The 120,774-nt window shown below is 42.1% G+C and overlaps 4 protein-coding genes and 1 long non-coding RNA gene across 6 annotated transcripts; 2 read left to right on the top strand and 3 right to left on the bottom strand.

Moving 5' to 3' along the window:
• The first annotated feature begins 20,364 nt into the window (after positions 1 to 20,364).
• On the top strand, positions 20,365 to 32,697 carry LOC122540507 (uncharacterized). The gene is made up of 5 exons (XM_043676370.2): positions 20,365 to 20,500; positions 21,706 to 21,807; positions 25,137 to 25,250; positions 27,103 to 27,136; positions 31,299 to 32,697. Exons 1-5 carry the CDS (start codon positions 20,497 to 20,499, stop codon positions 31,453 to 31,455), a joined length of 411 nt encoding a protein of 136 aa, XP_043532305.1. The 5' UTR covers positions 20,365 to 20,496; the 3' UTR covers positions 31,456 to 32,697.
• A 1,707-nt stretch (positions 32,698 to 34,404) lies between these two features.
• On the bottom strand, positions 34,405 to 52,531 carry LOC122540597 (interleukin-10 receptor subunit beta-like). Of its 2 annotated transcripts, none has more exons than XM_043676512.2 (7): positions 52,095 to 52,531; positions 46,639 to 46,765; positions 40,796 to 40,977; positions 38,905 to 39,074; positions 37,100 to 37,250; positions 35,926 to 36,053; positions 34,405 to 35,055 (listed from the first exon to the last, which is right to left on the bottom strand). In XM_043676512.2, exons 1-7 carry the CDS (start codon positions 52,096 to 52,098, stop codon positions 34,480 to 34,482), a joined length of 1,338 nt encoding a protein of 445 aa, XP_043532447.2. In that variant the 5' UTR covers positions 52,099 to 52,531; the 3' UTR covers positions 34,405 to 34,479. The 2 variants fall into 2 exon arrangements, with proteins under 2 accessions (XP_043532447.2, XP_043532446.2); XM_043676511.2 differs by lacking the exon at positions 52,095 to 52,531 and adding an exon at positions 51,299 to 51,508.
• Positions 52,532 to 53,074: 543 nt separating this feature from the next.
• On the top strand, positions 53,075 to 74,557 carry LOC148142243 (uncharacterized). Its single transcript, XR_015751966.1, has 3 exons — positions 53,075 to 53,285; positions 54,696 to 54,764; positions 73,058 to 74,557. It is a non-coding gene; the product is annotated as an uncharacterized LOC148142243 (long non-coding RNA).
• On the bottom strand, positions 67,458 to 75,027 carry LOC122540541 (marginal zone B- and B1-cell-specific protein-like). The gene is made up of 4 exons (XM_043676406.2): positions 74,662 to 75,027; positions 72,845 to 72,966; positions 70,723 to 70,827; positions 67,458 to 69,215 (listed from the first exon to the last, which is right to left on the bottom strand). Exons 1-4 carry the CDS (start codon positions 74,884 to 74,886, stop codon positions 69,050 to 69,052), a joined length of 618 nt encoding a protein of 205 aa, XP_043532341.2. The 5' UTR covers positions 74,887 to 75,027; the 3' UTR covers positions 67,458 to 69,049.
• Positions 75,028 to 113,399: 38,372 nt separating this feature from the next.
• LOC122540596 (uncharacterized) lies at positions 113,400 to 119,680 on the bottom strand. Its single transcript, XM_043676510.2, has one exon. It carries the CDS (start codon positions 119,647 to 119,649, stop codon positions 114,982 to 114,984), a length of 4,668 nt encoding a protein of 1,555 aa, XP_043532445.2. The 5' UTR covers positions 119,650 to 119,680; the 3' UTR covers positions 113,400 to 114,981.
• Positions 119,681 to 120,774: the final 1,094 nt, after the last annotated feature.

Below are 120,774 nucleotides of genomic sequence, written 5' to 3'. Positions count from 1 at the left end.
CACACACTGACTCTCACTGGGTTTCAGTCCCACACACACTGACTCTCACTGGGTTACAGTCCCCCACACACTGACTCTCACTGGGTTACAGACGAAACACGCACTGACTCTCACTGGGTTTCAGTCCCACACACACTGACTCTCACTGGGTTACAGTCCCCCACACACTGCCTCTCACTGGGTTACAGACAAAACACGCACTGACTCTCACTGGGTTACAGACGACACACGCACTGACTCTCACTGGGTTTCAATTCCACACACACTGACTCTCACTGGGTTACAGACCAACACACCCTAACCCTCACTGGGTTTCAATCCCACGCACACTGACTCTCACTGGGTTACAGACCCACACACACTGACTCTCACTGGGTTACAGTCCATCATACACTGACTCTCACTTGGTTACAGTCCCCCACACACTGATTCTCACTGGGTTACATACCCATATACACTGACTCTCATTGGGTTTCGGTCCCCCACACACTGACTCTCACTGGGTTACAGACCCACACACACCGACTCTCACTGGGTTACAGACCCACACACACTGGCTCTCACTGGGTTACAGTCCCCCTCACACACTGACTCTCACTGGGTTTCAATACCACACACATTGACTCTCACTGGGTTACAGACCCACACACTCTGACCCTCACTGGGTTACAGTCCCCACACACTGACTTTCACTGGGTTACAGTCCCCCCACACACTGACTCTCACTGGGTTACAGTCCCGCACACTGACTCTCACTGGGTTTCAGTCCCACACACACTGACTTTCACTGGGTTACAGTCCCCCACACACTGACTCTCACTGGATTTCAGTCCCCACACACTGACTCTCACTGGGTTACATACCCATATACACTGACTCTCATTGGGTTTCAGTCCCCCACACACTGACCCTCACTGGGTTACAGTCCCACACACACCGACTCTCACTGGGTTACAGACCCACACACACTGACTCTCACTGGGTTACAGTCCCCCACACACCGACTCTCACTGGGTTACAGACCCACACACACTGACTCTCACTGGGTTACAGTCCCCCACACACTGACTCTCACTGGGTTACAGTCCCCCACAAACTGATTCTCACAGGGTTACAGTCCCCACACACTGACTCTCAATGGGTTACAGTCCCCACACACTGATTCTCACTGGGATACAATCCCACACACTGACTCTCACTGGGTTTCAGTCCCACACACACTGACTTTCACTGGGTTACAGTACCCACACACTGACTCTCACTGGGTTACATACCCATACACACTGACTCTCACTGGGTTTCAATACCACACACATTGACTCTCACTGGGTTACAGACCCACACACTCTGACCCTCACTGGGTTACAGTCCCCCACACAATGACTCTCACTGGGTTACAGTCCCCCACACAATGACTCTCACTGGGTTACAGTCCCCACACACTGACTCTCACTGGGTTACAGTCCCCCCCCACACACTGACTCTCACTGGGTTTCAGTCCAACACACACTGACTCTCACTGGGTTTCAGTCCCACATACACTGACTTTCTCTGGGTTACAGTCCCACACACACTGACTCTCACTGGGTTTCAGTTCCCACACACCGACTCTCACTGGGTTACAGTCTCCCACACACTGACTCTCACTGGGTTACAGTCCCCCACTCACTGACTCTCACTGGGTTACAGTCCCCCACACACTGACTCTCACTAGGTTACAGACCCACACACACTGACTCTCACTGGGTTACAGTCCCCACACACTGACTTTCACGGGGTTTCAATCCCACACGCACTGACTTTCACTGGGTTACAGACGAAACACGCACTGACTCTCACTGGGTTACAGACGACACGCGCACTGACTCTCACTGGGTTTCAATCCCACACACACTGACTCTCACTGGGTTACAGACCCACACACTCTAACCATCACTGGGTTTCAATCCCACACACACTGACTCTCACTGGGTTACAGACTCACACACACTGGCTCTCACTGGGTTTCAGTCCCACACACACTGACTCTCACTGGGTTACAGTCCCCCACACACTGACTCTCACTGGGTTACTTTCGAAACACGCACTGACTCTCACTGGGTTACAGACGACACACGCACTGACTCTCACTGGGTTTCAATTCCACACACACTGACTCTCACTGGGTTACAGACCAACACACCCTAACCCTCACTGGGTTTCAATCCCACGCACACTGACTCTCACTGGGTTACAGACCCACACACACTGACTCTCACTGGGTTACAGTCCATCATACACTGACTCTCACTTGGTTACAGTCCCCCACACACTGATTCTCACTGGGTTACATACCCATATACACTGACTCTCATTGGGTTTCGGTCCCCCACACACTGACTCTCACTGGGTTACAGACCCACACACACCGACTCTCACTGGGTTACAGACCCACACACACTGGCTCTCACTGGGTTACAGTCCCCCTCACACACTGACTCTCACTGGGTTTCAATACCACACACATTGACTCTCACTGGGTTACAGACCCACACACTCTGACCCTCACTGGGTTACAGTCCCCACACACTGACTTTCACTGGGTTACAGTCCCCCCACACACTGACTCTCACTGGGTTACAGTCCCGCACACTGACTCTCACTGGGTTTCAGTCCCACACACACTGACTTTCACTGGGTTACAGTCCCCCACACACTGACTCTCACTGGATTTCAGTCCCCACACACTGACTCTCACTGGGTTACATACCCATATACACTGACTCTCATTGGGTTTCAGTCCCCCACACACTGACCCTCACTGGGTTACAGTCCCACACACACCGACTCTCACTGGGTTACAGACCCACACACACTGACTCTCACTGGGTTACAGTCCCCCACACACCGACTCTCACTGGGTTACAGACCCACACACACTGACTCTCACTGGGTTACAGTCCCCCACACACTGACTCTCACTGGGTTACAGTCCCCCACAAACTGATTCTCACAGGGTTACAGTCCCCACACACTGACTCTCAATGGGTTACAGTCCCCACACACTGATTCTCACTGGGATACAATCCCACACACTGACTCTCACTGGGTTTCAGTCCCACACACACTGACTTTCACTGGGTTACAGTACCCACACACTGACTCTCACTGGGTTACATACCCATACACACTGACTCTCACTGGGTTTCAATACCACACACATTGACTCTCACTGGGTTACAGACCCACACACTCTGACCCTCACTGGGTTACAGTCCCCCACACAATGACTCTCACTGGGTTACAGTCCCCCACACAATGACTCTCACTGGGTTACAGTCCCCACACACTGACTCTCACTGGGTTACAGTCCCCCCCCCACACACTGACTCTCACTGGGTTTCAGTCCAACACACACTGACTCTCACTGGGTTTCAGTCCCACATACACTGACTTTCTCTGGGTTACAGTCCCACACACACTGACTCTCACTGGGTTTCAGTCCCACACACCGACTCTCACTGGGTTACAGTCTCCCACACACTGACTCTCACTGGGTTACAGTCCCCCACTCACTGACTCTCACTGGGTTACAGTCCCCACACACTGACTCTCACTGGGTTACAGTCCCCCACACACTGACTCTCACTAGGTTACAGACCCACACACACTGACTCTCACTGGGTTACAGTCCCCACACACTGACTTTCACGGGGTTTCAATCCCACACGCACTGACTTTCACTGGGTTACAGACGAAACACGCACTGACTCTCACTGGGTTACAGACGACACGCGCACTGACTCTCACTGGGTTTCAATCCCACACACACTGACTCTCACTGGGTTACAGACCCACACACTCTAACCATCACTGGGTTTCAATCCCACACACACTGACTCTCACTGGGTTACAGACTCACACACACTGGCTCTCACTGGGTTTCAGTCCCACACACACTGACTCTCACTGGGTTACAGTCCCCCACACACTGACTCTCACTGGGTTACTTTCGAAACACGCACTGACTCTCACTGGGTTACAGACGACACACGCACTGACTCTCACTGGGTTTCAATTCCACACACACTGACTCTCACTGGGTTACAGACCAACACACCCTAACCCTCACTGGGTTTCAATCCCACGCACACTGACTCTCACTGGGTTACAGACCCACACACACTGACTCTCACTGGGTTACAGTCCATCATACACTGACTCTCACTTGGTTACAGTCCCCCACACACTGATTCTCACTGGGTTACATACCCATATACACTGACTCTCATTGGGTTTCGGTCCCCCACACACTGACTCTCACTGGGTTACAGACCCACACACACCGACTCTCACTGGGTTACAGACCCACACACACTGGCTCTCACTGGGTTACAGTCCCCCTCACACACTGACTCTCACTGGGTTTCAATACCACACACATTGACTCTCACTGGGTTACAGACCCACACACTCTGACCCTCACTGGGTTACAGTCCCCACACACTGACTTTCACTGGGTTACAGTCCCCCCACACACTGACTCTCACTGGGTTTCAGTCCAACACACACTGACTTTCACTGGGTTACAGACCCACACACACCAACTCTTACTGGGTTACAGACCCACACACACTGACTCTCACTGGGTTACTGTCCCCCACACACTGACTCTCACTGAGTTACAGACCCACACACACTGACTCTCACTGGGTTACAGTCCCCCACACACTGACTCTCACTGGGTTTCAATACCACACACATTGACTCTCACTGGGTTACAGACCCACACACTCTGACCCTCACTGGGTTACAGTCCCCACACGCTGACTTTCACTGGGTTACAGTCCCACACACACTGACTCTCACTGGGTTTCAGTCCCACACACACTGACTTTCACTGGGTTACACACCACACACTCTAACCCTCGCTGGGTTACAGACCCATTCACACTGACTCTCACTGGGTTACAGTCCCCACTCACTGACTCTCACTGGGTTACAGACCCACACACACCGACTCTCACTGGGTTACAGACCCACACACACTGACCCTCACTGGGTTTCAATCCCACACACACTGACTCTCACTGGGTTACAGACCCACACACCCTGACTCTCACTGGGTTACAAACCCACACACACTGACCCTCACTGGGTTTCAATCCCACACACACTGACTCTCACTGGGTTACAGACCCATACGCACTGACTCTCACTGGGTTACCGACCCACACACACTGACTCTCACTGGGTTACAGACCCACACACACTGACTCTCACTGGGTTACAGACCCACACACTGATTCTCACTGGGTTACAGACCCACACACACTGACTCTCACTGGGTTACAGTCCCACACACACTGACTCTCACTGGGATATAGTCCCAGACACACTGATGGTCACTGGGGTATAAGTTAAGAGTATGGGTCTGAAGTTATATATAGGTCAGACCAGGTAGGGGGAATCAATTTCCTTCCCTAAAGAACCTATGAACCAGATTTTCCTTTACAACAGTCAATGGTGAGTACATGGTCATCATGACACTAGCATTTTGTTCCAACTTTCAAAAAGAATTCAATTCCAATTTAACACAACTTTAATTTGAACGCATGTCCCTAAGACCCAATTGCCTGTTGCTCTTGTTACCAGTCCAGTAATAATATCACTAGTTGAGAGTGTATTGCTGGAAAAACACAGCAGGTCATCCAAAGGGCAGGAAAACTAATGTTTTAGGCTGGAGCCCAATATCACTATGTCATTGCTTCCATTAGATGTTAGTTTACATGATTATTCACCTGTTCCTCAGCATGTCTGTTTGCTTCATTGTTCATTGAAGACTCTGTAATCCTTTAGCAAGGGGCAGTCAGGTTGTCCCAGCTGTGACTTCAACCCCCCCTCCCACCAAAGCAAATTCAATGATCATTGATTCGCCTGCTGGTTCCAACAACTGGTTGTGTGTTATTGGCTACTCAATCTGCAGGAGCAAGTGAATGGTTGACGTGTCGATGATGCCCTCCAGCGCATCTCCTCCACTTCCCGCACCTCCACCCTTGAACCCCACCTCTCCAACACAACACGGACAGAAACCCCCTGGTCCTCACCTTCCACCCCACCAACCTCTGTATACACCGCATCATCCTCCACCACTTCCCCCATCTACAAACGGAACCCACCACCAGAAGTATAGTTCCCTCCCCAGCCCTATCATAGTTACAGAGGGACCATTCCCTCTGTGACTCCCTCGTCAGATCCACACCCCCCCCCCCCCCCCCCTCACCAGCCCACACCCCACTCTCGGCACCTTACCCTGCCACTGCAGGAAGTGCAAAACCTGCCCCCACACCTCCCCCTCACCTCCATCCAAGGCCCCAAATGATCCTTCCACATCTGACAGAAATTTACCTGTACTTCCACCAATGTCATCTACTGTATCTGTGGCATCCGATCTGGTATCCTCTGCATTGGGGAGACAGGACACCAACTTGCGGATCATTTCAGAGAACATCTCTGGGACAGCCGCACCACCAACCCCACTGCCCTGTGGCTGAACACTCTAACTCCCCCTCCCACTCCGTCAAGGACATGCAGGTCCTGGGCCTCCTTCACCACCAAGCCCTTACCAACCAATGCCTGGAGGAAGAAAGCCTCATATTCTGCCCTGAGACCCTGCAACCACACGGGATCAATGTGGATTTCACCAGTTTCCTCATTTCCCTCCCCCCCCCTCGCTTTATGCCAATCCCAAGCCTTCCACTTGGCACCACCCACTTGGCCTGTCCATCACCTTTCCCATCTATTCGCTCCAACCTATCACATTCTCAGCTACATCCACACAACCCCACTCCCTCCCATTTATCTCTCAGCGCTCCCCCCCCACCCCATTTCCTGGCTCACAAGCCTCATTCCTGATGAGGGCCTTATGCCAGAAACGTTGATTCTCCTGCTCCTCAGATGCAGCCTGACCTGCTGTGTTTACTCAGTCTGCAGCCTTAACAGTGTCAAGGCAATTCATCAGCTGCTGAGTGCTTTGAACTGTCCTGAAAATGTGGAGGGTAGTACACCGATGCAAGTAACATTGGTGTCATTTAATTCCCAGCTAATGACCATTTCCAATAAGAGAATCTAAACATCGCTCCTTGACAGTCAATGGCATTGCCATCACTGAAGCCCCATTATCAACATCTGTGGGTTATCATTGATCTGAAACTGATCTGGAACTAGTCACACTGTCCCTGCAGCAAATAGCTCACCTCCTGACTCCCCAAAATTTGTTCACTCTCTCAAGGCACTAGTCAAGAGGGTGATGGGATACACAGCACTTGCCTGGATGAGTTCAGCTCCAACAACACTGAAGAAGCTTGACACCATTGAAGACAAAGCAGTTGGTTTGGTTGGAATCACATCTCCATTCTGTCCACCAGCAATGCTCAGGAACAGCAATATGTATGATCTACAAGATGCACTGTAGGAATTCACCAAGACTTCTTAAACAGCACCTCAGATAGCAAAGGTCATGACCGCCTCCATCTAGAAGGACAAGGGCAGCAGATACATGGGAACACCACCACCTCCAGGTCACTCGCCATCCTGACTGGGAAATATATCACCATTCCTTCAATGTCGCTGGTTCAAAATCCAGAATTCCCTCCCTAATGGCATTGTGGGTCAACCTTACAGCACTTGGACTACAGCAGTTTGAGAAGGCAGCTCACCCCCACCTTCTCAAGGGCAACTAGTAATGGGCAAAGAAAGCTGGCTCAGCCAGTGACACACACCCCATGAAGGAAAGAAATTCAAAAGCGATCACCATGTGGATTAGAAGCTCCAAAAAGGCAATGAGAGTTGATTCCTAGAAACATTTCCGAACTAATTTCTTAAACTGATTAAAAAAATTAGGGGGTTTTCCAAATGAATGAGGAATGTTTAATTTTAGACAGTGATGAATTTGCTTCCCTCTTTTGAATCAGCATCTGAGAAAATATTAGAATCAGCCTCGAAGTCAATCTCGGTCTTTCCATCTTCAGTATCGGTCTCAGTATTGGTCCTTGTGAATGTCTCTCAGTCTTTGTGAATTCCACAGTCATAAACGAACCGAAAGAAGTCAGTCTTTCAGCTCATCAAAACCATGATAGTTCTTTGTAAAGCAATTAATCAGTTCCATTTCCCCTATGCTACCCATGTAGCTAACATTGTCCTTCAAGTGCCCATCCAATTCCTTTCTGAAGTCATTCATTTTCTATTTCATCACCCTCATAGGCAATGAGTTCCATTTCCATCTGTTGTGTAAATAAAAATCTTCCTCACCTCCCCTCTGAAACCTTTGCCCCAAACCTTAAATCTGTGTTTCCAAATCAGGATGGTGAGTGCCTTGATGAGGAACTTGTAGGTGGTTGTGCTCCCATCTTTCTGTTGCCCTTGTCCTTTGAGATTGAAGTGGTTGTGGGTTTGAAAGATGCTGTCTAAAGATCTTTGTCCAATCGAGTAATGGGAACAGTTTTGCTGAATGGCATCTCAATCTATCATTATCTTGTAGACCTTAATAAAAGCTCCCTTCAATCTCCTTGTCTCAGACTCCCTGAGAAGCTATCTCTCAATCCCTGTCAATATATCCAGCCAACTGTGTGTTAGAACATAGAACATAGAACATAGAAGAATACAGCGCAGTACAGGCCCTTGGGCCCTCGATGTTGCGCCGATCCAAGCCCACCTAAACTACACTAACCCACTATCCTCCATATACCTATCCAATGCCCTCTTAAATGCCCATAAAGATGGAGAGTCCACCACTGTTACTGGCAGGGCATTCCATGAACTAACGACTCGCTGAGTGTTCACAGTTAACATCAGGTCACTTTCAGAGAGTATGCTAACTTCAAAATTTGGGAGAAGATTTGTAGCTCGGGTGCTCATTATTGTGGTTCTGTTCGCCGAGCTGGGAATTTGTGTTGCAGATGTTTCGCCCCCTGTCTAGGTGACATCCTCAGTGCTTGGGAGCCTCCTGTGAAGCGCTTCTGTGATGTTTATAGTGATCACTATAAATGCCGGAGGAAACATCACAGAAGCGCTTCACAGGAGGCTCCCAAGCACTGAGGATGTCACCTAGACATGGGGACGAAACGTCTGCAACACAAATTCCCAGCTCGGCAAACAGAACCACAACAGTATGCTAACTGCGGCTTTCACTAATTTTACAGACCAGTGTGTGTCATTCCAATTAGAGTTATGAACTCTGATGTAATTCATTGACGTAAAATCTAATATCAGATAGCAAGCAGCTTATTTCTCTCCCTAGTAAGCACTTTGAAAATTGGGTTGATTGTTAATCCCAGTTCTTACCTAAAAGCTATTGCTAGTATGAGGTTTGGCTCGGTAAATAGCCTGGAGGTTATAGGTTCAAACCCCACTTTAGTGAGTGAATTGCTGAATCTCTAACATTGAATGACTACCTTTCAACTGATACATTAAAATGTCTGCTCCACCAAGTGGGCATTAAAGATCCTGTAGCAGAATGTTAAAAGCAGGAGAATTCTTCCAGTTTGAGGGCCAATACTTATTGTTCAAATAAAATGGCAATTTAAAAAATGCATTTATATCATACTTGTCACAGCCTCACGATGTCACTGCATTATAAACCTTTTTCAGAGGGGGCAGTATGGTGTCTCACTGATTGGCGCTGCAGTCTCACAGTACTAGTTCAATTCTACCCTCGGGCAACTGTCTGTGTGGAGTTTACAGATTCTCCCCAAGTTTCCTCTGGGTGATCCAGTTTCCTCGCACAGTCCAAAGATGAGCAGGTTAGTGGATTGTGCAGGCTATGTGGGGTCTGGTGGGATCCTTTTCAGCGGGTCAGTGTGGACTTGATGGGTTGAATGGCCTGCTTCCACACTGTAGAGATTTTCTGATTATATTGAAGAAACCAATGTTGTAATATAAAAACACAGCAACTATGTTGGAAGTTTTACAGTCAGTGGTAATGTCACTGGGCTAGTAATTTAGATATGACCTCATTCCTGATGAAGGGCTCCTGCCCGAAACATCGATTTTCCTGCTCCTCGGATGCTGCCTGACCTGCTGTGCTTTTCCAACACCACTCTAATCTTGACTCTGATCTCCAGCATCTGCAGTTCTCACTTTCCCCTAGTAATTTAGATATGTAAGCTGCGGGGATATGAATTCAAAACCCACAACTACTGCACTTGGTGGAATTTAATTGCAATTAATGAAAAAATATGGAACATAAAACTAGTTTCACTAATGATCCTATCAGTGATTATTGTAAAAACCTATCTGGTTCAGTCAAGTCCTTTAGGCCTGGTTTACCAAACCACTCGGTTCAATGGTAGCAACAGACGATAACAAGCAATTGCCAGCGATACCGGTATCCCTTCGAATAATAACTACCTTGGCGGCACGGTGGCACAGTGGTTAGCACTGCTGCCTCACAGCGCCAGAGACCCGGGTTCAATTCCTGCCTCAGGCGACTGTGTGGAGTTTGCATGTTCTCCCCGTGTCTGCGTGGGTTTCCTCCGGGTGCTCTGGTTTCCTCCCACAGTCCAAAGCTGTGCAGGTCAGGTGAATTGGCCATGCTAAATTGCCCGTAGTGTTAGGTAAAAAGGGGTACATGTAGGGGTATGGGTGGGTTGCGCTTCGGCGGGTCGGTGTGGACTTGTTGGGCCGAAGGACCTGTTTCCACACTGTAAGTAATCTAAATCTAAAAGTGTGTACAGAGCAAGCTCCCGCTTAAAAAAGACAAGTGATAATGGTCTAATAATCTGTTTATAGTGACAGATAACTATCTAGGAAAAAGGAGAGAACTCATCCACTCTTCTTAAATCTATCCCTTGGGATCTTTCTAAGGTCCCAGTTTAATATTTTGGATGACATGGTGGCTCGGTGGTTAGCACTGCTGCCTCACAGCACCAGGGACCCAGGTTCAATTCCCACCTTGGGCGATTGTCTGCGTGGAGTTTATATATTCTCCCCATGTCTGCATGGGTTTCCTCTGGGTGCTCTGGTTTCCTCCCAGAATCCAAAGATGTGCAGATCAGGTAAATTGGCCATACTAAATTGCCCATGATGTTAGGTGCAATAGTCAGGGATAAATATTGGATAGGGGAAATGGGTCTGGGTGGGTTACTCTTCAGGAGGATTGGTGTGGACTTGTTGGGCCGAAGGGCCTGTTTCCATACTGCAGGAAATCTAATCTAATATATCATCTGAAAGACCTTCAGCAGTGCAACACTTCTTCAGTAAACTCAAAGGGATGTTTTCTTCCACTTTTTCACTCTGACTAGATTTGCAACAAATGGCAAGTTTGCACAACTCCAATATGGATCGTAACATTAAGGGCGTCACCATAAACAGATACGGCAGTTTCTGGGGTGCAGGAATTGTGGGTAATATAGTCACCATTCTCAGAGACATTGAATATCTTGTTGTAGAAAGTTGGCGATGTGCACACATGTCTCTTGCATATAGCTCATGACAGTGTCCTCGGAGGGCATTGCTGTAACAGGCAAGCAATAAAAGGAGGAGAAAGTGAGGGCTGCAGATGCTGGAGATCAGAGCTGGAAATGTGTTGCTGGAAAAGCGCAGCAGGTCAGGCAGCATCCAAGGAACAGGAGAATCGACGTTTCGGGCATAAGCCCTGACCTGCTGCGCTTTTCCAGCAACACAATTCCAAGCAATAAAAGGAGTATATTGAGGGAGACTGTGGGATGGCATGTCATTTGATGAAATCTTCCAGAATATGTTTGAGTCAGCATTAACAATACTAGCCCAACCTTCCATCTGAAGATTGTAAAGTATGTTGGTGTTACCGTATTGCATTTCCTGAACTCAGTTGAAAAGTGTGGTGCTGGAAAAACACAGCCGATCAGGCAGCATCCGAGGAGCAGGAGAGTCGATGTTTCGAGCATTAACTCTTCATCAGGAATGTGGGAATGGCCCAAGGGGGCTGACAGATAAATGGGAGGTGGGCTGGGGGGGAACATAGGTGGGAATGTGATAGGTGGATGAAGTTGAGGGTAAAGGTGATATGTTGGAGAGGAGGGTGTAGCGGATAGGTGGGAAGGAAGATGGACAGGTAGGACTGTTCAAGAGGGTAGTGCCAAGTTGGAAGGTTGGATCCAGGATAAGATGGGGGGAGGGGAAATGGGGAGACAGGTGAAATCCACATTGATCCCCTGTGGTTGGAGGGTCCCAAGGTGGAAGATGAAGCGTTCCTCCACCAGCCGTCGGGTGGATAGAGTTTGTCAGTGGAGGAGGTCCAGGACTTGCATGTTTTTGGCAGAGTGGGAGGGGGAGTTAAAGCCAACTTTCGGAATGTTTCAGAGAAAATCCCTGAGACACACACACCAAACAATCCCACTGCCCTACGGCCGAACAATTTAACTCATCCCTTGTGGTCAATTTTAAGATGTAAAACAAGCAACTAAACCAATATTGCCTGGTTTTCACTGACATTTGCTGGTTTACTTCCTCTATTAGCTCACAGGGGAATTCAACACAAACAAGAAATGAGAACCAGCATCAGGATGTTAAAGCAAAAACTCACGTGGCACCAATGGTGATTTTACTTATATTTACTTATATTTTGTTACCAACAGTAACAACATGCACTTATATAGCACCTTTAACATAGTAACACATCGCAAGGTACTTCATAGCAATGTTATCAAACACAATTTTAGGAACCAGCCAGTAAGGAAGTGTTAGGACAGGAGACCAAAAAGGGCAAGTATTAAATAGCAGCTTAGAGGAAAGAAGCAGAGAGGTTTTAGGAAGCAACTCGATAATCACCAACAGTGGGATCATGAGTGTCCACTTGGGTTTGAAGTAGTGCAGAGATCTCAGAGACATTGAATATTTTGGTGTCGACAGTTGGCAATGTGCACACTTGTCTCTTACACATAGCTCGTGACAGTGGCCTCAGGGGGCATTGCTGCAGCTCCACATCAGACCCTACAAACCTGATGGGATCAGTGCAGCATTATCAGAGGCAGCTAGGGGTTAAATCCTCAGTTAGAACATAAAAGAGACTCCAACGTTTGTTTGAGGAGTCCTTTTGTGAAACTGGACCATTCTAACCTCAGCCATCAGTGACTGTTATAATCCTGGGCATGTAGTGATTGTAGCGAGGTCAGACAAGTGGACCTCATAGAATATGAATTCCCTGATTTGGACCGTTAACCTGGTCCAATCAGGGAGTCCTGGCTGACAGGTATAAACAGTTCTGTTCACTCTAGGAGCTGGCTCTGGTCTCACTGGATCAGTAACATATAGCAGGCACATGTAAATAAAGGGTGGCTGGGTGATGAGATACTGGCCTTTGCAGAACTATTTCAGGACAGTATCAACAATCTTAGCCATAAATATCAAGAAATTAAAATGTGGAAATTGAAAAGACACAGATAAGCAAATGGAGAGTGCAGGAGGGTATGCCAGGAGCAACACCAGGGATACCTGAAAATCAACCTGGTGAAGTTACCAAACAGGACTACTTACACACCAAACAGCAGAAGCAGCAAGTGATAGACTGAGCTAAACAAACCACAACCAATGGCTCAGTCTAAGTTCTTCTGTCCTGCCACATCCCGTGAATGGTGGTGGGCAATTAAACAACTCACTGGAGGAGGAGAAAGCTCCACAAATATCCCCATCGTCAATGATGGAAGAGCCCAGCACATCAGTGCAAAAGATAAGGCTGAAACTTTTGCAGCAATCTTCAGCCAGAAGTGCCGAGTAGATCATCCATCTTTGCCTCCTCCAGTGATCCCTAGCATCACAGATATCAATCTTCAGCCAATTCGATTGACTCCATTTGATGTCAGGAAATGGTTAGAGACAATGTATAAAGCAACGACTATGGGCCTTGACAACTTGCCGGCAATAGTACTGAAGACTTGTACTTCAGAACTGACCAAGAAGAGGAGAGGGGATAGAAGAGAACATGGGATCGCTAACAGAGTAGAAAGGCAAGATTAGGTATATTGAAAGAGGAAGAAAAGGAGGGGGAGGAGGGAGGAAGGAGGAAGAGGAGATGGTTATGGGGAAGGGCAAGTGGAAGAAGCTTTGTTTCCTTTTGTTTGTAAAAATATGCTTTATTCACAAATTATTTCCAAGAATGTTTATAGACAGTACAAATCAGACATTACAGAAAACAAAATAAACATATCACTTTTCTCATTTAAGCATTACATCCCTAGATGTCTCCTTTCAAATGGGAAATCTGAACATTTATTAAATATGACTAAAATCTATTTACATTCTAATACAAGCCATGGGAGGTCGTGTACATTAACAGACCGTGAAGATACATATCCTGGCAGAAAGATCTAAGCCAATCTCCCTGTGCCTTGCTAGCTGCTGTCCCAGGTGACAGTGTGTTCCTCGGTCATAGCCTTGTCATCGCAAGACTTGGTTTCTGGACAGACAACCCAACCAGGGCCAGAAGCTGGGTCCCTGAGTCCTGTGTGGATCCATGCCACTGCAAAGTGCTATGCACTCAGTGGGTGAGTGGGAGTCACTCTGAATGCTGTTCCTCTGGAACCTCCCTCTGATCTCCCAGCCAGATTGGTTGGCCAGGCACCTGTTTTGTTATTATGGCTCCTACTCTGCCTGGTAATACAATTCACCCAACTGGAAGGCCACTTGTGTCTGCAGCTGGAGAGTTGACCCTTCCACAGGCTCCCACTAACTTGCTTTTTTGAGGCTTCTGCATTGATTTGATTTATATAGTGACAGAGTTCAGGATAAGAGTGGAGAGGAGTCAGAAGTAAGGTGAGCAGCTGGGATACAACAGAGGCAAGTGTGAGTTAGGGATCAGATGCAAAGAATAGCCTTGGATATTTTAATGTGTTTAATTAATTCAAACTTCAATGAATGAGTTCCATTCCTGCTGCATTAAACTGGATACTCATGCTGTAAGGGTGAACATAGAACCTCTGACTTCAGTGAATGTGTATGGGATAAACCAAGGTCTAGATTAGAGTGATGCTAGAAAAGCTCAGCAGGTTAGTCAGCATCTGAGGAGCAGGAAAATCAACGTTTTGATTCCTGAGGAAGGGCTTTTGCCCAAAATGTCGATTTTCCTGCTCCTTGGATGCTGCCTGACCTGCTATGCTTTTCCAGCACCACTCTAATCTAGACTCTGATCTCCAGCATCTGCAGTCCTCCTTTCGCCTGTGGGATAAACCAAGGTGATTAATCAGCTCCTTCTGCACTGTCTGGGGTAACCTCTGAAAGCCTGGGTAATGACACAAACTTGATATATTTCATCTCTGGTGTACAGGGAATGTGTACCACATCTACGTCAGATATTTTGGTAGAAGTTCTTTTTTTCTAACAAATCGAGGTGGTTAAAGGTTCATTGAGCTTCAGTCACGCAGAGAGACAAACCTCCTCCCAATGTAGCGTCCAACCAAGTCTAAAATAATTTCAGGGTGTTTGATTATTATTGGCAGGTTTATCTCATGTGATGATTCCATGTGAAAAGGATTCTGTTCTGTGAGAAACAAAGCTCACACACTTCAATAATTGCAGACCGAGACAAAATCTGAATCAGTAGTGTTCTTTATTTTACTCTTGCAAGTGGGTGTGATGTCCAGAGACATATACACCCCAAATTCAATTAATACACAACATTTATATAATTTGGTTTCTTTTGTTTTGCATTGCTCCTCCCCTGTTTACATCCTCCACTTCCCTAAGACCGGCACCCATTACTCCTGTTTATCTCTTGCCTTATCCGGCCTTGTCTGTGACAAAATGCTTATTTCTGGCCTCACAAGGCCGTTTGACCTCATCCCGCTGTAGGTCATTGTTAGGCATATTCTTTCTTCACCATTATCTACTCCCTCCATCTGTGCCTTCCCCTACCATACTGATCCTTATGACCCTTTTAATTGGGGTTTGTTCCTGTGTCTCTGTAAAAGTAGGGAAACAGATGTTTATACCTACTGTTTGTACAGGTGTATCTAGCTTAACTCCCTCCCCTCACAGCATCTTATCTATTCGCCTGTAATATCTACCATTGTTTTGCAGTCACGTTTCATTCTGGCATACAATTTTAGCTAATACAGAAACAATTATGTATTTCCTCCACATAGTTTCCATTCTTGTTGACTCAGCTCTTGGCTAAAACAATTACACACTGGTGTGAGTTCATTTACTTTCTATAAGTAAATGGTTTTGCAGAAGTAACACTATTTTTCCCACATCCCACATGTTCCAATCCCAAAGTGAGCTTTGTAAGTTTCATTCAGCTCCCCCGGGTACTATTTTCAATGCAGTTTGAAGAAAGGTTTGAATTGTGATTGCCCTCCTCACATCCTTGAGAGGTTCATGTCACTTGACAGAAAGTTGAATATTATTGAAACAGGATAGGGGAGGGGCAAGAAAAAAAGTAGTGAGGAGGAGAAAGCAAGGAGGGATGGAGGGGCAAGGTAGAGTAGTTGTGGAGTGAAATAACTCCACAGAGGTCAGTATCCTATCACCAAGTCACCCTTTATTTACACATGATGCGGAGATGCCGGTGTTGGACTGGGCTGTACAACGTTAAAAATCACACAACACCAGGTTATAGACCAACAGGTTTAATTGGAAGCACACTAGCTTTCGGAGCGACGGTCCTTCATCAGGTGATTGTGGAGGGCTCGATCGTAACACAGAATTTATAGCAAAAATTTCAGTGTGATGTAACTGAAATTATACATTGAAGAATTGATTGTCTGTTAAGCCTTTCATCTGTTAGAATACAGTGATAGTTTCATTTCTTTCATGTGTAAATCACAAAACCCTTTTTTTTAAAAGTTGCATTCTCGGGTTAGCTGTTAACAATGGTGATAGCTAGACAATGTGTTGAAGGTGTTAGCCCCCTGTGTTCTCTGTCTATGACCTGATGTTTAGATTGATTCCAATCTAAAAAGTGAAATAACAGAGTTTTACATAAATTCATGCAGTTTTTGAGCTCAGAGTTCAACATGAATCTATGTGGTTTTTGAGCAAAGTGCAATGTAACTTTGTACCAAAAAAATTCACCCCACACAATATATATGTGTGCATGTGGGTCTTTGTCTGTCTGTGTGTGTGTCTGTCTGGGTGGGGGTTGTGAGTGTGAGAAAGTGTGTGCGTGTGTGTGTGTGTGTGTGTAGTGAGTGCAGAGTGTCTTAAGTCTGTGAGGGGGTGTATGTGTGGGATTCTGGGTGTCTAAAAGGGTGTGTGTGGGTGTCTGTGTGCACGTCTGTGTGTATCTGTGTCCGTGTGCATGTGAGAGTGTGTGTGTGTGTGTGTAGGAATATCTGTGTGTGTGTGGGTAGTGCAATGGTGATCACCTGTAATGTGACATGAACCCAAGGTCCCGGTTGAGGCCCTCCCTATGGGTACCGAACTTAGCTATCAGTCTCTGCTCGGCCACTTTCCTCTGCTGCCTGTCCCGAAGTCCGCCTTGGAAGATGGTCACCCGAAGGTCCGAGGCTGAATGTCCTGGACCACTGAAGTTTTCCCCAACTGGGAGGGAACCCTCCTGTCTGTTGATTGTTGTGCGGTGCCCATTCATCTGTTGTCGTAGCCTTTGCTCAGTTTCCCCAATGTTCCATGCCTCTGGGCATCCCTGCCTACAATGTATAAGATAGACAATGTTGGCTGAGTCACATGAGTACCTGGCATGTACATGGTGGGAGGTGTTCCCACGCGTAATAGTGGTATCTATGTCCACAATATGACACGTTTTGCAGCGTCCACCGTGACAGGGTTGTATGGAGTTGTCCTGAGAGCTGGGCAGTTTGCTACGAACAATGATCTGTTTGAGGTTTGGCGGTTGTTTAAAGGCGAGTAGTGGAGGTGTGGGGAAAGTCTTGGTGAGGTGCTCATCTCCATTGATAATGTGTTGCAGGTCACGAAGAACATGGCGTAATTTTTCAGCCCCTGGAAAGTACTGAACAACGAAGGGTACCCTGTCAATTGCAGCCCGTGTCTGTCTCCTGAAGAGGTCATTACGGTTACTTGCTGTGGCACGTCGGAACTGGCGGTCAATGAGTTGAACATTGTACCCCATTCTTGTGAGGGCATCCTTGAGTACTTCCAGGTGTCCGTCACGTTCCTCCTCATCTGAGCAGATCCGGTGTATGCGTAGGGCTTGTCCATAGGGAATGGCTGTTTTAATATGTTTTGGGTGGAAGCTGGAGAAGTGTAGCATTGTGAGGTTGTCTGTGGGTTTGCGGTAGAGTGTGGTGCTGAGGTGTCCGTCCTTGATGGAGACGCACGTGTCCAAGAATGAGACAGACAGTCGAGAGTAGTCCATGGTGAGTTTGATGGTGGGATGAAAATTGTTGATGTCACTGTGTAGTTTTATCAGTGACTCCTCGCCATGGGTCCAGAGGAAGAAAATGTCATCAATGTACCTGGTGTACAATGTCAGTTGGAGATCCTGCATAGAGAAGAAATCTTGTTTGAACCTGTGCATAAAAATGTTGGCATATTGGGGTGCAAATTTGGTCCCCATGGCTGTTCCGTGTGTCTGGATGAAGAACTGGTTATCAAAGGTGAAGACGTTATGATCGAGGATAAAGCGGATGAGTTGTAGGATGGTGTTTGGAGACTGGCAGTTGTTGGTGTTGAGTACTGAGGCTGTTGCCGCGATGCCATCATTGTGGGGGATGCTGGTGTAGAGTGCGGAAACGTCCATTGTGATGAGGAATGTTCCTGGTTCGACTGGTCCGTGGGTGCTGAGTTTCTGTAAGAAATCCGTAGTGTCGCGACAGAAGCTGGGGATCCCCTGTACAATAGGTTTCAAGATGCCTTCCACATAGCCAGAGAGATTCTCACATAGGGTCCCATTTCCCGACACGATGGGACGTCCCGGTGTGTTGGCTTTGTGTACCTTTGGAAGGCAGTAGAAGTCGCCTACACGAGAAGTACGTGGGATGAGGGCGCGTAGGGAGCCCTGAAGGACTGGATCCAAAGTCCTGATCAATGTGTTTAATTCTCGGATATGTTCTTTGGTCGGATCAGTTGGTAGTTGCCTGTAGTGTTCCTGGTTGTTCAGTTGTCGGTACACTTCCTTGCAGTAATCTGTTCTATTCTGAATGACAATGGCTCCTCCTTTATCTGCTGGTTTGATGACAATGTTGTGATTGGTTTTGAGAGCCTGGATGGCATTGCGTTGGGAACGGGTGATGTTTTGCTCTACCTTGTGGTTACGGCTGATGAATCTGGCATTTATGTATTTCCAGACACCCACACACACCCTTTTAGACACACAGACTCCCACACATACACCCCCTCACAGACTTAAGACACTTGCACTCACTACACACACACACACTTTCTCACACTCACAACCCCCACCCCAGACAGACACACACACAGACAGACAAAGACCCACATGCACACATATATATTGTGTGGGGTGATTTTTTTTGGTACAAAGTTACATTGCACTTTGCTCAAAAACCACATAGATTCATGTCGAACTCTGAGCTCAAAAACTGCATGAATTTATGTAAAACTCTGTTATTTCACTTTTTAGATTGGAATCAATCTAAACATCAGGTCATAGACAGAGAACACAGGGGGCTAACACCTTCAACACATTGTCTAGCTATCACCATTGTTAACAGCTAACCCGAGAATGCAACTTTAAAAAAATGGTTTTGTGATTTACACATGAAAGAAGTGAAACCATCACTGTATTCTAACAGATGAAAGGCTTAACAGACAATCAATTCTTCAATGTATAATTTCAGTTACATCACACTGCAAATTTTTGCTATAAATTCTGTGTTACGATCGAGCCCTCCACAATCACCTGATGAAGGAGCGTCGCTCCAAAAGCTAGTGTGCTTCCAATTAAACCTGTTGGTCTATAACCTGGTGTTGTGTGATTTTTAACTTTATTTACACAGAACTTGACACTGATCCAGCTCCCTTAGAGCCAACTCTCAGAGTGAGCAGAACTACTCACACTCCTGCTTATATCTGTCAGCCAGGGCTCCCCGATTGGGCCAGATTAATCGTCCCAATCAGGGAACTCCTATCCTATGAGGTCCACCCGGCTGACCACATTGCAATCAATACAGGGAGGAGGGTCAGTCAGGGAAGAAAGATGAAGAGGTGGGAAACAAGAGAGAAGAGGACAGCAGGGAAGGGGAGGGGAAAAGGAGGGGAGATGGGAGAAGGGGAGGAAAGGGGAAGAGGGGGAGAAAGGAGGGGAGAGAAGAAAAGGGGGAAAGAGAGGGGAAGGGTGAAGGGGAGTTGGAAAGGCTGTGAGAAGCTCTGGGAATGAGGAAGAAGGAGGTTGGAGGGAGTTGGGAGGGAAGGATGGAAGCTATGGGGAGATTTGACATCAGTTTAAAGTTTGCCCTTCTTTTACTCTTTCAGTTTTCTTGATCTCTTAGTTATTTGAGACACTCATGCACTTGAATTGACTGGAATCAGGAGAAACCAGTTCTGCGGGCAGTCGGGGTATACTGCAGGAAGCTCAGCTCTGTCCATGCGCAACCTGGAGAAGAGATGGGTAAGAACCAGGGTCAGAGGACCCATTATTGTTTCAGATATAAGGATGAATTTCAGGCAATTAGTGAGGGTTTTTGAAAGGGATTTTCTGTGGTTGTGGAAAATTTATTACATCATCAGGAAGTGTACAGAACATTGAGCTGCTCTTGGGATTTCATAATATGACACTGTCACTGTAGTTTCATGGCAATATTTACTCAATGCTGCGTGTCTGATTTTAATTCCTTAAAATAGCTGCTGTATACTCCAATTATTATTTTTAATGCAAGTGACCAATTTGCAAGGGGTCAGAGGTCTTACTGAGATCAGTTGCTGATTTGTATAACACAAATTGTCTTCAGCTCTGGATTTATTCTGTGCTACAAAACCCATCGGATAAAAGGAACAATGCTTTCCTGTGTGCCTCTGTGTCAGTTCCTGAATACACACGTTGGGTAAATAATATCCGTCTCAGAGCTCAATGTGGACATGTACAGCACACCCTCAGCGCTTCACCTGACTACATCCTGGAATGGGATTGAAACTAATTCAAAGACAAGATGGGGCTCCCCCACTGAGGCATCAGTGACACGTATTCATTGGGGAAATGGGTCAGATGCTGCACACTCACCTTCACACTGGTGGCTGCAGCTCCCAGTGGTTTACTTTTTATTTGTTCATTAAGTTGAGCATCATTGGCTAGATCGGCATTTATTGGCCAAACCTCATTAGCCAGGGAATGGTTAAGAATCAACCACACTTTTCTGGATCTGGAATCATAGAATCTCAACATAGAATCTCAGTGCATTGAGTCTGCACTGACCCTCTGAAATGCATCCCATTCAGACCCCCCCCCCTCCCCCCACCTTATTTACCATGGCTAATCCATCTAGACTGTATATCGCCCAGACTGAGTCACATGTAGCCAGACAAGGTCAGGACGACACTGTTATTTACCCTAAGGACATTAATTAAGTTTTACGACAACTGACAGTGGTTGTGTAATCTCTTCTTATTCTAGATTTTATTGAATTCAAAGTTTACCGTCTGCCTTGGTGGGATTCGAACCCAGCTCCCCAACACATTAACTTGGGGTTCTGGATGGCCAGGCCAAAGACATTACCGCAACATCACAGTCTCCCCATCGACACACATCCTCATCCCTCCCCAGTCACTGAACAACAAGGACTCTGACATGGCCTAGTCTCTGTCTTTCCTGTTTTGCAGGTAATCCACAAGAGGACCAGATGACAGTCACTGCCCCCAGTGAAATCCTGCTCCACGTCAAGGGTCAACTTACACGTATGAACAACACCGAACCAGGAGACAGTAAGGAGAGATCCACTTGAAGTCTATTCATTCCCAGAAAATCTGTGAATTGAATTTAGTAATATCTTGAATTTTAAAAAAAAGAAACAATTTGCACTTCCATAGCACCTCTCACATGCTCAGGACATCCCAACGCATTCAAGGGTAATGGAGTACATCTTGCAGTGTAGTCCCTGATGTAAGAAACATTCCAGCCACTCTGTGTACATTAAGCTTTCAAACAGCAAAGTGATCATTTATTCTCTTCACAGAATGTGGGTGTTGCTGGCATGACCACCTTTTGTTGCACGTCCCTAATTGCCCTTGAGCTGCCTGTCATGCTTAACCATATACAGTCATAGAGTCCGATAGCACGGAATCTGGCCCTTTGGCCCAAGCTGGAGGGCTTTTGCCCGAAATGTCGATTTTCCTGCTCCTTGGATGCTGCCTGACCTGCTGTGCTTTTCCAGCACCACTCTGATCTAAACCCAAGCTGGTCCATGCTGACTAAAATGTCCATCCACGCTAATCCCATTTCCCTGCACTTCGCCCATATCATTCTAAACCTTTCCTATCCATGGTTAAAAATCACACAACACCAGGTTATAGTCCAACAGGTTTAATTGGAGGCAAACTAGCTTTCGGAGCGTCGCTTCTTCATCAGGTGGTAGTGGAGGGCTCAATCCTAACACACAGAGTTTATAGCAAAACTTTACAGTGTGATGTAACTTAAATTATACATTGAAAAATTGATTGTCTGTTAAGCCTTTCATCTGTTAGAATACAGTGATAGTTTCACTTCTTTCATGTGTAAATCACAAAACCTTTTTTTTTAAAAGTTGCATTCTCGGGTTAGCTGTTAACAATGGTGATAGGTAGACAATATGTTGAAGGTGTTGGCCCCCTGTGTTCTCTGTCTATGCCATGATGTTTAGATTGATTCTAATCTAAAAAGTGAGATAACAGAGTTTTACATGAATGCATGCAGTTTTTGAGCAAAGTACAATGTAATCCTGCAAGTACAAATTCACCCCACAAAATATATGTGTGCATGTGGGTCTTTGTCTGTCTGTGTGTGTGTGTCTGTCTGGGTTGGGGGTTGAGAGTGTGAGAAAGTGTGTGTGTGTAGTGAGTGCAGAGTGTCTTAAGTCTGTGAGGGGGTGCATGTGTGAGTGTGGGAGTGTGTGTGTCTGTAAGGGTGTGTGTGGATGTCTGTGTGCGCATCTGTGTATATGTGTGTCCATGTGTATGTGTGTATACATATACGCACGTTTCCTATCCATGTATCTGTCCAAATACCTTTTAAATGTTGTTAATGTACTCACTTCAACCACTTCCACTGGCAGCGCATACCATCCTGTGTGTAAAGAAGTTGCCCCTCAGGTTCCCTTTTATTCTTTCCCCTCTAACCTTAAACTGATGCCCTCTAGTCCTTGATTCCCTGACCCTGGTTAAAAGACTGGGTGCCTTCACCCTATCCATGCCTCTCATAACCATATACACCTCAGTAAGATCCCCCCTTAGTCTCCTATGCTCCAAAGAAAAAAGTCCTAGCTTGTCCAGTCTCCCCTTTAATTCAGACCATTGAGTCCTGGCAACATCCTTGTAAAAATCAGAGAGCAATTAAGAGTCAAGCACACTCCTGTTGGTTTGGAGTCACATGTAGGCCAGATTTGGAAAGAGAAAGTGAGGACTGCAGATGCTGGAGATCAGAGTCAAAACGTGTGGTGCTGGACCAGGGAGCATCCGAGGAGCAGGAGAGTCAACATAAGCTCTTCATCAGGTCTGGACAGCAGATTTGCTTTCTTAAGGAGCATTAATGAACCAAATGTTTTTGTACATTCAGTCATAGTTGTTATGGTTACCATCACGGTAACTAGCTTTATACTCAAGACTGATCAATTTCATTGAAGTTCCATTAATTGCTGTGATGGGTTTCAAACCCATCTTCCTGCAAACTAATCAGCCTGAGCCTGTCCACAGAAGGGAAATTGTATTATGTCCTTTAAAATAGTCCCATCGAATCTGATATGAGATGGCAGACAGATGGTGCCTCTGACTGTGCGGCACTCACTCAATGCTGCTCCAGGAGGGTTGATCAGAATTATTTGGTCACATCTGAATAGGCTATGGCTATTTTCCCTGGAGCATCGGAGGCTGAGGGGTGATGTTATAAAATCATGGATAGGGTGAATAGACAAGGTTTTTTCCCTGGGATGGGGAAGTCCAGAACTAAAGGGCATAGGTTTAAGGTGAGATAGGAAAGATTTAAAAGGGAGCTAAAGGACAACATTTTCACACAGAGGGTGGTGCATGTGTGGAATGGGCTGCCAGAGGAAGTGGTGGAGGTCGGTACAATTACAACAGTTAAAAGGCATATAGATGGGTATATGAATAGGAAAGGTTTAGAGGGATATGGGCCAAATGCTGACAAATGGAACTAGATTAGGTTAGGATATCTGGTCAGCATGGATGAGTTGGACCAAAGGATGTGTTGCCATGCTGTACAGTAACTATAAGTGTTGGACTTGACCTTCCATGTCAGACACTCGTATACTGGTCCCAATGAGGTGACAGTGAACAACTTTAGGAAAACGGGGGAGAAAATTACATTAACTAAAAACTGGAAATAAGTTTGGATTCTTGAGATAGAGGTTGAGTGGTATCCCCGTAGGAAATAAGTTGTCTGCAAGTAGGTAACTTCAATGGACTTTCTGTGTCACACTCAGGGTCTAAGACCGTCCCTACAATAGATCCCATGGTTCTTACAGGGTCTGCTGTACTTGGTCAGACACAGCATTGGCAGTGTGGAGCATAAACAGCTAAAGATGTGCCTGTGATTTCCGCCCTGGTCACATCACCTCCAATGTGTCATTAAAAGGGAAGCTCATCACAGTCACATTCACACAAGAGATGGTTCTGGGGTTGGTAAGGAAACCTGAAATATATTACATTAGGAATTAAATAGAATTCATTCATGCAGAGAGATCTCGTGAACATTAATCCAATTCAGGAGAATCTTCTTACCCTGAGGGTGTTTAGATGGTGGAACTCACTACCTCATGAAATAAGTAATGCAGTTGTAACTAAGAGAATACTTGATAAACATTTGAGAAAAAGGAATAGAAGAATATTGTGATAGGGCGTGACAGAGAGGGAATGGGAGAAACCTTATGTTGAAGCTGAACACCAGCATGGACTGATGCTTGTTTTTCTCTTCTGCATATTTCAATTTTCAGTCAGAGATGAAAAACACTTCAAATTAAATCAGTTGTGAAGGCAGCAATGAGAAATGTGAAGTGTTGGGAATTCACTTGATGCATGCTGACCTCATTTCTCTCCATTTCTAGGTGACAGTGTAAATGTTCGAGCGGTTATCATTGCTGTGTGCTTGCTGATCCTGGCTGGAATCTTGTTGACCATGATCTTAGTCCAGTACTACAGACACGGGCGCTGCTTTCAAAGTAGGTGCAGAAAATGTCTCACTAATTGGAAGGATCACTAACCCTACAACTGGATCACAAAATGTAATTTAGGATTAGTGGACAAGGTTGAAGTTCAGAGTGAAAAGAAAAAATGCTGGAAATCACAATGGTCAGGCAGCATTAGATTAAATTCCCTACAGTGTGGAAACAGGCCCTTCGGCCCAACAAGTCCACGTTGACCCTCTGAAAAGTAACCCACCCAGACCCTTTCCCCTACCCTATATTTACCCCTGACTAATGCACCTAACACTACAGGCAATTTTGCAGGGCCAATTCACCTGATCTGCATATCTTTGGATTGTGGGAGGAAATCCATGCAGACACAGGGAGAATATGCAAACTCTACACAGACAGTCACCCGAGGGTAGAATTGAACCAGTGATCCTTGCATTGTGAGGCAGTAGTGCTAACCACTGAGCCATCATGCTGTGTGTCCACAAAGAGAGATCAAGCTAACATTTCAAATCTGGATTAGTCTTCTTCAGAGCTGATCGCAACTCAAGACTTTAGCTTGCTCTCTGTTCATGGGTGCTGCCTGACCCATTGTGATCTCCAGTACTTTTTTGTTTTCAGTACAAATTCCAGCATCCGCAATAATTTATTCCTACTTTGAAATTCAAAGGTTGCTCAGTAAAACCACTAAATCCAATTCCTAACTCTATTAACCAGAAAATCTAATCTAAACCCAACCCCCTCCATTAAACATAGTCCCAAGAATTAAACATAACAGTAATGCTTAGGGCTTGGTTTTAAGATATCATATTTGGATTTGGGGATTAGCGTTAAAACCACTGCCTTTTAGATTGACCAGCAACAAGATTACCTTTAATAATTCATTTCCTATGAGTGACTGGACAATATTGTAACTGCACTATGGGAGGGATCCCAATAAAATTATAGGATAACCACAGGGAATCTGACAGTGAATCAAAAATATCCAGAGAAACCTGGAGAGGTTCAATCCTAGATTGGGATTGATTTTGTTGAGCTGGTGCATTTAGCTTCACAGTGTCAGGGAACTGCACAGAGGGAAGTCCCATACCTCTGAAGCTCTCTGTTTGAAGGTGTAGATGGATGAAAGACAAGGATAGAGTCACACTCAGTGGCGGCATGCTCAGGGTTAAAGCACACACGGATCTTTGAGGTTATAAAGCATCAGAACTACAGGAGAGATGGGGAAAGACTGAAAGAAATTGATCAAAATCATTGTGAGAGAATATGTGCATGTGAGGGGTCACGTGTGTGAGGGTGTAGGGTATGTGATTGAGAGAGGTGTATGTCTTTGTGGGGAGCGATGGGTGAGTGAGGGGGTGGTCAGTGAGTTTGTGTGTGTGTGTATGTGTGAGAGGTATGTGTGTAAGGTGTGCGTTTGAGTGAGGGGTGAGTACTTGTGTGGGATGTGTGTGCACATGTGTGCAAGCATGCACATATGGGGAGTAAGTGTGCATGGGTGCGTGTGTGTGTGTCTGTAGGCTCTCGTGCACGCACATGTGGGGAGTAAGGTCTAAACTGTGTGTGAGGTGTAAGTGTGTGTATGTGAGAGAGTGTGTGTGTGTCTAATCTGTGTGTCCATGTGAGGGGTGTGTGTGTGTGTGTGTGTGTGTACATGTAAGTAAGTGTGTGTGTGTACATGTGAGGGGTAAGTTTGTGATCTGTGTGTATGTGTGAAGGGTAAGTGTGTTTATACGTATGAGGGGTAAGTGTGTGTGTGTGTGTGTGTGTGAGAGTTAAGTGTGTGTGTGTAAGCATTATGCCCTCTCTGTAGTCTAAAGACTCTCTTATTGCTTCAATGAGCTGAGTTGCTGATACTGCTTCTTTTTGCCTTTTACAGAACCCAAACTGTTCTTCAGCCAAAATGTTCTCAGGTATAGTTGACAATCTTCACTGGAACATCACTTTGGACGGTTTAGAAGTTTGCTCACTGGCTGCTCTGTTCATCAAGATATCAACTTTACTGTGTCATACAGAGCAGGAATGTGTGGTTATAATGTAGCAAAAACAGATTGAGAGGCTGGATCTCTGCCTTCTCAAGAAGAGGAGGCTGAGAGGCGACCTAATTGAGATGATTAAAATGATGGCACAATGGCTCAGTGGTTAACACTGCTGCCTCAGCACCAGGGACTTGGGTTTGATTCAAGCCTCGGCCGATTATCTGTGTAGAGATACATTCTCCCCGTGTCTGCATAGGCTTTCTCCAGGTGCTCCGGTTTCCTCCCACAGTCGAATGATGTGCAGGTTAGGTGGATTGGCCATGCTAAATTGCAAACGGTGTCCAGGAATGTGTAGATTAGGTGGATTAGCCTTGGGAAATGCAGGGTTACAGGGATAGGAGGGATGCTCCTTGGAGGGTCAGTGCAGACTTGATGGGCCAAATTGCCTCTTTCTTCACTGCATGGATTCTATTAAATGTTTGATTGAATAGACGCAGAGAGATTGGTTTCCTTTCGTGGGTAAAAGACATCAATATAAGGTAGTTCCCAAGAAATGTAAATGGGAATTCAAAAGAAACTACTTCACTCTCAGAGAGTGGTGAGAATGTGATTGGCCAAAGTGAATGATGTCAATGAATTTAAGAAGAAATGAGGCAAGCTGATAGGGAGAAGGGATTGGAGTGAATAGTGGGAAATTTAGATGAGGAAAGGTGGGAGGAGTCTCTAGTGGGCAACCCAGCATGGACTGGTCGGGTCGAATGGCCTGATTCTGTGTCATACATTCTGAGTAATCCTCAGAAGCTGCAGCTATGAACCATTTTAGTGAGGTTTCTGGGGGCAGCAGTGGTCAGGGATGTAGAGGGGCTCAGATGGATGATGGATAGAGGTATGGACAGACAGTGTGTGTGTAGAGGGTTTACACGTCCCGAGCTGCTTGTGGGCTGGAGAGTTGGTAAAATCTACCCAGGAGTCCTGCTCCTTTTGAACCTTGTACTGACATTGGTCAAGGATCTAGTGTGAGATCCTTGAAGTCAGATAAATTCTGCTGACACTCAAAATCCAGCTATCTGAGTCTCCAACATTCAAAACTAGACATTGTATAATCAGATATGCAGCAGCAAGTTGACAGTGTGTCATCAAATGTCCCGAATATAACTCTGCTTCTACACCAGATCTATGTGTTCATAGTAAGAAATAAGTATTGAGATTTTGGTTAAAAATGGTGTGCAGTCAGTCAGAATTAAATTGCTGCATGCAAAGTCACTGTGCCAATTAGAAAATGCTCAGAAATTTCCGGCTGCAATTCAGAAAACATCTGACATTTTCCTGAAAAGGCTGTTTGCTTATTTGTCACCTCAAAATGTTAAGTCTGGCTCATGTATACACGGTGATGTCTGGAGTGTAATGTCTGGCTCATGTGTGTACACGGTGATGTCTGGAGTGTAATGTCTGGCTCATGTGTGTAAACAGTGATGTCTGGAGTGTAATGTCTGGCTCATGTGTGTACACGGTGATGTCTGGAGTGTAATGTCTGGCTCATGTGTGTACACAGTGATGTCTGGAGTGTAATGTCTGGCTCATGTGTGTACACGGTGATGTTTGGAGTGTAATGCCTGGCTCATGTGTGTACACGGTGATGTCTGGAGTGTAATGTCTGGCTCATGTGTGTACACGGTGATGTTTGGAGTGTAATGTCTGGCTCATGTGTGTACACGATGATGTCTGGAGTGTAATGTCTGGCTCATGTGTGTAAACAATGATATCTGGAATGTAATGTCTGGCTCATGTGTGTACACGGTGATGTCTGGAGTGTAATGTCTGGCTCATGTGTGTACACGGTGATGTCTGGAGTGTAATGTCTGGCTCATGTGTGTAAACAATGATGTCTGGAGTGTAATGGCTGGCTCATGTGTGTACACGGTGATGTTTGGAGTGTAATGTCTGGCTCATGTGTGTACATGATGATGTCTGGCTCATGTGTGTACACGGTGATGTCTGGAGTGTAATGTCTGGCTCATGTGTGTAAACAGTGATGTCTGGAGTGTAATGTCTGGCTCATGTGTGTACACGGTGATGTCTGGAGTGTAATGTCTGGCTCATGTGAGTATACGGTGATGTCTGGAGTGTAATGTCTGGCTCATGTGTGTACACGGTGATGTCTGGAGTGTAATGTCTGGCTCATGTGTGTGCACGATGATGTCTGGAGTGTAATGTCTGGCTCATGTGTAAACAATGATGTCTGAAGTGTAATGTCTGGCTCATGTGTGTACATGGTGATGTCTGGAGTGTAATGTCTGGCTCATGTGTAAACAATGATGTCTGAAGTGTAATGTCTGGCTCATGTGTGTAAACAGTGATGTTTGGAGTGTAATGTCTGGCTCATGTGTGTACACGGTGATGTCTGGAGTGTAATGTCTGGCTCATGTGTGTGTACGATGATGTCTGGAGTGTAATGTCTGGCTCATGTGTGTACACGGTGATGTCTGGAGTGTAATGTCTGGCTCATGGGTGTACACGGTGATGTCTGGAGTGTAATGTCTGGCTCATGTGTAAACAATGATGTCTGAAGTGTAATGTCTGGCTCATGTGAGTATACGGTGATGTCTGGAGTGTAATGTCTGGCTCATGTGAGTATACGGTGATGTCTGGAGTGTAATGTCTGGCTCATGTGTGTGCACGATGATGTCTGGAGTGTAATGTCTGGCTCATGTGTAAACAATGATGTCTGAAGTGTAATGTCTGGCTCATGTGTGTGCACAATGATGTCTGGAGTGTAATGTCTGGCTCATGTGTATACACGGTGATGTCAATGACAAAAGAGTCTGTGGAGCAGGACAGAGTAGTGTCTTTACCACTGGACTAGAAGTTCAGGGTTTGTGTTCCAAATCAGGACTTGTTGGCCATGGAAGGGATGATTGAGAGCCTAAAAACACTTGCAATGAGCCTGATGGCAGGCGGTAGGTAAGTCGGGAACAGTTTCCTGGCCAGCATCCTGCAGAAGGTAATGGCAAACTATCACTGTACTTTGGTCATGAGGGTGATCCAATCAACTGGAAGGCCTTAGCCTCACCCTTGGAAATGAGAACAGGAGGTTTGATACAAGACGGGATATTGATCAATATTCTGCAGCTGTGTCATCAGGAAATGGTCCATTATAAAGTAGACCAGATATTTTAACAATGTACCAAGCTCCAAAGGTAGGTAATTCCCCGGGTTAGGGCTCAGGTTCTCTGATATCAGGCAGTATACTTTATGGTACTGTGCAATGAGTGGTTACTGAAGCTGGAAATTATCCATTGAGTTCTAACAAAGAACAACAGCAGACCATTCAGCCCTTCGAATTTGCTCTGCTATTCAATAGGGTCATGGCTGATCTGATTTTAACCTCAACTTTTATATATCACGGATAATCTTCATCCCCTTAGTCACGGGAGTCGGTCTACTCTTCCTTAAAAATATTTAAAGATTCCACAGCTTTTTGAGGTAGGGAATTCCAAAGATTCCCAACCCTCTGAGAGAAAAAAATCATTTTGTCATCTTTGTCTTAAATGGGTACTCCCTTATGTTTAAACTATTACTCGTAGTTCCACATTGTCCCACAAGAAGAACCATCCTTTCAACATCTACTTGGTCAAGTCCCCTCAGCATCTTGTATATTTTAAGTACCTCTGACTCTTCTAATCTCCACAGGCTTAGTCTGTCTGGCCTTTCTTCATAAGGCAATCCAGCTATTAGTCTGGGAAACCTCCTCTGAACTGCTTGCTGGAGGGGACCTTGTTCGGTGAGGACAGGGTCAAGCCTCATTGAGTCCTCTTCCCATCCCCTTGCTGAAGAGCCTCAGTGAGATCCCGCACTGAGATGGGCACTGGGTCGAGGTGGTGGCAAATCTCCTAGTGTGCACGTGACCAAACTCTAGCAAGGCACAGAGCAGCTGGAGGGTTCCTGGGTATTTGGAGGATGGTGGGGTGCTGATGGTGATTTGTGATGAGTGGTAAACAGACAGATGGTCAGCGGGCTAGTCACACAGATATGGAGATGACGGGGGTGAAAGTGGTGCAGGAATGTATCAGATCTCAACTCCTGGATCCTTCTGCAGAGACTTGAAATCTATCCAGTTGGAGTTTGATCCACCATTTTCCATCAGTGGGATGATGAAGACTGGAGGAAATCTAAGCTCAAACCAGGAGTTCCAGTATCAGAACATGAGGACTCGAGATGAGGATTTGTACCCTGTTGTTGATGAACAACATTAAAGAGGCTGTGAAAGAGATATGACCTCATCATCGTCAGGGACTTTTGTGACGAAACAAAGTAAAAGCTTGCACTTATTGCTTTTTCTTTGGTGCTGGGCTATGGTATTGGGGAAGTAAACTTACTGATTGTTCTCAGGGAAATCTGAGCTTTTGTTACTTGAGATTTGTTTAGCAGTAGACTGGGTGCAGATACATCTGGTCCAAACCAAATGTGCAATAACCCAATAATAAGATCATCGTGAGAGACAAGTGGAAATGACTCAGCTAACTACAGAAGAACTCTTTTGTATTCCATTTGAATTTATTTAGTGCCTTGTGCAACCTCTCGATGTCACAGAGCATGTTACAGCCAAAGATGTGGCTTTTTTCAAAGGGTACTCACTGTTGAAATGTTAAAAAAAAAACCCTGCAGTCAATTCACACACAGGAAAATCCCAGAAAAATTGATGAGTTAATAGTCAGATTTTTTGATTTCATGACATTTGTTGACTCATGACCTTAAGACATCCCAAAGTGTTTCATTGCAGTCAATGACATACGGATTGAGCTGTGGTCACTATTGCAGGAAACATGCAGCAACTGACACACAGCACAAACAGCCAGAAATATTGACCAAGTATTCCAATTTTGAAAATCACTTTGATTGAGATATAAATATTGATAAAGACACCATGGAGAATTCACCTGCTCTTCTCTGAAATAATAAGCCCAGAAGTCTTTTAAAGAGTGCAACTTAAGAAGTGCTTGATGGAGACAATGTAGATGAAGCTTAACTCTGTATCTAATCCTGTGCTGACTCTGTCCTGGGAGTGTTTGATGGGGACAATGTAAAGGGAGCTTTACTCTGATTCTAACCCCTTGCTGTCCTGGTCTTGGGAGTGTTTAATGATAATAGTTAGAAGGAGTTTTACTCTGTATTTAACCATGTACTGTCCCTTTCCTGGGGATTTTTGATGGGAAGAGTGTAGAGAGCGCTTCTCTCTGTATCTAGCCCCATGCTGTCCCTGTTCTGGGAGTGTTTGATGCTCTTAATGGTTGTTTGAGTGGTAAAGTAGTCCTCTCCAGACATTGATGGCCTTACCTTTTGCAGTTGAACAAAAGAACCCATTACATTTTAAGAAGTTCTGTAATACTATTGCTTTTTTCTTTAGTTATTGCAATGCTGTGAAGAGTCCAAGACTCATTTCTTGTATTGATCAGTTTTCATGTACATTATAAAATTAAAATGCAAACTCACTTGAACCTGTGCAGGCGAATGAATATGAAAGTGTGTAAATAATAAGGCTAGCGGACAAGGACTAAAGATCTAACAACACCATAACTGGCATGAAAGGCGAGGCCAATAGAGAATGGAAGTGCAGCCTAAACGATGAAGGACAGGAATTACTCTTTCTCTCACTGGGAGATAGATTTTAGAGACAGTGAAGATACAGAATCTAGAATTGGAAAAGAAAAGTCCCTAAGTCTCATTGGTTTTAAGAACTGCAGCCAATTTTGCCTCAGTAATGATTTGTTGTTGGGGCAGCCCTGGATTTCTCAAATACTGGGATCTTTCTCCATCTCAAATGAGTGAAGTTTTGATTCAATAAATGTTGCTACATAAAATATAACTCTGGCAGATAAATCCTAGAGTTGGTGAAAATGTGCCTCTTTATGAAGCACGGAGACTTACTCCTAACTTAATGGCAAAATCCATGAGGTGAGGAGCCATTGGATCACTTACTACCCAGAAAGCAGCCATTTGGCCCAACACCCAGTTCAGCTCCCCATCGCACAATCTAAATCAGTAATATTCTCCTGCTCAAACAACTAAAATCCTGGAAGTTTATTTTCCTCATGTTTTCATACAATCCACTTTAGAGATTATTGATCGTCTGCACATCCATCATTCTCCTGGGTAATGAGCTTTGGGTCATCACCACTCCATTGTAAAAATATTTTTCCTCACATCTCTCTTGGTCTCATGTCTAGTTCTTAAACCTGTGATCCTTAATCCTGGTCCTGTCAGCTACAGGTACATTTCTTTTGCCTACCTATTTAAACCTGGCATAATACAGGTACATTTCTTTTGCCTACCTATTTAAACCTGACACGGGTAGACAGTGTGGTGCTGGAAAAGCACAGCAGGTCAGGCAGCATCTGAGGAGAAGGAAAATAGACGTTTTAGCAAAATGCTTTTGCCCAAAATGTCAATTTTCCTGCTCCTCAGATGCTGCCTGAACTGCTTTGCTTTTCCAGTACCACACTCTCGAATATTGCATGCAATTCTGGTCTCCTTCCTATCGGAAAGATGTTGTGAAACTTGAAAGGGTTCAGAAAAGATTTACAAGGATGTTGCCAGGGTTGGAGCGTTTGAGCTACACGGAGAGGCTGAATAGATTGGGGCTGTTTTTTCTGGAACGTCGGAGACTGAGGAGTGACCTTATAGAGGTTTATAAAATCATGAGGGGAAGGATAGGGTAAATAGACAAGGTATTTTCCCTGGGATGGGGGGAGTCCAGAACTAGAGGGCATAGGTTTAGGGTGACAGGGGAAAAATTTAAAAAGGACCTAAGGGGCAACATTTTCACACAGAGGGTGGTGTGTGCATGGAATGAGCTGCCAGAGGAAGTGGTGGAGGCTGATACAATTGCAACATTTAAAAGGCATCTGGATGGGCATATGAATAGGAAGGGTTTGGAGGGATATGGGCCAAGTGCTGGAAAATCAGGACTAGATTAGGTTAGGATATCTGGTCGGTATGGACGAATTGAACTGGATGGTCTGTTTCCGTGCTGTACGGTTCTATTCATCTATAATTGGACATAGTATGTTAATTAGGTCTAACTACAGCTTTATAAAATTACAGCATCACTTTTCATTCACAACTATTTATAAAGTTCAGGCATCCATATGCTTTGGTAATTACTTGCAGAGCATGTCCCACCACAGTGAAAAATAAACAAAAAGTTCAAAATGAAAATGTTTTAATAAATAAATAATTTACAAAATAGAGTTAAGAAGTTTGAACTGAAAAGCTTTTTCTTATAAACCATTGTCCATTAAGAATACATCATCTAAGCTGAGGAAGCCTTTTGAAAAATCTTTGGACATGTCAATGTCAGGTACAGAAACGAAGGAGGGACAGATGTCCTGGACAGTCTGGCCTTCAACACTGCTTTCAGGCTGCATGGAGACTGCATCAGTCCGAGCTGTTTGCTTTCGATAACCTGATGGACTGATGCTTCCCACCCCAGCAATAGGTATGTTCAATACCTCAGGGACATTTATTAAACACGATTCCTTGAGCTGAGAGTCATCCTGACTGTCCTTTGGACTGATACTCCGCTGGCTACTTGTCTCGGGGGTCTGCTGCATATAGGGATTCAATGGCTCGCAGAATACGGTCACCTGATCTGATGAGTTACCACCAATATCAATCCCACTGTCAACAGAAGAAGCCTCCTTGATTTTCAGCACTGGCCATAGATCATCCTGTTCCTGTATCTTACAGGAGCTGAGGAGAGTGCTGTCAGCTAGCACCTGTTGCACGACCACATCATCTATCAGACTCAGGTAATCCATAATACTCAAAGATTTCTTGTTCTTATCGAGAGATTTCTGAGAGAGGAAATAAAGTCATATATCAGGAGACGTTTACGGGGAACAAATGAAACAATTTGCTTTCCACATCACCAACAACAGAGGGAGAAGGGGGCAGTTCATAATCAGTACAGAATGCCAAGGGAGGACTGTGGGAAGGGGTGATAGAAATTGTTTTCGGGTCTGTACCGTGCAAAGTAGCGTGACCTGTGCGCCTCTCTCTGAAGGCCTGAAATTGAACATTGGACCTCACTCAAAGTGCCTCCACAAACAGCATGAGGGCTCCATGAAGAAATTACTGGGCTGTAATATTGTCAGCAACAGCCTGAGGGGCACTGTAACCAGAATGCAATGGAGCCGTCATTTCTTTTTCCAAAGAAATTTCATCTATTGTTGGCAGCTCAAGCACAACAGGCCCAGCTGCCAACGTTTTTTTTTTGTCAAATAGCAGATTTGTTCAACTGAGTATCCTTCCAGGTCATTGCACAGAAAAGGTAGGAGTCACCCACTTTGATGTGTGCTTGGAGTCACATAGAGACCTGATCCACTTCGAACAGCATTGGGATATGAGGGATCTGAAACAGGATTGGGAAAGCCTGCACACGTCCAGAGAGGGCAGGGCTTCTGGTCAGGGCAGCTTCAGGACCAATATCTGCACACAGGGAGTGGTTAACAACAGACCGGGCTAGTATGGAATGGGGGCAGGGAGGGTTGATGCCAAGTTGTCACACTGGCCTCATTGAAAGTCCCGTTCGATGTGGCTTTGAGCAGACAGTAAGGGTGAGATTTGGGGAGGAGGAATTCAGACGGAAATCACACTCTCTAAACGTGAATTACATCAGCTGACAAAGCTTCCTGAACTTTGAGTGAGTGACAAATGGGACTTACCAAAACAGTTGGGATTGTAGTTTCCTTCTTTAAATAATGCCAGCAAAACATCCCCAGGCAAAAAGAGAGTGTAAACAGTATGAAGACAGCGCAGGTGACACCATAGATGATATTGGTCATATTCGATGCTATACAAAGAAAAAAAAACTGTCATTAAGAGAAGAAATGGTTAAAAAGTAACGACAAGCTCAATTACATAGAATAAGGAACAAGAGAAGGTCATTCAGTTCAATGAGGTCATGACTGACCTAACCTGACTCCACATCCCCGTGCGTCCTTTGCAAGCGAAAGCCTATAAACATTAATGTTTTTAGTGGGAGAGAGTTCTTTGCAGTTTCCCAGCTTCTCTCCCGGATATGCCAAACTTTAAACTTGGTGACCTGTCCATCAAGAAATGGTTTCTCTCTGCCTGTATAATGAATTTGTATCAACATCCTTAAAACAAAAGTGAATTAAAAATAATCCCCCTGAAAATTCTACGTTCCAGGGAAGAGCCATGCCAAATTTAATTTCTCCTCATATTCTAACGTGTGGAACTCAGCACATACACAGCCACTCAAAATCACACACCACACACACAAAGAGATCCATTTTCGAAAAATTTAACTGAAGGATAAAGTCATAGAATCCCTAAAGTGTGGAAAGAGGCCATTCGGCCCATTAAGTCAGAACCAATTCCTCAAAAGGAATCCTACCCAACCTCACCTAACCTATCTCTGTAACCCTGCTTTTCCCATGGCTAATCTACTTAGCCTGAACATCTCTGGACACAATGGACAATTTAACATGACCAATCCACCTAACCTGCACATCTCTAGATTGTGGGAGGAAACTGGAGCACCCAGGGGAACTCATGCAGACACAGAGACAATGTGCAAACTCCACACAGACATAGTCACCCGAGGCTGGAATCAAATCTGGGTTTCTGGCGCTGTGAGGCAGCAGTGCTAATCACTGAGTCACCATACCACCCAAAAAGGAGAACTGTCAAGAGTCAATTAAGTAAATTAGAAAGAGTTGAGAGAGGGGTGAAAACTTTTGCCAGTTCACTGGCTCCTAACAATGTGGATTTGATCACTTTGACAGTCTTCTTGACCAGCACTGATAGGAGAAACTGCAAATAATGCCAATGGTAAAATTTGTGAATTGATGGCACACTGATGAACTATGTTACCTGGATCTAGGATTGGGATTGTTACACATTTCTCCTCTGTGAAGTTCCCAACTCTGTTATCCGCAATCAGTATCGCCTTCACTTTGACGCAGTAGGTTTCTCCTGGCTGCACTGTTACGTTCAATTCTCTTGAGCTCTTACGTTCTTCAGACTGTTGGAACAAAAGAGGGAACATGTCATAGAAATCAGGCAAGGCAGAGCAAGTGTTACTCCATTCCCCACAGGATTCACTTGGTTTCGAAAGTTGAAAACCACCATTCTACAGAACTGTTAGAGGGTCCAGAGTGCCAGAGACTGGTGTGTAAACCAATAATGACAACAGTTTGGGTAGGAATTCTTTCTTTGTATAAAAAACACATCAAACTTAGCACCTGACTCATGACACAGTTACTGGAATCATTGGGCCAGTGCTGATCACATTCAGAAAGTGGATGTTACTCTGCAATGACAAGAGAAGCAGAAGCACCAAGCAGCTTTGAACTTGTGGTTCTCAAGGTTCTCCCCCAATATAGGCTCTTCCTCACTGCAGATCTGCGACTGACTAACTCACAACTCACTTTTGCTGTATCACGCAGCTGCCAGGATAATTGACGTGCAACTAGACGTTTAGTCTTTATCTAACAATTCCCAAATTTCTTTCAGTTGGCCCTACAGCCAAAAGTGGCCAGGTTGCCAGTGAGAGAACCATCTGGTACCAGGAATGTGTCTGAGACAGTTCAATTGGCCACTCCATCAAGAATATCCTCCATCATGAAGACTCCAGCTCAATTATGGAGTTTGGGAAAATGGGAAGACGGTTTTCCCATCTGAGGGATGGTACGCTACGTCAACACATTTCTGTCTGTTCTCAAATGAGAAGAAAGAAGCAGGGCTCATGATGGAGGAGTAGTCAAAGCCCTATAAGTCTCTACATTCTCCAAATCAGACTTCTCGTAGATGCCCCTTGTACAATATCTCTCTGCCAGTTATTCACTAAACTTTCAAGTCCCCTCCTTAAACCTCTTGATCTCACCCTCCTACTTTAAAGTGTGTTTGCTAAAACTGCTTCTTCAACTAAGCATTTGGTCATCTGTCCTGACATCTGCTCAGATTCTGTACATGGAAACCAGTTGAGGACATGTCTCTGTGTTCTGGAAGCTGGAGACAATCCAAGCTGCTGGAAGCAAATGTGAGCTACCTGAATCCAGGCCCTGAGGACCTGTGTTCCATACAGGTAGAAGCATCATTAGCCTTTATTGTCCTGTTTCATTAAAAATTCTTATTCACTTGAGAGATGTGGACATCACTGCTGACCAGCATTGAATGCCCAAACCTAGCTGCTCTTTTGCAAAGTGTGGGGATGACAACGTGCAACTGAAGCCAACCCAGTGTCTAGTGACTCCTTTGAGAACCTGTGTGAGTAAGGCCTGGACAGAATTGTATCAGGCTCATCTAGTACTGCCCTGCACTGCCCAACACCCAGTGTCATGGCTCACGAAAACTGAACACTCACGAAAACTGAACACGAAAACTGATAAGGTGGCAGGGTTTGTTCCCCACCGTCCCTTTGGAGAAGGAATGGGGAGGTAGTGGTGAGGGACAGTTGCAAATTGGAACAGGGTGAGGAAAATTATTCCTGATGAAGGGCTCATGCTCAAAACATCGACTCTCCTGCTCCTCGGATGCTGCCTGACTTGCCATGCTTTTCCAACACCACACTTTTTGTCTGAAGAAAATAATATTAAAGTCTAGTTTGGCATCTGGAAAATCTCATTTTTATTAAAAGAACAGCCCTGCATGGTCAGGGAATTGCAACTCGGTTTTACCTTGTCGGTGTTGTTCACATGGATATGAACAATGTACATCAAAGTATTGTTGGTGAACACCTCCTCCATCGACCGATTTCTTCCTTTCCAATGCAAGGTGGGTGGGGAGATATTGACTCTAATTATGTCAGGTTTGGCTTCAACATTAAAGGATGGCAAACCAAAAGAAGCTAAAAGCAAATGAAATTCAAAATTAAATACAGATCTACAGCCAGGATGAAAGTAAATGTGTCAGGGAGCACTAGTGTACACGTGTATCAATGACAATGTCAATGTTGTGATAAGTGTGCATTTGTCAGTTAATGAATGTGTCAGTAACAACATGGCATTAAGTGCAATTGTGACTAAACGTGCATCTGCGACTGTAAATGTGTGTGAGTTTGTGTGTGCACATGTGTGTATCCTGTGAAAGTGGTTGGCAGCATTGGTGTATCAGTGAATGTGAGTGCATTAAGAGTGAGTAAGAAGGTGGTGCCTGTGAGAGGGAGAGACAGAGATAGAGAAAGAATGTGTATCCATCTGAAAGTGAGTGAGCAGTGAATGTGGATAAGTGTCCAAATTCCTGTTTACTGTTTAAAGACTTGGTGGAACCTAGCATAAGAAGAACATAGGAAGTAGCAGGTTATTTAATCCCTTAAACTTGTCCCCCACTCAATAAGACTATGGCTGATTTTGGTCTTCAATACCATTTCCAGGCCAAATCAATAGCCCCCAATTTTCTTTAATCCAAAGTCTGTCAATCTCAGCCTTAAATATATTGGATGATTGAAGGTTCATCTCTTGAGTGAAGAAATTTCTCAGTTCCAATTTATACAGTCAGCCCCTTAATCTGAGACTGTTACCCCTAGGTCTAGACTCTTGTAGAGACAAGAGAAAACAGCCTCAGGGTGTCTATTTTGTTACATCACCACAGAATGTTATGTTTCAATAAGATCACCTCTCAGTTCTCTAAACTCCAAAGACTTTGTAGTTGAAAAGTGTGGCGCTGGAAAAGCACAGTAGGTCAGGCATCATCCAAGGAGCAGGAGAATCAATGTTTTGGGCATAAGCCCTTCATCAGGAATGAATGCATTCCTGATGAAGAGTTTATGCTCAGAACATCGACTCTCCTGCTCCTCGGATGTTGCCTGACCGGCTGTGCTTTTCCAGCGCCACACTTTTCGACTCTGTTCTCCAGCATCTGCAGTCCTCACTTTCTCCAAAGGGTTTGTACTCAACCGCTCATTCTCGAAATCAGTCTAGTGAACCAACACTTCAGTGCTTCTCAGGTAGGTAAACATTTTCTTAGACAAGGAGGTCTCCCAAGGTCTCGGGCCTCTTTAGGAAGCACTTCTACACACAAAGGTTGGTCGTGGTTCAGAATTCCCTTCCACAAAGATATTGCTTGTGGAAGGCACTGCTAGACTAAAATATTAAGGAATATGGGCCAGAGGCAGATACATGAGCCGGACCACAGATCAGCCATGATCTCATTGAATGGTGGAACAAGCATGAGGGGCTGAATGGCCTACTCCTGTTCCTATAATCTGCATTGATAACTTGGGCTAAAACTACCTCATGTACCAGTCAAGAAAAAAATGGGAGACAAGGTTCTTGCTTTGATCTCAAGTTTCAGGTGAGAAAACATTTGTCCTCAGCATCATCAACCCAACACAAGCACCTTAAAAGGTCAAATGTAACCAAAATGCTTTTGTTTTGGCAGGGGCTGTGCTCAGCTCAGTGGTGAACACATTCAGTTTTTGAAAACAATGTTTAGAAAATAAATCATACATATATATATAATATCCCCAAAGATCAAGCATTGCCATTGTGAATAGAAATCTGTTCCTTAACCATCCAGAACAATGGAACAAGTTGGCTTTATATTGTATCTTGTGCAAGCACTACTTACTGGAATCCCGGGGTTTAAAATTGTCTGACCGCTCCCATTCCGAAGTTATGTTGCCAATGAAGCTCCGAACCCAGGCGACAATCTGCACGTTAAAATCCCAGGTCTCCTGTGTGAGATCACAATGATGGTGGGGGATTCCTGAGCAGTGTTTCACTGGGATATATGTCTCATTCCAACCGTATCTGTGAGTTAATGAGGAGACAGTTCAGCTTTTGCATGTTATTAACAAGAGGCCAACATTCTCAGAAATGCCCAATTCCTTATTTCGGCTTTGTCACGCTGGTTGAACCATGTTCCAGGAGTTTTCATCAATGGTGACTCCCATAATGATGATAGTAGTGGGGCAATGGATTCTTACTGGAGTTGGTCAACCTCTGGCATCTGTGTGGCATGAAGGGCACTTGCCACCTTTCAGCCCAAACTCGAATATTGTCCAGCTCCTGCGGCATGTGGGCAGGGACTGCTTCACTGTGTGAAGAGTTTGAGATGGAACATATCTCCATATCTTCCTGGTAATACCTCATTGATCAGACAATATCATCAGCATGGACCATAAGAGGAGCTGCTTGTGGAAGGGGGTTTGCTGACCTGGATGAGGTGAGTCAGTATTGAACAAGAGCACTTTTCAAGTAGGATTAAACTGAGGCCCCATTGTCCCTCTCAAGTGGATATAAAAGACTCAATAATATTGAGGGGCCCAGTCACTAATGTATAACAAAAAAAGTGTGGAATCAGATCCTTCAGTCCAACTCATCCATGCCCACCAGACATCCCAATCTGACCTATCCCATTTGCCTGCACTTTGCCCATATCTTTCTAAACCTTTCCTATTCATGGGCCTATCCAAATATCTTTTAAATATGGTAATTGTATGTGCATCTTCTGGTAGCACATTCCATACCCACACCACCCTGTGTGAAAAAGTTGCCCCTGAGGTCCCTTTTAAATCTTTCTCCTCTCATCTTAAACCTATGCTCTTTACTTTTGAACTCCCCTACTTTGGGGAAAAGACCTTTGCTATTCACCTTTTCTATGTCACTCATGACTATCAGCTTCAATATGGTTACTCTTCAACCCCCTACTCTCCAGTAAAGAAGTCCCAGCCTCTCCAGCTTCTCCCTATAACTCAAACCCTCCAACCTTGGTAATATCCTCTTAAATCTTCTCTGTACCCAGTCCAGTTTAATAATGGCTGCTGCCTGACCTGCTGTGCTTTTCCAGCACTACACTCTCGACTCCAATCTCCAGGATCTGCAGTCCTCATCTTTGCCCAGTTTAATAACATCCTTCCTATAGCAGGGTGATCAGATCTGTACAATGTACTCCCAAAGGTTGCCTCGCCAACATCCTGTACACAGTCAACACGACACTCCATGGGTGTTGGGTATCACTGGCTATTTATTGCCCATCCCTAACTGTCCAGGGAAAGGTGATTTTGGGGCACCCTCTTGAGGTTATTGTGATGTGGGTGCACATACAGTGCTTTGATAGTTAGGTAGACAATCCATAATGTGTATGTTAAATTCAAAGACAGACTCAGTGAGCATGTGAACATTTGGGTGAACATGAGTCGCTTTAAATAGGGACTAACCAATAACTCCCAGTCAAACCAACAGTAGTAAATTAAAACAGTGTGTTCTCCTGATGGATAGTCTACGTAAGAACTTTCTTCCCCAACATAGCACAGGCACAGCCCAGTATGTTGCAAATGAACAGGTGGTCATAGACTGGGTGGCACGGTGGCTCAGTGGTTAGCACTGCTGCCTCACAACGCCAGGGTCCCAGGTTTGATTCCACCCTCAGGCATTTGCACTTTCTCCCTGTGTCTGTGTGGGTTTCCTCCGGGTGCTCTGGTTTCCTCCCACATTCCAAAGATGTGCAGGCCAGGTGAATTGGCCATGCTGAATTGCCCATAGTGTTAGGTGCATTAGTCAGAGGGGAGTGGGTTACTCTTCAGAGGGTCGTTGTGGACTTGCTGGGCCGAAGGGCCTGTTTCCACGCTGTAGGGAATCTAATCTAAACTATTTCCTGATATGAACAATCAATGAATGAAGCTATGAATTTACAGAAAAAAATGAGATAGCTTAACTAATACTTCACATAGACATAATATTTCACTAATATTTCCAGTGGGTTGAACAGGTTTGCTCTTCTGGTTCAGGAATACCAACAGCCCCTTTGAACTTTCCTGATGTGGTTTTTGGTGCTGTGTAGGTTTAGGTGCCCTGTTGAAATCGTTTTCTACTAGCTACCTCCTTTTAGCTTTGCTAAGTCAATTGTTGGACAGTTGACACCGGAGCTGGTCATCACTATGGGCAGGCCTTAAAAGTTTCTACAGTTTGGGTTCACGTAACAGTCCCAAAATTGCAACATCTCTAATATGGAGCACAGTACCATTGAAAGCTGATATAAACAGAAAATAGTCATTCAGGAAGTGATATCTAACATACTGATATGGGAGAGTGACATTAAAACTATCACTTCTCTGATCTCACTTGGGACTGATCATTTTGTGATCTATATTATTAGTCCTGAGATAAAGAAATTGATGTTTCTCTCAGTTCAACAAAAGTTACACATCAATCTAATAGGGAGGTTGCAGATTGTCTATGTATCATCTATAGCTCCCACAATCCCCAGCATTCTGTTTGATGTATTAATTTATACAGGGTATAATTCCAATTTTTACAGATGACACAAAACATGGAAATCCTAGAATAATGCAGAACTGAAGGCCATCCATCTCATTGTGGCTCTACTGAAATGCAGTAAACAGTGAAGATGACAAGAACAAACTTCAGGTGGTCATTAACATGCTGGAAAATGGAAAACCATGTGGCAATGAAATTTAATGCTGTGAAATGATATATTTTGCTAGAAAGGATGAGAGGCAAAATAAACCAAATTCACAAGGGAGTACAAAAACAGAGAAATCTGGGGATGGACAAATATAAATGTTTGAATCTGTCAGGGCAAGAGTAACAGCTTGCATGTCTTCAATGTAGGAAAACATTCCAAAGTGTTCTAACACAACATTTGACACTGAATCTCGTAAGGAAGTGCGAGGACAGCTGAGCAAAAGGTTGGTCAATGAGGCCAATTTCAAACTGTGCTTTAACTGAGCAGGTTGTCTGTGCTATACCAACCATTCCAGTTCATAGCTAAGGTGAAGAGCTCCCACCAATCCTCTTTCCCTTACTGGATCTAAGGGCTTGTTAGGCTAATAGTGGTAGAGGATGAGAGCCATGAATCTTAACAAGAAAAATCAATTGTCCTAACTAGATATAATTTATTGCAATAGTTACAGGCTGCATTGCCTCATGAGGCAAAACACCTAAGGCTATCAGGAAACAATGGTGGTCCATCTGGCTCCATTGGTAACTCAGCTCTTGATACCATTCTTTCCCAACCCAGACTGTGTGACATCTTCTGATTAGTTAGACCAAAATGCAGTTTCCAACATTAACCCTTTCAGAACCATCCACAACAGAGGAGACAAGTGTGAATAGGTGATGAATTTTGGAATTCCTGAGCTTATGATCTAGGAAGCTGATGGTATAGGCATAAAGATGGAATTATTTGAATTGGAAGGTCATTCAAGAGGCCAATAATGGAAAAGCACAGATAGCAAAGAGTGGAGAAGATCAGAGATAGTGAGTAATAAGGCCATAGAGGCAAAGATCAGAATGTTATAATCAAGGTGTTGCTTCAAGTAAGTACAGGGGTTGGGTAAACAGGATGTTATTTGTGTAAGGCAACGGGAAGCAAAGTTTTGGATGAATTCGAGGTTAGAGGTTGTTCAACATTTGAGGCCACTCAGGAGTGTGCTGATGTAGTCAAAAGGTAACTAAAGTATGGATGAGGCCTTCAGCAGCAGAGGAGCTGAGAGGGGGTGAAATAGAGTGAGATTACAGTGTGGAGATAGGTGGAAATGGTGATGGCATTCTAATGTGGTTACCAGTTCTACTTGGGGGACCTAATATAACAGTAGGCAAGCATTCTAATTCAGTGCCATAAGTTCCCAGCGAAATGATTGAGTTGGTGATGAGGAAACATTCAGTTGAGGAGGTTGACAGCAGAGCAGATGAAGTCCTTGGCTTTATATATCCAAGAAGTAATATATAATCCAAGAATGTAATGCTAAAATATAAACAGAAAAACACTGGAAAAGCTCATCAGATAATGTCTCCTACATATTTCCAATAGTTTCTGTTTATCTTTTGGATTTACAGCATTCACTGTTGTATGCCTTTTGAAGTTCTGCTAGATCTTCTTACAACATTGGTTAGGCTCTAGTTGGAATATCATGATCAGGCTTTGCACCGTGCCTTTGGATAGATGTCAGGACCTTAGAGGGAATGCAAAGGAAATTCACTAGAATGGTGCCAGGGATGACCGACTTCAATTATATGGAGAAAGGCCAGAGTTATTCTTGGAGCAGAGAAGATTTGATAGGAAATGTTGAAAATTATGAAGTACTTTGAAACCTCAATCATCTAGAAGGAAGGGTGTTGTGAACCACATCAGTGCAGTTTGTTAAGAGTTTGCTGCACACAAATTAGCTGCTGTGCTTCCTACTTTACAACAGGGACTACCTTTCAAAAACATCATCTAGAAAGCAATTTTAGGCATTCTGAGGTGTGACAGGTGCTATATAAATTCAAGTTATTTTCTACTTTTAATTGGCACCCATCTCAAAAAAAAACAACTGCTTCTGAATTCAAATTCAAATTCAGGATCTAGTTACAGTGGTTTTTGTTTTCAAATTACGGAACATGCAAAGCATATGACCAGAAATCTCTCAGTTTCTGTTTCTTCCTAAAAAAAATCCACATACTTTCCAGTTCTTAAACTAAGAAGGTCACATCAAGTACAGACAAGGAAATTGTTACAAGAGAGAGAAACAGATACTTTTAGGCAAAATCTCCAATAAAACCTTTTGTTCATTATGTCTCCTTTACTGGTGAAGTATTGTCTTGTGTAAAAGACACTGAATTCTCACGAGATGAACAGGTTCCATGGACACCAGATAACCTCCAATACATGGCCACAATTAATTATTCTCCATCAATTAATCAATGAAGTAAATGGTTGCAGAACAAAGTTGAGAAATTCATCACGGACATTAAAATACTTTGAAGCCTGATTGCCATTTTAGTGCAGGAAACACCATACCTCCCACAAACAGAAAGGGCATAAGGATCATTGATTTTCCAGTGACATTGGTTGTAGGTAAACATTACTCAGGATATTGAGATGGACTTTGCTCCAAATATTCATGTGGAATGTTCTATGCTCTCAGTTATCTGAAAGACAGCAGCTCCAACAGTGCAGCACCCCTTCTGCACTGAGTTGGAGAGTGAGGATAATGTTGCTTGGATATGTTTTTCTAATCAACCCATCCAGCAATGTTATTACACATGTCTGGAGCAGGTGCGACTTGAACCCAAGCACTCCCCTCCCACCCTGGTTTAGAGGTAGGGACACTACCACTGTGCCACAACAGCCCAATAAATGCTGTTTGGACCCAATTTCCTTGAGCTGTGTACGAACTCAGGACCTTCAGTTCAGGTGTGAGCCCACTTGCTTTCAAAGCTCACCTCCAAGTTGAATCGGATTTGCTTTGACCCACGCAGCCACAATCTAGTGGGGGTCAGGAGGATTCACTGAACATGGATCAAGAGGAAAATCTTCAGCTAATTTCAAACAATTCACCCCCCCTCCTCGAATAAACGCACAACACCAACCCCCCCACCACCACCCCCATCCTCCTCTGACAATGTCTACCTTAAATCTTCCGATTTACTCCTAAATTGTGACAAGGTAAACGGAAGCTTCCTTACCTACGGTACTGCACATCATAGCGAACAGCTTGTGAATAATTCACTGCTGGATTCCAATGCAAAATGTTTTCAGTATTCACAGATGTGAAACGAAGTTTTCGAGGAGGATGTAGGACAGCATCAGTTCCTGTAAAGAATATTTTAAAAAGTTGGATCACACAAGTTTCTAACAACATCTGCTCATTCGGAAAATAAAACACAGTTTAATCAGGGTATCTCAGATATCTACATATCGCTTAGAGTTATTTTCTATTGAAGACTGGAAGGAGAGCGCAACATCAATTGCATCTAAGACAAATGAACTAGGTTCCAAGTATCAGATTCCGATCGACTGACTCACGTCAGCTCTCAGAAAAACATGTTCTTCTGTGTATGACAAAACCATTCAGTGTAAGAACCACACCAAAATTCAAACCAGGATTAAATTTAAAACAATTTGACCCCAAATCGCACAGCGGAAGTTTATACACTACATGGCTACACTGACCAGAAAACAAAAGGTTTGACCCCTCTTTCTTGATCAAGTGGGAGTTGTGCTTAGTAAGAGAATTGCTATACACAAATGAAAGTTAATTCTATTATGGCTTAACTAGCAAGCTCAATATTTAAAACCTTGCATCGATCCCTGGTTAAAGGTGGCCTGACTTCAAGACAGGATGGTTCGTTTGGCATTGGATGCAAAGGGGATTGATTTCTCTCTATTCCAGTTTGTACCACTGAATCCAATGGGGGTTGCAGGATGAAGGGTGGTCCTTGTGTGGTAAAGTAGAACGTGAGACCCTACTGCTTAATGTGTCAGATTTGAAATTGAATAATTCAGAACTTATAGCCCAGAAACTGATTATTCTGCAAAAACATCTCTGCCTGTGTTAATCCTCTTCTCAAGCCTCCTCCCACCTTACTTCATCGGACTCCATCACAATACCCTTCTATTCCTTTCTCCTTCACATACTGATCCTGTTTCCCATCAAATAGTTCGCTTCAACTACTCATGTGATTTCCACTGAATAAGTTTCATATTCTCACCAAACTCCGAGTAGACATGCCCTCCTGAATTCCTACTGGATTTATCAGTAACTATCATTTGTTAATGGCCCCTAGGTTTGGTCTGCCTCAAGTGGAAACATCCGCTCTGTATCTATCCTATCAAATCTGTTCAGAATGTTATAGATTTCAACCAAGTAACCTCTTAGCTTTATGGCTTTGAGAGTTCAAAACCCACTGTGGGCGTAAATAAATCTGAATTTAATAAATTTGCAAATTAGTGACTAATTAGTTGTAATAACCAAGTTCAACATGTTCACGGATATCCTGCCATCCTTTTTGGACCTGACTGACTATGTTTGCATTAAAAGTGGCAACTAAGGGTGGGTGGTATCACCCTCATCCCAGGAACAATTAAGATAAAAAATCCATCCCCTACTGCAAACGTTTAATTAAGTGACTACTGTCCTCTCACTGGCTATGAATTGTATGGTCATCAAAAGTCCCAGGATCATGGGTAGAGAGTCCCAAACGATTTGAGAGTTATTGAGGTTTACTTTAGCTGACCTCTGTCCAAACAGCAACTGGGGAACGTCAATCCTTTTGAGGTGAAATTTGGGGTGAAGGGAGTCGGAGTTGGAGAGTGTTCCTCCTCCTCATTGCTATTCAGTAACATGTGTTAGAGATGTACATGGTTACCTGATGAGGATTACATTTGATCATGACATTTCCACAGTCTCATAAGTTGCTCCCCTCATTTATAAGAGTCACATAATGACCACTAGCATTAGGTGCTAGATGGAGTCCACATCAAATTATGAGTCAGAACAAACAAGAAAATGAACAACAATGATATGAACCATGTGAGTTATTAGGAATTGAATTAAAAGGAAAATACTCTGGATGCTGGAGATCTTGAAATAAAACAGAAAGTGCTGGAAAAATTCCACAGGTCTGGCAGCTTCTGTGGGAAAAAAAGGTTAAGTGTGAGTCCGATGTGATGCTTCTTCTGAACTCAGTTGTGAAGAGTCATATCAGACTTAAAGCATCAACTTTGTTCCTCTTTCTACAAGTAATATTGATCTGCTGAGTTTCACCAGCACTTTCTGTTTTTATATTGGGAATTGAAAATTGACAAAGCTAGGGGATGTACATCACCTCATTGGCAACTTCAGCTGAGTACCCAGATAAATTATTAAATATTTCAGTCATGGGCTTTAAAACAAACAAAAACAGGAATTGCTGACAAAGCTCAGCAGGTCTAGCTGAGAGGGAATGTTTCAAATCCAGCGACCCTTCTTCAGAACAGGACATGAGCTTTTACTGGTCAAGTGTTTACCAGTTTCATATCTAACCCGCTTGAATCCAGCTGAGGAGTAGCAGATGGAGTTTAATTCAGATAAACTGCATTTTGGGAAAGTAAATCTTAGCAGGACTTATACACTTAATGGTAAGGTCATAGAGAGTGTTGCTGAACAAAGAGACCTTGGAGTGCAGATTCAGAGCTCCTTAGAAGTGGAGTCGCAGGTAGATAGGATAGTGAAGAAGGCTTTTGGTATGCTTTCCTTTATTGGTCAGAGTATTGAGTACAGGAGTTGGGAGGTCATGTTGCGGCTGTACAGGACATTGGTTAGGCCACTGTTGGAATACTGCATTCAATTCTGGTCTCCTTCCTATCGGAAAGATGTTGTGAAACTTGAAAGGGTTCAGAAAAGATTTACCAGGATGTTGCCAGGGTTGGAGGATTTGAGCTATAGGGGAAGTTTGAATATGCTAACGCTGTTTTCCCTGGAGCTTCAGAGGCGGAGGGGTGACCTAATAGAGGTCTATAAAATCATGAGGAGCATGGATAGGGTAAATAGACAAAGTCTCTTCCTTGGCATGGGGGAGTCCAGAATTAGAGGGCATAGGTTAAGGGTGAGGGGGAAAGATATAAAAGAGACCCAAGGGGCAACCTTTTGCACACAGAGGGTGGTATGGGTATGGAATGAGCTGCCAGAGGAAGTGGTTAGTTCGATGGCAACATTTAAAAGGCATTTGGATGGGTATATGAATAGAAGGGTTTGGAGGAATATGGGCCGGGTGCTGGCAGGTGGGACTAGATTGGGTTGGGATATCTGGTCAGCATGAACGAGTTGGACTGAAGGGTCTGTTTCCGTGCTGTACATCTCTAGGACTCTAAGTGGCTGAGAAATTGCTTGGTTCATGGGATACCATCAGGTACCAGGATGAACCCAGCATAACTGTAGGGGTCACTGAACTCAAAACATTAACTCTGCTTTCTCTCTACAGATGTTGCCAGACCTGCTGAGTTTCTCCAGTGCTTTCTGCTTTTGTTTCAGATCTTCAGCATCCGCAGTTTTGTTTTGTTTCATTATAAGCGGATCAAGTTGATAATAATGAAATCCAATCTTAAGTAACCAAGTCTAATACAACAAAACCAAATTTAACTATCATAACCAGATTCAAACCATCACAGGAAAGTTCAACTCAACACCAGAGTGCAAACAAAACAATAGCAATCAAAACATCTTGAAAATTATTCCTTATTTAACCCCAAGGGTCAACTGTGATCCCAGTTGAAATCAAATAACATTTCATCGAATGGTTGAAATCTGCAAGACTCTTTAGCACACTGAACACCTGGGGAAGTGAGGACTGCAGATGCTGGAGATAAGAGCTGAAAATGTGTTGCTGGAAAAGCGCAGCAGGTCAGGCAGCATCCAAGGAGCAGGAGAATGAGCCCTGAAGAAGGGCTCATGCCCAAAACGTTGATTCTCCTGCTCCTTGAATGCTGCCTGACCTGCTGCGCTTTTCCAGCAACACATTTTCAGCTCTGAACACCTGGGCAATCAGGAACATAGAATCAATAATCCGAGTTTCTAAATAGTCGATAACAGTAGATAACTCAATGCATTGTCTTTTATCCATTTGCTTCTAACAATGCAAGTGAATAGGTGCCATGAGAATAAACAGTTAGAATTACATTCAGAATGCCTTCACCTCAAATCCTCTCCCATCCGTTAACTGGAGCAGGCTTGAATTGAATTCATCGCAGTCACATAAACAGGAAAGTTGTTGCACAATTTTGTTCGGACTCGTTAATGTTGGACCTTATTGTCAATTATTCCTTTTTTTGGGGGAGGGGGGTGTGGAAGGGAGGTGGTGTGCCAAAAACACCAGACCATCAGCCTTGGTGGGGAGGGGGATCTTGTGGTGGTACTGCTGAAGTCCCATCTTTCCTGGAGGCCAGACAAACACATGTCACAATGGTGACGAGATAAAAATATCTCGACTAAAGTAACTGAAAAAAATACTAAATCAGTGACCATTGCCACTTTACAGTTTGTAGATGTGCGCAGACTATCTGCTATTCTTTCTGCACTACAACAGTGACTACACTTGAAAAGTCCCATTGTGTAAAGAAGCTTGGGACAGCCTGTAGCCACGAAAGGTGCTATACAAACGCAACTCTTTCCATTACAGGCCGAAACTCTAAAACCAATGCACCCAGAGAAACAGAGTTTCTGTCTACTGGACACATTCTATCTCAACATGCTTAACAAACACTGATCGCCAGGACTACACGGCTGTAACTATAAACAGAAAATGAAGAGATTAACTGTGTTTTGTTCACAGACCGTGCAGTAAATAAGGATCTGTTGTCCAGACCTACCGTACAGGCTGAGCATTAGCAACAAGAAATGTGTAGCACCCATTGCAGTTCACAGTGAGCAGTTACTCCACACTGTCTCCAGTTGCACTGTCAGTACTCAGCGCTCATTTGCAGCAGGTATAGGCGTAGGAGGGAATCGACAAACGTCAGCTTCCGCCTGTGAATTTCCTGCCTGAGACACAGCTCACGAGGGGGGAATTTCCTTCCAACTCTCCCTAGAACGAGCCCACGGCCAAAACATACGTGGAAACAGTGGGAGAAAATGTTCGCTTCTGCTTAATGACTGAAACTAAATATTTGACACCTCGTACAACAGAACCAAATTTTGAAAATGATCTTGCCTTTTCCCCATTGCTCATAGCTCACTGACCCTTTGATTGTAAGATATTTGTATCAGAACAGCAGAAATGTCAGCGTCCCTATTTTAACTGAGCTCCCGTTCCCCACTGTTAAACTGGCTTGTTGTGTTTAAGGATTCCTTTAGACTTACAGCAATATCGATCGTCCCCTTTTCTGCCGTCAGTCCATTATAGTCATTACAAAAAGGCATGACAATTCAAATTTCAGATCCTTGCTCCTTTGCTAAACTGGCGAAGGAATTTAAAGATAAGCTGCGTCCCTTTAACGCCGGGGCTCCCCAGGGCAATTCACAGCCAATCAGTGTTGTTCTGACGTGCACTCAAACATGTAATGAAGGTATTGGTGCACAGCAAGATCCCAGGGACAGCCTTGGAATAAATGTCCAGGTAGTTTAGGGATGAATAATGTCCGGTGCGGCTTGAGAAGGATGACCTACCCATTTCTTCTTGGAAGTTATATCATTGGAATCTTCTACATCCTCCCGAGAAAGCTGACGGAGCCTCAGTTTTAGGCTTTATCTGAAAAATAGCACTTTCACTAATACAGGGGGTATTTGAGTCACGAACGTCTGACTCATGAACACTCGATACGTAGGAACGTATGCCATACATGGTTTTAATTTTTAAAGACCTGCCATGAATATTTCCAGGTAAAAACAATGACTGCAGATGCTGGAAACCAGATTGGATGCTGCCTGAACTGCTGAGCTCTTCCAGCACCACTAATCCAGAAAATGAATATTTCCAGTACTTACAAACAGCTCCTTTACAATGTATTTCGACAAATCGATTTGAGAACGGACTCCAGAAAGTAACCATTACCAACCGGGGACTGCCTCTGCTGCACTGGACTGTCAGTCCATGCTAGGTGCCAAGATTATAATCTATTGTGTGAAAGCATAATGAAAATTAATTAATAAATGTATTCTTAATAATTAAAATATAATGAAAAACATCTTTACTCAAGATCAAATGTTGTATCTAAAGAGAGTTTGTAGAATGAGAAAAACGTGATAAATGTATTCTAACTGAATTTATATAGTCGCCAGGGTGAAATTTATGTCAAACATTCAGTAACTGTGTTTGCTAAATATTTCAAACCATGACGCAATTTATTTGAAATCATCATTCCGCTTTCCAAACATTCCTACGTTGCTTGATAGTGATTCGCTGTCTTAAATTGTACATGTTATTTTCCTATTTCTATTTCATCATCTCCTCTTGAAAGTAACTTGTACTTTGTTTTAAACAAAAAATAGAAACTGCTGGAAAAACTCAGCTGGTCTGGCAGCAAATATGGAGAGGAAACAGTGTTTCGAGTCTGGTGACTCCTAGTTTTATTGTAGCTAATAAAAAAATACAATTAAAATTTCAGATTCTTGCTGTATTGCTAAACCTTTGAAGGAATTTAGAAATGACCACTGTCCTTTAGTGTCGTCTGGTCCTCAGGACTCCCTAATTAAACATCAGTGATAAATACTGGTCTTGCTACGTTCCAAGAATGAACAAATGAAAGTAACATTTTCTAAAGCTTATACATTTTGAAGAAATGTACAATCATCTTGATACTATGCACAGGAGAAGGTTCTCGGCGGGATAGATTTGCAACAGATAGAAAGATCATGGAGGTGAGCATTAACTCTTTTTTGCAGAATGTTAGACGTGGGTCAAAGATGAAGGATTAGGATTTCAGTTTTGGACTTTACAGAAAATTAAGTGTTATGCACGGGGGGAAAATGTCTCTTTTTTCTGGTTACTCCTTTATAATTTTAAAGAGATGGTGAGATGGAGGGAAATACCCACTTTGTGTGAAATTACTGGATTCCCTCGAGACAAGAGGCAGCGCAATGATGGATAAAGAGGGAAGTTCTACCAGAATTGTTTGGTTTTAAACCCCCTCATTTTTCTAAAGGCTGACAATATTAAGGAGATCGCTGACAAAATTACTTTGTAAATTCTGAGCCAAAATTAGTAAAAGGCATCGCTATATAATAGTGTTCAGATTCAGCCCAGCCTGTCCCCGGGTCATCAGTTTCCTCTTTTGGGATAAGTTCAGTTAGCTCTGTAAAGCAAATTCAACTTGTTTCCGTGTCTGTTTTCATAGTTCAAACAAGTTGTTATTTTCACTTTTAAGTTCCCATTTGTGTTTTTTGAGGAAGGTTTTTAACTTAATGTCAGCACATCGATACTTCAGATACCAGAGCAGGGACTTTTCCGAGAAGGGATGAGGAACTATATGAAGAGCCTTAGCTTGCAATGGTAGACAATGGAATCACAGCCACAGTCTCCCGGGTGGTGTCCTCCTAATCGAACACTGACATCCTACATTGCAAGGGGCCGCTTAATATTGCTGATCCAATCAGTTCAGAAACCTCAGCCACCATGACAGCTGACCTTTGCTGAGCTAGACAAGCAGAATGCTGGAAGAACACAGCAAGCATCAGAGGTGGAGTAGTCAACATTTCGAGTGTAACCCTTCTTCAGGACCCGAAATGCCGACTTCTCCAGATGCTGCCTGGCTTGCTGTGTTCTTCCAGCCTCCTGCCTGTCTACCTTGTATCCCAGCATCTGCAGTTTTTCTTGTCTCAGATCTTTGCTGAGTGCCAGGAAAATAAGGGAGTCTGTTCATCTTCAGTGGCCCTTACAGAGGAGGATAACAATCAAGTTTGTTGCTTTCTACAGGGAGGAACTAAAGAGTTTCCCATAGCTCTCTCCTCAGGTTTTGGAGCCTCCACTCACCAGGGAGGCAACTTCCATGCAGCTAAGGCCTTCCCACGTGGAGAAGGTACGTGAGGGGGCAATTAAAATGGTTGGCAATTGGGCCTTTAATTGGATCTGGTCAGCAGACAGTGTGCTACTGTTTCTCCACCCACTACACTACATCCTGATATGGCTCATCAGCATTTTACCCCTCAGGTCCACCATTCACTATACTTGCCCTGGCTCCTGATCCACCAGCATCCCCATTTAAAACTTTTATTCTTGTGTTTCAAATTCTCCATGGCCTTGTCGCTTTCTAACTGCATAATTCCATCCAGCCCATCTTCAGTCCCCTGAATGAAAGCAGCTGGATCCATCAGGACCTCCACCATAGGAAGAACAAAAAGGTAAGAACCAAATCTCACCTGCCAGGGCTAATGTTAAAACACGGGGTAAACCCTCCTGCTTAATTTAAAACCAGCAACACAGAAAAGATTTATCCCATTGTTGTTTCCATTCCAACAGTTCCCATCAGATTCACAGGACATGAAGGTGATGACCGTGCAGTAATCTGTAAAAATTTGAGTTGCCAAGAACTATGTAAAGTAAAAATTAACAACTTTATTTCTTAAAGTATAACCGAGAATAATTAAACTAACAACTATTTACATTTCCTTCCTCTAACCTATCTTTCGCTTTCCCTTCTATAGTACTATTCCGATAAAACTCCCAATTAAGATTTACAGAAAAATCCAAATTTTAAAACCAGCCAGCAGTCGAATCTTCTCCTTAACTTCATTGGTAGATTGGCTCTCCGGGTCAGTGTTGAACTTTTTCTCTGTGCAAACTTCTTATCTAGACAGGTACCTCTCAGAGAGTTCTGACTAGCAGTCTACAGCTGTTGGTCTGGTGGCAGTTCTCCTCCCAACTATTCAATTTTCCCCAGTCTTAAACCCCCAAAGCATCGGATTGTGTCATTGGCTTTTAAGATTGTCAATATACTCAATTCAAACTTGATTGGAATTTGGTATTTTCCAGTATACAATGTAAACTGATTCAAAGTTTGGGTGAAGATTTGTAGCTCGGGTGCTCATTGTTGTGGTTCTGTTCGCCGAGCTGGAAATTTTTGTTGCAAACGTTTCGTCCCCTGTCTAGTTGACATCCTCAGTGCTCAGTAAACTGATTGGCCTAATTCGAATCTGTTTTGTCGTTTCAGACAAGTAGCTAGCCCAGTAGCTGGAGCACATGTTACATTGTGTCTTATTGAGAACACTTGAGTCACTGCTAGCTTTTAACTCTCTTAAAGGTATAGTACACCCACATCTTCATAACACTAGGATCAAATCTTTCAGTGTTGGTACCAATCTAATCTATACCACCCATCTAGCTAATTCAGCCAGTTGTTCTACCACTCCAAACCCCAGGATTTGGTTGCTGTAGCAACATGCACTTTTACCTGTATGTTATAGCTTGCAGCTATGGATGGTGATTTAGAGACACTAACATACTTTCATAGCTAAGCAGGAACTTCTCCCATCCTACCATCTGCCATTGGCGTACGTTGAAAGGATTTATAAGTTAATACTTTCCTTGGCCACCAAATTCTGCAGTAGGACTCAAACTCAGAGTTTCTTACTCAGAGGCAGGGACTCTATGTAATGCAGCCCAAGATCTCTTCATCCAACCTTAAAGTGCTCCAAGATGTAATCTCAGTACTCTTCCAAATCTGGCCTCTTGCCCATCCCTGCCCAATGCCAGTATACAATAGTTAACTGCTCTTTCAGCTGCTTGGGTCCTGAGCTCTGGAATTGCTTCCCTAAACCTCTCTGCCTCTCTTGCATCCTTTAAGACCTAACTCTTTGACTAAGCTTTTGGTCCCTTGTCTGATCCCTTTATATGGATCAGTTTGTTTAATGACCGTACTGTGAAATGCCTTAGTGTTTTATTGTGTTCAATAGACTATGTGAAGGAGATAGAGAGATACTAAGGCAAAGAAAGGGTTGTATAATTGAGATGAAACAGAGGAAACACACTTCTGCGGCTGCACAGAGATAGAAATATGTACACAGATGTAGCGAGCTGCACATGTGGTGATGTCAGCCAGAGAGACAAGTTGGAGGTACAGTAATCAGCGTGATAAACCATTGGAAAAGCACCCAGTGGTCGAGCTAAAAATCACTGTGACTATTTACGAAACTGAATTCAGTTGTGAAAATGATCAAGTAAACAATTCAGTAATCATAAAACCCTTTTTGGTTTACCAATCTTTTAGTTTGGTTTCTGATGTTTTTTGAAGCTATTCAATAAACATTGCAGCTTTCTTTGGTCCTCAGAATTATTATACTTAATATTTAAGTGTTACCTACAGAAATTTCATGGTAGCCCTCAGTCCAATCTTCTCCATTGTCTCCCAAGCATGGATTCTAACCAAGGGCTTTATGAAATTAGGTTCTCCTCATTCATGGTATCTCTTACCTACTCCAAGAACAATGTCTGGTTTATCAAGTCTTCAAGTTGATAGGAGGATAAAACAGAAGGGAGATATTCTTATTAAATGAAGGGGAAAACCTCCACAAAATGATTTTAATGTGAGCAAATATGAAACCATTCACTTTGGAGTAGGGAAATTAAAAGGATTAACTTAAAAGGATAGGATAACTTTAAAGGACATCTTAAATGTTAAAGAAATGGCATCCAAAAAAATTCCAAACTCCAGAAACATCAGTCATTATAATGTTATGAAGAGGTACAGAAAAGACTGTAGGAATGCTACTCTTTATATTTAGAGGATGTGGAGACGCTGGTGCTGGACTGGGGTGGACAAGGTCAAATGTCACATGACACTAGGTTACAGTTCAACAGGTTCATTTGAAATTACAAGCCTTTGGAACGCTATCTCTTTGTCTGTTGGACTAGAACCTGGTGTTGTGTGACTTTGTATTTAGCGGAATGTAACATAGGAGCTAAAAAGAGTGATTCAGTTTTACAAAACCCTTATCAGACCAGACCTGGAATCAATGGGAGCAATTCTAAGCACCACACCTTAGGGTGAATATGCTGACCTTGGAAGGAGTATAGAACAGATTTACCAAAAATGATACTTGTATTCCAAAGGTTACATTGTAACTCGACTAAGATTGTAATCCCTCAACTGAAAAGGTTAAGAGAAAAGTTAATGTATCTTTTTAAAGATATTAAAGGGAGCACATAGCACGGCGAGATAAACAATGTTTACTGGTTGGAAAGTCTCAGAGGCGTTATCTAAAAAATAGTGATTGATCCTACAGTAGTGAAACTAGGACATAACTCTACAGATCAAGAAGATTAGAACTCTCTTCCACAAACAGCAATCAATGTTTGATTGATTGTTGATAAGGAAACCACAATCGATAGATTAGAGACACGCCGCAGAAAAGATTTACAAGAATATTGCCAGGGTCGGAGAGTTTATGTTATAGGGAGAGCCTGAATAGGCTGGGGCTGATTTTTTTTTTCTGGAGCATCATAGGCTGAGTGGTGACCTTATAGAGGTTTATAAAATCATGAGGGACATGGATAAGGTAAACAGACAATGTCTTTTCCCTGAGTGGGGAAGTCCAGAATTAGAGGGCATAGGTTTAAGGTGAGAGGGAAAAGATTTAAAAGGGAGCTAAGGGGCAACTCCTTCATGCAGAGGGTAGTGCATGTATGGAATGATCTACCAGAGGAAGTGTTGGAGGCTGGTACAATTACAATTACAAAGGCATCTGGATGGGTATATGAACAGGAAGGGTTTAAAGGGATATTGGCCAAGTGTTGGCAAATAGGACTAGATTGGTTTTGGATATCTGGACGAGCTGGAGTGAAGGGTCTGTTGCTGCGCTGTCCATCTCCATCTATGACTGATTTAATATGTAAGCAAAGGTTGGCAATTAACATTAGTTTCCCCATGCCAACCAATTGGCGCTCTCCTCTCATGACGCAAAATGTTCATTTTCCCCTTGAATTGATCTCCTTGCAAATTGTCCTGATGAGTGCGAGATGAAAAATGGTGACAAAATATTTTTTTTTCAGCAATACCCATGATAATTTTTTTTGTCAAATGTATTAAGAAAGATAGGACAAAGACAATGAGGCAGGCATGAATTGGGTCAGACATCAGTCAGGATTTCATTTAATGAGGATATAAGCTTAATGGAGTAAATGGCATGCAATTGTTCCTAGGCGTATAGCTGTATACAGAGTTATGCAGCACAGAAACAGACACTTTGGTCCAACCAATCCATGCTGAACATAATCCCAAACTCAGCTAGTCCCGTTGGCTTGCTCCTGGTCCATTTCCCTTCAAACCTTTCCTATTCATGTACCTATCCAAATGTCTTTTAAATGTTCTAATTGTACCCACATCCACAAGTTCCTCAGGAGTCATAGAATTATAATCGTAGAGTCATACAGCACAGAAACAGAACTTTTTTCAAACCAGTCCATGCTGAACATAATCCCAAACTAAACTGGTCCCACCTACCTGCTTCTGGCCCATATCCCTCCAAACATTTCCTATTCATGAATCTATCCAAATGTCTTTTAAATGTTGTGATTGTACCTGCATCCACCACTTTCTGTGTAAAAAAAATGCTTCATGTCTTTTTAAAATCTCTGTCCTTTTACCTTAAAAATGAGTCCCCAAGTCTTGAAAACCCCCATTCCAGAGAAAAGACAATTACCATTAACCCTATCTAAATCTCTCATGCCCCCTCCCCCACCAACCCACCCTCCCCTCCTGGCACCTTCCCCTGTCACCACAAGAAGTGCAATACCTGTGCCCACACCTCCCCCTTACTTTCATCCAAAGGATCCTTCCACATCTGACAGATTTACATGTATTTCCATGCATGTCATCTACTGCGTCTGTGCTCTTGATATGGTCTCCTCTACATTGGGGAGACAGGATGCCAACTTGCAGAATGTTTCAGAAAACATCTCTGGAACACAATAAACAACCCCACTGCCCCGTGGCCGAATGCTTTAACTCCCCCTCCCACTCTGCCAAGGACATGCAAGTCCTGGGCCTCCTCCACCACCAAACTCTAGCCACTCAAAGCCTGGAGGAAGAACAGCTTGGCACCCTCCAACCACACGGAATCAATGTGGACTTTACCAGTTTCCTCATTTCCCCTCCCCCCACCTTATCCCAGATCCAACCTTCCAACTCGGCACCACCCTCTTGAACTGTGCTCCCTGTTTGTCTTCCTTCCTCCTATCCACTCCACCCTCCTTTCAGATCTATCATCATCAGCCCCAACCTCCATCTACCTATTGCATTCCCAGCTACCTTCCTCCCAGCCACATTCCCCTTCCCATTTATCTCTCAGCCCCCTTGGGCCACTCCGTCATTCTTGATGAAGAGCTTATGCTCTAATCGTTGACTCTCCTTCTCCTCAGATACTGCCAAACCAAGAACAATCATGCCTTGAGTTGGTGTATGAGAGGGGTGATCACAAATGTTTGATGAAAGATACCACCTCAAATTTTAAACTTGGGAAAATTTTCAGGTAAGGGAGCAGCTTGATGTTTTACACAGCTTTGGATTTCAAAGAGTTCATTGCTGTTGAAAGAACAATTTAGCACAAAGTGTAAACTATTGAAGGCAGCCATTGATCAGATGGGATACTGAATTCAAGGTTCTTAATGCAAACACTAATATTTGAACTATTCCCTAACTCATGAAGATTGGAAAGTCAGTATTTGGACAGCATGGTGGCTCAGTGGTTAGCACTGCTGCCTCACAGCGCCAGGGATCCAGGTTTGATTTCAGACTTGGGCAAATGTCTGTGTGGAGTTTGCATATTCTCCCCGTGTCTGCACGGTTTTCCTCCGGGTGCTCCGGTTTCCACCCACAGTCCAAACATGTGCAGGTCAGGTGAATTGGCCATGTTAAATTGCCCATAGTGTTAGGTGCATTAGTCAGAGGGAAATGGATCTGGGTGGGTTACTCTTCATGAGGGTCGGTGTGGAGTTGTTGGGCCGAAGGGCCTGTTTCCACACTGTAGGAAATCTAATCTAATCATGATGTGCTTTACAGTTCCTATAAATATATAGGTTTTTTTAAAGCATCAGAAGCATATAATACGTATGGCTGTGTTAGTAATTTTCTTACCTTCAATGTGGAAGTTATAGTTTCAATTGAATCTGAGAGCACAGTCTATGCCAACCTTTCAATGCAGCCAAAAGGGACTGCCATATTGCTGAAGGGTCATTCATTCAATTGAGATATTAACCAGAGGCATTCAGTTAATCTAAAAATCAAACATTCTTCTTTAAAGAAGACTAGAGGAGGTCTCTATTTTTGTAAAAAAAAGGAGCCATAAAGATATTGGAATAAAAGTGTCTTTATAATTTTCACTAGTTAAACCAACAATTCCCAATTGACATTTAATGGCTCCAACATTCGTGCTTACATAAACATCTTTGCACTTACCATTCCCTCTAACCTATAGTTACCTCCAATGGTTTTGTTCATTCTAAACTGACCTTTCAATGATATCTTTGTACTTCATCAGTTTTTTATTTGTTGGGGGGATCCTTATGTGAAAATTGGTCACCATATTTGCCCATACAATCAATGATTATCCTTCAAACTTAACTAATTGGCTGAGAGAGGAACACCGCAGAATTCTAGATCAGTTAGCCTAAAAAATGTTTTTTGGCACTTATATTAGAGTCAATACAGCCCTTTATGTTGTTCGGTTGTTAATGGATTATGGGAGAGGCTCACAATTTTGTAATAGCTGCAAGGCTAATTGAAATTGTAAAATGTTAGTCATTATGGAAAGTACCCAACTGATCAAACAAAAAGGACTTTGCATTTGCTGTTGAGTTTATATTGGGTATGGAAATCTTATCTGAGTTTGTCTGGCAAAGTTAGTGAGGAGAGAGGTAGTTCAGGAATTTCTAGGTTCACTGCAGCTGTTATTGGGGAAAATCTGCATAGGCAGCTTTGCAAAACCTACATGAGGTCAGCAGCAAGCTAAGATGGGAGCAAGGATGGCAATGGACTCACAGTATCATTGGGAATTTAAATCCACCACAGACAGTTATGTGCAGGTGAATGCAATTCTAGTCAAAATTGTCAATGTTGTTGGATAGCATGAGCAATTCCAGTACCAATCATCATGGTGACTTCTATCACTAAACTCTGGTATTAGTGACATTTGGATGTGTGGGGAAGCAGCAGTTTAAAAGCATAGATCTTTTTATCTTTTATCTAGCCCATGAATCATTCCAAAGCTCATGGTGGAAGAATTCAGATGTCTAGTCATCTGTTTTGCCTGTTCCTATAAGACTCAACCTGTCCTCATTATACATGCTTGAATGTGAGTCAGGATTCACAACTGCACTAGTTCAACTCGAGCTGTGCTGACAAGTGAAGTGAGTTGTTGAATATACTTAATTGATATTTCTTGTGCTTACAAGGTGTTATTCTTTCTATGTTCTTTTTAGTCAACATATCAATGTTTATTTCTACAACATTAAGAGGTGTTAAGACTTGATCAACAGCTTATGTAAATCTAAAATTATCACATTGGGCATTTGGCCATAGAAGCTCATTAGAAAATACTAGACTATCGATATTATGCCAGGAACAATCCATTGGGGAATGGAGAACCATCTATATAACTAAAACCAAGACAGAGTTCATGATGTTTAAATAAAAGTAAGGGTTCATGATTTCATGATTAAGGGTTCATGATTATCAGTTCAGGTGAAAACCATTGGCAGAGAAATAAGGTAACACTGAACTCCAAACTGGAGAATAATCTATCTGCTCTGAAGTAATACATTGCTATATTAAGTAGTCGAGTTTGAGAATAGTTACAATCTAGTTGTGAGTTTGTTGCTTCTATGTCTAAAGTAATTCCAGGGTAGTTCAAAGCTATAGTGACAACAGAAAAAAGGGCTGCAGAAATATACCTAAAATCTTGTAACCGCCAATAAAGAAAAACAAGTTAATGTCTTGTGTTGGAGATCCCGGCCAAAAATGGAACAAAAGTAGGTGAGCTCCTTTTTAGGTCTTACCAAACAAAGAAGGGAAAAGAGCAATTTTAAAACTGTAGTCAGATTGCACTGAGTCCATTTATACTTGTTTGGAGACTTGCAACAACTAAGCAAGGGAGTCACGGTTTACAAACGTCTCACTAATGAATGGTCAAACTTATGAACATGATCCCTTACAGGGGTAATTTTAAAGACCGGCGTACAAATATGAATGTCTGCTTTACATTGTCCTGCATTGCACTGCTGCCCCACAGTGCAAGGAACCCGGGTTCGATTCCAGCCTTGGGCGAATGCCTGTGTGGAGTTTGTACATTCTCCCCATGTCTGTCTGGGATTCTTCAGGGTGCTCCTGTTTCCTCCCATAATCCAAAGATGCACAGGTTAGGTGAATTGACCACGTTAAATTGTCCAGAGTGTTCAGGGATGTGTAGGTTAGGTGCATTAGTCAGGGGTAAATATAGGATGATATAGCAGGGGAATAGGTCTGAGTGGGTTACTCTTTGGAGGGTTGGTGTGGACTTGTTGGACTGAATGGCCTGTTTCCACACTGTAGGGATTCAATGATTCCATTTCTATGATTCGAAGCATTGTCTTCTCTCTTGAGTACAAATTGACTTGAAAGTAGACTCCAGAACAGAACCTGTTCACAATGCTGGAACTGCTTGTATGCTTTAAGATTTATTTCTATGTGTTAGAGGGGATAATTGCAATTAGCCAACAATACATGGGTCAGAATGGAGATAAAAAGATCAGTCTGTCCTGTCTTGATCCCTGCTGATTAGTTCTGACTTGCAGCTGCTAGGATAGGTCAGGCTGGGCACAAAGCCTTTGCCAGGCTGAATTCTTTATCCATACTTCTTAAAAAACATTCATTTCAGGGATGAGGTGCCACTGCCAATCCCAGAATTTGCTGCCAATTGCACGACTGTCCTTTATACAGTAATGGTGAGCAATCTCCTTGAAAACTGACTATATCACTCAGCCAGTTCAGAGGGCAATGAACAGTCATAGAGATGTATAGCATGGAAAGAGACCTTTTGGTCCAACTTCTCCATGTTAACCAGATATCCTAGATTAATCTAGTCCCATTTGCCAGCAATTGGCCCATATCCCTCTAACCCCTTCCTATTCATATATCCATCCAGATACCTTTTCAATGTTGTAATTGTACCAGCCTCCACAACTTCATCTGGACACTCACCACCCTCTGCATGAAAAAGCTGCCCGTTAGGTCGCTTTTAAACCTTTCCCCTCTCACCTTAAACCATTACCCTCTAGTTTTGGACTCCCCTACCCTGGGGAAAAGACCTTGGCTATTAACCCAGCCATGCCCCTCATAGTTTTATAAATTTCTATAAGGTCACCTCTCAGCCTTCAACACTCCAGGGAAAATAGCTCCAGCCTATTGAGCCTCTCCCTTCAGCTCAAACCCTCCAACCCTGGCAGCATCCTTGTAAATCTTTTCTGAACTCATTCAAGTTTCACAATATCCTTCCAATAGCAGGAAGACCAGAATTGAATGCAGTATTCCACAAGTGGCCTAACCAATGTTCTGTATTGTTGTAAATGACCTCCCAACATCTCTACTCAATGCACTAACCAACAAGGGCAAGCATACCAATCACCTTCTTCACGATTCTGTCTACCTGTGACTCCACTTTCAAGGATATTTGAACCTAAACTCCATAGTCTCTTTGTTCAGCAACACTCCCCAGGACATTACCATTAAGGTTTCTAAGTCCTGCCCTAATTTGCCTTTCCAAAATACAGCACCTCACATTTATCTAAATTAAACTCAATCTGCCACACAATCCCATTGCTATGGATAAGCTTTCACGTGTAGGCCAGACCAGGTAAGGGTAACAGACTTCCTTCTCTGAAGAATATTAGTGGACCAGATTTCTTTTTAACAAACCAATAGCTAGATGCTCCCCATTACACGCCAGTTGATATGTAAGGATTTCAACTTATATTTCAGTCCTAAGTGACATAACCACCATGCTGACATTTCATGACACTTAACCTAGACTCAGTCAAGAAGAATGTGCACTTGTGTAAGGTAAGGTATTTAGAACAGCTAGTACACATGAACAGTGCACCAGCTGCAAAGACTATATTCAACAAAGAGAAAATATAATTATCATAACTGACAAATTCAAGTCTCTAGCTAATTGAAAAATGGCTTTTCCAAGTAAATTGCTTCAGAATATCAATGTAAATGCCCCATGCAGCTGCTACTATTTAATCATAACTTATGGTGATGTGTTCAGTTAAACTGCAAAATCTGCAGTGTATTTTGTACAATAATTTTTTTTAAAAAAGGCTTCCAGCTACAAGGATCATGGTTTAAAACTTATTTTGCAAAATTGCAGAATGGCAATATTAATCCAGTACAAGGTTAAACATAGGAATATCATAAACAAGTTAGGCATTTTTGTGGTAATATTGTGAATATTAAAGAACAAGAATGTTTCCAGCTGCTGGTAGATAGGAAACAGTGTTTTAAAATAATTAACAAAAGAAACAGAGGGCTCAGGAAAAAAAACACATTTCTTATGATCTGGAATGCTCTACCAGAAAGGATAATTGAAGCAGATTCAAAAATAACTTCCAAAGGGGAATTGGTTAAATACTTCAAGGGAAATAAGGAAATTGTTGACTTATGGAGGAAGAGCAGGGGATGCACTAATTGGACAGACCATTTAAAGAGTTGGAACAGGCACAATGGGCTGAATGACTTCCTTTTGTGATGTATTATTCTATGATCCAACAGTAATTTCACATTTATGTGCAAAAGTCTAAAATGCGAAAATGCTTGTGTGAAATTTTCCATGAAAGAGTTCATGGATTTCTTTGCATTCCCACCTGCAGTTTTTACTGTACAAATTTATCCATTTACTTTAAATATATATGGCAAACCTTTTAAAATACTGCAAATCAGATTCAAGCTGAACAGAAGAAATTAAACACAAAAATTATTTTTCATAGAGAGGAAGGCAAATATTAAAAAGGGTGAGCAGGAATCTTTCGAACACTATAAACCAAGTGTATGTGAGGGAAAAGATTTATATATGAAAAAAAAAACTTATACATCATTTTGGAGGTATGCTGGCAATTTGTTTAAACTAGGCCTTCCCAAAGTGGATGTTGCAAGCTACAATTTTGGGGTTGCAGGTTATCGGATACTAATGTCCAGTATGGAGCTCTGGCCATGTTACATCACGTGCTCCAATTCTAATTGGCCATCAGTGTCACTTCTAAGTGGGGTCATGGCAATTTTCAAACTTGAAATGAGGTTATAGTGGAACATTGTTTGGGGCACATTTTGATACCAGTTTTCCTAAGCTATGTCAGATCATCTCCTTTGAAATAAGGATCCCAGATCTTTCCAAGGACTGCAGAAGAGGGTCCCAGGACCTCCATGTCCTCAATACACAGCACAAACAACAACTTGCATTTATATGGTGTATTATCGTTAAATATCCCAAAGCACTCCACAGGAGCATTTAAAATTGCAGCACTTGCAATGGAGGAGATAAAGAAGCCAGCAACAGAGGACTTGAGAGGCTGAATACTGAACGTTTCCTCCTATGGGTGCCAACTAGAACTGGGGGACACATTTCCAGAATAAGAGGTCTCCCTTTTAAAATAGAAAGGAGGAGAATGCTTTTCTTTCAAAGGTGCACTAATCTGTGGAATTTGCTTCTCCAAAAAGCAGTGAGGTTGGGTTGCTGAAGTTATTAAAGGCTGAACTAGATATGTGATAGACAAAGGAGATATGGGTGAAAGATGGGGTAGGGCAGGCTTGGCAGACTGAAGTTGTGACCACAACCTGATTAATCATGATTTTATTAAATGGCATAGCAGGTTGAGTTAAATGCCCTATTTCATCTCCTAATTCTTATGTTTCTATAAACAAATTTATTTTCCTTTTAGAAACACCAGAGGGATACTCAGCAGAAAAAAAATGTCTTTATGTCAGTGAGAGGGATATGATTCTTAAGCAGATAATTGGATAAGAATCCCCCACTGTGGAAACCCAGTGGATCCTCTGTTTCTGTACTGCAATCTTAATTTGCAACATTTGGGCCGCTGTGGGTCCCTCAGGTCTGCTGTTGTACTGAAACCAGGTAGACATCCAATTACAAGTCTGTACCAAATCTTCACTAGATCACACTAAGAGCTGAACTCAAAATTCCAGGTGAATTCAGAGTGGGTGAATTATTAATATACTGTGCCCTACTGGCAGTTTAGTTTGAGAAGAAGAGAATACCGAGGCATTAATCAATAAAAAGAAATAGACTAAGGAAAATGCAGGTTAAAGCTAGACTGTCAGATGGATAGATATTAATTACAGCATCTTAACAGAACAGGAAGAAATGTATCTGAGATGCAAGCAACGTTGAGTAGATAAGAAGTGATGAGACATACAGGGGCACAGGGAAATCAATGAAAAGAATGGCAGGTATAGAAAATGAAAGAAGATGTCATACTGATAAAGAGTAAATACAATGTCCTTTACTTCAGAGAGTGAGGATAACACATTTTGTGAGTGCAAAACTGATGGATGTTTCTCAACACTTAAGCATGCTAATTTGATGGGGCAATGCAGAGAGACTTATTCCATCCATAATTCATGCCACATCTGTCAGTCATACCTTTGATAGGACAGAGCAGAGGGAACTTAACACTATGTATAATATAAGTTTTACAATCTCTGACAGTGTTTGACAGGGATAGTTTAAAGAAAACTTTAATCTGTATCTAACCCAGTGCTGTCCCTGCCCTTGGAGTGTTTGATGGGAGAGTATGGAGAGAGCTTTACTCTGTATCTAGCCCCATGTTATACTTGGCCTGAAGTATTTGAAGTTGATACTTAATGTCAAAGATAGAAAGGTATTTCTGATCATAGTGAGCTCCAAATCTGATGCCTCCAAAAGTGGAGATACATTTGCTCCATATAACGAATAATCTGTTAATTAAGCAAGTGATATTAAATATTTGTTTAAAATAGTAGCTGCAAATCTTTGAGGGAATTAAATATAAAAAAAACACATGCCTTAAAAATGCAAACTTTTTATTTTTCTCAAGATTAACTCTAAACTTCAGAATGAATAGAATAAATGCCAAAAACATGCTTGCAGTACCTCTCTTGGGAATCCTTTCCACTTGTCTCATGGTATTTGAATCTAAATTGCAAATTTCAAATACACACAGAACAAACGTGATCACTGAATAATATCAGCTATATGTCAATAAAAGAATATTCAGTGAACTGTGGAAAGTCCAGTCTCAAACATGGTTTTAAACAGAACTTATAATAAATACCATTGTTATCTCCAGGTTATAGATTATCTGTACTTTTCCTCAATGGTTAAGTTAATGAAAGTGAAGGATAACCAGACAATGTCGACCAGAAAACCAGACAATGTAACCCAGACAATGTAACTGTTCTTCACTGATTCCAACCAAGGTGATTGTAAAGCTGTGCCAACTTGAAGTTCTTCATTTGTGATATTTGATTAAGGATGTACATATGGCTCACAGATGAAGATAATAGTGTATTTAGCTATAATGTTTCTATATTGTGCCCTCCTCCACCCCAGTCAGACATCCTCAATGTCACCAGGCCAGGAAAGATTTTCTGCTGATATTCACTGTCTTGGCGTGTCTGTGAAGAATGGCAACCCCAGCAAGAAATCAGACTAATAAATGGGTCACAGTATTCGAAAGTAGAGAAAAAGGAGAGAGAACTATTTTCAAAAAGATTAAAACCAATTTACACATATCTTAACCTATAAATGATTATGAATTCTGATTGTTCTCCAGACCTCCACTGACAACACATTTGCTTACATATAAATTCAGATCCAGTCCCTATTTAGAACACATACATTTTTGTGAATACAATCATCTTGATACATTCATATAACTGCAAGAGTATTGAATGAAAGTGTGGAATATCTATATTGGTAGTATGAATTACCCAAACATTACAATTCAGTCTCCCTAAATTCAAAAGCACTGCAGAAGTTATGTCAGTTGTAATTGTCCAGACATAGTTTCAGCTTTAATAATGCCTGTACACAGGGCCATTAGAAAAGATAACAATTTATCATAGGTGGCTTAGAGTTCACACAATCTGCAAGTTCACATCAATCATTACTTCATTTTCCAATAAAACATTGGCCTCAAGCTGTTTCTGCCTATATAATTGGAGCATTAAAAGAAACAAAATGGCAACTTTGAATTTAACACTAATGCAAATAATTAACAGCTTTTGCTTTTTGGTTAGTTTAAAGAGTTGACAGTTAAACGCAGACTTTTTAAGTAGTGGGGGCTATGTACTATTGGATTCCATTGGTTTCTGGGCCTCAATATTTATATGGAAGAATGTGTTGGAACATCAGCAAGATAATTTATGAGGATACAAAAGCATGACTATCTATCAGCATTTTAAATAACATTTAGATGAATTAATTAATCTATTATATATTATTTTATGACGAGTGAATACCAGAAATTTGGGTATGGGCCTGAATTCGTTTGAATGAATTTTAAAAATCCGCTGATTCCCCTCCCCATCCCTAACACCTGCTCACACCATCACCCAAATTCCTCATGTGCACTTGTCATTTAAACAGCCAACACAAAAAGGTTATATTTCATCCTTAAATGCTGTTTGGAAACTTTTATGTTTGGTGCAAGCTCCATTTTTACCAAAACAGAGAAAATCTTCTAAATAGTCTCGATTTTTCCTGAATTCATTGTAAATGTCCTCTTCTGAAAACTCTCCAAGGTAAGCCTGGCACATTTTGAACAACCTATAGGAGTTAGACAGATGTGTTAATGATCCAAACAAGAGAAATACAATTAAAAATTGAAAAGTAGCAAGTAAATGGAGGAGAACTAAAAGAACAGATAATTTTTGGAAAGACACACAGTGAACCAGTCAGTATTTGAAAATGAAAATGCCAAACATTGCACTGTCTTTCAAATACTCATAGGTTGCTGCATGTTTCCAAATTAGTTTTGTGAACAGAAGAAACTTTAGGTTTCTAATGTCCAGCCTGCTGTTTCAATTCAATTTATACTGAAGAATTTGTGTTACTAGTTATCAATATAATTGTATTTTTTTTTCCTAAATTACCTTTTGTGCATTCTTCTCTTTAATTATCCGAATATAACGATTATTTTTCAATCTGAATTACTGAGTAAACTGCCTGTCCAAAAGTCTGCCAATCCAGTTCTTTGACCAGAAAGACATTTACAGTGATTATTATTTGATCCTCCCTATCCTGGTTTCAACTCAGTTTATTGCACACTGGCCTAGTAATTCAACACATAGCTGTGTGTACAATCTTATCTGTTGTGCTTCAATTGATAGAATTCCAAACACTTCTGAATTAGAAAGTTGTGGCTTCAATTCCTAGTCAGTTATGTGATCATAAAATTTGACATTGACTCTCCATGCTGGACTAATAAGCTGTTGTGGCACAGTGATAATGTCCCTACATCTGAGCCAGGAGACCTAGGTTCATGTCCCATCCACTCCAGAGGTGTGCCACGACATCTCTGAACAGGTTAATTAGACAATACTATGGAGTACTGCAATTTTGGTTTTAGAGATACCGGCTTCTGGATGAGACATCAAACAGGCCCCACCTCGCCTTTCAGAGTGTCACAGTGTCCTGTGGTCCTACGAACGTAAATGATCCCATGGGATTATTTCAAACAAGAGCAGTTATCCTGGCAAGTTCCAGGTGATTATTTATCCCTTGATCTCTTGATTAACAGCCCATACACATGATAGATGAAAAGTACAATATAAATGCAAGATTTTCTTTCTTTGCTGTCCACAAAATGAAGTACATCAATACTGTACTTTTGATGTACGGTATTTATAAGCATTTTGAAACATTTCTGAGCAATGCATGAATGCAAGAGTTCCTCCACACATGATAGTATCACTGAGGCAATCTTCACTTTGAAGTTTGTGATGGTTTTAAGTGAGAAGACTGCAAGTCCATTAAGAATAGAAACCTGTGATTGTTTGAGTTAGCCATATCAAACTAGGTGACATCTTTAACAGAATTACTACCATGTCCTATTATTTCTGGAAATTCAGTGCCAAAACTACACAGAAACAATTGTTTAGTTGCGAGTCAATCCACCAAACATTCCCCTGTAACATTTCAACTTATCAACTACACTTATCAAAACATAAATATGTTATCCATCAAAATCTCTAAAGTGAAGAGATACATACAATGGAATATAATAGCTACTACACTTTAGTTATTCAAATTACTGTTTTTGTAATATGTTTACCGTCCTGGCCATGGTCCACTCATCATCATCACTCCTGTAAAATCTTCAGTCTCTAGTCCAGGGCCTGATAGACGTTTAATGCCATTCACCTCTATTACGCCATGCCTGCAAAGCATTAATGGAACAAAAATATAATTTGCACAGGGCTCTATGTCAAGTCACAATGGGGTATGCTCTTAATTATAGATTCAGTACCAGCAAAATCTAACAATGTGGTAGAAGTCTTTTGGAGAAACAAATCTTGACAAATGTGCTGAACCGAATGCCTGATTTAATAATACAGACACAACAGCACAAGACATATCATTAAATGCACACTTTGTTCCAAGATATATCTAAGTATTTAATATGTTTTCAACACACAACAGAACTTTTAAAATAAAAATTGCCTTTTTTGTTCTCCTCTTTTGAAATACCAACTTTTACAGAAGTTGGGTGTCATAGTGCCCTATGACACCTCAGTGAAATGATTATTCTTTATGTGTTAGGAAGAAGCTGGACTGTGACAAGCTTAATTGGAAGAAATAAGCACTGGATTAAGTGATGATAGATGAAATGTATAATGGAAAAGAAGAAGCTCATTTACTGAGTTACTAATCTGGGAATACAGTCTGGTCTTGATTTTGATCACAAATGTCTCTATTTTGCCATTGGAGAGTCAATAGAAAGTGTTATTTATTCTCAATGCTCTACAGTCATCAAATGTTGACACTGAACTATCCTTGCCAATTATCATAGTGTGCTTTGTGCTCTGTGAAATCAAACTCATACTGCTGACAACACTGTTTATTTTCAGTGTTCAATAATTACAACTTATATCAAAATTTGAAAATAACTATCATTATTCCATGCTGTAGGTAATTCTCAAAAAACTTTTCGGACATGGGGCAAGTAACCTTTATAGTAGTTAAAAAATAATTGTAATCTATTCATATAATTTCTTGGACTCCTTGAGGCCTGGAACACCCTGCAGAGATATTGCACAAGCCCTGAAGCTGTGCTTGAACCCCAATTTGAACAGAAGAAGAGCTCTTACTTAAGTATCTTTTTTATCTTTATTGTACCTCAAAATGGTGCTGTATTGTGGTGGCAAAATACTTCAAGATTTATGTGACAATAAATAAATCATTCATCAATTGCTCATTAAAATTATTTCTTGATAAAACATTAAAACCTGAATAAAGCCAATTCATACCTCTTATAAACAAATAATTTTCAGAAACAATCAAGTCATGTGATTACAGATTACATTACAGTGTGGAAACAGGCCCTTCGGCCCAACAAGTCCACACCGACCCGCCGAAGCGAACCCACCCATACCCCTACATTTACCCCTTACCTAACACTACGGGTAATTTAGTATGGCCAATTCACCTGACCCTGCACATCTTTGGACTGTGGGAGGAAACCGGAGCACCCGGAGGAAACCCACGCAGACACGGGGAGAACGTGCAAACTCCACACAGTCAGTCGCCACCTTGTTCTATCAAATGATGTTTTAAAATCTCCGATCTGAACCATAAGTAGTATCAGTTGAAATTTCAGTCAGATCTTTTTATATAATTGTTAATTATCATGATATCTATATTATCTTCACAAATCCCAAAACCTTCTAAGATCTCTGTATTCCTTCATCTCTAATATTTTGAACCTTCACTTGACTAGACCTTAAGCGCTGAAATTCCTTTCCTACACCTCACTAACTCTTTTTCACTCTTTAAAAACCTCCTTAAATTTCTTCAAACAAATGTGCAGCTTCTTATGTGATTTAACATCAAAGTTTGCATTATAACACTCCTGGGATGTTTTATTGCATTAAAAGTGCTACATAAATAAAAGCTGTTGTTGAGCCATTAGTCCCTTTCTACATAGTCACTTAAATGTCTGCAATAACGCACTCGCAAGTAGCTGCATTTACATAAAAATACAGATTATTATTGAAGTATAAAAATAATTCTACTATGAAATCATTCATAATTGCTGAATTATGACACGTAATCTTGGTTCAAAAATATCTTTATACACGATTATTCATTTTTAAGCCATTCACAAAATTGTACAAGACAAGTAAGGAAGGGGACTTGTCTGGGATTGTGTAAAGGGTCAACTGACAGAAACTCACTTTTCCCAACTCTGGGAGCAGCATTTCTCCAAAGCATCGGTGTAATCAGATTCATTCAATACTGCTTTCCCTTCTTTCACTGCAGAGATTTTTGATTCCCACTTCGAAAGATATTCCTGCATCTTTACAGCACAGAGTGAATAACAATTGTCATTGTTTAAAACTGAAAGTAAAGTCTGTTCTTTTGATAACTACCATACTTTTCTTCTACAGCTGCACAATTTACCATATTGGAATAACAAACTCCCATTCTCAGCCTAAGGTTCTTCATCAAGAGAATTTCTTGCAGTTCCAAACTCCAGTGATACCCATCATATTATTCTCAACTTTGTGTGAGCTTATGGATTAAAATAACTGCCCTCAATGAGTTCAAACATTCTTCAATTCCCAGCAAGATAAAAAGAGGAAGGAATTTGTTATGTGTTGTTCTAATGTTCTTTACTGAAACAAAAAACACCTGGGAAAGATCTGGCTTCCTCTATCAGGACTACTTCTTAGAATGTATTCAAATATCATGCTAACAGGAATGTATTTGTTGTATAAATTAATTTAATAGCAACTAGCAATTAACAACTGATTATGTAGAAAGATGTCACCTACAGCAATTACAAAACATGCTGACTGCAATGAGAATCTAACATTACTCATGAAATTTTTAATAATGAATTCAAAAATGTTGTGGGACAGCCCCACCTTATCTCTGCCACTGATTTATCCACAGCTCTTTATGCTGACTGGTAGAGCACTCAAAACAAATTTGCCAGTTTCATATTTAGAAATCTTTAAAACTTAGTGAGGCAACTGATAACAAAATAAAATTTAACTGTTTGACAGATCTGATTGTCAAAACTCATTTTATATACAAAGAAATACTATTTCCTGGTCCACTCAACCAGTACAGATACTGGAGATATGACTACACTCTACACTTCTGCAAAGCTTACTAAAAATAATTTAAATTTACATAGTGCCTTTCAGAATGTCACAAAGTTACACATAGTCAAAGAAGCACTTAAAGTGTAGCCACCATTATATTGCAGGCATTTTGAATTTGCTTTTTAAAAGCATAAATATATATGTTACTAAAATTTTATTATTTTAAATTGTAGTCATATAGCACAGAAACAGACTCTCCAGTCCAACTCACCCATGCCGACCAAGTTTCCCAAACTAAACTAGTCATTTGTCTCCGTTTGGCCCATATCTCTCACTCCTATTCTCTCATTCCTCATTCCTATTCGTGTACCTGTCCAAATGTCTTTTAAAGGTTGTAACAGTACCCACATCTTCCATTTTCTCTAGCAATTCATTCCATATTCACACCACCCTCTGTGAAAAAGTTCCTCCTAGGTCCCTTTTAAAATTTCCCCTCTCACCTTAAAATTATGCCCTCTAGTTTTGAATTTTACTACCCTGGGGAAAAGACCTTTGCTATTCACCTTATCTATGCCCCTCATGATTTTATACATCTCTATAAAGTCACCCCCTAGCTCTCACTCTCCAGAGAAAAAAGTCCCAAGCCTCTCCCCAAAACTCAAACCTTCCAATCCTAGTAACATCCTTGAAAACCTTTTCTATGCTCTAATTTAATAAAAAATTTAATATTTGTACTGAAAACAATTTTTGAATTGACAGAAATAAACTGTACAGCTATTTTGTGAACCTGATTGAATTAAATGTTATGAAGAAAACGGTGATATGTAGTTACAGTTAAAAGGCTGAGTTTACAGAAAATAAAAGAAAACTGAGTAAGTCTCTAAGTGGGGGGGTACAAATTCCAAAGAGCAGTCAGTAATCGTATAGTGCATTCAACCTACCTGATATGAAATTGCTCTGCAGGAGTCACACTTCAAATAATCAGGCATATGGCCAGAGTGAAACTCCTCGTCATTCAGATTAGGTGATTTCATCTCAATTGTCCCCGATTCTTGAAATTGCCCCGAACTTTGAGAAGCATACTTTCTTTGCTTATCCTTCTGATCACCTGCACTGGTGCTGTTGCACAGACATATAGTTAGAACTGCCACAATAAGAAACCTCATAATGGCCGCTGTGATGATTATTGACACTATATTGCAATCGAGGTTATTGAATATACAGAAGCAAAGGCTGGCATTAAAGATTTCAAATGCTGACGTGGTACTCCTTGGTCTCCTTGTGCTGCACCAATCAGGAAATGAAAAGTAGCAGCTGTGTGATATTAAAACATACTGGAGGAAAGGAAGAAAAACAGACTTGTTATTGAAGTGCTTTCTGATTTTGGAAATCAAACTTAACCCAAATACTTTCTGCTATCTCTCAAACATTTCAGAATCAAAACACAAAATTCTGATTAAATAGTTATAGTTTCAAAAATTATTAGTCTCAAAGGACAGTTGACACTCTTGTCAACTGGAATCTTCTAGTCATCACAACACATGGACAATCTCAGGATTGGGAAACAGCTGATACCTCTTGCCTTCATCAAACTTAATCTGATCTGGCCAACAGATAATATGGACTTTTCCATCATTTCTGTTCCCTCCAGGTGAGGAACACCTTGTCTGTATTCAGTGTGTAGCATGCGATTTGAATACATGGACAGCCAAAAGATCATGCAGCAAGGATTGTTTATTTCACTGGCACCAGATCACTGCAACTAAGAAAAGAAATTAAAATTAAACATAACAGTATTTAAATGTAATGGAGCCTACAGTTTACATTAGGTTGAGGAACACTTTGTCTCAGTGCTCCTTCCCCTGAATCCACCTTCACCCAAGAACAGTTTATTTTGCCAGAGAGGATCTATTCAACTGCTCCAGTTGCCATGCGACACTGTTGCCACTTGCTGCTAGAAGTCCTGGCACAACAGCTTAAGATTCCCTGCACCCTTCCTCACTGTCACCACCCATTGCCAAAGGTTCTGTTACAGGCATTCCTGCTTGAAACTTGCCATCTTGGCAACTAAACAAAGACTGTGTGCTAAGGAGCTGCATAATTAATAGATTCAATAGTGCCATGGCTAGGATGCTCAATTCTAGCAGTCTTCTTACATCCCAAATGGAAGCAAATTGTAAGGGTTGGGGATATAGCCATAATTTGTTCAAGATCTTTTCACTTCCTTACTTCCAAAGGATCTAAGCTTTGTGGCAAATAACCCACATAGGGGACCTTGGTCAGTCAGGTCTCCAGGAATCATTTAATCAACAGAACATGTTGCTCTAATTTCTTTCTCCCAAAAGGTCCTTCCTATGCTATTTTCCAGGGTAGGAGTAGGCCTCTCACAATGGATTCACCCTCTGGATTCATAAATGCAGGTCATTCCAGGATTTCACATCGCTATCTGACACCACTTCACACAAGCCATCACACACTGAACCCCAGGTTATGCTATAGCACTGAGTGGAATGCATGCTTCCATATCATGTACAAGGATTCTGGCCTGAAGCAACTTCCCTCTGTGAACTGTTTCCTGAGGCTGCCCTGAACCTACTGTAGCCACTCTGTATCAAAGTCCTACGAATCCTGTATCTTATTCTGACTTCTGATATTCCAATTTTGGAAGGTAGTGCAGAGAGTAGCCTATGGATAAATGTTGAGTGGGGGGGGGGGGGGGGGGTTAGGTGGTTGATATTATGAGTATAAACTAGCTTTGAAAGGTCCTCAGGCCACTTGTTTGTTCCCAGCAATCACGGTTCACAGATGGTCATGCAGGGTGTAGTTGAAGCTATTGCATTGCTCATTACCACTCTGCATACGGTGTGGTTCATGGTAATGCCACAGACCTTGCAAAGTTCCTTAGCATCTTGATCTTGAAGTTGTGTCCATGACCACTATCAATCTGACATGGTACAATGACACAATCACCCAGTAAAACTCAATTCTACAGTGGAGGCCTTTTGGTCATGGGTAGAAATGGCCTAAGGCTGGTGAACTTGGTGAAGACATTCCATGACTATGAGAACATTTCAACTGGGAACACGGACCATAACATACATTGTAAGGACCTCTAGAAGTCTCTTGGTGACCAGGAATCCCATGCTAGGATAAAGTCATTTGCCTGCTTCAGCCAAAATTTATCTCTCACAATTTTGACAGTAGTCGCCAATATCAACAGCTGTCTGGTCAGGGCAGTCATTTTTTCTGTTCCTTGATATCCTCCTTGATTATGAACTGACATCAACAATTAATTTTGGAGACTTCATCTGTCTGTCTCTCTCTCTCTCCTTGTTATGAACTACACAATCACTCCATCCTCTTCCCTGATCCTCTTCTAGCCCGTCAGTGTTTCTGTGACTGTTTAGACTCTCTTTTCAGTTGGTGCTAGGTGGATGGATGGTGGGCCTTCCAGCAATGGTGCAGTCCACTAATGCCAGCAATTAGCTGAAACTGAGGTCCTATTTTAAGTTAGATGGCAAAATTAAATCCAAGCCTGGTTCTAACTGTCTGGACTCGATTTGGATATCACTCAAAAGTGCATTAGTGACAGATTCTTAATTCAAATTTCATAGGTAAATAGGTCACACTGTTGCCTTTGACTTGGGCATGGGAATGGTGTCAACCCATAGGTCCCTCTAGTCAGGCATGGAAAGTTTTCCAACAAAGTTTATGAGCATGTACATTAGTTGTCCACAATTTTGAATCGAAACTGAGAGTTCAGCATTCATTGGGTTTCTGTTGCTTGAAAATGCTGCATTGATCAAAATGTCTCTGAATTTCTAGGAAATAGCCCGTCTCAGGGTAGCATTTCGAGTTTCATATTGGAATAATTCTCTAATTCCTCTCATTTACCTTGACACTCAACCTGGAATGAGCAATAACCACTCCTTTCTGCCCTTGAACCTGTGGCAGAACACATCCAGATCCAGTGTCAATTTTCAGCACGAAAGGCAGTTGAAGATCTAGATAGCCATTACAAGTGATGAGACAAGCTTTTGTTTGAGGGTGCAAAAGGAGTCTTCACATGCTGGTGTCAAACTCCCAGTGATGCTCCATGAAGTATCCAACCTCACACATTGTTTCTCAACCACTCCCTCAGCATTCTCTGGTTTTCTCAGCAAATCAAGGAGTGGGGCAACCAGCCTTGCACAAATCTCCTATACTAACCAAATAGACCAATGAACCTATGCAGTTCCTCTTTGTTTTAGGCAAAGGCCATTCCTCTATCCGCTAAGATTTTCTCACCATCAGGAGTAATGTCCAACATTTGTCCTGAAAATTTAGCGGTTCTCTGGTTTAAAGTCGTTCAAGTTAAACTTTAGCAAATGGGCTAAGAGAATGTCTAGTCTTGCAAGAATCTCCTCAAATGTCAAACTGAAGGTGAGTATGTTGTTCAGATAGATAAGAAGGGATTGAAAATTAAGATTGCTAAAAGCTTTATCCAACATGCACAGAGGTGGCATGGGCCATGAGAGAGCCTAAAAGGCACGCTCACATATTCATAAAGTCCGCCAGTACCTGTTCAGAATGCTGACTTATTCAGCGATATGTCACTGTTATAACTGTGGGTCAAACCAAGACTGCAGAAATAATTGGCACCTAGGAAAACTTGCAATGTTACCTCGATGTTAGGTAGAGGATAAGCATCCTTATAGTCTTTGTATTGACTGACTGATAATCAACATACATCCTCAAATTTCTGTCTTTCTTCCTGACCATAACTATGGGGGTAGATGTATGGACTTGACAACTGAGATGACATTTCACTCCAAAGACGTTTGCAGGTAGCTCTAGACTTCCTCCCAGTGAAGTAGTGGAATCTCGCGCCAAGGAATCTCCACTGGACAAACATCTTTAATTACAATCCTGTGGCTTACCATGTCACAATATCCAATGTCATCATTATCTTTACTAAATGTTTTCCTGTACTTATTAAGAGGAGAAACAAGCTACCTTCGCTAGTTCTCCTCCAAATTGCCAATGTGCAACTTTAAAATGAGGATAGAAATATTTCCCTCAGTCAGCCAATTGCTGATATCTCTGCCTGAAAACAGAGGTGGTTGTCATGTTAACAGTAGTCTCGATTGAATCTCAGCCCGATCACAATTCCAATATCTCGATGTAACAGTTCTTGGGTAGAATCATCCTTAAGGTTTATCACAGAGACAGGACAGCAAGGACCTGATTTGCACTTGCTGTGCAGCAATCTGTTCCAAATATCTCTTCAGCATCAGGGTATAACCCCATCCACACTGACAACAAACTTCCTTAATGGTAGCCTCTTTCCTGGATTTAGTTGTCCAATCATTCCTGTGATCTGGATGATGTGATCCCAAACTTCAGAGAAAGTTAATTGAGTTTTATCACTGTTAAGCCTCAACTTTATTTGGACATTCTCATGTCTATTTGTGCTCAATGGTCCATCAATAGCTTTTCCCTGATTTAATTTAAAAGAGGGATCCAGGAAGATGGGGGCAATTAAAAAGCTTCAGGAATATGAAAAACAGATCTTCTCCTTTGGCTTGCTTGTACTCATAAAAACTGTCCCCCAAAACCCTTATCAGTACCTCAAAGAGCTACTATGAACTTCTTTAAACAGCTGTACCTCTGCCAAGTATTTCCTGATGGCTTTCTCTATGCATTGCATCACAAATGCCAGATGCTGACTCACGTTGAGGCCCTTGTATGCCACAACCAGTTCGGCATATTCAATCCAATTTTCAATTGCTGGATCATGAAGTGTTTTCAGTCTTCCCCCAAATCTGTCCAGCGCCTTATTCATTAACAAGTAGAGTATCTAACCAAGAGTATCAATTCCTTCTTGCAGTGTTAAGAAAATGCACAGGGGGAGTCTCGCCCTGAATTTGGCCTAAAGGTCCAATTTCCTGAACTAACACTTGAACATCCAATGACAGACACTGTTACTTTCAATTCCTCTGCCATGATTTGATGCCCATGCCTGTGTTGTGGAATCCTGCCAACTATATCAGAAATGTAAAATGCAATTTGAACACATTGACACTGATGACCCAAAGATCATTAAGCAAGGATTTTTTATTCCTTTGGCATCAGGCCAATACAAACATGAAGGGAAATTAAGGTTAAACAAGCAAGCATGTACAGTATACACATAAGATGAAGCCTGCAGTTCACATTAGTTTGAGGAAATCTTTGTCCATCTGCTCCTTCTTTCCATGAGCCCCCCTTCCCCCAAACGCAATATTTTTCTTAAGAGGGTCCATTGAATGCTGCAGCTTTCTCCCTCACCATCCTTACCTGCTGGTGGAAATTCCATGACAAGTGATTTTCTCCAAATGAGATGGAAGCCCTACATAGTAATCAAAGTCTACAGCATTCCCCATTATGCTGTGCCTTGTGTTTGTCTTCTACTGCACTGCTCAATGTCAGTGAAAACTTATGAACTCTACAAATATTTCAGTTGGGTGTGGAAGCTACAGTGATGCAAAAGATGATTATATAAAGTAAAATGTATTCTGCAGAATTCTAAAAGACCATTATGAAGTTGAAATTGGATCAATCCACATCAACAAGTTCAACTGAATTTACGTCTCAAAATAAATGTACTTATTACAGTGTGCATACTAATCTAAACGGATGTCTAAAAGTCTAAACAGATGTTCCTTGGAACTGGAAAACTTGCACTGTATACAAACTGGTCCATCAGACAAAACTTGGTCAATTAGTCATCTGAAGGAAAATTCTGCATACGTTCTCTTCATTCCCGATGAAAGATATCTGCAAGCCCTTTGCCTCTGTATACTGCCTCAGTTAAATCAATGTTCCCATTAATATCAAACAGGAGACACTAATGGAGCTTTATGTTCTGAATTTTGGTTTATCGAACATTGTGCAGAGGCTCTTTCCAAACCAATATAATTTCAAACAGGAAAACCATTGGTTAAGAATTATCAATGCAAGCAATTATTATTCCTCTTTGGGCAAGTTTAAAGAGTCTTGCAGGCTGTTTGTGCATACTGAACAATATGATTCCTCTATCCAAAAGATAATTGTGAAGCTGTCTGTTAAATTATCATATTTGTGACACTTCAGCATTTTTACCCATCCCCATATTTTCATTAATTATTGCTAAACCTGCCCTAAACTCCAGTGACACAGATACTATTTAATCGCCTATAAAAGCAAAATACCGTAGAGACAGGTCTGAAAGCACTTAAGAACGATCATATTAGACTCGATATGTCAATTCTGTTCTCTCTCCACAGATAGTGAGTTTTTCCAGCACATTCCATTTTATTAACCATGTACCTTCTTTTGGGCAGCAGCATGTTCATTAACTCCAAACCCATTCAAAACACTAAGTTTATCCAGCTAACCACTGAAGCAATGAACCAGCAAAATATCCTATCCCTTCGTAGGCATTCTATTTCATAATCCACACAACAATAATTCTTCAAGGTTTCAAGCTTTCAGAGGTTATCAAGCTTAAGATTACATAAACTTAATTTAAAGACACATTTTAAGTATACGTTGTCAACATCTATTTCCTGCTGCATTTAAATGGGGTTGTCACCTGATAGAAGATTGCTCAGCAATTCAAGGAGAGAATTTCAGAGACTATGGCCTTATTTTCAGTTTGCTTTCCAGCTTCACAGTATATCAGAGGCCTTAAAATAATAAAATTTACTACAGAGAAAATACATTTCTATCAGTTTCTTTGATATGAGATCTAAACCTTGCCTGTTTTTTGAAATCTTGAGCATGTGTATAGATGATTAGTATTCAATTTCCTTTCTGACTTTGCCTGCTGTCAGTTTCAGACAGGAGTTATTTTCAGTATCATGTCTATCTTTAATTTGTTTCTCTAATTTCTGCATGAACTTGTTGGCCAGGATTTTGACATGGGCACTGCTTTGAGGAATGAAATTTTTTGTACATCCTCCATTTGCTTGGTGGACATATTAGTAGGTAAATGAATAATAATTCATTCACAAGAAATTTTAAGTAATTAACAATAATTCTACCAAATCTTTTCCCTTTCTTGGTAACGGGCAGATATTGCTGCCCCCTTCTTAATCCTCCATATATTCCTTTCTCTAACCTTCATTTGTCTACTTCAATCAATTTGTTAAATAAGAATAAAAAACAAAAAGATTAGTCAATCTGAGTTGTATCACTTGTAGCACAAATCCTGCAGTCAAACATCCACATACATTATGAATATCCCATTGAATGTCTGTGCCCCAGGTAGATTTTTCTGAACATTTATCACATCTGCTTTTCAGTCACTTAACTCATGTTTTCTGGTTTCAACCACTCTGACTTTGGATGAATGTCCTGGGTCACCTTCGAATACTATGCAGCTCAAATATGAACATATGAATAAGGAAATTCAGTAGGCCAAATGAGAGTCTTTGATTTTTATCTATGATGTAAACTTTGAATTTAGAAACAATGAACAGTAGAAAAAAATAGCATAGACCATTGTGACCATTGTGTTTTGACAAGCATCTCCAATGCTTTTTGATGACCACTCCCTGAGCCAAATAAAAGCCTCAACCTCAGCCAAAAAAATGTAGTAATGGCACAACTTTAAAAAAGCTCTAGCAAAGGAGGCATTGATTACACAGTATAAAAAGAAAACACCCTGAAGTACAAGAGTATATCTCTATGACTCTTTGACTCTAAAAGAGTTCACAAGAAAAAGAAGCATTTGGTCTACATAGCTTGTCCACTATTCAATATAATCATGGCTGATTTCTGGCTTCAAACCCATTCTCTCCCACTCCCCGTATGTCTTGAAGTCCTGGGAGACAAAAAAAATGTCTATCTCAGGCTTAAAATATTCAATAATGGAGCATTGACAACTCTCATGGACAGAGAATTTCAAAGATTCACAATCCTTTTAGTGAAATAATTTCTTCCCATCTCAATAGAGAATAGACAATAGGTGCAGGAGTAGGCCATTCTGCCCTTCAAGCCTGCACCACCATTCAATAAGATCATGGCTGATCATCCTTAATCAGTATCCTGTTCCTGCCTTATCTCCATAACCCTTGATTCCACAATCCTTGAGAGCGCTATCCAACTCTTTCTTAAATGAATCCAGAGACTAGGCCTCCACTGCCCTCTGGGACAGAGCATTCCACACAGCCACCACTCTCTGGGTGAAGAAGTTTCTCCTCATCTCTGTCCTAAATGGTCTACCCCGTATTTTTAAGCTGTGTCCTCTGGTTCGGCATTCACTCATCAGCAGAAACATGTTTCCTACCTCCAGAGTGTCCATTCCTTTAATAATCTTATATGTCTCAATCAGATCCCCTCTCAGTCTTCTAAACTCAAGGGTATACAAGCCCAGTCGCTCCAGTCTTTCAGTGTAAGTAATCCTGCCATTCCAGGAATTGACCTCATGAACCTATGCTGCACTCCCTCAATAGCCAGAATGTCTTTCCTCAAATTTGGATACCAGAACTGCACACAGTACTCCAGGTGTGGTCTCACCAGGGCCCTGTACAGCTGCAGAAGAACCTCTTTGCTTCTATACTCAATCCCTCTTTTTATGAAGGCCAGCATGCTATTAGCCTTCTTCACTACCTGCTGTACCTGCATGCTTACCTTCATTGACTGGTGTACAAGAACACCCAGATCTCTCTGTACTGCTCCTTTACATAAATTGATTCCATTTAGGTAGTAATCTGCCTTCCTGTGCTTGCCACCAAAGTGGATAACCATTCATTTATCCACATTAAACTGCATCTGACCACTCACCTAACTTGTCCAGGTCACTCTGTAATCTCCTAACGTCCTCCTCACATTTCACCCTGCCACCCAGCTTAGTATCATCAGCAAATTTGCTAATGTTATTACTAATACCATCTTCTATATCATTAACATATATTGTAAAAAGCTGCGGTCCCAGCACTGATCCCTGCGGTACCCCACTGGTCACTGCCTGCCATTCCGAAATGGAGCCATTTATCATTACTCTTTGTTTCCTATCAGCCAACCAACTTTCAATCCAAGTTAGTACTTTGCCCCCAATACCATGCGCCCTAATTTTGCTCACTAACCTCCTATGTGGGACTTTATCAAAAGCTTTCTGAAAGTCCAGGTACACTACATCTACTGGATCTCCCTCGTCCATCTTCAGAGTTACATCCTCAAAAAAATTCCAGAAGATTAGTCAATCATAAATCCATGCTGACTCTGACCTATCCTGTTACTACTATCCAGATGTGTCGTAATTTCATCCTTTATAATAGACTCCAGCATCTTTCCCACCACTGAGGTCAGACTAACTGGTCTATAATTTCCTGCTTTCTCTCTCCCACCTTTCTTAAAAAGTGGTATAACATTAGCCACCCTCCAATCCGCAGGAACTGATCCTGAATCTATCGAACTCTGGAAAATAATCACCAACGCATCCACGATTTCTCGAGCCACCTCCTTCAGTAGCCTGGGATGTAGACCATCAGGCCCCGGGGACTTACCAACCTTCAAACCTAACAGTCTCTCCAACACCAATTCCTGGCAAATATAAATTCCCTTCAGTTCAGGTCCTTCAGCCACTGGTACCTCAGGGAGATTGCTTGTGTCTTCCCCAGTGAACACAGATCTGAAGTATCAATTCAATTCTTCTGCCATTTCTTTGTTCCCTGTAATATATTCCCCTGTTTCTGTCTACAAGGGCCCAATTTTAGTCTTAACCATTTTTTTGCCTTTCACATACCTAAAAAAACTTTTACTATCCTCCTTTATATTATTGGTCAGTTTACCTTTGTACCTCATTTTTTTCTCTGCATATTTCCTTCTTAGTAATCCTCTGTTGTTTTTTAAAAGCTTCCCAGTCCTTCGTTTTCCCACTTATCTTTGCTGTTATCCTTTTTCTCTTTTAATCTCAATCCTAAATGATCAGCCCCTTACCATGAGACTGTGCTCATGTTCGAGAATCCCTGACCAGCAGAAACAATCTCTCCGCATCTACCCTGTCAAGTCCCACAAATTCTTCTAAACTCCAGACAGTACACATGCAACATATTCAGCATCTCATCATAAAAAGGCTACTGTTATTTGAGGTAAATGAGATAAGTCATGTTTTGCTTTGAGGAGGGAGATAGCCAGTATTTGGACCATTTTCATCACATGGACAATTGATATAAATTAAGATATCATATTTTGTGCCCTATTTGTGATAAAGAAATGTGCCTCCCAAGAAGAGAGTGAGCTATACTAGTCAGGAAGGGCTTTAAGTTCTATCACCAGTCCTGAGTCAAACTTGTTGGGTGCTGGCAAGGGCATTATCATCAACAAGAAAGAAAAAAATCCAATGTTCAGTCTTTGGATCCCTAATATGAATCTCCTGCAGGAAAGGTGCGGCTATGAATATAAGAACACAGTCAAAGAGTTATTCAGAACAGAAACAGACCCTTCAATCCAACCTGTCCATGCTGATCAGATATCCTAAATTAATCTAGTCCCATTTGCCAGCATTTGGCCCATATCCTCTGAAACCCTTCCTATTCATATACTCATTCAGATGCCTTTTAAATGTTGTAATTGTACCAGCCTCACCACTTCCGCCGATAGGTCATTCCATACACACACCACCCTCTACATGAAAACATTGTCCATTAGGTCCCTTTTAAATCTTTCATCTCTCACCTTGGACCTCTGCCTTCTAGTTTTGGACTCCCATTCACTGGGGAAAATACCTTGGCTATTTACCCTATTCATGGCCATTTATAAACCTCTCTCAGGTCACCCTTCAGCTTCAAACTCTCCAGGGAAAATAGCTCCAGCCTATTGAGCCTCTCCCGAAAGCTCAAACCCTCCGACCCTGGCAATATCCTTGTAACTTTTTCCTGAACCCTTTCAAGTTTCACAATGTCCTTCCTAGAGCAGCGAGACCAAAATTGCACACAGTATTCCAAAAGTGGCCTAACCAATGTCCTGCACAGCTTCAACATGACCTCCCAACTCCAATACTCTATGCACTTACCAATAAAGGCAAGCATATCAGACACTTTCTTCACTATCCTATTTACCTGTAACTCCACTTTCAAGGAACTATCAACTTGCACTCCAAAAGTCTCTTTGCTTAGCAACACTCCCAGGACTTTACCATTAGGTGTACAAGTCCTGTCCTGATTTGTCTTTCCAAACTGCGGCATCTCACATTTACCTAAATTAAACACCATCTGCCACTCCTGGGATTGGCCCATCTGATCAAAATCCCATCGTACTCCGAGGTAACCTTCTCCACTGTCCACTACACCTCCAATTTTGATGTCACCTGCAAACTTACTGACCATACCTCCTATGATCTCATCCAAATCATTTATATACTTGATGAAAAGCAGTGGACCCAGTACCAATCCTTGTGGCTCACTGCTGGTCACAGGTCTCCAATCTGAAAAGGAACCCTCCATCATCATCATCCTGTCTTCTACATTCAGGTCAGTTCAGTGTCTTCCTGTATTCCATGTGATCTAACCTTGCTAACTAGTTCACTATGAGGAATCTTGTTGAAGCCTTTCTGAAGTCCATATAGATCATGTCCACCACTCATCAATCCTCTTCTAGTCTACTCAACATGAGTAGACTCAAAGTTTGGGAGAAGATTTGTAGCTTTGGTGCTCGTTGTTGTGGTTCTGTTCACCGAGCTGGGAATTTGTGTTGCAGACATTTCGTCCACTGTCTAGATAACATCCTCAGTGCTTGGGATCTTCCTGTGAAGCGCTTCTGTGATGTTTCCTCCGGCATTTATAGTGATTTATATCTGCCGCTTCCGGTTGTCAGTTCCAGCTGTCTGCTGCAGTGGCCGGTATATTGGGTCCAGGTCGAAGTGCTTATTGATTGAATCTGTGGATGAGTGCCATGCCTCTAGGAATTCCCTGGCTGTTCTCTGTTTGGCTTGTCATATAATAGTAGCGTTGTCCCAGTCGAACTCATGTTGCTTGTTATCTGAGTGTGTGGCTACTAAGGATAGCTGGTCATGTCGTTTTGTGGCTAATTGGTGCTCATGGATGCGGATCGTTAGCTGTCTTCCTGTTTGTCCTACGTAGTGTTTTGTGCAGTCCTTGCACTGGATTTTGTACACTACAGTAGTGTACTGAGTAGACTAAAACACCACTTATCAAAAATCCTGCCACTCAGTATTTGGCCTTGAAGATGGTGCCTTGAAGTATGAGTGGATAACAAACATTTATGCATCACAACAACAAGAGGCAGTATAAGCACAGAAAGAAACTTCAAGAAAATCAAAAACTTTTAACCATCTAATGTCCGAGTGCCTGTGAAGTCCTAGAAAAGCAAACATGCTTATTTAGATAGCATCTGTCACAACCCCAGAACTTTCTAGAATACCCTGTAGCAATTTTTGAAATACCAATACACTGATCGCTGTAAAGTTAGAAATGTAGCAGACATTTTGTGTGCAGCCAGCTCCCATATTGGCAACAATTACCAGTTAAGCTGTTTTGCAGAGGGATAAACATTCGTCAAGATCCTGGAAGTAACTCCTGAACTTCTCCAAGAAATGGTAAAACATCCTAAAACATTTCACACGTGCGAATCTCAAATAAATTTAGATTCAGATTGGAATGTATTAGTATAGATGATCAAAAGCTTTATCAAAAAAATTTCATGGAATGACGTAAAGGAGGTAAAGTTGATAGAGTGATTGAGAAGTTTAGGGAAGAACTTCCATAGTTCTGGGCTGCCAATGGTAAAATGATTAAAATAGAAGATGAACAAAAAGCCATAATTGGACAAGTGAAGTGATACTGGAGGAATATATGGCTGGAAGAAATTATAAAGATAGGAAAAAACAAGGCCATGGATAGTTAGTGGCAAAATCATGGCACTGGTGTCATGGGAATTTCACTTGTTTCATAATCCAGAGATCTAGGCTAATAGCCTAGGTTCACAGGTTCAAATCTCACACAACAGCTTACTTGAATTTGAATTAATGAAAAAAATGAATTAAAGCTAATATCAAGTATTGGTAATCATCACTGATTGCAGTGAAAAACCACATGGCTCACTAAAGTTCTTTAGAGAGAAAAGTCTCTTCTTACCCAGTCAGACTTACATGTGACGCCAGATCCACAGAAATGTGGTTGACTCTCAACTACGCTTAAGGATAATTAGGGATAGGCAACAATTGAGGACATCACCAGCATCACTCACATCCCACAAAAGAATTAATCAAAATCCCAGCAACATGTACATTCAGATATGGTGGCCAGTTTCCATTTGGTGGTTACACAGTGGCCATGAGATACATGACTGCAACCATCCCAAATTGAGCCAGCCTCTTCTTTACACAATCACACAATTGTTATAGGAGGCCATTCAGTTCATCCTGTCTGTGCGGCCTTTCTTAATTAGCATTCTTATTCTTGCCATTATTTGCCTTCTCCCTGTAATCTTATGCATTGTCATTTTTCAAGTACAGTCGGTTCTGCTATAACATGCATTTCCTTAATGCGAATTGGGTTTAACACGATTGAAGAATTTAGACCATTATTTGTAGAATGCAAACATTCCTTATCTGTACTGGCTATAATGCAATTCCAGTCACATTGGTTTTCTTATAACGTGGGATCACACGGGAACCGAACATTATATCAGAACAGACTGTAACAATCTAACTTCCTTTAGAATAGAGCTTTTTCACCTGCCTCTATACACTCGTATACAATGTATTCCAGACCCTAACTATTCACTGTGAGAAAAAAGCTTTTCTCATGTCACTTTTGTTTCTTCTGCCACTCATTTTAAATCTGCGTTCCTTGATCTTTTCACAAGTGGGAGGAATCTCTCTCTATCCACTTTTTTCAGATTCCCCATGATTTTGAATACCTTCTCCTCTAAGTCTTCCATTGTCCAAAGAAAACAGTCCTACCTTCCAATCTACTTTCATTACTGAAAATCTTTACCCTGAAATCACTGTCATCAACCTGTTCTGCACATTCTCCAGTGCTTTCACATTCATCCTAAAGTGCAATGCCCAGAACTGTAAGAAAGCCCTAGTCAAGGCTGAACTAATGTTTAGGGTGTAGGTTTGCTTGCTGAGCTGTAGGTTTGATATCCAGACGTTTCATTACCTGGCTAGGTGACATCATCAGTGACGACCTCCAAGTGAAGCAAAGCTGTTGTCTCCTGCTTTCTATTGGCTAGGTGACCAAACAGGTGGATGAGGGTAAGGCGTTTGATGTGGTGTATATGGATTTCAATAAGGCATTTGATAAGGTTTCCCACGATAGGCTATTGCACAAGATGACTGAGGGTAGTGATTGATGGGAAATGTTCATCCTGGAATTCAGTTACTAGTGGTGTATCTGTTTTAGAGTTTTGCGTGCAGTTCTGGTCACCGCATTATAGGAAAGATGTGGAAAGGGTTCGGAGGCGATTTACTTGGATGTTGCCTAGTATGGAGAGAAGATCTTATGAGGAAACGCTGAGGGACTTGAAGCTGTTTTGTTAGAGAGAAAAAGTTTCAGAGGTGAATTAATTGAGACATATAAAATAATCAGAGGGTTAGATAGGGTGGATAGTGAGAGCATTTTTCCTCGTATGTTGTTAGCTAGCACGAGGGGACATAGCTTTAAATTGAGGGCTGTAGATATAGGGCAGATGTCAGTGGTAGTTTCTTTACTCAGAGAGTAGTAGGGGTGTGGGACACCAAGCCCGCAAAAGAAGTATACTCGCCAACTTTAAGGGCATTTAAATGCTCACTGGACAAAAATGGAATAGTGTAGGATAGATAGGCTTCAGATTGGTTCCACAGGTCAGCACAACATTGAGGGGCAAAGGGCCTGTACTGTGTTGTTATGTTCTAGCACCCAGGAACTAGAAGAAGCCAAGGAAACAGACTTATACCCCGTATTCAGGAACAATGGATACTTGATAAGTGCAGTCCTCTGATTCCTACACAACAGACCTAAACAAAACACAACACTCCCACAGACTCTAGCTACCCTGCCATACGTTAAAGATATCTCGGAGATGACGACCAGACTACTCCAGCCCCATGCATTATGGTAGCCCACAAACCTACCACCACACTGAAACAGCTCCTGATGAATTTAAAGGACCCCGTACCAACAACCAGCAGAACGAACGTCACAATTCAAAATACTCTGCAAGGACTGCAACAAACGTTATATTGGACAAGCGGTCAGAACACTAGCCACCAGGATACATAACCATCAAAAAGTCACCAAAAGACATGACCAACTATCACTAGTATCCAACTATCACTAGGATTCCTGAAGAAGGGCTTATGCCCGAAACGTCGATTCTCCTGTTCCCTGGATGCTGCCTGACCAGCTGCGCTTTTCCAGCAACACATTTTCAGCTATCACTAGTATTCATACACACAGACAAAGAGGGACACCAGTTCGACTGGAACAATACATCCATCCTGGGACAGGCTTAACAAAAGCACACACGGTAATTCCTAGAAGCCTGGCATTCAAACCGGAACTACATGAACAAATATATGATTTGGACCCCATTTACCATCCTTTTAAAAAAAGAACCGTAAGTGATAACACCCACCACAACAGACCAAGACAAATAAATAGCAAGTGGGACAGAACACCAGCACTTCATTGGAGGCTCACTAATGATGTTACATTGTATGGTGACAAAACGTCTAAGAATAAATCTACCATCTCAGTGACCAAACTTACAACCCAAAAAATTCCAAGCCTATCTTTATAATTTTAACCCTCTAGACCTGGCGACATCCTCATAAGTCTTTTCTGAACCCTCTCCAATTTAATAATATCCTTCCTATAGCAGGGCCACCATAACCATGCACAGTACACCAAGTGGCCTCACCAACATCTGGTACAACCTGGGTCCCCACTCCTATACTCAGTGGTTTAAAGCACTTTCTTAATCACCTTGCCTTCCTGTGAATTCAAAGAATTATGACCCTGAACCCCTAGTTCTCTCTGTTCAACAACACTACAGATTCTTGAGGTGAACGTTAGTTACCTCAGTTGACCAAAGAATTCAGGTGTGGTGCAGAATAAAATCAAAAGCACAGGTTTAATCCCCATACTGACTTTGGCAATTCAGGCAGGCCCTGTAATCTCACCTTGCCCCATGCTTTCTGCAGGGGCTATTCAAGCTATTGGTAACCAATTCTCTCTCTCTCTCTCATTGAGAGTTATAGTCTTTTGTGGGCCATGACTCTCTACATTGGCAAGGAGTCTATCTTATGCGTGGTGCCTGTCTTCCACCTGATTAGATTCCTGAAGAAGGGCTCATGCCCGAAATGTCGATTCTCCTGCTCCTTGGATGCTGCCTGACCTGCTGTGCTTTTCCAGCAACACATTTTCAGCTTCCACCTGATTACAGCAAAATGGAACCTGCCTCGGCACCTGGAAGGTCAATGTCCTCTCACACACCCACCCTTACCTAGCAAGTGAATGAATGCATCCATGGCTCAAGCTATAAAGTGAAGCTCCTGTACATAACTCATAGGTCACTTGGCGTAGAAGCTCAGAGCCTCATACTCTATAGTGTGCTGCGTTCAAATCCCAATTTTAGCAACTGACAAAATTTGAAATCAATATGAAAGATCGAATGACAGGCATGGAAATATGGACACTGCAAATTTCCATTAAAACCCATCTGGGTCGCTAAATGCCTGTGAGGGAGAGGAATCTGCCGTATTTTCCTGTCTGACCTCTGTGGTTCCAGACCAACAATAATGTGGATGACGTTTAACTGCCCTCTGGACAATTCTAGATACATAATATATATAAAACCTGCATTTACAAAGAGAGCAAGAGAATAAAAACAAAGAATTGGAGAAAACAAAGCGCGGTTCTGGCAGCATCTGTGGGATGAATAGACCACTTCGGGGCTGCACCTTAAAGAGAATGTTGTTTTCCTTTATGTACTTATTTCTTCCGATTTGTCATGTTGAGCGCAGGGTGAAAACCTTTGACAGGATGTGTCTGTTCAGCAATATTCAAATTCTGTATTAACAAACCAGTTATTGTGCCAAATACGACAATCCCAAAAATAGCTCGTAAACTCAGCTTTAAGTACGTTTCTGACTGCGGGATTTTGCATATAACGTCTACGAACAACCCTTCCCTCTTCCAAGTGGGATTACTAACATAAATTTTAAAAGACGATAGTTAAATACGACCAGTCTGAATCAAACCCACTTCCGCTCGAACTCTCGCCGCTCTCCGTTTTCCCGCTCAAGCTGACAGAACCCGCCCTCTTCCCCACCTCCATTTCCTATTGGTTGGAATAATCACTATAGACCTTCATTGAGAAGGCGCTGCACAGCCTTCCCCGCCCCTAAACACCAGCTCTGCCAATAGTAGCATGGAACCTCCCCCATACCGGAAGATGATTGGTTTAAAGCATGAGGGCGGAGACGATTGACATCAGAGATGACCAGTGAACGATAGATCTCTAATGATTGACGGCCCATATGCCGAATAAGAGCGAGACGCACATTGCTTAACATCCTGTCTGGCCACGCGCTTGAGGCCGTCATTCCCTAACGGCTAGTGCACGTGGGTGTAGTGCTGGGCACGTGTGCAGTTCAAACATGGTTTCTGGTGGAATTATGGGCAATGGGCTTGACATAGTCAAGTGAGAGTATTGGATGCAGGCAAAATGTCATGCTGTGGAGGAACTGGGGGGTTACACACATTTTGTTTGTATATATAACTTCAGTGAAATTCTATTCTGAAGCTTTCATGCCATAATATTGACATTCACCCTTGCTGGCTGAGGTTAACATAAAGATCCAGCATTCTGAAACTTCTCACTTGTCTCAAGATCTCAGATTAAATTTAGTTCCGGACATCTCTTTGTATAATGAGAGAGCAATCCCTGAGTCTGCTGGGACTATGACAACTTTTATCTTTGAGAGTGGTGCTGGACAAGCGCAGCAGGTCAGGTGGCATCTGAGAGCAGGAAAATTGACATTTCAAGCAAAAGTCCTTCATCATTCCTGACTCTAATCTCCAGCATCTGCAGTACCCGCCTTCGCCAACTTTTATCTTTACCATTCCCGATTTCATAATTATCTGAACCACAACTGAGGTTGTACATGCAAGAAGTTTGATTTTCTGATGTCCAGTCCAACGTTAGTTTGGGTTAAAGGTATCCAAGGAGGTTTTACCATTCTGTATCCAGCTGCTGCCAAGCACCAACTCCCTCCCCACTGGCCTCCTAACCACAATCTTTCTGACAGTGTTTCCCAACCTTTGATGACATCCAGTTGTATGACATTTTGATCTCTTACTATAAATTCTCTATCCTATGATCCTACTCCACTAGCTACCTGATGAAGGATCAGTGCTCCGAAAGTTTGTACTTCCAAATAAACCTGTTGGACTATAACCTGCTATTGTTTGATTTTTTTTAACTTTGTCCACCCCAGTCCAACACTGGCAACTCCACACCATAGAATTGAGAGGATTGACCATTTACTTGGATATAAACTGTTGCATTATACTCAAGTTTACAGTATCTGCTTTTGATAACAAATTATATAACTGAAATGTTAACAGTGTTTTTCTCCATCCCTAGATATCTTCTTGACCTGCTGAGCATTTCCAGCATTTTCTGTTTATATTGCAGATTTTAAGCATCTGTAGTATGACAAAGTACTCACGAGACAGCTGTCTTTCCATGATATCCCAGTGTGAATTTCTGAGTTCGTTTGAAAAGTACTGAGTATAATCCAGCTGAAATTTTGTGTTCATTTCTGGGCATCACATTTATGGAATCATAGAGTTGTACAGCATGGAAACAGAACCTTCTGTCCAACTCATTCATGCCGATCAGATATCCTAAATGTAGTCCCATTTGGCCAATATCCCTCTAAACCCTTCCAATTCATAAACCCATCCAGAAGCTTTTCAAATACTGTGATTGTACCGGCCTCCACCACTTCCTTTGGCAGCTCATTCCATACACGTACCACCCTCTGTGTGAAAAGAATTACTTCTAACGTCCCTTTTATATCTTTCTCCTCTTACCTTAAACCTATGACCTCTAGCTCTGGACTTCCAGCCCAGGAAAAAGACCTTGTCTATTCACCCTATTCATGCCTCTCATGATTTTATAAACCTGTGGAAGAATGTGAAGGTTTTGGAGAAGGTATGCTAAAGATTTACTTTAGTGGATTGCGTCAGTTGTTTGTTTAAGTGCATGGGCTCTTTGAATTTTTTTGCAGGGCCCCACATGCATGGTATTTTAAAGGGGACAATCACAGTTGTTTGGTGATTTGGGGTTGTCAGACAACAATATATTGCTTCCAGGGATTAGGGATTACAGTTGTGTGGAAAGACTGGGAAATTTGGGGTTGGTTTCCATTAAGCAGAGAAAATTAGGAAGAGATTTGATAGTGTTGTCTAAAATCATGAAAGTTTTAAATGGAATAACTAAACTGTTTTCAATGGCTAGAGGGGGTCAAAAACCAAAGGGTATAGATTTAAGTGATTGGCAGAGGTGACAATAGACAATAGGTGCAGGAGTAGGCCATTCTGCCCTTCCAGCCTGCACCACCATTCAATATGATCATGGCTGATCATCCTTAATCAGTATCCTGTTCCTGCCTTATCTCCATAACCCTTGATTCCACTATCCTTGAGAGCTCTATCCAACTCTTTCTTAAATGAATCCAGAGACTGGGCCTCCACTGCCCTCTGGGACAGAGCATTCCACACAGCCACCACTCTCTGGGTGAAGAAGTTTCTCCTCATCTCTGTCCTAAACGGTCTACCCCATATTTTTAAGCTGTGTCCTCTGGTTCGGCACTCACCCATCAGCGGAAATATGTTTCCTGCCTCCAGAGTGTCGAATCCTTTAATAATCTTATACGTCTCAATCAGATCCCCATGTCTGTGACAATGAGGGAAACATTATATAAGGAATAATTAGGATTTAAGTTGCAAGGCAGTGAATGCAGTCACCTTAAAAGAAAATTGTTTAAATAGTTCAGGGAAAAGGAGTGAAATGTGTGTTAAATTAACAGGTTTGGTCTTCAAAAGAGACATCACATTGTTGATGGGCCAAATGGCTTCTCTCTGCTCTATATCAATCTATGATTCTATGAAAGATCACATTATGGAATTCAAAATTCACTTCCAGGAAGCCCCTTCAGCTAATTCCACCATTCAATCCTACTCATGCTACGAATGAGATTGATTTACCCTCAGTGCCCCATGTGAACATGAGTTTGTTTTCCTAATAGGCTGAATCTACATTGGGTTTTACAAGAGAAACCTTATCCAATCGCTTTGAACAAACTTGAGAACGATTAAACACATAGTTACAATCAATACTTTTACACACTTTAACAGACATACAACTGTAAGATTACTAATATTAACAATTACTCACATGAAGAAACATTCAGAAAGATTTGCACGTATGTTACTCTAATCAGTTTATACTGGTTACCAGATCAGGTCAAACACCATTGAGTTGCTGTGTTTTGTACCTTTTATATTCACGTCCTGCAAATGTGATAAGAACTTGTCAACATGTTGTGGTCATTTTAATCAGTATGAAATACAATGATATATTAAGTCTTACTATAGAATTGTCTTAAATGAGTATGTGCAATATTATCATTGTTCTTTGCATAATTTGTACCTATAATCATTTCTGGTAACTTTTCTATGAGCCATTTGCGTTTAGCCAGTCTCTTGATTATCTGGCCCAGTGCCTAGAACATACCATGTCTGTCAATACGGATTATTCATCCATTAACATTTGTTCATCGAGTTCTGATCTTGACCTGAATATGGCCCTTAGGACCTGCTTATATTGCAGATTCTTCATTTTAAAATATGAAATGTGTGAAGTTTGTTCTGTCATGGACTGCAGCAGTTCAAGAGTCAGGTCACCACTACTTTCTCATTAGGCTATTAGGTATGTCAATAAATGCTGAACAAATACAAAAACAAGATAGTGCTATAATAACAGGAAAAGATAAAAAGGACAACTCACTGTTTAGTCATTCCAGCGTTTATGCTATTTTCTTATTTCAGCCAGGGAAAACAGTAGCTACTCTAATTATTAATCTACATCATTATTAGCAAGGAGTTAAACTGCAAGTCATTAAAACTACAGATATGATTTTGTTTTACAGTGGGAAAGCTCATACTATGACTAAACTAAACAGAACATTGTCTACTTTTCTCGGGAAATACATTAAATTTAGTTATTTTGAACTCCAGGAAAGCCACAAATGTGATGGTTGGTAACTTTTTTATATATAGTGGAGCAGTTATGATATGAATACAACTTGAGTAGTTTTGAAGGTAGCAGAAATGAAACTGTGGGTAAAAACATCTACCAGCTTCAGCCAGCAGGACCTTTGGTGTAGTCATTTCTTTTTATTCACTTGTGGGATGTGGGTGTCACTGGCTGGGCCAGCATTTCTTGCCTACCCCTAGTTATCCTTGAGTAGGTGGTAGTGAGCTGCCTTCTTGAACTGCTGCAGGCCATCTGCTGTTCAAGTTCTATGACTCATCAATATCCTAAAGGATAGCTGGACACCAAAGTTTAAATTATAAGGGAGATACATAAACTGTGTTTGTATTGCTTTGAAATTAGAAGCCCAAAAGCTGATTTGATCAGTGTTCTCAAATAGAATAGAATGCCCTCTACTGTCACGTGCACTCAATGAGTGCAGTCAAAAGTTTGTAATGCTGCCTCTTGCACAATCTTAAGTACAGAGTATTTAGGCACAAATACTTTAAGTTTTGTTACAGTGTAAAAAAAATGGTTAGCATGGGAACCTAGTTTTGCAAGTTCTAGTCCTTTTCCAACATGGGTCCGCACCCGGTAGCCCCAGAACAGGAGCAATGCCACCTCCATGTGGGGGAATTGATTAGATCAATACAGGGAAATGATTTCATCTGGTTGGGTAGTCTAGGACTAAGGGATAGAAAGTAAATTGAGAACCAAGCCATTTAGGAGCAAAATTAGAATATATTTCTACAAGCATAAGATGGTAGAAGTTTGGAATTCATTTATGTAATCTGCAATTGATGTTAGACCAATTGTTAAAGTTGGAGATCCATAGATTTTCATTTAGGGATATGGGGTAAAGGTTAGTATTTTGAAGTTAGGTTGCCAATCTCTCATTGAATGGCAGAACAAGCTTGTTCCTATGTTTTCTATGCTCTGCTGAACTGAATGTAGATCTTTGAAACTCTGCTGGCCATCTAACAGACATTGTGGCCTGGAATGGTTTGGGCTAGTTCAATACAGCACCCAATACCTGGGATTCCACAGCTTTGAGATGATAGCAAAATAATCTGAGATCTTGAGCCTCTATTAGGCCCCATTGTGCCACTCCAGGACCCAGATAGACTCCCAGCTGGTAACATCATGAAACAGCTGTGAAGTGAGGGTGAGTGGGTGGTGTGTTGGAGAAGGAGAAAGTTTCAACTCAAGGTCTCCATGTGCCTGATGAATTTAATGGAATATATGAACAAAGAATAAGGGTAAGATCACTTGGCTCTTCAAACCTGTTCTGCCATTCAACAAGATCACGGCTGATCTGAGTTTAACATCAATTCTACATTGATGCATATCTCTGATAATAGTTCATACCCTGGGTCATCAAGATTCTATCCAACTCTGCCTTAAAAATAGTTAAAGATTCTGTATCCATTGCCTTTTATGGAAGGGAAGTCCAAAGACCCACAACCCTCTGAGAGAGAAAAGAAAATCCTCTTCTCTGTTTTAAAGGGGGACCACACTGTACCCCAACCCTCATTGTCTGTTTGCACATATTTGTTCAATTTATTTTATTTCACTCTGTATACTTTGCTCCACACTTTTTACAGCTTAGAAGCCTAAAAGATAGTTTTCTTTCTCTAGATGGAATGCATTAAACTCTCATTTGTTGATGTCATTGTGTGGGGAAATTGCCCACACCAATTCACTGAGTCACTCACCTTAGCATTTCCTGTTGACCAGGAGTTTAAGTGCTTTTTTAAACAGTTGAGCAATCATTCACAAGCTGGATATCAAAGGAGGAGTTGAAGATTTCTGTCAGTATTTGTTCAGTGTCTTCCTTTTAATGCTGTTTAAGACAGTTCCTATTGATTCTCTTTCATTTTTTTTTGTTAGATTTCTTTTCCAACACTCTTATCAACCCAACTGAACAATGTTCTTGTTTATTTTCATGTTCATTTCAAAATGTGAGTGTCAATATGTCAATGCATTACCTGGTCCTGGATGAGGTTTCAACTGATCCTAACCCCGACCATACACACCAGTGATTTGTGTGATAGCATACATGAACACAGTCAACCTTAGCTGAACACTCTAACCTCAGAAAATGATGAGTTCAAATCCCACTCCAAAGAATTGCAATGGATCATTTATGTTGTAGGTGTGTGGGTGTTAGCAGGTGGACAATTTTCCCTACATAGTTACATGCTTTTATGACTAATTTTAAAATTGGAAGCTACTATCGGTAACGGCTACCATGAAAGCATTGTCAATTATCATAAAAACACATCCTGTTCACTAATGTCTTTTCAGGATGAAAATCTACCATTCTTACCCAATATGGCTTACATGTAATTTCAGACCTACAGCAACGTGGTTGACCTCAAGTGCCCTCTAAAATACCAGCCACTCAGTTTGAGGGCAATTAGGGATGGGCAATAAATGTTGGCCTTGTCAGTGATGTCTACGTCCCAGAAAGAATGAGGGAAAAATAAAACAGCTGTCACATTTCCTACATCACAGCAGTGCCTTTACTTCAGAAGTCCTTCATTTGGTTCTAAAGCACTCTGGAATTTCCTGAGGCCAGGAAAGGTGCTGTAGAAATGTAAGTTTTTCTTTCTAGAAGGAACAATCAAGACCAGAAATTCCTCTGACTAATCCTGTGGGCAGAACCATATTACAGCTATGTAACTGTCTGAGGTCAGCAGACCTCAGAGGATGAAACGGAAACTTTTATTTTCTGCAATCGTGTCAAATGTTAAACATAAATAACCTACTTCCTGAAGATTTAGACCATATGGCCATAAGGCCATGAGACGTATGTGCAGAAATCAGGCCATTCAGCCCATTGAGTCTGCCCTGCCATTCAATCACGGCTGATAAGTTTTTCCATGCATTTTCCCACTTTCTCCCCGTAACCTTTGATCCCCTTGGCAGTCAAGAACTTATCTATCTCTGTTTTAAATATACTCAATGACCTGGCCTCCACAGCCTTCTGTGGCAATGAATTCCACAGATTCACCATTCTCTGGCTGAAGAAGTTTCTCCTTATCGCCCTTTACTCTAAGGCTGTGCCCTCAGGTCCTCATCTCTCCTGCAAATGAGAGCATCTTCCCAACATCTATCCTATCCAGGCTGTTCAGTATTCTGTAAGTTTCAATCAGATCCCCCCTCATCCTTCTAAACTCCATCGAATATCATCCCAAAGTCCTCAAACATTCCTTATATGTTAAGCGTCTCGTTCCTGGGATCAGTCTCGTGAATCTCCTCTGGACCCATTCCATGGCCAATACATCCTTCCTGAGGTATGTGACTAAATATTGCTCACAATACTCTAAATGGGGTCTGCCCAAAACTGTATAAAGCCTCAGAAGTACATTCCTGCTTTTATGGTCTCGTCCTCTTGATATGAATGACAACATTGTATTACCTTCCTAACTACCAACTGAACCTGCAAATTTACCTTCAGTGAAACCTGGACAAGAACTCTCAAGTTCCTTTCCACTTCAGATTTATTAATTTTCTCCCTATTTAGAAAATAGTCCACACCTCTATTCTTCCTATCAAAGTTCATGACCTCATACTTCTCCACGTTGTATTTCATCTGCCCCTCTCCTAACCTGTCTAAGTCTTTCTGCAGCCTTTCCTCCTCCTCAGCACTACCTACCCCTCCACCTATCTTTCTATCATCTGTAAATTTAGTCAGAATGCCCTCTGTTCTTTCATCCATATCATTAATGTGTAGAGTGAAAGGTTGTGGTCCCAGCGTTGACTCTTGTGGAACATCTCTAGTCACCGGCTTCCATCTAGAGAAGGACCCTTTTATCCTCACGCTCTGCCTCCTGCCAGACAGCCGATCTTCTATCCATGCTAGTACCTTGCCTCTAATATCATGGACCCTTATCTTACTCAGTTGACTTCTGTGCGGCAACTTATCAAAGACCTCTGGAAGTCTAGATATATAACATCCATTGGCTCTCTTTGGTCTAATCTACCTGCTATTTCACCAAAGAATTCTAGCAGATTTGTCAGGCATGACCTCCCATTGATGATACCATGCTGACTTTGCTCTATTTTACTATACACTTCCAAGCATTCAGAGATCTTACAGGATAGTGAAGAAGGCGTTTGGTATGCTTTCCTTTATTGCTCAGAGCATTGAGTGTAGGAGTTGTGAGGTCATGTTGCAGCTGTACAGCTCATTGGTTAGGCCACTTTTGGAATATTGCATGCAATTCTGGTCTCCTTCCTATCGGAAAAATGTGAAACTTGAAAGGGTTCAGAAAAGATTTACAAGGATATTACCAGGTTTGGAGGATTTGAGCTATAGCAAGAGGTTGAATAGGCTAGGGCTGTTTTCCCTGGACCATCGGAGGCTGAGGGGTGCCCTTATAGAGGTCCATAAAATCATGAAGGGCATGGATAGGATAAATAGACAACGTCTTTTCCCTGGGATGGGGGCGTCCAGAACTAGAGGGCTTAGGTTTAGGATGAGAAGGGAAAATTTTAAAAGGGACGTAAGGGGCAACGTTTTCACACAGAGGGTGGTGTGTGTATGGAATGAGCTGCCAGAGGAAGTGGTGGAGGCTGGTACAATTACAAAATTTAAAAGGCATCTGGATGGGTCTACGAATAGAAAGGATTTAGAGAGATATGAGCCAAGTGCTGGCAAATGGGATTAGGTCAGATGAGGATATCTGGTCGGCATGGACGAGTTGGACCGAAGGGTCTGTTTCCGTGCTGTACATCTCTATGACTCTATGACTCTATCTCATCCTTCACAACAGATTTCAAAATCTTACCAATGACTGAGGTCAGGCTTCTTAGCCTATAATTTCTCGTCTTTTTCTTTACTCCTTTCTTAAATGGGGGTTATATTACTGAACTCTCAGCACTCTGAGACCCTCCTGACTCCAGTGACTCCTGAAAGATCACTACTAAAACCTCTAATATCTCTTCAGCTATCTTCTTCAGATCTCTGGACGGAGCCCATCTGGTCCAGGTGATTTATCCACTTTCAGACATTTTAATTTTTCTAGCACCTTCTCCTTAGTGATGGCCACCATACTCATTGCTGTACCTCAACTCTCTTGAGGTCTTGGGATATTATTCCTGTCTTCCACCTGGAAGACTGACGCAAAGTACTTATTCAGTTCCTCAGCCATTTCCTTGTTCTCCATTACTACTTCTCTAGTGTAATTTTCCAGCAGCCCAATGTCCATTTTTGCCTCTTTTTTGTCCTTTATATATCTAAAGAAACTCTTGCAATCTTTTTTAATATTACTGAGTACCTTACCCTCATTTTTAATCTTCTCCCTCCTTATTTCTTTCTTTGCAGTCCATCTGTTGGTCTTTGTAAGTTTCCCAATCCTCTGGCTTCCCACTGCCCTTTGCCATATTATATGCTTTTGCTTTTATCCTATCCTTGACTTCCCTGGTCAGCTATAGTTGTCTCATCCTCCCTTTAGTTTGTTTCTTTTTCTTCAGAATGAAGTTTCGATGTGTTTCCCAGATTACTCCCAGAAACTTCTGCCATTGCTGTTCCACTGTCTTTCCTGCTAGACTTTTTCCCCAGTTCATTCTGGTCAGCTCCTCTTTCACGCCTCTGTAGTTGCGTTTATTCAACTGTAATACCATTACATCTGATTCCACCTTCTATCTCTAAAGTTGCAGCATGGTATTACACTATATTAGGTCATCCACATCCTTGCTGAGTCTTGGATGAAATGTTAAAACTGAAGTGACATCTGCCCACTCAAATGACTGTAAAAGATCCCACTTCACTATTCGAGGAAGAGAAAGGAATTTTGAAGTCCAGATAAACATTCTTTTCATATACAGTCAGTTCTGCCATAACATGTCTCATTAACATGAATTGCCTGTAACTTGATTGGTAAATTGGGTACACTGTTTCTAAAACGTGATCATGTATTGTCTATAACACGATTAAATCGCCAACACTTTAAGGGTTCTGGATGTAGGTTTGCTCACTGAGCTGGAAGGTTCATTTTTAGACATTTCGTCATCATACTAGGTGACATCTTCCGTGAGCCTCCGGACGAAATGTCTGAAAATGAACCTTCCAGCTCAGCGAGTAAACCTACATTTCGAACCTCAACCTGAGCTACAAATCTTCTCAAAACTCACTAACTTTAAGGGTTATTTGTATTGCATGATTTTTGTATAGCACGGGGCAGCACAAGACCGGAACTGTCATGTTACAGAAGAAATGACAGTACAGCGATTCCTGTTATAAATCCCATGAATCTGAGAAGCATTCAGTTCTAAGTGAAAATGTTATGATTTCAAGTCTGACTCTAGCCATTTAAGTGTATAATCCAGGTTGATAATATCAATATAATATTGAGGGAGTGCAGCAATGTCTCAGCCCAATGTGTAAAATCTGTTTTGAAAAGGAAGGCATCTTCTCTAGTGTCTTGGCTAATATTTATCACTCATTTAACACCAATAGTAAGAAAGCAGATGAGCTAGTTATTTATCTCATTATGTGATCTTGCTGTGCATAAACTGGCCACCATGTTTCTAATTCTAACATTGCAGCAGTGAATTCCATTCATTGAAAAAGACTTCGGAGTTTCCTGCATTTGTGAGTAATCCTACACAACCACAGGTCTCCTATCTTGACTCGATTCTTTTTCCCTTTGTCCAGTCCTTCCCTGCTTACATTGACAATTCTTCTGACTCTTTATATCAGTTTCAGAAGTTTCAGTTCAAAAGTAGCAGCTGTCTCCTCTTCATCATAGGACATGCAATCCCTTTACATGCTGTATAACTTCGATAAACCCTATAAACATGCCCATTTCCCATCAGGATGGTCTCAAGGCCCTCCACATCTTCCTGAATCGTCCCCATCTGCCATCACTCTCCTGTACCTGGCTGAGCTTGTCTTCACTTTGAACAACTTCTCCTTTAACGTTTCTCACTTTCCTAAGATCAAAGCTGTGGCCATGGGTGCACACATGAGTCCCAGTTATGTCTGTGTCTTTGTGAGGTATGTCAGGTATGTTCCAGTCCTACTCAGGTGCCTCCCCACACTTCTTTCTCTGGTACTTCATTGACATATTGGTGCTGCTTCCCTCTCTCAGTCAGAATTGGAAACTTTATCAATTTCACTTCTGACTTCCACCCTCTCACCTTAACTTGATCTAACTCTGACTCCCCCCTTCCTTGACATCTTTGTTTCCATTTTTGGAGGTATTCTAGCCACCAATATACACTTCAAATCCATTGACTGCCACAGTTACCTTGATGATACATCTTCATGCCCTGCTTGCCGTAAAGACTTTATTTCATTCTCCCAGTTCCTCTGTCTCCATCAGATCTGTTCTGATGATGCCACCATCTGCAGAGGGGGGGCCTTAAAAGATTCCCACCTTTTTCCTCAACCAAGGATTCCCCATGATGGTGGTCAAAAGAACCCTTAGCTATGTCTGACCTATTTCCCACACCTTTGCTCTCATCCCTTCTCTTCCCTCCCACAAAAATGACAGGGTGCCTCTGGGTCCTCACATTTCATTCCACCAATCTCCGCATCCAAAGGATCATAAGCTGTCACTTCCACCACCTCCAGTGGGATGCCATGCCAAGACACATATTCCTGTTGTCTCCCTTGTCAGCCTTCCACAGGATCTATTCCTATTGGGACACCTTGGTCCAATCCTCCTCCATCCCAACATCTCCTCTCACACCTATGGCAACTTCCCATGTGACCACAGAAGGTGTCTTGGATGGAGATTGGGTCCATTTCTGACAGCCTCAGTTTAGGACAGATGTCAAGTTTCGGGACAAAGGTAGAAAGATCTACTCAAATCAGGGTAAAGGTTGAGGGACTTGAGCATGTTGAGAGATTGGTAAAGCTGGGATTGTTCTCCTTCGAGTAGAGAAAGTTAAGAGGAGGTTCAAAACTCTTCAAGATTTTAATAGAGTAGTTGGTGAGAACAGTTTGATAGAATAGTTATGATTCCTCTGACATTGGTGATTAGGTCGTCATCCATTCAGTCTATCTGTAGGAATGATTTTGACCTTCCTGTTGTTTGCCATTTCAGAAAAACCACCTTGCTCTCAAGATAATATTTCTGACCCGGGCCTGTTACAATGTTTCAATAAAGCACAATGCAAGCTTGAGGAGCAAAGCCTTATTGTTCACTTTGGCGCATACAAACTCTAGGACGTAGTAATGAGTTTCACAACTTCAATGCATGATATCTGTCCTCTATTTGTCTCCCCTTCCACCTCCTAGCCATGTCTTGTTTACTTGCTCTCAGGAGAGAGGTTCCATTACATTGAAAGCTGATATGGTTATGGAGGGTTTACCTCCTGAAGAAAGGGTGGACAAACTTGGCCTGTATCATTGAAGTTCAGAGAATAAGAGGCAATCTTATTGACACATACAAGATCCTGAGGGATTTGATAAGGGTGGATTCTGAGAGGCTGTTTCACCTTGTGGGAGAGACTAGAACTGGACAGCACAGTTTAAAAATAAAAGATATTCCATTAAAGACAAAGATGAGGAGAAAGTGATATTTTCAGAGGGCCGTGAGTCTTTGGAATTCTTCTCCTCAGCTGGCAATAGTGTATCATTTGATTATTTTAAAGGCAGAATGCGGATAGATTCTTGATGAACAAAGGAGTCAAAGGTAAACAGCAGTTGGCAGAAATGTGGATGTGAGGCTACAATCAGACTTTTCAATGTTTTTATTGAATGGTACAGCAGGCTTAAGGGGCTGAATGGTCGAACACCTGCTCCTAGTCTGTATGTTCAAACAACAAAACACTGCTTGCAAGGGTGGCTGAAGCAGATTTAAGTGTCACTTTCAATGGGAGATATATTTAAAAAGGACATATTTTCAGGAAAAGAGCAGGGAGAGTGAGACTAACTGCTTTCAAAGACCTGATGGACTGAATAGTCACCACCTGTGTTATATGATCCTTTGATCTTTTGCTTGATGAACCGGAAGATGCAACAGAATACTTGCCTCTAATTCCCCTCTAATCTCACAGGATCTGACTCAAGGCAGAGGTATTTAATTGCAAATCATTGAGCACTTCCATATACAGACTGTACTTTCAATTGGGCTAAACTTAGCTTCATGGATTTCTGTACAGCAGAAAACTGGCTACATTTTCTAAACACAAATTGAACTTTACAAAATGCATTCAATCGAGTTTGACAGACCACCAACAAATCCTAACCAATAATTTAAATCAGATGCATTTGATAATAATCCAGTTTATGGGCACTCTGTTTCCTGCTATTAACATACAGACTGCCAGAACAGGGATAAAAATCAATAATATAAAATGGAAAACATGCAAGTAGAACAATACAAAATAAAAACTAAAGCACTGAACTACCAGAGGGCAACTCTATTCATTATTTGTGAAGAGAAAATATATTGTGATGAGTACGCATAAACCAATTAAGTGTACAAAGTCCTGATAAAGGGTATGCACATCCTAATGAAGGCAATATGAGACAATATCCTGATGAATCGTACCCACAATGTAATGAACTGTCCACATCCTAATGAAGAATATAAATACTTAATGAAGAGTATACGCACTGATAAAGCATGCACACATTGTGATGAAATACACACAGCCTAAAGAAGAATATACACACCCTAATGAGGACTACACACACCTTGATGAAGTGTTCCCGCACCCTGATGAAGAATATACACATCCTTATGAAAAGTACACAGACTCTGATGAAGAATATACATACGATGGTGAAGAGTACACACACAGAGATAGAGAATATGAACACTCTTTATCAAAGAATACAGCAAGTGACATAGAATCTTTCTAACACCAATTTTACATTTTGGCAATCCATTGGAATTCTGAGCCTGTAACCTTTGTTTAGAGCTTTGATGCTTAATGTAATCCCAGTGTAATAACATAGATTCAGTTCTGTCCTCCAACACCCTTTGATATTTTGATAGTCCATTCTACTGCTTCCAAATTGTTATAGAGTCAATAGACAATAAACAATAGGCCATTCGGCCCTTCAAGCCAGCACCACCATTCATTATGATCATGGCTGATCATCCACAATCAGTATCCTGTTCCTGCCTTATCCCCATTATTGATTCCACTATCTTTAAGAGCTCTATCCACCTCTTTCTTGGAAGTATCCAGAGACTTGGCCTCTACTGCCTTCTGGGGCAGAGCATTCCACACACCCACCACTCTCTGGGTGAAGAAGTTTCTCCTCAACTCTGTTCTAAATAGCCTACCACTTATTTTTAAGCTGTGTCCTCTGGAGTCATAGGACCATACAGCATGGAAATAGACCATTCAGTTCAACCAGTCCATGCCAAATTTAATCCCAAACTAAAGGAGTCCTACCTGCTCCTGGCCCATATTCCTCCCAAGCTTTCCTATTCATATACCTATCCAAATGTCTTTTCAACATTGTAATTGTACCCTGTTGTCCTACAATCTGTGACTATTGCCACGCATTGATAAATAATGACAGGGAAAGAAAGAATTGCATTGTTATAACACTTTTCATTATCTCAGGATAATGCTTCACAGCTAGTGCTTTACAGCAATGAAGTACTATAGATGGAATGTCATGACCTTGGAGGTGCCAGTATTGGACTAGGTGAATAAAGTTAATGCCAGACAACACCAGGTTATAGTCCAACAAGTTTATTTGGAAGCACTACCTTTTGGAGTGCCGCTCCTTCATCAGGTGATATTGATGTAGTTGTAATACAGGTAACACAATAGGAAATTTGCTTAAAGCAAGCTTCCATGGACATTGTGAAGTATTGGTCAGATAATCTATTCTGACACTATTAGGTGAGACATGATAGAGAACCACCCCACTCATCTTTGAAACAGTGACCTGAATCTTTTATCTGAAAGGGGAAACAAGACCTCCTTTAAACATCAAAAAAGGCACCTCCAAATATCTCTCAGGACTGCACTGGAAATGTCATTGATGATTTGTTCCTGAATGCTTTAAAGTGGACTTGAACCCACAACCTTCTGATCAGAGGTGGGTGTGACCCAGTCAGACATAACTGACCATATGATGAGAAGTGTATAAACACTGGCATGGTCACATTGGTCTGATTGGCCAGTTGCTACACTGCAAATTGCTCAGCAATGCAACTCCGTGCAAATCATTCTTTTAAAATTACCCTGGCAATAAAACCTGAGAAGCAAACATGAGGCTTGGATCTGAGCCAATACTATTGAATATCAAACTGTACATGAAGACTATAAGATATTTCATTGAGGCGTAAAGCCAATTGAAGCAATGATTCAATTTAATATAAAAACAGTTGCGTTATTGGTGTTAATTAAACTAATGATAATTCAGATTTCTTATATCGGAGAAGCTTTCATTTTTCTTCAATCATGCATGCAGCTAGAATTCAGTCAGAGACTTTATGTGTGTGACCTTTACTATTTATATCTCCATATTCCCCACCATGGTTTCTGTCCAAGTGTTGCTTGGCAATCTCCACTTCATTGTTTCATCTTTGACTGATACAGTAACCTTTCCTATGCCGGCTAGATTTCAATGCTCTAGACAGTAAATCTCTGAAACAGCTGGCAAAGTGATGGAGCAGAAAACCAGCAACACAGAAACAGCTCTGCACTGATTTATGGGGATGATGGCAGTTCTTATATAGTGGGGCGCTTTAACATAGTGATTATGTCACTGAACTAGTAATCCAGAGGTGCGGACAAAATGCTCGGGAAACTTGGGCTCAAATCCTGGCAGCTGGGATTAAACTAATCTGAAACTAAATCTATACTATCAGTAATATTATGAAGCTACTAATATGTCATAAAAACAACTGTACCCCCTGTTCGCGAGGTTCAATTACAGAAAAAAATTGTTCTTCTTGCCTTATTTGGCCTATGTGTAACTTAAGATCCAAAGTAGTGATATAATGTAGTTGTGCAATATAACATACACAATATAATTAACATTGAAATAGGCTGACAAGTTATCAAACCTCAAAAGAAACCTCCCACTTGTATTGTAGTGTTTCAAGGAGGTGGTTTACCACCACCTTCCCAAAGGCAATTATCGATGGGGCAGAAACACACCCTTACACACAAACACATGGAAATAAACACTTTAGGTAAGACTACGGCTAAAGCTCTGTTCTCTCTGGTGGGTGAACTGATAAAACTCTTTTAAAGAATCATGGAATCCCTGCATCTTGGCAGCAGGCCATTCGGCCCATTGAGTCAATCAACCCTTCAAAAAGCATTTCTCCCCAGACCCACACCCCTATCCTCTCCCCGTAACCCTCTATGTGGTGTTGTCATCATCTGGCATGCTGACCTCTACTGTCAGAAGCAAAGCACCAACTCTCAGCCACTTCCTCCTATCTCCCCTGCATCACAATCCCATCACTGAACATCAAGCTGTAGTTTCCAGGACTGTCACTGACCTCATTTCCTCTGGAGGCCTTCAATCTGCAGCTTCCCATATTATTGCATGCACCCCCACCCCCAAACCATGTACAGACTGTTTGTATCTCTCCCACAAAATCCAAAACCAGTCCAGCCCTCGTTGAACAATAATTTAAGTCTGTTCCAGCCCCACTGAACTTATTTTTGCTCATATTGACTTTAACCACCAGCACCCTACCCTTGTGCAATCTCTTGTGATGCAGGAGAGATAGGACAAAGTGGCTGAGAGTTGGTGCTCTGCTTCTGTCAATTAGAGGCCAGCATGCCAGATGATGACAACACCAGTTTTTTAACAGCAGATTTGATGAAAAGGTCCGGGTTAGACCTGAGTGAATAGAATTCTGTAGGTTCAGAGGAAGACAGGTTAAAGTGGGTAAATGGAACAGAGAAGTTAAGGTGGCCGATGTCAAGTTGGCAGTTCTTGATGAAGAGATCAAACACAGGTATTCATGATTCTTCTAATGCTTTATGTTTGCTCCACAATTTCACCTCCTTATCATGAACATGCAATCCTTCCATATATCTATTCCGCACCAAGATGATCTGAAGGTCCTCTACTTTTTCCTTAAAAAGAACCCCACACACAGTCTCAATCCACAACCCTTCTTCGTCTAGATGAGCTCATTCTCAGTTTGAAAACCTCTTCTTTTTATCACATTTTCACTGTCAAATGTGCCATTATGGGTAGCTGCATGGGTTCCAGCTATGTTGTCTCTGTATGAAATATGCGGAACATTCCTTAATCCATTCAGAACCCCACCTACAATTCTCTCTTTGATACATCATTGCTATCTTCAAGCCTGCTTTCTACCAGAATTGGAAAAAAAAACTGTCAGTCTTGCTTCCATTTTCCATCTTTCTCTCACTTTCACTTGGTCAATCTCTGACTTCTCTTCTCTTCCTTGATTTCACTGTTTCCATTTGTGAGGATCTCCACCAATATCAACTACAAACTCACCAACTCTCAGTGACCTCGACTACACCTCCTCCCATCCCTGAATCTGCAAGGATTCTACTCCATTCTCCAGTTTCTCTGTTTCTGTTGCATCTGTTCTCATGATTCTTCCAACCGCCGGAAAGCATCTGGCATGACCTCTTTTTTTCCTTAACCAAGGTTGAAGCAGTCATTTACTTGCACTACCGTTGGCCTAGTCTACTATATTTTTTGGATGGTGAAGAATTTGTCAAATGTGTTAAGGGAAATTTTCTTTATCAATATGTGGATGTTCCTATTGGGGAAGGAGCAAAACTAAACCTTCTTTTGGGCAATATAGCAGGGCAGGTGATTGAAGTAAATGTGGGGGAACACTTTGGGTCTAGCGATCATAAATCTATTATTTTCAAAATCGTAATGGAAAAGGATAAGCCTTCTACATAAGTTAAAGTTTTTAATTGGAGTAAGGCAAATTTTAATGGTATGAGACAAGAACTTTCAAAAGTTGATTGGATTGTTCGCAGGTCAAAGGATTTCTGACAAGTGGGAGTGTGATGACAAGATTTCAGAGGCATTATGTTCATGTTAGAGTGAAGGGTAAGGTTGGTAAGATTAAGGAACAATGGATGAATAAAGATATTGAGGTTCTAGCTAAGAATAAACAGAATCTTATTTTAGACATAGACAACTTGGTTGAATTAAATCTCTTAATTTTATATAAAGAGTGTAGGGGCATTTGAAAGTTAGAAATCAGGAAGGCACAGGGGGATATAAGATAACATTGGCAGATAAGATTAAGGATACATAGGAGCAAGAGGATAACTAGAGAGAGGGTAGGGCCTTTTAAAGCGCAAAGAGGTCATCTTTGTGTTGAATTCTAGCAGATGGGAGAGATACTAAATGAATATTGTGTCAGTTTTTACTATGGAGAAAGAAATGGAGACTAGAGAATGCAGAAATATAAACTTGGAAGTTTTAGTTCACACTAAAGAAGAGGAAGTTTGGGAGATCTTGGAGAATACAAAGGTAGATAAATCCCTGGGACCTGGTTTAATATATGCCAGAATGTTGAGGGAAGTAATGGTGGAAATTACAAGACGGCTTCCAGAAATATTTGCATCATCTATAGCTATGAGTGAAGTGCTTGATGACTGGAAGTTGGCTAATGTTGTACCTAAAGGTTGTAAGGAGAAACTGGAGAACAATAGACCTGTAAGTTTGACTTTGGTTGTGGGTAAATTGTTGGAGGTGATTATAAAAGACAGGATTTATGGACATTTAGAGAGGCAAAAACAGATTAAGGATTGTCAGCGTGGTTTTGGGTGAGGAAAATCGTATCTCACAAACTTTTTTGTATTTTATGGAGAAACTACCAAAATGATCGATGGTGGCCGAGCAGTCAATGTTGGTTATTTGGATTTTAGTAAAGCCTTTGACAAGGTAGACTAATTAATAAAGGTCACATGGGATTCAGGGTGAGCTTGTCAATTGGATACATAACTGGCTTAATGGCAAGACACAAAGAGTAATGGTGAAGTGTTGTTTTTCAGACTGAGGGCCTGTGATCAGCGTTGTTCCACAGGGATCAGTTCTGGGTCCTCTTTTGTTTATCATTTATATAATTGATTTGGATGAGAATAGAGAAGGTATGGTTAGTAAGTTTGCAGGTGACACCACAAAGGGATGAAATTGATTAAAGTAATTTCCTAAGTGTGGACGTGCTGATTACATACATCTGAAATGAAAAGTTTCTCAGGAGATGTTTATTTGTTATTCAACATAAGATGCATCCATTTTTGTACAAGACAAACCTGTGAAATATCATATTATTGATACATTATCAGATACAAAATAGTGCCACTACTTAGCACAAAAGCATGGCTAGAAATAGTGTCTTCAACTTCCAGAAAACACGAGTTCAACATCAATGAGTAGTATGATTCAATGTAAATATACATGTCTCCACAATTCATTTACTAAAGTCACTACTGAACACACTGTACCTGGCATGGTTTCAAGAAATAAGAAGAACTTGCATTAAGCAGCATCTTTCACAAACTACAATGTCCCCAAAGGCACTGTACAGTCTAGAAAATCCTCCTAAAGCACAGTCACTGTGCACTGTAGGAAGCACCATGGTTATTTCTGCACTGCAAGCTTTCATAAACACCTTGGAAATAAATGACCAGAATATCTGTTTTTGGTGATGCCTGCAGGATCCATTTCAGGCAGAACCCTGGCTTCCTTTGAAATAGTTCTCCATTGGAATTTTTAACTCGATTTAGGAGAGCAGGCAGGGCATTGGTCTAACACCTTTTCCAAAAAGAAGAACCTCCTAGCTCTACACTGAAGTACCAGCGTAAACCTTGTTCTGAAGTGTCTTAATTGGAACTTAAACCTATAACCTTGTGACTGAGAGGCAAGAGTGATACCATTGAGGCATGGAGAGGATAAAGGTACCAGTATCAACTCTGAATTTTACATTTTTTACGGTTAACTTTAGGTTGACTTTGCAGCAAAATGTTGACAGCTGTTATTCATTGACCCTGCATTGCCGTGACGCAGGTGAATACCTAGCAGCTCCCCTCCACTACTTCAGCCAAGCAGTCCCTTCAGCAGGTGAATGCACAAAATATAGATGTTCTAAAGATATTTGATAACAGCAGGCATTATAGCCCCTTGTTGTCCTGTTCTCACCTGTCACACAAACATTCCAATAAGAACCATGGAATTATGCAAGTCAGAAAGAGGCCACTCGGCCCATTGTGCATGTGCTAGCCCTTGAACATCTGTAACATGCACCATCTGCCACTGTGCCACACTGTTACACACAAGATAAATGGATATGTCCAAAGAGGAATATATTCCAGTGTGTTAACTCGGCATTCAGATTAGTTTTTATACCTTGAATCCATCCACAGAAATTCCTTCTCCTTTTTGCACAAGTTTTAGACAATTGGTGAACAAACCAGAAGGGCCTGTAAGAAAAAAATTGCACAGCGTGTTGTTATGATCAGGAATGTGCTGCCTGAAAGTGTGCTGTGAACCAACTCAATGGTCATTTTCAAAAGGAAATTGGGTAAGTATTTGAAGTGGAGGCATTGGCAATAGTCTGGGGGAAAGGACAGGCCGGTGGGATTCATTGGATAGATGCGCCTGGGCCAAATGGCCTCTTTCTGTGGCATATCATTTCATGAATTTATGTCCTGCACTATTTATGTGAGCCAGTGAATTTGTTCTTAAGATATATTCTGGTACAGTATCCCACGAGGTTTGTAGCTCTGCTCTGAATTAAATAGGAACTGCTACAGTGGCAGCTCTTTGGGATTGATCTGAATGAATGTTCAAGGAGGGAGGTGAATGCAGCACATAAATAGTTATGACGTTCCTCTTAGTGTTACAGTTGTCTGTTTCCAAGTATACTGGATCATTTGGCATGACTTCAGACTATTTTCAACAAGCAATGGCAGTCCCATCCCTCAGTCTAGCTTTCAATTCCATTCCAAACTCAATTTATTTGTCTTTCTTTTGGAATTTTTTGTTTATTTATTTGAGACATTATATAATTACTTAAATAGAAACAATGTGCTGAGTTACAGGGAGAAGGTAGGAGATTGGCACTAAATCAAAATGCCCTTTATCAGGGCTTATGCCCGAAACGTCAATTCTCCTGCTCCTCGGATGCTGCCTGACTGGCTGTGCTTTTCCAGCACCATACTCTCAACTCTGACCTCCAGCATCTGCTGCCCTCACTGTCTCCTACTAAGTCAAAATGCTCAGAGAACAGGGAGTTGATACTATGGGCTGAATGGCTTCCTTCTGTACTGTAACAACTCTGTGATTCAGATAGCAGGGGAATCTCTTCCCCTCTCTCTCTCTCTAAACATATCCTGGCAGCAGAGGCAAGCACTCTCAATGAAATTAGGCCAATTAATAGTGAATGTAAGCTCCCAGAAGGAAACAAACAGAACATTTTAAGAAACAGTCATCCCATTCACAAAATTGGCCAAGTATTTTTTAATGGAAAGGTCACACTGGTGCAACAGGAAATCTTAGAGGTCGGGGCAAGATAGAGCATTACTTATTAGGAAAAATCAGTTTTTACTTTATATCTGAGCTGTGCCATTGTCAGTGAAAAGATGCTTCATACTTTCAACTTGGCATCAAAGTGCAATCTTGCACCTACCTCACCAATAGCCTGGCATAGATTAGAAAATGTTACTTGACACAGTCCACATTCTCATTCACCAGTTCCACACACTCCCACCCCATTTGAAGGCTAGAGAAATCTTTACTGGATCTATCTTACTTTCTTTGGTATTAGCAACACCTAAAAATGACAGACCTTTCTCACTCACATCACATTTATCAATGTAACAAGCCACTGCTCTTCAATGATGGTTCGCTGTGAGGATCACTGAGAATTTTGTACATAAATATAAGTGTCTTTGAATTATGTAGTACAATTATCAAACTAGCATGTAAATAGAGTAACTATTGGTCATAAGTGTTTCAATCTATAGAGGTGATACTGTAGTATGATTTATCCCTAACATCACTAGTTTTACTAAATATGAAGTACTGAGCCTGTATTTTCCCAGCATCGCCCTATATAATCCACCCTGTTTAATTTTGTGCTAACATGACTTGTGGAACAGGTTAAAGAATCCCCAGAAAGCAATTTCCTATTGATAGGCTGTCAATTACTTTGAGATGGTACAGGATGGTTTAGCAAACCAGTGTGCCAATAAAATAATAAAAACCTGTTTGTGCTTGACAAGTTAATAAAGTAACTCCTCTTTATAAACTAATCATTAAGTTCAGTTTCTGATAGCACAGCGAAATTCTGAAGACTGAGCGAAACACTCTCACATGCATGGTACACAAGGAAATGAAATTTTCCCAAAAGCAAGAGGGTACATTTCTATGCCTTTGCAACCTTTACTCCAGTTAACTCTGGAATTGTGACCAATGTTGCTGGCAACTGCATTTCACACACACAAAATCTGACACAACTGAACATTATTTAAGAGTCACAGATATATTCAATGTCTCTTTTTATAGACAATAAGATGGAATCTGCTTAAAAAGAATATAAATCATGGGTCTAGGGCATAAGTTTGCCCTTTTACTCTCTGCCTTAGCACAGTAAATCACTCTTTTGCGATAGCTTTAAGAAAGAGTAACCAAACACCTTCAATGTTGTTCCTTTCTCCCCAAATAGGAGGCCAAAGTCATTGAGCCCTTTCAAGCGTTGCATGAATTGATCACAGATTCCAATGGAAATGAAAACATTCGCAAGGAATTGGCCCAAGTTGATATTCAACATTGCCGTTAAGGAGCTGGGGATTCACAAGATGCTTTTCAACATCACTTGAATAAACTATGAGTGGTTTTTCCCGATGAGCTGTGTGTCCCTGGACTGATAATGGTGTGATGTCTGGAGAAAAATACTTTTCAGTGAATGCCATTCATCTCTGACATGACTGTGTGGTTGAATCTGTGGCCGATGCTTGATTCTTGCTCAGCTGCAGGTTCTCATTGCCCCTTTTCAGCCTGTCATCAAATGTACCTATTTAGTTTTTTACTCCACCATAAAACTACTTGGCCTTCCATGGGGGAGAAGGTTACTGACTCCATAAATTTGTTGCATTGACCAAATGCCTGTAGTTTTGCTGTCTCTAAGTTCAGCACAAGATTTAGCTTGTATGGGTATTTGCTGCAGACCAGGCTGGCCTGGGTTGGGATATAATGGCATACCTGTTGGTATATAATACAAGGTCTCCAAGTTTGCCGAGTCAGCAGAGAAACTCCTCTGGACATACTGTTTATGTTGCTGTGAATCTGTTTTACCTTGTGGGATACTCTGTTGGGGCAGTACTTGGCCTTGCAGTTCCATAGGCCTTTGAGAAGACACAGGAGGTCCTACAAATAACCCAGGGTATGGCATATTTGGTAAATAAGATGGGCTCATGACTCCTGGATTTATAAGGTAAGGAGGGAAAGGCACTTGATATACTCCACCATAGGGATGCTGAGGCATCATGACTTCCACGTACTGCCCTGTTTCTGGATCCAACAGCATTTTACGAGGAGGTTGAATTGGAGCATCCACAAAGTAATATTTTCCTGTTTCTGGATCCACAAGCATTTTTCTCTGAGTTTGAGGATACTGATAACAAGGCACAGGAGAGTTGTCCAAGTCTTGAGAAGATTGTGGAACTTCACAACCTGTCTCCACAAGGTTTGACGTCCTAGCACCCGGAGAGAATTGAAGCTGGGTTTGATTTACAGCAGAGTAAGGTGGATTTTTCAGCTGAACACCAGGGGACTGTGCATCCTGGGTAACTCGATGAGACACTGTCTGTTTGTCTTGCCTTTGAGGATCCATTGCCTCCACGCTGCGCTGATGCTGAAAGTAGGGGATCGCCGATGGTGGATTTGCTTTGAAGGTGGAAGCTCTAGGAGAAACAGCTGTTAGTCCCACGTTGGGCACCTGTGCTTTCTGCTCTTTCATAGGAATGGCAAGATAGTTTACGCTGTCCAGGGAAAGTGATGTTTGTTCCTGAGTGACTGCTCCACCTGTGGGCTGTGTTTCAACTGCAGAGGAACTCAACTTGTTCATATCCTGACTGGACAACTTGACAGCAGGGAGTGTCTTCACATTAAACTCTGTTAAACTTGAATGGATCTGTGAATGTGTCTGTTGATAAGTTGCTTTGGGTGTTGACTTGGGCATTTCAGCAGTGAAGGTTGATGAACCTTTTGAGTTACTATGATTTTCCAGTTTGTGAGTTGATGTCTTCACTGAGCTTTTTACTGTTTGATGGTGATCTGTGGGCTTCACAGAGGATACAGTTTGTTTATCTGTGCTGTTAACTGAAGAGGAAATAGAAGCTTGTACACCAGGATCATTTAAGAATTGATGCTTCACAGATAATGACTGTTTGTTTCTCATTTTGGCATCAGTGGACTCCAAGTTATTCCTGTTTTCTTCTTCTAAGATCAACGACAAAACATAACTATCTTTGATTGGCTGTGATTCCTTTAGCACTTTCATGCCTGCTTTTTCCGAAGCTTGTTCAGCTTTCCCTTTTTTAACTTGATTCTGAGAGTCATTCAGGCTTTCTTTCTTAGTCTCAGTCTTGTACATGAACGACTTAATGCTTTCGCTACTCTGGGCACAATAATCCTGAGGGGTTTTTCGATTTTCAAGTCCAGACAGGCTCTCATTATTAGCCTTGGCTTTCCCAGACATTGACTTTTCTTCATTTGAACTTCCCAGTTTCTTACTCTGATTCTCTAATCGAATTTGGATATCTTTGACAGTTTCATATTTCCCGGATGATGATTTGATGACTTCACTCTCTAAGGTGGGATTACTTGAGAATCTCTTGTCCTTCTGCCATCCAACATGTGACTCATTTCTAGGCTCACCTCTCCCAGATAATTTTGCGTTGTCTACAGTTTGTGAGAGGGAGCTACTCATCACTACAGTCTTCTTTTCCAGTCCAATCTGAACCTTCTTTACATCATCCTTTTTCCCAACTGGCGACAGTAAGTCCTCGCCACTGATAGTAGATCTCCCAAAGCGTTGACTTTTCTGCTCCCCCTTGACTTGACCTTCTCTTCCACATTCCTCAGTTCCTTTAATTTCTTCAGTCTTTAAAACCACATTGTCACTCTTATTTCCTAACTTTCTGAACTGACCTTCCTTGTTCAATTCCCCTTTCCTGGTTAATTCTTGGGTGCTGTCATTTTTTGATGAAGACACCTTTCGAAGTGTCTTCTGCTGATCCAATCTGGAGTCCACCTTGCTCTCTGATGTATCTTTTCCTTTTGAAATGTTTGAGTTGGTTAAATTGGGAGTTGAAATGTTTAAATGTTTGCTCTGGTTTAATGACTCATCCTTCTCAGCCAATGTTTTGGCAATGTTATTTCTTGAAATCGCAATCTTCTGGAATTTATTTTGATTTTCTGGTCTGTCTTGAGATTCTTTTATTGAATCACTTTTCCCATGTGTCAAACTCAAATCCTCTTTGAGAGAAGTGACACTTCCAGTAGGTTTTAACTGGCTATGTGGTTTCATTGGGTCATCTTTTTTAGTACCAACATTATTGTTTAGCACTGTATTCTCCTGTTTCGGAATGGATTCTGCTGAATCTTTCTTTGTTTTTTCTCCACCAGTCTCAACCTTAATACCTTTTGAATGTGAATTCAACAGTGATGAATATGGGCATTGGTTGTCTACACCAGCTGACCAACTCTTTTTGACTTTATCTGTCTCAGACATTAAATTACGATCTTCACCAGTTGAAAGCCTCCTCACCAAACTTACATCTTGTTTCTCTTGTGTGTCCTTTTTAGAGCCACCTCTTAAAGGAGAAATTCTGGTAGCTTCCTTACTTGAAGCAGGTGAGCTTTGCGATTTGTCAATTTTGTTTTTCTTCTTGATGTTCTTTGAATCTGCAGATTGAATCGCCAATGCACCCTCTCCTTTCCCAACTTTTTTGCAAGTCTTGTTTTCGGTCTCTGCTTTCTTAAATGTATCTGTCTTGCTTTTCTTAATATCAGATGGAAGTAGCAGCTTGATATCAGACGAATATAACCTGGAGGTGTCTGTACTCCCTGCGTAGGTCCAATATTTCTTGTCTACTGATGAATTGCAAGACATTTCTCTATTACCTTTCCAATTTATGGATTTGCATTGAATGTTCATAGGCAGCGTTGCGATGTTGGCCACTGGTACATTGGTTTGATCAGACTCTGTGAGCAGTTGGGAATCATCAGGATTCAAAATTTCAGAAGGTTTGGCTTCCAATGAGCCACGGAAACTTAATGCCCCGTAGGTATTCTTGACCAGTTTACGCACATCACGCACCTGATGGATGGGCCCCTTTGCTCTCTGTGCTGTCAGTTCACCTCGGTCAAACTGGGGGTCGACCATTCTACAATCATCAGTCTCGAATTTAAATGAAGCAGGCAGAGTCTGATACTTAGGGTCAAGAGGGATGATCTTGCTGCGGGAGCCTATGTTTGGAGCCAACTGTTCAACTGTCCCGTATGGGTCCACATACTTCTCTTGTGTGGTTGGAGGAGCAGGTGTCACCTTGGGTGGTTGTGGCATTACGCTGCTCCTGGATGGGTTTCTGGTGTCTATTTTATGACCAAGTTGTTTATAGTTGGGCTTGTCTTCAAGCACAGTGGGCTGGCTGAGGTAGTTGGCCTGTTTGGTAACCTGTGGGATAACCTCCACGTATTTCTCCTCCAGGCTGTTGTGCGCGGTGGCCTTTTCAGGTTTGGAATCACTGAGGATTCCTGCTCTCCCTGGCTTTCCTGCTTTCTGATCCTCGGTACAGCTCTCCTTCCAGCCCCTGAAGCCGCCGGGATGTGGGGTGGTCTGGGCAGGGCCAGTATCCGAGCAGCTCTCCTGCAGCACCACGCTCCTCCTGCCTCCCAGCAGCTCGGTGCTGAACTCCCAGCCTCTGCCAGGCTCTTCCTCCTGAGCGAGACCTGGCAGGGGGAACTCGAATTCTTTGACAGGGGCCGAGGACGGGGTGGACGGCACAGACGAGAAGGGGTCCTGGACGGCCCCCCGCTCCATCTTGAGCTCTTGCTCAAACTGCATCTTCTTGGAGATGACGTTGGAGATGTGGCAGGAGGCAAACTTGGCCTTTTTGGAGCATTCTTCCTGGGGCTCGGCTCTGTGCAGGCTGTTGGTCCTGACCTCCTCCTCCCGGGAAGTGGTCTTCCTCTCCTCTAGGCAGGCACTGGCCTGGAAAACACTCAGCTCACCGCTCTCCCTCTTCTTGAACTGGATCTCCCTCTTGGGCACTGTGCCCCTGGCCCCACCACCATGACTTTCCTTCTGGCTTTCCACAGCCACCTCCACACACTCGAAGTGGCTGCTCCCGAAGGTAGGGGCTTCCCGGGGTCCAGGCTCCCGGCTCCCTGGCCTCATGCCCAGCTCCACCGAGGTGGACCATTGGGTGGTGCCGCTGCTACGTTCGGACAGCTCCAGGGAGAGGTCGGTGGAGCCCCCGGACTCGAACAGCTCCATGTAGCCGCTGGGAGGGCAGGCCAGGCTGCGGAAAGCTAACGCTGTCAAGCGGCCAACCTCATAGTCCGTCTCGTCCAAGTCACTCACCAAGCTCGAGGTGTCGCTCATGAAATCGCCGCAAGTGTTCGCCACACTGACCCGGGGACCCCGGGCGAAATGCTCACCGAACTCCTGCTTCTCCACCTGGAACATCCTCTTCACTTTACCCCCTCCCCTCCCTCCCTCCTGCAGTCTCTGTTGTGTAGGTGCTGGCCCCGGGATACTGTGCCTGCAAACTGCTTTCTGCTCTGCAAAGTCCTCTGTTGCTATCCCACCACCAGCCTCTCCTTCCCCTTGCCCCCCAGCTCTGCTCTATTCTGGGCTGTGACTGACAGCTGAACCTGTCGGCTTGCCTTCCCTCTGCAGTTGCTGCAGTGTCTGTCTCTCCAACGTCTCCCCCCCCCACCCCACCAACACACACAGACACACACACACATTCACACACTCTCTCACAAACACACACACTTACACACATACTCTCTCTCACACACACTCTCTCACACACCCTCTCACAAACACACTCACACACACACTCTCTCTCACACACACACTCTCACACACCCTCTCACAAACACACTCACAAACACACACACACTCTCACACACTCTCAAACACACCCTCTCACAAACACACACACACTTACACACACTCTCTCTCACACACACTCTCTCACATGCACACACTCTCTCTCACACACACACTCTCACACACACACTCTCTCTCACACACACTCTCACAAACACTTACACACACTCTCTCACACACACTCTCTCACATGCACACACTCTCTCTCACACACACTCTCTCACATGCACACACTCTCTCTCACACACACTCTCTCACACACCCTCTCACAAATACACTCACAAACACACACACTCTCTCTCACACACTCTCACACACACCCTCTCACAAACACACACACACTTACACACACTCTCTCTCACACACACTCTCTCACATGCACACACTCTCTCTCACACACACTCTCTCTCACACACACACTCTCTCACACACCCTCTCACAAACACACTCACAAACACACACACTCTCTCTCACACACTCTCACACACACACACACACTTACACACACTCTCTCTCACACACACTCTCTCACATGCACACACTCTCTCACACACACACTCTCTCTCACACACACACTCTCTCACACACCCTCTCACAAACACACACACACTTACACACACACTCTCTCTCACACACTCTCACACACACCCTCTCACAAACACACACACACTTACACACACTCTCTCTCACACA

Source organism: Chiloscyllium plagiosum, unplaced genomic scaffold (assembly GCF_037043375.1).
Source record: "Chiloscyllium plagiosum isolate Xiang-an unplaced genomic scaffold, Cpla_swu_hap1 HiC_scaffold_29, whole genome shotgun sequence".
Lineage (NCBI taxonomy): Eukaryota > Metazoa > Chordata > Chondrichthyes > Orectolobiformes > Hemiscylliidae > Chiloscyllium > Chiloscyllium plagiosum.
This window is presented reverse-complemented; position numbering and strand designations above follow the sequence as displayed.

Excerpts from the sequence above, each read along its gene's own strand:
- LOC122540597 (XM_043676511.2), bottom strand. The coding sequence starts at position 51,341 with ATGGGTGCTACACATTTCTTGTTGCTAATGCTCAGCCTGTACG. Across the intron at positions 37,251-38,904 it reads ATGTGAACAACACCGACAAG|TCTGAAGAACGTAAGAGCTC; the intron begins GTAAAACCGAGT and ends TTGTTCCAACAG. Across the intron at positions 36,054-37,099 it reads AATCCCAATCCTAGATCCAG|CATCGAATATGACCAATATC; the intron begins GTAACATAGTTC and ends TTCTTTGTATAG.
- LOC122540596 (XM_043676510.2), bottom strand. The coding sequence starts at position 119,649 with ATGTTCCAGGTGGAGAAGCAGGAGTTCGGTGAGCATTTCGCCCGGGGT.
- LOC122540507 (XM_043676370.2), top strand. Across the intron at positions 21,808-25,136 it reads CAACACCGAACCAGGAGACA|GTGACAGTGTAAATGTTCGA; the intron begins GTAAGGAGAGAT and ends CTCCATTTCTAG. Across the intron at positions 25,251-27,102 it reads ACACGGGCGCTGCTTTCAAA|AACCCAAACTGTTCTTCAGC; the intron begins GTAGGTGCAGAA and ends TGCCTTTTACAG.
- LOC122540541 (XM_043676406.2), bottom strand. The coding sequence starts at position 74,886 with ATGAGGTTTCTTATTGTGGCAGTTCTAACTATATGTCTGTGCAACAGC. Across the intron at positions 72,967-74,661 it reads GCAGAGCAATTTCATATCAG|ATGCAGGAATATCTTTCGAA; the intron begins GTAGGTTGAATG and ends TGTGCTGTAAAG. Across the intron at positions 69,216-70,722 it reads AGTGGACCATGGCCAGGACG|GTTGTTCAAAATGTGCCAGG; the intron begins GTAAACATATTA and ends TAACTCCTATAG.